Here is a 135,478-nt window from a genome sequence, read left to right as displayed (position 1 = left end):
ACCAAGCAACTGAGAATGACAAGAGAATGTTGAGGAGGCTGGCCAGTGGTTACGTCTTAGATGGGAAATCCTGTACAAAAGAGGAAAAGATCAGGTGCTGTTAAGATGTGTAGACGCTGTGGAGGCCAAGCAGATCTTGGAAGAAGTCCATGATGGTATTTGTGGAACACACGCTAACGGTTTCACAATGGCCAGACAGATCATGAGATTTGGATATTATTGGTCTACCATGGAAGGAGACTGCATCAAGTATGCTAAGAAGTGCCATAAATGCCAGATTTACGGAGACAAAATTCATGTGCCTCCATCACCTCTTCACGTCATGACTTCCCCATGGCCTTTCTCCATGTGGGGCATGGACGTCATTGGGCCGATATCGCCAAAGGCTTCAAACGGACATCGTTTCATTTTTGTAGTGATTGACTACTTTACTAAGTGGGTAGAGGCTACTTCTTACGCCAACGTCACAAAGACAGCTGTCAGCAAGTTTTTAAAGAAGGAATCATATGTCGGTATGGAATGCCTAAAAGGATCATATCAGACAACGCATTAAATTTGAATAATAGCACGATAGCAGAGGTTTGTAATCAATTCAAGATCAAGCACCACAACTCATCGCCATATCGTCCGAAGATGAATGGTGCGGTGGAGGCAGCCAATAAAAACATCAAAAAGATTGTAGGGAAAATGACTGAGACCTATAGAGATTGGCACGAGAAGTTGCCATTCGCCCTCTATGCTTATCGAACATCCGTCAGGACTTCTACCGGGCAACACCATTCTCTTTGGTTTATGGAATGGAGGCAGTGCTACCAATTGAGGTTGAAATTCCCTCTCTCCGAGTTTTTTCAGAACTAAAGTTAGACGAAGCAGAATGGGTCCAAGCCCGATATGATCAGCTGAACTTGATTGAAGAAAGGAGGTTAAGAGCTATCCGTCATGGTCAAATGTACCAGAAACGAATGATGCGAGCTTACAATAAGAAAGTTCGTCCTAGAAACTTCCATGAAGGGGACTTGGTACTGAAGAAGATCCTTCCATACAAAAGGACTTCAGAGGAAAGTGGATGCCAAACTGGGAGGACCTTATGTAGTAAAAAAGGCCTTTCAGGAGGGCATTAATTTTAACTGGGATGGATGGCAAAAGCTTGCCCAATCCTGTGAATTCGGATTCAGTGAAGAGGTACTTTGCCTAAAAAAAAAAAAAAAAAAGGGGAGAGGCCAAGGCGAAAACCCGCAAAGGGCACCTTGAGACCAAAGGGGCTTGAATTGAAAACCCAGGAATGGGCAATTCGAATTTTCGATCAAAGTTGAGGCATAGAGTAGTTTTGTCTTCTCCGAATTAACAAGAAGGAGAGATGCTACATCTTGGGGCATCAACAAAGTCTTTTAGGATTTCTAAACACAGAGTTTGTACGGAGAAGCTCACGCTGCGATATCTGGGGCACCTGTTTTTTTATCTTATTTACATCTTAGCAAAATTTGCTATTTGTTCATTTAGAGCTCTGCTCTCAATAAATTCCATCTTATTCATTGTGATAATCTTTTTCATCATATCTCAGCAAAGTTTGCTATCTTGATTGATTTATTCATTTCGAGCTTTACTCTCAGCAAATTTTTTTTGTCCATTTTGATAATCTTTCAAGCATTTTTCCTTGAAATAACGATTAATGGATTGACAATACACATGCAGAAGGAGTTCTGCATATTACTCTGAAAGTTTCTAAATAACACGAGGACCTGAAAAAGGACTGTTGTTTAGAGCTGACCAAACTTAAGGGTTAGAAGCATTGGAAGAAGAATAGTCCAAATTGCATCTATTTCTTTAGGTTTTCTGTCAAAGGTACTGGCTGAACAAGAAGACATCAGTGATAGAACCTTGATGAACAATGAGGAATGATAACCTGAGCATTAAAAATGGACCATTCTCATGACATTCTACAAATATAATACATACACATCTAGTTAGGAGCATTTGATTCATTCTGATCATGTCATCCTAAACACTAGGCATAAATAGGTCCATGAAATGGATTTTGCAGGTCATGTTCCCCCAGAGAACAGATCAAAGAGACAAATCCTATACCCCTGAAGTTACAGTGGGATAGATTGAAGTCATTAAAGTAGATCTTGTCTTCATGTATTGGCGTGAAGTAGATCGAAGATATCAGATCCTATCTTCCTATATTAGTAGGAAGTGGATCAAAGATGCAGATCTTGTCTTCCCATATTGGTGGCGAAGTAGATCGAAGAAAGCAGATCTTGTCTTCATGTATTGGCGTGAAGTAGATCGAAGATATCAGATCCTATCTTCCTATATTGGTAGGAAGTGGATCGAAGATGCAGATCTTGTCTTCCCATATTGGTGGCGAAGTAGATCGAAGAAAGCAGATCTTGTCTTCATGTTTTGGCGTGAAGTAGATCGAAGATATCAGATCCTATCTTCCTATATTGGTAGGAAGTGGATCGAAGATGCAGATCTTGTCTTCCCATATTGGTGGCGAAGTAGATCGAAGAAAGCAGATCTTATCTTCATGTATTGGCGTGAAGTAGATCGAAGATATCAGATCCTATCTTCCTATATTGGTAGGAAGTGGATCGAAGATGCAGATCTTGTCTTCCCATATTGGTGGCGAAGTAGATCGAAGAAAGCAGATCTTGTCTTCATGTATTGGCGTGAAGTAGATCGAAGATATCAGATCCTATCTTCCTATATTGGTAGGAAGTGGATCGAAGATGCAGATCTTGTCTCCCATATTGGTGGCGAAGTAGATCGAAGAAAGCAGATCTTGTCTTCATGTATTGGCGTGAAGTAGATCGAAGATATCAGATCCTATCTTCCTATATTGGTAGGAAGTGGATCGAAGATGCAGATCTTGTCTTCCCATATTGGTGGCGAAGTAGATCGAAGAAAGCAGATCTTGTCTTCATGTATTGGCGTGAAGTAGATCGAAGATATCAGATCCTATCTTCCTATATTGGTAGGAAGTGGATCGAAGATGCAGATCTTGTCTTCCCATATTGGTGGCAAAGTAGATCGCAGAAAGCAGATCTTATCTTCATGTATTGGCGTGAAGTAGATCGAAGATAGCAGGTCCTGTCTTCCTATATTGGTAGAAAGTGGATCGACGATGCAGATCTTGTCTTCCCATACTGGTGGTGAAGTAGATCGAAGAAAGCCGATCGACGATGGCAGATTTTACCTCCCTGACTACAGTAGAGTACATTGAAGCCAATAACTCTATCTCCCTACATTCAACAGTGGAATAGAGTGAAGAGCACAAATCTTGTCTCCCTAAGCAGTAATTGAGCGGACGAAGAAAAACACAAATCTCATCCCCATGGAATTGTAGCAGAGTAGATTGAAGCTACAAGGCGTATCTAAAGTTGCAGTAGAGCAGATCGAAGAATCATAAGACGCAGTGGACTAGAATGAGGTTACTTGAAGAAAGGAAGCACCAAAAGAAGTCAAAACTCGACGAGCCCGGGCAAAATTGGCCTTTCTTAGTCTTTGCTCTGTTCTCGTTACACGATAACAAGCAAAGAGGGGCAGCTGTAAGGCCCAATTTTATGCCCAGGCCCGAATATTAAAACAATAAACAATAGTCCAATTACAAAATAACAAACCAACCCACTACCTAGCCCAACAGCAGAAACCCTAGCCCAAATAAAAAAAACAAATGTTTGCAGCAGAAAACCCTAGGCGCAGCATGCCTAGGGCGCGCCGCTCAGCCTCGTCTGTCCCCCTCACGCTCGCACGCCTCAGCCTTGGCCACCACGACGCCCACGCGTCTGACACTCCCACCTGCTCCACCGTGCCCACCACCTGCAACAAGAACAGACACCACAGCAAGGAAAGCATGCAAATGATGGGGAAAACAATAAACAAAGGAACAAAACAAATATATGGGCTTTAAAAGCCGAAATCGGTCATGGGAACGGGGGATTTTTCCTTTCATTTTTCAGTTGTAATACTACTTAGAATACAAAAAAAAGCAGATTGAAGCAAGAAAAAGACCCGAAACAGAAAAGGCAGAGATCTAAGGTTTCTTTTATTTTTATTCGAAAACTCATCTATTATATATCTATACATAGCATAAATTTATAAAAAAGAATAACAAAAAAAATAAAAATTTTTACCTTTCGCGGTGGCCGGCGCCGGCGCCGGCGAGCCTCCGGTGGCCGTCCGGTGGCCCCCCCTTTGCCGGAAATCGCTCCGAGCTCCCCTCTCCTCTCTCCCTTTTCTTTTTTTTTTCTCCCTCAGCTTTACAAATGATTTTTTTTGAAATTTTTTGACTTTTATAGGGGGTCAAAACGCACCGTTTTGGACCCCCAGTTTAAACAAATAAAACGACGTCGTTTTGAACGCGGGTCGGGTCGACCCGACCCGCACCAGGGAGGATCCGCGTGTTTTTCTTTGGAAGGGCTAATTGCACTTTTAGCCCTTCCGCTTTTTCGGGAGTTTACAATCAAGCTTTTTTTATTTTTAATCTGGCTCCATGGTTTCGCCCGAATTCATTCTGGTCCCCCATGCTGCGCAGCGTTTTAATACTTGGGTTTATTGCACTTTTGACCCTCCAAGTTGCACGCGCGTTACAATCAAGTCCCTTTCCTTTGTTTTCATTGTAAATTGGCCCTACAACTTTGTTTTTAATTCGATTTTAATCCTTTTTTCGTTTATTTTTGTATCTTTATCAAATATCCTTGTTATTTTTATATTATTAGTATTATTAGTATTACTATTATTATAACTATGTACTAGTGTATATTTTTATTACGTATATGTATACACATATATTTTTGTATTTAACATTTTTCATTTCACTTTATTTTAATATTTTATTAATTTTATGTACGTTTCTTTTATATTCCAATGTTATTATTATTATTATTATTATTATTATTAGTTTATGCTTTGTTATATATCTATATATTTATAATATGTATATATACGTACTTATACATACTTAAATATATTTTTTCACATTTCATAATTCTTATATACTTACATATATTTATGCATATTTTACATCATATACATACTTATATATTTTATACTCTTAAAAATGCTTTTCGTATATTTCACATATTTTATAATTCACATACATATATTTTATATAATCACGATTTGTAAATATAAATACACATTTACATTTTTTATAATATTTACCGATTTTACATATATGTACATACTTATCTATGTTTTCATATTCTGTAATTTATATATTTCTTATTTTATGGCTTTAAATTATACATGCATATATATATATATATTTTTACATAATTGTATTTATTGTCATCATTGTTACTTGGTGTATGTTTATTTATCCATGTACACTAGTGCTTTTTCTAAAATGTTAGTTCTATTTATTTAGTTGTATGCTTTGTTTATGTAATCTCCTCGTCATTTCATTTTGCCTATTGCATTGTTGTTACTCATTTTACTTTGCTCACCTTGTCGTATTCGTTATTGTTTTGTCAAGCATCGACACTAAACACCAAAAGGAAAATTTTTCTAAATAAGGCAATATTTCACGTTTGGAAACTCGAGAAAACGTGCCCTAACGTGCTGGGTTTCGATTTCTCGTTTGACTAAATAGCCAAATATCCTCTTAAAGCTTCAAAGTATGGTTTCATTAAACTATAAGGTGATCTTGGTTTCGATGGTTAGAGTATCGTGTCCTAACGTGCTGGATGTGATATTCCTTCGGAACAAGAGAATATTATGTTTCAATTCACGATATCAGATTTTCTTTTAAGGATCGCATTTTTAAAAACTCTTCAAATTTTCAATTTTCGACACTAAGACACTAATTAATCAACTAGGTACCAATTTTGGGCGTATCGAGGGTGCTAATCCTTCCTCGTGCGTAACCGGCTCCCGAACTCATTTTTCTGAATTTCGTAGACCAAAATCGTTGTTTTAATAAAATTAAATCATTTATTAAAAACAACCACTTTTTGAGGTGACCCGATCACACCTCGTCAAAAAAGGATTGGTGGCGACTCCCGTTTTCATTCTTTTTTAAATCCAAGTCGACCCCGTTTTCATTCAAAAAAATGGTGTCAACACTCGTTATGTCCTTTTCTTTATATTACTTAAAAAATAAATCGTTAAACCGTAATTAAAAACTTTTTACATGTAAAATATATCTAAATATAACATTTAGATTAATTTCGCTATCACCTTTCCTTTTTATTACTTAAAAAAACATTTATACTATTTTTAAAATTTAAGTTTTTTATTTAATTATAATCGTAAATATTTACACAAACTTAGTAAGCAAAAAATGCAAATGTATAATCAAATTTAATTTTAATTTATTTGCTCTTAATGCATGCATTTTATTGTTACCATCTTCTTCTTCTTTTGAAGTTTTATCAAAAAGGGATATGACAACATGACTTTTTAAATACATAAAACAACTTAAAAAGATGTGGTGACTTTTCAAATGGTACGCCTCAACAGGAGCATCAGATGTTTCATTAAGAGGTTGGTTTGAGTTTAAAAAGCATTTAGCAACAAATTCAACAGAAGGATGACCAAACAAATAAGGTTTACTAGTCGGTGAGAAAATAATAAAAAGAATCTCACCAGCACATAAAGTAGTGAGCTCAGAGATTTTCTTATAAATTCTTGTACGTCGTTTTGAAAATAAGATGCGCCTATCGTCCTCATTTTCAATGATCTTAATCTCAATTTTTTGTTTTCCCTTAATTTTCTTACTTGAGCTTGCCATTGCAGAAAAAATCAAAAGAAAAAAGAAACAAGCAAAAAAATTGAAAAGGCATGCTTTGCTAGCCTTTTAAATGGTTTGAAATGAAGTTCTTATTGGATGAAATTTATATATATAGGCAAAAAAAAAGCCCCTAGACATTAAATGCTGAAACTAATTAAATTAGGTGATCAAATTTGACGTTCAACAATTGATTATCGTGTTAGTAAATGAATCTAGTCTTGAATTAGGTAGGTAAATATATTTCTTGATGCAATATAAATCTTGTGTTTTTGATCGTATATATATTATATCAAATATGTCATAAAATGAAAAAAGATTTCATGATATTATGGTACATTTTAAGTCAATTATATGTTGAAAATCGATACTGTTATTTGGTAAAATTAGAAGGTCACATTGGAATAACTGATAAAATGTTCAAAAAAGGAAATAATTCAAAATAAATCAAGAAAAAAAATGCTCCAAAAGCATATAAGGAAATAACGGATATCAAATTTATTGCTTTGCAAATTTTGGTAAATTCTAGAATAGGTTAGGTTGTACTACCATTGAAAGTATGGTGATGTTTGTTATTCTAAGGTGAGCTTCTAATTTTACCGAATAACGATATCGATTTTCGATACTTTTAAACTTATAATTGACTTAAAATGCACCAAAATATCATGATTTTTTTTCATTTTATGGCATATTTGATATAATATATACACAATCAATAGCATAATATTTATACTGCATTCAAGAAATATATTTACCTATCTAATTCAAGACTAGATTCATTTACTAACCCGATAATCAATTATTGAACGTCAAATTTGATCACCTAATTTAATTAGTTTCAGCATTTAATTTCTAGAGTTTTTTTTTTGCCTATATATATAAATTCCATCCAAGAAGAACTTCATTCCAAACCATCTAAAAGGCTAGTAAAACATTCATTTTTAACTTTTTTGTTTGTTTCTTTTATCTTTTGATCTTTTTTGCAATGGCAAGCTTGGGCAAGAAACTAGGGGAAAACAAAAAATTGAGATTAAAATCATTAAAAATGAGGATGATAGGCTCATCTCATTTTCAAAACGACGTACAGGAATTTATAAGAAAATCTCTAAGCTCTCCACTATATGTGGTGGTGAGATTCTTTTTATTATTTTCTTACCAGCTGGTAAACCTTATTCGTTTGGTCATCTGTCTGTTGAATCTGTCGCTAAACGCTTTTTAAACCCAAACCAACCTTTTAATAAAACCACTGATGCTCCTGTTGAGGCTTACTGTAAGGTAAGAATCAACTTGCTTGTCAAAGATTTCTATGAGGTCTATGACCAACTAGATGTATTAAAAGAAAAACAAAAGGCGATTGATTTGGCCCAGAAATCACATGGAACATAAACTTATCATTGGTGGAAAAAAGGAATGCTTTACTAGCCTTTTAAATGGTTTAGAATGAAGTTCTTTTTGGATAGAATTCATATATATAGGCAAAAAAAAACCCTAGACATTAAATGCTAAAACTAATTAAATTAGGTGATCAAATTTGACGTTCAACAATTGATTATCGTGATAGTAAATGAATCTTGAATTAGGTAGGTAAATATGTTTCTTGAATGCAGTATAAGTCTTGCGTTATTGATCATATATATATTATATCAAATATGCCATAAAATGAAAAAAATTCATGATTTATGGTGCATTTTAAGTCAATTATATGTTGAAAAGTACCAAAAATCGATATCGTTATTTGATAAAATTACAACCTCACCTTGGAACATCTGATAGAATGTTTAAAAAAGGAAAGACTTCTAAATAAATCAAGAATAAAAACGCTTCAAAAACCTATAAAGAAATAATGGATATCAAATTTATTGCATTGTAATTTATGGTAAATTTTAAAACATGTTAGGCTGTAGTAGACCTGTCCATGGGCAAGGTTATCCGGCCCGGCCCGAAGGCCCGCTCAAAAAGTAGGAGGGTTTGGGCAAAAATATAATCTCGAAAAATGGGCTTGAGCAAATAAATGTCCGTTTAGCCTCAAGTAAGGTTCTTTTGGCTTAGGCCTAACCTGAATTTGTACAAAAAAAAACTATTGTTTTGCTGTTTTTTTCACTATTTTGTTGTCATTTTACTATTATATTACTACTATTTTGCTGTTATTGTTTGGATATTGTAGAACTTTTGTTTTATTGTTAATTTTACTACTATTTTAAAGTCATTTGCTTGTTAAGTTGCACTTGTCTTAGTGTTATTTAAGTATAACTATATTTTTAATTTATTTTCAATTTGTTTGTTGAGAAACATTTATTTTAATGTTTTTAGTATTTTTGATTTATTATATTTTTAATTGTTTATATAAAAATAAAATAAAATAATTTTAATATGAGTTGGGCTCAGGTTTGTTATCTATAATATGGGTTGAGCTTGAGCAATAATTTAGGCCCGTTTTTTCAAGTCGGGTCGAGCCCGGGCCTATCAAACGGACCTATAATTTTGTTAGGGCCCGGCCCATGGATAGGTCTAGGTTGTAGTACCAATGAAAGTATGTGATGTTGTCAATAGCATTTGAAATGACTTGGGTTTTGCTTCTCTACTGGTTTTATTTTATGATACATGAAATACCGCAATGCCTTTATCAAAGTTATATAGAGAAGAAAATCAAATTGTTCTAAATTTTAAGAGTTCAACTCTTAGTGTTATGTATTGTGAATTGCAATAATAACAAGTTGTTAAATGTAAGTTGAGCATCTAAAATTAAACAATTTCATACTTAATAGGGTTATTTAGTTCGGGATTTTCCATGTGATGAAGAAAGATAAAAATATCATAATCAATTTATTACCTGTTTTTCATTGGTTGTAAGTATAAGAATGATGCTGATTGATTATGCTTAATGTCGTTGTTGTTGATGGCATAGTACAATGTTTACGTGCAGGAGCTATTTCGTTTTCATGTTTATCGTATAAATAGCAATACAATTGAATTTGACAGACTCGGCGTACAGCAAAGAAACCATAGAACTTGTCGCAGGATTGCAAGCCAAAGTCTGGAATTCTCCAAATAATATGCCATTTCTCTCTTTAAAAAATTAACCTTAATCCCATAACATGCAGTTATCGAATTAAATGAAAAATATTTTGATTTATAATTAATTGGAATTAAAAATAATATTATTTTATGACAAAGAAAAGATAAAGTAAATCCTACTGGTCTCCTTTGGCGGCCGCTACGAAATTAAAAGCATTGGGTCCAACTTCATATTAATTTTCAGGAGAATAATCCCCCCAATTAATTTTCTTTTCAACTTGCTTTGTGAATCATTGACCAAAATATAAAATCACAGGAACAAGGCGTCAAAACAGTCAAATCAACTCTACTCATAGTCAAATGGAAATTACATTCTAGAACCTCAATTTTCTAAGTGGGTAAATTAGTTAAAATCTCAATATTTATCATTTTTAAAAAGAAAAAATTAAATAATATAAAATTATTTAGTAATTTCTTTGATTCGAGTGATACTCACACATTTAAATAATAGTTTAAATATTAAATTAAATAAAAAATTATATATTCATATTATATTTATATTTTCGTATTATATATTGGTAAATAAATTTTAAAATATTAATAATTCATGCTTATATATTTTATATCGTATTAACTACTTAATGTTTTATTGAAGTCGCTTCTGTTGTATATAATCAGTATTTTCATGTTGGATTAGTCCAAATTCTAACACTAAGTTCACCTAATAGTAAAAAGCTTGACGCAAATAATTGCATGACACCATTGAAAAGTCCACACCAATCAGGCATAATATATGCGTGTGTGTATTACCATCACCATATTGTGCTGGATAATCATCCTTTGCAAGAAATGGCAGAAACTCGGCATTTTCAACTACCCATCGTAGGTAAGTCTTCACCTTACTTTTCTGCAATTTTTTTTCCTTCCCAAAGTTATGTTCATATGATATTTTAGTTGCAGAAGTTGATTTTCTTATTAATTAAAAAAAACTTTTTACCACTACACTATGTGTTTCATCTGTGACTATGGCTTTATTTAGTTACCGGGAATATATTTATATATATAATTTACCTTTAGAGGTGATTATGCATACATATAATTATTACAGCAATATATTATATATACCAGGTTTCAAACTAAGCATGTTGATAGTTGAAGACTAGAAATTGGGTTGATTTATATGATTAAGAGTTCTCACTTGCACCCTATTTTGTACTGATCAATGTATAGTAAGTTAAATTTAGACCAAACTTGGAAGATGGAAAATGCTTCTCCTCCAAAAGAACTCAAAACAGTTTGATTTTATCTATGGATTTTAGTATAAAATCAATCTTCCAGTCTGACTGAAATAAGAACAATCTTGATATCAAATTGTCTACACTCTTTAAGCTTAAACTTGGGGATTGAACTAGCCTGATATTAGAATCACCAACTTACATTAAAGAAAAAGAATATTTCAAATTTCATTCAATACTGAGACTCAAGTACATCATGTTTGATATTTGGCAGCTCAAGAAGCTAAGGAAGAAAATGGAAATGCCACCAACCAAGTAATAACAGAGTTGGGAACTGTGAAATACAAGCGCTGGATTTGCATATTGCTCTGTATAATCTTTCTCCTCTGCGGCCAATCAGTAGCCGCATTGCTGGGAAGACTTTACTTTGACAAAGGTGGAAAAAGCAAATGGCTATCAACACTAATTCAATTTGCAGGTTTCCCTATTCTAGTCCCTTTCTATTGCATTTCTCGGCCCAAAATGCTCACTGCCAATCATTGTAGCATTGGAAGTAATAACCAACCATCAATTATGATGCTGGGTTTGGTCTATGTAACCTTCGGCTTGATGTCAGCTGGAATTGGCTTTCTTTATTCAGTTGGCATGCAGTATCTTCCTATATCTACTGTCACCCTCATTGCTGCATCTCAGCTGGCTTTTAATGCATTCTTTTCGTACTTCCTTAATTCCCAAAGGTTCACTCCTTTTATCATCAATTCTCTAGTCCTTCTCACCATTTCCTCAGTGCTCCTTGTATTCAATAATAACTCTTCAAGGCTTGCTGGAGTTTCTCAAGTACATTGTGCCGCTGGATTCATATGCACCATTTTGGGAACAGCAGGGTCTGGACTGTTAGTTGCCTTACAGCAGTTTGCGCTTCGAAAGCTTGTGGTAAGGCAGTCATTTAAGGTTGTCTTGGATTTGGTGATGTGCCAATCACTCGTTGCATCAAGTGCTATACTAGTGGGCTTCTTTGCTAGCGGAGATTGGAAAGGGTTTAGCGGAGAAATGGATGAATATGGACTTGGGAAATTTTCCTATCTCATGGTATTGATTTGGACTGCTATATGTTGGGCTGTTTTCTACATTGGTGCAGTAGGATTAGTGTTGGAGGTGTCTGCCCTCTTCTGCACTGCCATTAGTGCACTTGGTTTGCCTATAGTTCCAATAATTGCAGTCTTTGTCTTCAATGACAAAATGGATGGTATAAAGGTGATATCTATGGTTTTGGCTATTTGGGGCTTCATTTCCTATGTCTATCAGCAATATCTCGATGACTACATGCCGAAGACCGAAAACACCGGTGAAATTTCTGAACTCTTCTAGCATAGGCTTATCCGAACATTCAGCACTGCAGGGTGCAGCTGCCTATCATTGAGTCAAAGCCTGAGACTAGTTTTTACTCAACTTTCTATTATTATGTTCTACCATATGCTTACTGCAATATATATGCTTAATGTTTCTTTATACTACAAAATGATCTTGATCGGGCTTGGAAGTATGACCGGTTCATATTCAGTAAGTACGGTGGTTTTGAATGTATCATCTTCATCTTTGTGGTAGAAAATCCAACAGATAAGTTGAATTTGTGACTCTACCATTACATCTAGTAGTAAATGTATTGAACGTACTTTTGCCTTTGACGTTTGAAGTTTGAGCTAGACAACAGCAAGTGACTCTACCATTAATGAATAGAACAATGTGCCTTCTTTTTGTTGTTGTAAAAAGTTGAACAATACAAATAAATGATGAGGACATGATCAATTGGTCGAGTCATGTTGAAACAAGGTTCCAAGTCTTTTAATATTTGCTTAGGTCCGAAGAAAGCGTGTCACGCAATGTTTTTCTTTAAAATAATTTATAAATATATTATATTATATTTAAAATATATATTAAATGTATATTTAACTTGGGTTCAACTTTGAGGAAAAAAAATCTTATCTAAGACTCAGCTCAAATAAAAGCGAGTCTTAAATTTTGCTCAAGCTTATTTTTTGAGCTTTGCAACACCCCTTACCCGAGACCGTTGCTGGAGTCGAGCACGAGGTATTACCTAACTTAACTTACTAGTTCGGAGCATAAAAATTTTCTTTTAAAATTAATTCACTCACGTTCTTTCAATATGTCCCTAAAAAAGAATCTCGAGACCCTAAATCATGCAATAGAAACAGTTCGGGTCCAAACCGGGAACATTAATAATTTTCCAAATACTAAAACAAATCAAAAAAAATCATTTCACCATTCATAATAAAACTGTCCACCTGCGCAACAGTCACTAATTTAATTATAACTCAAGTTACAAAACTCAAAATTTAGATCCGTAAATTTTCCCTGAAACTAGACTCATATATATTCTTATCATAAAATTTTCAGAATTTTTGGTTTAGTCAATTAGTACAGTTTATTCTTTAAAGTCTCCCCTGTTTCATTGTTCGACAGCTCTGACCCCTCTTCACTAAAAATTAATTATCTCATTGTACAGAATTCGGATAACATTCTCGTTTGTTTCTATTGAAAAAAAACTCACTAAGGAATCTATAAATATAAATTACAACTTCCAATTCTTTCTGTACAATTTTTAATAATTTTCTAAAGTCAGAACATGTGATTTCAAAAACTATTCTGACCCTGTCTCACTAAAATTCAAATATCTAAAAATATACAACTCTTTTGCTTACTCTATTTCTTTCATGTGAAAATAGACTCATTCAGCTTTAATTTCATATCTTACTCATCTTCTAATTCAATTTCCACCATTTTTAGTAATTTTTTAAAATCATGTCAATGCTGCTGTCCAAAAACTGTTTTAGTGAAAAATGTCGATAACTAAGTTTATAACACCTTCACTTAAACCCTATACATGCCATATAAACCTTAAGATGCACAATAAAATTTACCGAAGTAATCTGAATAGTGTGCCTTGATGTGTTGATCTGATCCACCGATTTCACATCAATCTACAAAGAACATTAATCACACAGGAGTAAGCTTATGTAAGCTTAGTAAGTTCATAGGCATAGAAAATAATTCTTACCGAACATCTTATAACAAGTATACAATTTATAATTTCATTAATTCTTCCCTTTCTTAATCAATTTAGGAAACGCTTACGGAATTGAGTACTTCGTTTTTTAAAATGCCATAGTATAACTATGGTATTGCACATAATCACATATCACACACCAAAGCCATAGCCCAGCTATGGTCTTACATGGAAGCATCTATCACACCGATGTCATATCCCGGATATGGTCTTATACGGAAATCACATATCACATATTGCCATGGTCCAACCATGGTCTTTTCCGTCAATGCGTATGAGTCACTGAACGAAAGTACTCAATCCAATGTTCCACTAAATTAGAACTTTTATTCAAACATTTATATTTTCACAATTATCTCAGTTTAATAACATTCATATAAAATAACATACCATAGCATTCATGAAATTTCAAAGTATAATACAACATTTCCTGCAAACCACAATCTCAAACAATGAATTTACTCAATTGAGCTCAATATTAAATATCAACTTGTATTCCAACATTCAGCTTCAATTGCACTTACAAATACTTGTCAAATTAAGGATCGTCTTACGGATTTGAGTACATCGTTTGCCCGGTGCCACGATTTGCTTGAATATTTTACAATGCTATAACTCAGTATGGTTTCCTTCACTGGAATACCATACCTATTTTTCACAACTCAGTATGGTTTTCTTCACTGAAACACCATACATACTTTTCACAACTTAGTATGGATTTCTTCACTGAAACATACCTACTTTTCACAATTTTTCCATGGATTCACCATGGGCTTATTCGTCAATTCATCACTGATTACAGAACGTATGTACTCAATCCTACGTATCCTTTAATTTAAACTAACAATCTCATTTTTTTTCTCATTTTTACCATAAACATAATTCAAAAACAATATACGAATTGATACAATATATCATTCCCACATTAACAATTAACCATAAAAATTCAACCGTATGAACTTACCTAGGCCAATTTGTAGGATTTGTAAAAGTTCAAAGACTATTTTAATACTCTCTTTTCCGCATTTATCTTCAGATTCCCGATCTATAATATAAATTTTTCCATTCATTAGCATCTAACTCAATACTAATTCACTTCATAATTTATGCCCTTCAATTTTTGAAATTACACTTTTACCCCAAAACTTACAGTTTTTACAATCTAGTCCCTACTCAATTAACACTTTAATTGAACTAATTTTTTTTCCTCAAATAACACTTTATCTAATAATTTTAGGCTATTATACAGCCTTTGATATTCAGAATTTCAGTACAAAATCCCAATTCCTAACTTTTTCACAATTAAGTCCTAAAAATCATTTTCTACTAAAATCAATTAATAAAATCATAATATAATAAAATTAAAGCTTAAAATCTATAATAATTCATCATAAAATTCCAGTACTCACTCATGGTAACTTTCAAAGAATCAAAATCATTCATAGAATCAAAAACAAATGAATTCAATAATTGGACTTAATTGTAAAAGTCACAAAACATGAAAAATTACAAAGAAAAAGCAATAATTGAACTTACATGATGACAAATATGAAAAACCAGCTTGAAAACTCTCTCCTATGGCGTTTTGGCTGAAGAAAAATGATAATATCTCTAGATTTTTCAATTTTGTCTTTATTTTATATGTTTAATTTGCAAAATTTCCAATTTTTCCCTTATTTCTCCTTATTTTCTTGCTGATTTTCTTGCCCAAAACTATTTAATCACAATTTAACAAATTTTGTACTATTTTCAATTTAGTCTTTTTTAATTAATTGACTATCCAAACATTAAAATTTTCTAACGAAACTTTTATACTAACTCAATGACACTCCATAAATATTTAAAAAAATATTTATGGCTCGACTTATGAATTCGAGGTCTCGATACCTTGCTTTAGACCCAATTTACCAATTAAATTCTTTTTAAATCACAAAATTCACTAAATCACAGAATTCACTAATTCAAATATTCTTTTAAATTCACATTTGACCCATAATTATTAATTTATTAAATTTTCAAGCTTACTTGTCGGATTTAGTGATCCCAAATCACTGTTTTGATACCACTAAAAATTAGGTTGTTACAAGCTTATTATTTTTATTTAAACATTTTTATATTTCAAATAAATTTTCTAATTTAAACAGAGAACTCAACCCTTAAACAGATTTAATTGCAAGACATATAACTAACTATTAAAAAAATTAGGAGGTATAGTATAAATTTAATTATAAAAATAAAAAAATATTTTTTATGTATTTTATTTTTTAAACAATAAAACAGATTGAATCAGACCAACCCAAAATTAAAAAATTTAAACACAAACCCAACTCAAAACAGATTGGATTAACCTGACATAACTAACCATCCAACCCTTCTTAGCCCTTAGAAATGAAGGCTTAGTTCCCCATTATTACTGTGTTGAAAAATGTTTTTGAAAATTTTATGAAAAAAATATGGTTTGTTAATTTTAAATGTTTGATGTTGTTATCAAAAATTGTGATTGAAAATTAAAATATCTATTTTAAATATGATATTGGAAAGAAAAAAATTAATTAATTTATATAATATTTAAATAATTTAATATAATGATACATGAAATATAAATTCCAACCACCTTTTGAGTTATTAATATAAATTACTTCTAAAATTAATGATACAAAAATAAAATATTTTAAAATTTTATACCTAATGATGAATGATATTTGAATAATTTAATATAACGATATTTATGAATAATATTTAAGTAAATTAATATAATGATAAATGATATTTAAATAATTTAATATAATGATATAAAAAATATAAATGAAACTAATTTTTTATATACATTTTAAATATAATTACTATAAATAATGGTATTTTGATCATTTCACTTCAAAACGCAAAAGATGAGAGCAAAAGTCAAAAGCATCCGAATCTCAACTTTTTTATTTAGACGAAAAAACACTTTTTAAAAGCAATATATTCATCACTAATTGGAAAAGTACTTTCCCACCGAAATCCTTAAGTTTACCTTGTAGAAACATTGAATCTTTGAACTTTAGACTATCATATTTATGGAGACCAATTTTCAGTTTTAGTTGAAAAAATCGAAAAAAATGACTCATTCAGTTTTTTTTTTTTAATTTCAGTTTAGTCAAGTGAGTGAATTGGTTAGTTTTGGCCTCGACTTAATCGATTAATTTGGTCAGTTATTAATTTTTGAAACTTGAAATTGAATTGATCGAAAAAGTTAACTTATTTTATATTATTTTTAAATTATATAAATATATCTATATTTTATATTATATAATAAATATATAATCGTATAAACTCAACCTAATAATCCAACCTCGATTTACTGGAAAAATTTACTTTACGAACTGAATCAAAGTCGATTTAAATGATTTAAGTTAATTAAAAAAAGTTATCGAACCAACGGATTAAACAGATTGCAGTTACCCTTCCAAGCTGGATCCCTCACTAACAAAGGCATCAGCCATGTACATACAATTATCGCTTGAATATCTAGAAAGAGTTAATTGCATTAACATCCTCAAACTACATTTCATATTATAAATTGATCCTCAAATATCAAAACATTTTAATTGTATTCTAAGAAAAAACTTATATTACATAAATCAGGTACTTCTTCTACCCTAGTTATTAGTTTGGGCTTTAAATATTACATATCTAACTATTTTACCATTTAATTTACTATTTTTGAAATCTAAATAAAAATTCTAAAGTTCAAATTCCTAATGAAGGGATTTTTAGGGAATTTTATAAGAGACCTACATCATCCAATAAAATTTGATCATTTTAACTTCGGTCTTCTCCGCACTCTGAAACTCAAACAAAATTTGTTAATTTAATCTAATTCTAAAGGTTTAAATTCTGTAAATATATAAAGCTAAATTTATTCAATTTTTTAGAATTAGAACTAAATGACAAATTTTGTAAATTTGTTAAATTATTAGATTAAGAATCAAATTGAATTGATAAAATGTGTAAGTATTGAAAGACTAAATTTATTATTAGGCCAATAAAAATGGCCCACGTCAACTTTTCGTTAAGTATTTAACGGTAGGGATTAAAATTTTAAATTTTAAAAATGCTAGTGACGAAATTGAAAATATTTTAAATTGAGTAACCAAAATAAAACCTACCTAACACCACCAACGTAGTTTACCTTTTAAATTATTATTCTTCATATTATTTGATTAATTTTTTATATTTAAAACTCTTTTCAAATTTAGTAATATTAAAATTCTTTCAAATTGTTTTTTAGAAATAAAATTTTTATTAATATACTCGATTGAAATGTTCATAGAACTAATTTATTTATTTTAGTAAATTGTAATATCTATTAGTTTGTTCAAGTACTTTTAGTGCTACACGTGTAAGAATACAATTGAGATACATTTATACTCATTTTTTTTAACTTTATAAATAGAATCAATAAAATTTAAAATTATATATATACGATCTATTCTTTTTTTTTATAGTCTAAAAGTTACAGTAAAATTAAAACATTGATACACATTTCATATTTTTAAGAAAAATTAATATTTTTAAAATTTTATATAATTTTGGACTTAAACATTTAAATAATTTTCTATTTTGAATTTTATTTAACATTTTTATTAATTTTAAAATTTATATTTTTTTTAAAAGATTAAATCCAAGATGAACCTACACAAATAATTATTTATTTGTCCAAATTTATTCTAGATATAAAAAGTTCAAATAATTTTTTTTGAAATTTTTTAATTTTTTACTAACTGGCAATAATAGGTTAGAAATTGTTATCATTGACAGTAATGATTAAAAATAAATAAATAATAGTAAAAAGGCTTAATTAATACAATTTAAAAATTTGAATGCTCATGAAAAAACTTAATTAATTCTTTTTTTCTTTTTAAATTCCGTGATTCTTGTTTCTGTCAACCATTAATCTGTAAGCAAACAGTAAAAAAAAAACAAATAAAATAATGTTTGTTCCAAGCAGATATGGTATTGGGGAATATATATCCGACCATAACAAGTGGCATTATCTCATTGGAGCAACAAATAACACTTCAAAAATTGGTTGAGATTTTCGATAGATCAGCTTCACCAAAATTACTCCAACTGGACATTGCAAAATAGACATCCCAAATGTTACAAACCAATAGGAATTCAGACATTGATAATCATAAGATAACGCTTTTGAGTTGTACCAAAATAGGAAAAATCCTAACTTTTTCCTGAGAAAATTGTTCCAAGGCTAAGCTCGTTATCACGTTAACAATACTAACAGTCTGCATTTAGAAACATATATTTCCATTTCACTGTCTATATAATGTTGCCCTTATTTTGCAGAATACCGTAAATGCTTCAACTATAAACACAACACAAAATTAGAAAAAGAAATAACAATGATCAAAGCTAAGATTTGGAAGCTTTTTAAATGGCTGATTGGCTTCTTATCAACCGTAAATTGTTTATCTGTTCCTGCTTGACAAAAGGAACTCTGTCTCCATACTAAATTTAGCCTACTGGGGAGGGGGTGAATTTGGTTCATAAAGTTTGTACAGATTTGATCTATTTCAAGTATTTTTCATGGTGCTACTGCTGCAACGCAAGATATTTTTCCCCATGTAGATATTTTACATAAATATCTTAACAGCCACTCAAACTCAGTGACTTGTATTTTGCTGCCATCATTTCAACATCATAACTTGAAGAACAAATTTACTGCATATGGGCTCAACAAGTTTCTCTCTTTCAAAACTCGTTTATTGTCCTAATAATTTGTGGTTGTCAATATTTAATTATAGTGAGTGTCAAAATCTCCAACTGTGCATTCAAATTTCAAAGACAAAATGAGAATTAAAAAAAAAAAAAGATAGATACTGGCATCGGCTACTGCCCGTTAAGTGTTTTTGTGGATGGAAAGAGTGCCAAGTGGAAAATCCAAAGAAAATATCGAAATCTTGAGCCCCCAATGAAATGAGAGATATAGATACTGGCCTAGATAAGGATTGAGGAACCTCGCCCACAGCTCCCTATATAATCCCTGCGCATTGCCCCCTTTCCATCACTCTCAAAACTTATACCACAAACTCCCATCACCCGAGATCATCTTTCCCCTTCAGAATGGCGGCTGCAACCATGGCTCTCTCTTCCCCATCTTTCGCCGGAAAGGCCGTCAAGCTCTCTCCTTCCGCCCCTAAAATCCAAGGCAATGGCCGTGTTTCCATGAGGAAAACCGCTACCAAGGCTGCTCCCTCTGGAAGTCCATGGTACGGTCCTGACCGAGTCTTGTACTTGGGTCCACTATCTGGTGAGCCTCCATCTTACTTGACCGGAGAATTCCCTGGTGACTACGGTTGGGACACTGCTGGACTCTCGGCGGACCCAGAGACATTTGCCAGGAACCGTGAGCTCGAAGTCATCCACTGTAGGTGGGCTATGTTGGGTGCTCTTGGGTGTGTTTTCCCTGAGCTTTTGGCTAGGAATGGAGTCAAATTCGGTGAGGCTGTGTGGTTCAAGGCCGGATCTCAGATCTTCAGCGAAGGTGGGCTTGACTACTTGGGAAACCCAAGCTTGATCCACGCTCAAAGCATCTTGGCCATCTGGGCTTGCCAAGTTATCTTGATGGGAGCTGTTGAGGGTTACCGTATTGCTGGCGGGCCTCTCGGTGAGGTGACCGACCCCTTGTACCCAGGTGGCAGCTTCGACCCATTGGGTCTTGCTGACGACCCAGAGGCATTCGCTGAGCTTAAGGTGAAGGAGATCAAGAACGGCAGATTGGCTATGTTCTCCATGTTTGGATTCTTCGTCCAAGCCATCGTCACCGGAAAGGGACCATTGGAGAACTTGGCTGACCACCTTGCTGACCCAGTTAACAACAATGCCTGGGCCTACGCCACCAACTTTGTTCCCGGAAAGTGAGATTAGATGGTGAGAGTGATTTGTGTTTGAAGTTTTCTCTGTTGATGTGATGTAAATTTGTTGCAAATCAATGAGAGCATGAGGTGAATTTTTATGTGCTAAACATGCATTTGCATTTTGCCTACCTTCTTTTCACAGCTTTAATCATCTTATTCATCTTCATTTTATTTCGAAAAAGAAAATGATTGATTAAAAAGTGTTGAATATAGCATCTGGGCCTGCATAATAATCTTACACGAAACAATGGGAGAATTATGTGATAACAGCAGCTCCAAGAGTCACTACAATCTATCAGATATATAAAGACTGTTCTTCTGCATATGGTTTCATTCTATAGATATTTTATATTGGTTTTCCCTACTACTATTCTCCTTTGCCAACGTTACCCAATAAATGATCATTTCCTTTTTAGTCTTTTTTTAACTTTATAAAATATTAAATTAATTTAATGGGTAAATTTGCATATTGACTTCCTCTAGAATTTAAAATTCACCTCCAGTCTCTTCAAAATTAGAAAGTTTATAGTTTTATCCCCAGGGAAATTGTAAAATTTTCTTTTAATATAGTGATAATAAAATTAGTAATGATTCAAATCCGACCTTACAGAAAAAAAATTCAGACTTCACTTGGAGTAAGTGGAAACGTTTTCAATTTCTAGTTCTCCCTCTTTGGAAGTAAAAGCCCATTCTTTTTAGAACCAAAAAAAAAACAAAAAAAAAAGAAGAAAAAGATTGATGGAGCTAACTTGAAAGATTAAATTGGGTGAGGAAAATCAGTGGCTAAAGCTATATTAATGTCCTATGACTTGTAGCATGAAAAGCAACGAGGTAAAAAGTTAATTGGAATAAAAACAATAACTTTTTATTGAGGCAAAGCCTCTCTCAAGTCTCAACCAACAAAAGTGGGGGAAACTAAAAGAATTCCTAGTTTAAATTACCTTAACTTGAGGGTGCAAGAAAACGTAATAGTTGGTGCAAAACTAAGAGAGAGTAAGTGTGATAAAATAGTCGGTTTGGTTAATATTTATTAATTGAATTATTTGAAATGTAAAAATCTTTAATAATTAATCGGATTGAAGTTTTTTTTAAATATATTAATCGAATCGAAATATTTTGGTTAACCGGCCGAGTTAACCGGAATTTATATGTTTTTTTTTCTTTTGGTTAAAATAAGTATAAAACATATAAAAAATACATTATTAATGTTCTTTTTTTTATTTAATAGTTCAAAAAAACTTTAAATGGAGATGAAAACAACAAATAAGACATTAGAAACACTACATGAGTCTTGAAAGTTAACAACCAAATATTATATAAATTTTGAAAACAACAAATATTTCGAATTAATTACCTAATTTCAAACTGAATTAACCGATAATTGAAATTTTAAAAACTCATTAACCAACCTCCAACCAAACTAGATTCAGCCACCGACCGATTTAAATTAGATCAAATCAACCCAAATCTCACTACTAAACTAAAATAATAAAAGATAGATTAAAAGTAGGGATGATTCTTTTATGAATATATGGTTTTTTTAATATGTAATAGATTTTATAAATTTTGAATATTCTCTAACACTTACCTTTTGAATCTGAAAATAATATAGACATAATACCTAAAACTTATCAAAAATTTTAGACAAGCTACTAATGAACTATTTTAAGTGGCACATGTATGGTACAAAAGGTAACAATCAGAAAATAAAAATTAAAACTTCTAATAATTACTGTATTTACATGTTTTCATTGCACTCTGTAGAGATCGTGGCCATGTTGTTGTTGTTGTTTTCTGAATTATGACAACGGGTCAAAATTGCATTGTTACTCCATTTTTTAAAACTTCACTTAAGCCCAGCTTGAAATGGGATGAGGGTAATCTTGTCGCCCATTATTTATAAAGTATGAGCCAACTTAAATAGCGAACCATCAAGGTGTGATATACAAAGTTATATATATATACGCCTAGTAATTGCTATAATTTATCTATTTAATTTTTAAACATTAAAATATAAATAATTAAACTAATATTAATAAACGAGGTTTAGACCAAAGTTTTAAGAAATTATAATTTGAAGCTAAATATCATAGTAGGGTCAAATTAAGAAAACAAACATCATTGGAAAAATTTGAGGGGTGAAGTATAAATATATATTGGGAATGATAATATTAATAGTTAAGAGATTGAATTATTATTTAGTCAACGGGCAGTGGGATTAAAATTCTTAAAATTAGAGAAAAATACAAATAAAGTGTTTCGTTTGTGATTAAGGATGGGTTTGGATGGGTGGTGGGGTGTGATACGATGCATTTAGTTTATTTTTTGTCTCACGTTATAGTATCGCTACAGTATTTAATTTCGCTACAACTGTTATTTTTAAACTACTCATATGTAAATCTATCGCCCATCCAAACTCACTCTAAAAAGGAAAGGGAGGAAGAAGGGTGGAAGAAGTAAGTTTGTGCTTATAACCTGAGTCAATGCAAAGTTATGTGTTACAAATTGTTTAATATTGAATATCTGGATATTGAAATTGATTCTACTGTGGTTATATATCTTGATGCTTCTCAACGGTTTCCAATATAGATGCTTCGAACCAATATACTATGCATTAACTAGGATGAGAAGAAGTTATTTAGAATAATGCTTTTGATTTTGAGTTGCTGTCAAAATGCAGGTATTAAGAGTTATATTATATTTTGTTTTATTATTTAAAAAATGAATAAATTAGTCTTTGTATATTAGATCAAATGGTTGACTAGTTATTTCTATTAAAATTTTTATTAATTTCTACTATTAAAAATTTGTCATTATATAACACATGGTGTGTCACATCTACCTTGTGCTAACATACAATGACTAATTTTTAACAGTAAAATTAATGAAATTTTTAACAGAATGATTAGTTTACGTGCAAAGACTAATTTACTTATTTTTTTAATAAAAAACTAAAATACAATCCGACTTCTCTTACAAAGAGATGCATTTATGCATTGCATGTAAGTTGCCCGAGCTCTTGAATTATATTAAAATTAAACTTATTTGTGGATGTTGTAAGGACTATTTAAATTTTCTACCAACCTACTTTTGGATGAAACATACATGTATATTTTATTTTATATCATTTCCAATTAGCCCGTTGTTTATGCCCCTGCTAAAGATTAAAGATAACATTGTTAACGCCCACGTCCACAATTCTATCTAAAAGTAAAAATCGGAAGCTTCATGAAATCTCTAAAGAAGAAAACTTCTAGTAAACAAAATTATACATAAAGTCTTGAAACCTCACCCCGCAAGAAAGAACAGTGAAAATTTAGTAAGATAAAATCTGAGAGTAAAAAAAAACACACACGCGCGCACACAATTTTTTTATTGGGCTCGCAGGTTGTCCTTGAGGTAGGTTATTAATGATAAAATCTCATTTCGAAGCTAAAAATCTTTAATATTGATTGAAAATAATCTCATGAAAACTTACCTCAATCTTTAAACAAATTAAAATCCAGTGAAGAATATGAAATCACCACGAACCCTGAAATTTGAGATTGAATTCAATTACAACTTTGAAATCATCACAAAGTCGAAGAAACAATGGCACCACAACTCGTAATCAAAGTAAATGATAGCCGAGATATTAGAGCTTCGACTCCACATTTCATACCTGAAACTTCAACAAAGAAGTTCCAATGGGGGGGAAGAGGAAAGATTTTGCAGAGTGGTGAGAGGGCGACATGAGAGCTTTAGGAATTTTCAGATGTTTGGAAAGGGACGTAATTTTCCCAGAGATTGTTGAGCTGTTCTAGTTGGAATTTAAATTTGCTCCCTGGGTAATCAAATTACGAACACGAGTTTGGAAAGAAAAGGAATTTGATGGAAATATTTGCCCAAAGCCATCAAACATGAATGTTTGTTGCCCACAATACCTTCACGTGAAATTGCTCTTTTCTTTATTGTAAATCATGTATCTCTAATATTTTGATTTTGTTTATACGCATGCATTAATCACAATATACGTGAAAATAATATTTTATTTTAAAAATAATCAAATTTTATTGGAGGTTAAATTACAATGATAGTTTATGTACTTGATAATATAGTTTTGCTTAAAAACAATCCTTTTATGTTGACAAGGTCGTTTAATTTAATTTTTTAGAATATGTGATTAAAAGAAAATCAAAGTGATGTTGTGAGGAATCTCGTCCTTAATTAACATCTTGATTTTAGTAGGAATGAGCGGATGTTCGAACTTTGAGAGACCTAAAAACTCTTTAGTCTTTTCCTCCAACAAATGAATTGGATGAGGAGAATAATGGGACCACGAAAATAAGATTCTATTTCTATGTAAAAGAAGGAGATTTCATCACAATTGTAAGTTTTATATATTTAAAGAGAGAGTACCTCATTTGGTTTTTGTAAATTTATTTTATATGCTTCTGTCTGTGCACATTTTTTACGCGATGGAAAGGATTAGGTACTAAAAGCTGGATTACAACACATGGATGGATTAATATACTTTTTAAATATTAAATAATGTATAGGTTGAAAAAGATAAAATCAAATATTTAAATGTTATTATTTTAAGTTCTAATTTTATTATGCGCCAATTTTTATTGAATTTATATAAAAAAAATAGAAAGAGGAAAATATTTTTATTAGAATATAATTGATTTTGTAAAAAAATATGATTAATTTTTTAGTCATTTTTTAATTATATTTATGTTTCACCTTTGAATGGGCGGTGCGTTTACTTGCGGTTAGTGTACAAACAGCAGTGGCAGCGAGATTAGATACTATAATGTGAGATAAAAGGAAAACTAAACGCACCGCACTGGAGGTAGACGCTTATCCAAAGGGACCTTATAGTAAATATTTGGTTAAACGATGAGACATTTAGTCCCTTTTCAACTGAGTTGGTTTCCATCAATAACTTAAATATAGTAAAAATTAAACAACAATATAGCTTGTTTGATTGATTGATTATATTTTTATTTTAAATAAATGGTAAATTGTTTGCTTGAGTTGGTGTCACCGATGTTATAAAAAACAAACAGGTGATCAAATAGATCCTAGACCATTGATTCTCGAATCAATTGGTTTTGATCGATTCGATCGTTGGTTCAACAATGATTAAGCAAAAGAATTAAAAGAAAAACATAAAAATAAGACAAATTATTTTTAAAAAATAAACTATTCAACCGTTATATTTATTGTGTTAGTTTTTTTTAATTGATTCACAAACTGTTGGGTCTACATCTAATTTTATGCCACTAGTTGAACCAGACGAACTATTGATTTCATCGATTGGGTTGATTTTGACATCTTAGCTATAACCTATCAATCGAGCCTCAATTTAGTTGGAAAATTACCAAAAAATCATTCATTTACAAAGTAAGAAATATTAGTATGATGGTATATTGGTGTTTGTAGTTTTATATTTTTCCATACAATCTAGGGAAATAAAAAATTATGGAATTTTGACCTAAAAAAATATGGTTTTATATCATTTCAATTTTATTATTTTAACTAAATCCTTATTTATTTATTTGCATTAATTTTCTTTATAAATAGATTTGTTATGTCAAAAATTATACCCCATCCTAACTATGCCATAATATAGTTTAAAGTTAAGTGTGTACTTTATGAGAGATTGAGAAGTTTTTTAACCTGAAATTTTAAAAGTTTAAATTAGGGTTTTTATTTACATTTTATGAATTTATATTATTTTTAGGATTAATTATTTACTTATCGAATTAATCTAACTTGACTTATAATATCAAATTCAGTTAAAGAGTTTTATATTAATATAGATTTATAATAAATTTAATCAACACTAGAAAATATGGCGGTGAAAAAATAAATATTTTACACATAAAAATTTGTTTAAAATAATTAAATGATAAGTATTTTTTAGTAATTTAATTAAAACTAAAAATTTTATTACGCTTGTATACATGTAGAAATTACGTATTTAAAACATAAACGAGCATTTAAAAATAACATATAATAAATAATGAAATGCAAAGTTTGAAATTAGTAATAGCACATATACAATATGTATTGAATTAAAATAAGAAAATTGTTTAAATTGTGAGTAAAATAAAATTTAAATAAATAAATACATCAGATTAATAATATTAAATGCACTTCAATTGTCAAATTTATTGGGTTGATATCGAGCTTACTTGTAGAAAGCTATTAACAGAACATCTAGAATCATCGAAAGTTCATAAAATGAAATAAACAAACAATGTGAGTGAAATAATTTGTGTAATAAAATATTAAAATAAATTTTTTGTTGAAGCGAAAAAAAAATTATGAATATGGTTGATATAAGTTCAAATATTAATTTCTATAAATTTTTATTGATTTTTATAGATAAGAAAAAGAATTCATTATAAATTGAAATAAGTAAAATTATTTTAGTAATTTTCTTTTATTTTGTAAGGCGAACTTAATTACACATTTATAAATGTTGAATTTTTAGGTGGAAGATTATTTCAAACATTTTAAAAATTAAAAAAAAGAAGAAAATACCTAATTACCGCTGACTCGATTTAAAAAATGTATTGATTTCATTGTAATTGAAGAAGTGTCCACACAATTAATAACACCAAATTCAATCACACAATTAATTAATTGTAAAAATAGTTTAATAATAAAAAAATTAGATAGATTACTAGTAAAGTGATTAGAAGTTTAGAAGACGTTTACCCCCGCCCCACTCCCACCCTAAAGTTTGTTCTTAAGACTTGATTAGACAAAATAATAATACAAGTAATCTACAAAGGATTATTGAGAAAAAAACGAAAAACAAAAAGCAAATGAGAAGAAGAGTCGATTCCACGATAACGCATAAATCGTCAAACCTCGTGAGCCCCACTGGTTCCTCTCTGTCACGCGTGCATCCAACGGTCACTTTCCCTTCCGCATTACACGGAAATGCCCCAAATCCGACGGCTCAAATCCTACCGCGTTTGACTCCGAACTGCACACATCTCAATATCAAAATCCCTATATAAAAAATATAATGAAAATTAATTGCTCTTACCCAGAATTTCACTATCTTCACTCCCTTAATTAAAACTCTGCAGCTTTCTTCAGCGCAAATCCAGGGGCTTTTTCAGACCAGTTTTCCCTATTACCTTCCTCTCTTGTTTGGCTGCTTCCTGTCCTTCGATTCACTTTTTTTGTTTCTCTGTGTTTTTTTTTATTGTAAGTTTTTTCATTTTTTTTCCTTTTCGTTATCTAGATTATTTACGTTTCCCCCTTAAAAAATAGGTATCATATATATTTTAATGGTAGTATTTTTGTTAGTCTCTGTGTTTTCCCCCTCTAATTTATCTGCAATTCGTGCATATAGTTCCACTGAGGAATTTGTGATTTTTTTTAATGGAAAGTGAGTTTTTCTATATTAAATCTTCAGTGCTTTCGTTTTCTAAATTTCTCCTAGATCTATATCTGCTACCAAATAGAACTACTTTCTTTGATTTTAATTTTCCGTTTTGAGTTTTAGTTCCACTGAGCTTGAATTATCATTGATCCTTTTGTTTACTTCATTCCTCTTTTACTGCAGATCCCCTGGTTTCTTAATGTAAGTGCTTGTGTAACTGTGTTTGATTTTAACTCCTACTTCCTTTATCTTTTTTTGGCAGGCAAAAGACTTGGATTTGTTCTTCAATAATCACTTCGGGGTTGAATCAAAGTCTAACAAAATGCCGTGGTCTTTCGTCAACTGCGTGCGCTTAGTTGTTTTCTTTCTTGTCATACTGTAATTTTATTTGTTTCTGGTGAGTTCTCTTAATCTGAAAAGTTCTGTTCATGATCTTTTGCCTGCCTTATAATTTCCAGAATAAAAAAAGAATTTACATTGTAATGTGCATCATGTATCTATCTGTTGTTATTCTACTGTTGTAGGTGAATTTCGATTGAATTTGAAAGGGGATAGGGTTCCTTCAACTTTCGTTCGCAATTGGAAAATTTTGGGTTGGAGGTGTGAGAATGTACATTTCGGTAACCATAAAGAGATATCGAGCAATTAAGGAAGTTGGGAAAATTAAAATGAGCGTTGGTGTTATTGCATACTATAAGCTAGTTCAAGTTTGTCAGGTAAATATGTTTTCTTGTTTCAAATTTCATGTTGATGTTCCATCCTGTTATATTTTATATGTTTGTGTCCTTGGAAATGCATGAAAGGCTGTCTTAGATAAATCTATGTGCCATGTCATATATTGTCCCATCACTAATGTTGCTGTAGTATGTCTGGATTAGGTTGAGTAGGCCTCTTGATCTCTAGTTTGTCAAATAACTGATTGGAAAAATCTGTCTTATTAATGCACACAAGCAAATGAACTACAACAACCACGAACACAAAGCACATTTATGTGGGCATACATGCAATTGTTATGGCTGTAGAGAAAGAAGTTATATTCAAATTTGAGTAATGAAAGATGTTTATCATTTGTATATCCGTGTTGTTGTGGATTTCCCTTTGTCAACAGATCTGGACATGTACAGTACATAGACTTTTGGCCATTTTTAGCAGGCTTAATGAAATAGAAATTGTCAAGTGACTCCAAAATACTAAGCAGGACTAAAGTTTCTGTTCTTATAAATATGATCGACAAAGTATCTTTTTGTTTTTGCTGCACATATTACTCGTGCAAGTTTTATGGTTATATTGACTTTTTTATATGCTATTGCAGGCAGAGTATTTCCGTCAGTTGCTTAAGCCTGTTACGTAGTCTGGTATTACAGAACTCTTGGAAATTGGGATCTGGGAGAGTGCCGTTCGGTTGTGTTATGTGTGAGGCTGTGATAGAATGGAACATCTGATTGTGTTGATGGCAAATTTGGGATAGGTAGCTTTGACATATTGTAATGGCGATCCAGTAGTTTAGATTTTTGTCTCACCGTAATTTAGTTATAAATCTTCTTCCAACTTAAAAGCTGAATAACTTCACGTTCAAAGCCAAGAAGCAATCTTTTGTTGTGAACCTCTTGATTAAGTAGAAATTTCGATGCAGAGTGATCAACAGTTTTACTCCCCAAAAGCAGTGCCCAGACTTGCAGATCACGTGGATGATAATTACATTCACATGCCGGTTCCTTCTGCTTTTGGTACAGTTTTTCCTCCATGTGCTAAGCCATTGCCACCCCTCCATGGCATTGAGTTTCAACCCTCAGAGGTTTGTCCCAAAAATTTCGTTATCTTCAATCAGAATGATCATAGAAACCAGATAATGTTCAATCCTGCTGTTGCAAACAAATTTAATGGTCATGGATTAAATGTTTTTGCAACTTACCTTGATGGAAAGTATGACATTAAAGATGTTAATGATGCGGAAAAAGATACCTCATCCTCTCTGAAAGAGGATTCAGATGATATTGATGCACTACTCAGCTCAGAAGAGGAGGAACAAGAAGATTATGATGAGGAAGAAGTTAGCACAGCACGGACTTCTGGTAATTATGAAAGTGACTCTGATTCTCACTCTGCCTATGGCTCAAAACCAAGAAAAAACAGCTCATGTTCTTCTACTCTGAAATCCTCTGGTAGCGGTTTTGGTACTGACCCCAAAAAGCGGCTGAAAATGAAGAAAATGGTTAAGGTTCTAAGGGGAATTGTACCAGGTGCTGATCAGATGGGTACTGTAGCCGTTCTCGATGAAGCTGTTCGGTACCTCAAGTCTCTCAAGGTTGAAGTAAAGAAGCTTGGAGTTGAGAATTTCAAGAATGGAGATTAAACTCATATTCTGGTAATGGTTTCCTCATCTAATGGAATTCAAGTTTATCCTGTATTGCATACCCATCCTTCGCCGTCTCTCTGATGGTTTGGGTTCCAGAGATAAAGAAGACAGGCATTTAGAATTCATGTGTGTTTTAGTTTCCAGTTATGCATATGTATTAATGGTGCCAGTGCATGTGTTGCTTAAACTTCTGAAGATCATATATCATGTCCCTTGGAAAGGGAGAGAGGTTGGGTGGAGTTTGGCTCTGTAATATGACTACTAAGTTTGTAGTTGCCATTATCTTTATGGCACTAGTAGCTGCTTTGAATGTTAATGAAATGTACTTAAAAGATATTCAGTATTAGTTACTTCGCTGCCTGGTTTCTTATTCTACTTGCTTTTTGTTTATTCCCCGTTGTTGCATAAATATTATAAATGCTTGTTAAACCTTTTGAGTACCACTTTACTCGGACTTTTGTCTTTGTTTGATGTCGTTTCTTTGCATCTCTTTTTAATATTCTCGTGGTTTCTTTTTACCCCACGGTACACTATATTTGAGAAATAATTTGTTGCAAGTCCAGAGACGTGCTGTTGTCTGTTAATACATTTTATGTGGTGCCCGATCCTGTTTGTGTATATTTTGTTTATCAGTATTTGAGCATGAGGTGCATAAACCTGTCAGTCTTAATACCTTTATACATAATATGCCCTTTTATGTGCTGATATTTAGAGACATGAGAGCTCATTGTCATGCATGCATGGTGCTTTTCTTTTGTGCACCTTTCCCCCGCAATCGCTGTATTTGAGCCAGTAGGTAGTGCAGTTAGTGGCGCACCAGCACGACCTTTTTTATCAGTTTTCGAACTCCTACCAAGTTATGTGCCTGTTGGACGGACCCACTTCTTTTATCAACTTTTGTTAAGTTGGATTTTCCCTCATCATCAGTTCCAGCTTGTTATGCGTCTTCATGATTCAATTGGTTAACTCTTTTTTATATTTTGTTTACGGAAAGACTAGAAGTAAAGCTGAATCATGTCGAAACTGGAGGGAAGTCTTTTCATCTTTGACTAAAATACAAGTATCGTCTAATCTACCTACAAAAATAATATGAAAGAGGCGGGATGGTCTTACGAATTGGCCACCCCCAAGCAACTATGGTTCCAATGATGCACGCCTCATGTCAAATGTCAGGGTGGGCTAGACTTTAACAGAGTTGACTTTCTGTTAGCCTACTTTTAGGGAAACAGGCTGGCTATATTCAGCGAGTGATGCAAAAACAAATAAAAAAAATTCAACACCACTATCATTATGTCAACGAACCCATTTGCCAACTTACTGCAATTCGATGGGTTTTCAGCCACTAGTGATGGAAAATAGGAGACTCACCCAATCCAACTAGTAGTGACTGGAGCTTTATCCAGGGAAGACTTGTCAGGGACTCAACTTCAGGTCCACAAAGCATGACTTAAAACAATTTTTGACCTATCTTTCGTCTTTTTGATTGTGTGTTGTCTCTCTCTTGAATTAGGGATCCGGAGGTTACCAACTTTGCTGATTTGTTTTACCAGTGCTGATAAAATTATAGCCCCATTGTGAAGTTTCTTTTTTGAAATTGAACCAAACCAAATGCTACATGTTCGACAAAGAAGCTAATTCCTAGTGACAACCATTAGGCAGTACGTTTCAAAGCAAGGAATGATGTACTTTTACATAATAATAACACGTTCCCTCTTTAACTTTTATCTCTTGAAAAACCCGGTTACGTGAGCCTAATTAGAAACCTATTTGAAAAGCAATAAAGCTGTCAAGCTCAAGCTAATACTATCTTAGCTTTACAAAATGGGTTTTTGTTAAGACTGTTTTAGGCCATTCTTTGAGTAGGCTAAAACCCACAGGCAGCGTTGGATTATTACTTTTGGTCCACGGGCAATGTTGGATTCAAGAATTTAAAAAGAAGAAGAAGAAGAAGAAAGTTAATAGTCGACTACCGGCATTGAACAATTCCATGATTTTCTTTCTTCTTCTATAAACCCAAATCGAAAATCGATCGAGAAAAAGAGGAGAATGGGTGAATGGAGCAGCTTTACTGCTGTAGTGAGAGGCCTCTGTTTGCTTTACGTTACCAACAAATATCTCGGCACCGTCACTATTGTAAGCAAAATTTCCGACTTATCCCAGAAAAACAAATTTATCAATCTGTTTCTTCTTTCTTGGGTTTTAATTTTGCTTCTGAATATGGGGGCAATGACTGGGTACTTGAATAGACTTATGGTCCTAGCATGCTTCCGACCTTAAACGTAACAGGCAGTATGTTGTTGGTGGAGCGCATTTCGACCCGCATCGGCAAACTTCGACCTGGGGATGTTGTGATCTTTCGATCTCCCGAGGCTCCTAGGAAGATTGTCTGCAAACGGTTGATCGGATTGGAAGGTGATCAAATCACCTACGTCGTCGACCCTCAATCGGGTGATAGATGCGAAACTATCGTGGTACATATTCAAAGAATTACTGTGTTTCTTAAAAAAAACCTTAATTATCATTATCATTCAGTAATTTGTTGCTTTTAGCTAGGTTCCTAAAGGGCATGTTTGGGTAGAAGGAGATTACATCTATAATACAAAGGATTCGAGGAATTTCGGAGCTCTTCCTTATGGCCTTCTCGAAGGCAGAGCTTTTTGGACGGTTAGCCCTCCCTTTTCTCTTAGTTTTCATGTTACATCAGTTTTTATTATTCGATCTTCATTTACTATCCAACTGTATTTTTTTTTCCTCTTGTAGTTATTGCCTCGTAAAGATTTTGGACCCTTGACACCCAAACCAGAATAAAATTGGTGTTCCTATGATTGGTAGGTTCTTATTATATCGGGTTGGAATTGGATAAGTTTGTGATTTTCCGTGTGTAAGGGACTTTGTGCACAATATATGTTTGTCAAAATGTCTAGTAAGTTGTTTTCTTGGGATGTCAGATGCTTTGAAAACGTCTGCTGTGGAGTAATGTTAGGGCTTTCAAATAAAATATGGGGAGTGGGTCTCTTCTTGCCATTTGGTTGTGCTCTTCCTTATCGAAGCATCTTTGGTGTCCCTAGAGGCAATCCTTTTGAAACAATTATTGTTGTTACCGGCATTTTCAGACTTTAGTTCCTCTCAGGTATTATGATATATTATTGACACGGGTCAGGAGACTTTTACGTATAGTTTGCTCTCCGTTTTTAATCTTTAAATAGTGAAAATGTGTAGTTGCCATGCATGCATGCTTTTGCTGTTAAACTTGTATTTTTTGCTTCAAATTCATCAGTTCTAGCGTGGAAGATGGTGAAGCAGCCTGAAATGTCTTTCAAGCTATGCAACAAGGGAAGATTTAAGTTGGATGATGAAATTGTATTGTTTTCATCGATGAATCATGCTGCTATGCACTTTTTTGTTCCACATAAAGACTTGACTTATAAGAAAAATGATATCAAGTTGGACGGATTCTATTCGAGCTGCAACCTCCATTAGTTTGTTGTCTTGATGTTGAAAGCTAAAACGTTGACACGATAAGTGGGAAATTTTCATTTAGACCAGAGATAAACTTTCTTATTGAACTTCAGCTCATTTTGGGTATGATTGGATGAGTAAAAAAAATAGAAAGGATGAAAGACGAGAATAGAAAAAAGGGAAAAATAATTTTAATTGCAAGAAAAGTTCGAGAAAAAAGTAAAATAAAATAAAATTATAATTTTCTATTCTAAATTCTAATTGATAAAAGTAACGAGAAAAAGATATTAAGTATTTTTTAAAACAATTTTTTTCCTTTGTATTTTTTTCATTTTCTCTTTCCTAGCCAGCACCAATATAGGAATATGTTTTCTTCCTATTTCTCCATGTATCCAATTTCATATTTCAAATTTCAAAATTCAAACTAAACATTTTGCTAAATTTAAATTCATTACAATATTTTTTTAGTTACATTGTAAATAGAAATAGAAATATTAAATTTTCGAAAAATTTTGTAAATAATGTAAAGAATTACGACATATTTCAACTCTTTTTTTTTTCTTTAAAATTTCTTACCTTACCAAACTCTACCAAGCCATGAGATTCCAATATAGATTATATTTGGATATTGCTTTTTGAAAATCATTACATCCACCAAACGAAACAAATATTGAATTCACCTATTAGCAAATTGAACGCGGTAGCCTAGGTAGAGTTTTATCATCTATATATTTAATGCACATGTGGCCACCCTTTCTATCTACAATAGTGGCTTCAATTTATGTACTAATAAAAACATTTCTTGTGTGGTCGAAGTGGCATATCAAATGTCTTCTAATAGAGACGACTACGGCAGGCAAAGGTTAAAACACCAAAAGCTAAAAAGTAAAATCACCTAGTATTCCGTTGCTACTTCACGTCCTCCAAATGTCAAACATGGCAATGGCAACCTTACAGTCAGTGAGTGTAACCCCACAGTACATATGCGCAATCCGAACCCACCCTTATTTGACACGATTGCTCCAAGTTCAGGTCCACATTGCGCACAGGTGTTCTTGTATGAACCAGCAATCATATAGGACTACCTCTTGATACCTGCGGTACAGAAGCCCAATTCATTGAAAGTCCTATGTCTCCTATAACCATCTTAATGTACATCTTTGATATAAATAGCAGTGCACAAATCTAAAGCTAATAAGATAGATGGAGCAATTCCATGAAATAATATCAACTGCATAGAAGAATATGTTGGCTACGGAACCACATCAAAACTAAAGGACAACACCCCATCAATCATTCTATCGTTTTGAAAGATGGTAGCAATGGAAAGACTACCGAGAAACAGAAACATGTATGAAGAAGCAGAGTCTGTACAAACTGAATGAGAGAAAAAAGGGATGTGAATCTGAACCTGAATCTGTGAGCTTGCTGCGGCAGTCCAGCTCTGGTGACGGTGGATTTCAGCCGGATTATCGGTAATGAAAGTTACTGTCGTTGATTCTTCTTTTATGTTAGCTTTCCACACGGGTGGTCATTCTCTCATGACCCATGATATAAAAGCTGATGGCACTGATGAACCTATAAAATCAAAATGAACCTCAATCCATAAACTTTGGCATTGTGACCTACTTTGTCAACAGAGCATAACAATGGCAATTTTCATTTCAGAATCCCATCCTTAAGTTCCTGTATCAATATACTCTTAACAATAATTTGGATGCAAGGACAATATTTAACTTCTTCACATGAAGATTATTCCTTGGTCTAACAAAATTGGTAACGGACGTTAAGGCACATGCCTAACACCATAGTGTTTCGTACTTCGATTCAACATGCTCGATTACAAACTCTTTAATGGTTCAACCTCCGAATCATCCAAGCCATTCCATTGAGATATAAAATTCATTACTTGCATATCTGCCAGGCGTTAGAACTTTCACTGGATATATCCTAATTTCTCATACAATGTCTGTTATCCATGTATTGTTAGGTGAGGCTGAATATTCAGAAAATCAAAAACACTGATGAAACCTTTCTAATGGAGAATTAATTTCAATACGAAATTTACAACTTTTACGATCTAGTCTTTTTTCTTTAGTTAACTATCAAATCACTCAAATTTTCGAACCAAACTTCAATATAACTTTATAGTAACTTCGTAAATATTTAATAAAAATATTTACGAGCTCGATTTACAGAAAAGAAGTCCCGATACTTTATTTTCTAAAACCATTTGACTTTAGAGACGGATCACTTAACTTTAACTAATAGTTAAAACAACAAAAATTATCAAGTCAAAATTCTATATTATATAATATAATATTTGATTTGTAAATATTAAATAAATAATATTTATAGACTCACTCGTCGAATTTGTGGTCCTAAAACCACTGAAAAACGAGTTGTTACACTCAAAGCCCACAACTTCAAGTGTTATATTTATTGTTTTATTTTTTATGTTTGCTAGACTTGTCAATGTTTGGAGTCCTTAAGGCATACATGAATATGCTTACATAGCCAACCAACATACGGTCTGTGGTCTCTATTGTAGTACTCCCGAGCATTGACTATTTAGGGTCTAGGGGTATTTTCATTCCAATTATCATGTTGTATCAACTATCTACTTTCGATAAACCGATGATTAATAAAATTGTTTCATCCTATTTGCTAACATTTGAGCTCAAGCCTGCGAATTTGCTTATATTAATAACACAATCAATTTTTAATTCATACGTTGGTACACTCTTCGCTTTTAGGATATTGTTAACAAAATTTCATGCAACGTAAAGAGAAAAATATATTATAGTGGAATATGCTCTTTCCTCTTACAAGATTCCACGCTAAGTTTCGCGATTGAATAATTTGAAATTAATGGAAATTTATTGAAAAGATTGCTCGATAATAATTTATTGTCTAAATAGTTTTCATTTTAAGAATAATGACAGGCCCTCTAGGCACATGGAGTCTAAATAGAAAATATTATTGGGAGTTTCTTCTTGTGGCAAATTTTTTGTCCCCTACAATTCCATATTAATGATACGTCCCCACCACAATCTTTTTAAAGTGTTTTATGTAACTAAAAAGTCATATTTTGAAAAATAAAAGACGATAGTAATAAAATACATGCACTAATTATAACTTTATTTAAGCAAAATTTGATTATACATTTACGTTTTAGGTTTACTAAATATGTACTAATACTTAGAATTATCATTAAATAAGAAATTAAATTTATTTTTTACGCAACATAAAAGAGATAGTATAATGAATTGTGCCCCAAAAATAATCTAAATGTTATATTTAGATTTATTTTGGGTGTAAGCAGTTTTCGATTATACATTAATAATATATATATATTAAATTAAGATAATATTAAGCTATACAGTTGTGTCAGTAAGATAAAACAACTAAATTACTCATTCTGCAACAAAAAACCAATCCATGGAAATTCAAAGAATGAGCAAGAAAATAATAAGACAATATTACCTAATGAGACGAAGGCACCACATATCAGAAAAATAAAACAACGACACAGTATTAAGTTGTGCCAACAAAACAATGTTAATAAAATAATTTACATGGTTGTGGATTTCTTTTTTAATGGTAATATCGGATAATTAATTGGTAAAATCGTAAAATTCAAAGTTCTCTAGTTTGTCCTTACAAAATGTTATTGAAAGAGAACTTTAGATTAAGAAATCAATGGAGGGGATAAGAGGAAATTAGCCAACTTTTCTTTGCTCTTTGTTAACATGGCGACATTAGCTCAAAATTAAACTATTTTAAAATACATTCTAGTTAATTGCTTCAAACATCATCAAATTATGGTTTTTTTATTATTTTAAATTGGGGTATTTATTTAATGATCCTTTTCTCTTAGTTGTTGTTGTAATAGTTTCTAAATGGACTTACACTACCCATATTATACCTTAATTTATTAAAGGTTTATATTATGTATTAATTTATACATTTAAAATTAACTTCGCAATCAGAATTCAAAATTTCTAGCCCCCTCTCCATGAAGATCCGACCCGAAGTAAATCCCTTCCACAATACCTCCACTTTAGGGTGGTTTTCTAAAACCATGCACTCAGTGAGATTCTGATGTTTTACAGAGTTTCAAATGAATTGGAGCATCTGTATGCATACATAATACTTCCAAATATCCTAAAATATGATCAAAGGAAACAATAATGATTCTTCCACGATTTGTTCAAAAAGTCAATTTACTATTTCATTTTCTTTAATCCAATTTTAATCTTAAACTTTAACAAAACCTTTTCAATTTCGTCTATATGATATCATCTAATTTATATTGAAAAACACAATTTAAAGACGTCATTAGAAAAAAGTTATTATAATCACATGAAATAAAATTCAAATATTAAGTTAAAAAATTATTAAATTTAAAGATTCATTTTTTTCCCTCTTTTTATAAACCAACAATTAATAATTTGGGTAAAATTCAAGAATAGTCATCTAATTATTTAGTTTATTCTATTTTAGTCACTTAGCTATTAATTTTTTTTTGTTCATTTTAGTCACTAGACTTTAAAATTAAATATTTTAGTCACTCTTCCGTTAACTTAGTAACATAAGTCTTACGTGGGCTATTCTTATTAACCTAATAACAAATATAACTCTCTAAAATTTACACATTCTTTCAGTTTGATCATAAATCTAAAAAAGGTCAACAAATTTGGCCGTCAGTGTTTATAAAATGTATCATTTTAGTTCTAATTCAAAAATTATAACATATATTTAGAAGTTCTTAAAAATATTTTTATATTTTATTGTTTAAATATTTATAATTTATATTTACTTTTTTCTAATCAACCATGCTCAATTTCTCATCAACCAAAATATGTGAAAAATCCAAAAGTGAAAGCAATCTTTTAATTTAATCTCTTTTGTTTTAGTCTCCCTATTCTTTTGCTAAGTTACTAATTTCAAATGCCTGATTAAAACCTCAAAATAAAAATTAAAAAAAACTCAAAACTAACAAATTTATAAATCCAAAAAAGTGGTTGGGGATGGCCTTACTCTTTGCTACAGAGGCAGTTGGTGCTTCGAGCTCTAATGCTCTCATGACTTTACTAGTTCTAGTTCAAGCATCGGAGAAATTGCATGTTAAGATCATGGCATTTGATATTTTTAATTTCATCAATTGAACAAAAGATAGATTAAAGTGGAAGTTTTTGTTGAAAGTAATTGTTTATACAAAATTCATTAAAAATTTTAAATATATATTATAATTTTTATAATTAAGATTAAAATGATAAATCTTGTAAATACTAAGAATTAAATTTGTTAATTTTTTAGATTTAATATCAAATTAATAAAATATGTATATCACACCCCATATCAAACTGGTAATTAACAGAAAAATTCACTAAAATTGAGTGAGTAAAATAGAAAATGAGTATTATAGTATTATATCCTAAGAATTTCAATTGACCGACAAAATTATGGCTAAAAAGATGACTAGTGCAGCCAATTTGAGTAGCAGAATATTATGGAAGATGTTTTCAAAGATTTTTTTTAGAAGTTTTTCAAGTATTATTGCAGCCTTTATATCGGTAATATTTCAAACTTTGATTGAAGTATTTGCTATTTTTTCCAAGCTTACGTCTAGAATGTATAAACGGTTTCTGATTGTTATATTTTTCTTCCTTTTTGTCCATTATTATGAGACTTTTCTTTTTAACTTTACAAGGGAAAACGACACGTTCAAGAAATTTATTTGTTACATTGGTTTTTTTTCAACAAAAACAGAAATATTCCATAAAAAAAAGGCAGCTACATGGATTTTTTATTAAAAAAAAGGTTGATTCTTCAGCTTGGCATCCAGCTGTTCTCAAAACCGTTCACAATTTTAAAACATTGTATAAAAGATCATTTAGACTGCATATGTATTTTATAGACTAAATAGGTAAAAATAAATGGACCTTCCTTACGTGACTAAAAGATAGATGACAACAATTTGATGACTTACAAAATTAAATAAATTATATATACATATGTCACTAATTTTATATTTAAAATCCTCTTAGACTCTTAAATCTCTAAAAAAAAATCTAAATGTTAAACCTTATTTGGGCTACAACCGACTAATCAAATTAAGTAATTATAAGTGAAAAAATAGTGACATATGTCCATCATTCTAGAAAGAGTGACCTAATGTTTTTAAAAATGAGACACCATCTATTTAAAGCAAATATATAATAATAAAATTATATCGCTCTTACAAAAATTATAAATCTGGACACAATTATTTTACATTCCCCGCTCTTTCTTTTGTAAAAAAAAGTTTTACATCTTATATAACTAATTAATTTTAGTCACATATGCACTTATTGAAGAAAATATAATTTATACGTTGGTCTCAAAATTGTTTAAGCCAGCCAATGGTGGATCAAGTACATGTATGTTTGACGTCAAAGTCTGAATGAGCAGCTAACTTTTCTTGGAAATGAAAGGAACATTCGATTTGAAAAATCGAGTTCACGCGCAAGGCTGCTTTCTCGGTACTTTCTTCTCAACTATTTTATTATTTCTCAAAGGTTTTAAATTAATTTTTCAGAAATTAATAAAATATAAAAGTCTTATTTTTAACCATCAAAATAATTATAACTATAAATGATTTTGACTATTATGAGTCATCAAAACGCGGGGAAGTTGGTCGTGTAAAGCTGCCGAAGCAAGGCTAACCCTGACTTTCAACCAAAATAATGAATGCCCCCTCTCTCTCCCACGAACGATTCTTTCATCCGTGTATACCAGGAAACTGAACTTTTCCTCTCATATATAAACTGCTTTTCAACTTCTCTTCTTCTCCAACCAAATATCAAAGCCCAAACCAAAAAAGTGATGGGGGGAACGAAGAGATGGGTGTTGTTCAAGAGGTTTGTGACGAAAGAAGCATGGAGATGGAAGTGTTTTGGTTCTGCTTTCAAGTGGAAGAGGCTAAACATTAAACGCTCTTTCGTTGATAATGTAGTTTTCAAGCTTGTCTCCGTTTTAGAGGCTATTTACTTGGTGGCTACTCTCTGTTTCTTCTATCTTTGTTGTGGATGTCACTTTTGACACTCCTCTGCACGTATTTTATATGTAATATCAATGTATCTATCTTTTGTTTTCTTTCTGGGTGTCGGAAAATAGTCTGAATTCTGAGTTCCGACGGGGGTTTTGAGAGGGAAATGTGATTGATTGCGTTTTAATGGTGGTTTTCACGGCGAAGAAATTGGTAAAAGCTTTGAATTCCAGGACTTTGTTGAACTTAAAGGTGGTTGAAAACTGGGTGAAGAAAGCTAACTTCCTAACCTCAATCCTTGTCGGGGAAGTTTTTTTAATTTAGTGCACGAATTTCTTGATGTGTAAAGTTAAATGTTTAATTAAATTAACTTCTGTTGAAGAAATGTTGTCCCTTTTTCAGCCTTTCTATTTCTTCTTTAAAGTTTCATTACTCTGGTTTTCCTCTTTTTGTAAAAATGATGGATGCAAAGAAATGGAACCACTTTCCATTTCCAAAAGTCCGAGTGTTCATACTTCATACCATGATGTCTTGAATTATAAGTGGCTGGCTCCTTGAACAATTGGTGAAAAGAAATTAAGAAAAAACAAAAACAAATTGTCTTCCTTGCCTTAATCATTTCCATATTGCGAACCAAGGAAAATGCCACGAACTTTGCTGTTGTGATAATGTTCATGGGTTCGAGTTACCCATTTCACCAGGTTATGGCTTTTGTGTATGGTCTCATCATGCAATGCAATGCAAGACAGAGATTTCTGTTTTTCTATTATAGGTGCAAGACAGGGATTTTTGTTGGTTCTTAAGTCTTTGGGAGAAACAAGATGTTGCCAACCAAATTTAACAAAAAGAAATGAAACAAGGGCAAAACCTTGGAGGTTTTTCAAGTTTGCAGAACCAAGCACTCTCATTTAACTCGTTCACGTCCTTTTACGGGTAGGCTAGTAACAGGCACTTTTGAAGTTTGCAGAACAATTATTGCAAAATATAGGAACTCCATGGTTTTAGTGAATCAAGTGTCAAGACTGGTTGCCAGTGTTAGACAAAGCAAAGTTCCAGCTTATCATTACCGGGCCTAAGATTATTGCAAAGTCACAGTAATATGGTTATCAAAAGGGTGAATTACACAAATAGTCACTTAATTATAAAAAATGTTTATTTTAAGCACTTAAAATAAAAAAAATTGTAATTTAAGCACCTATGTTACATAGTTTGGCCATTTTGGTCACTTACGTTCAAATCACAAACGACAAGCTGACGTGAAAGTTAAAAAATCAGTATAATAATAAATTTAGCCCTGAACCTTTATATATTATATCAATTTAGTCATAATATATAAAATTAACCCTCATCATTTACAAATATTTTCAATTTGATCCTAATTCTAAAAAATTCAAAGAAATATATGAAAAACATAAATATTTCCAAAAATATAATAATAAATTTAAAAATATATAAAAATAAAAAATGATTATTCACAAAAAATAATATATAAAATTTAAAAATACATAAATATTCTCGAAAAATATAATAATAAATTTAAATTATAATATTAATATTACATTTTATATATTTTAATTTTTTATATATTGTTTTTTTGTCAACAATAATTTTTTATATATATAATTTTAAATTTATTATATATATTTAAAATATTTATATGTTTTTATGCATTTCTTTGATTTTTTTAGAATTAGGATCAAATTGAAAATATTTGTAAATGTTAACAGTTAATTTTTTAAATTTATGACTAAATCAATATAATATGTAAAAGTTGAAGGCTAAATTTATTATTATATTGATTTTTTAACTGTCATGTCAACTTGCCGTTTGTGATTTTAATAGGAGTGGTCAAAATTACGGAACTATGTAACATAAGTGCTCAAATTATAAAATTTTTATTTTGAGTGCCTAATATGAAAATTTTTATAATTGGTGTAATTTAACCTTATCAAAATTGGATAAGATACTCATTTTTATTAATTATAGAAACTAAAAATTATGTTGGTATAAAAGCTAGAATGAAATATGCATCAAGGCTGGGATTTAATTGTTTTATTAAACAATACAAACTCAGAAAAAGAAGAAGAAGAAGGCATAATCCCCTGATCCAACATTCAAGTAATAGAGGACGAGGGGAATTTCAAAAAAGAAGAAAGCAGCAGCTGCAGCTCTCAGTAGGCATAAAATCCATGAATATTTACTATGAACAGCCGGATCCAAACCCTGCTCCTTTCTGGCTTGCAATATCACATGTAACTTTTAATTCCCTTTTCAAGTCCAGAGCTTGAATATGAACAATCAACCATCAATATCGTTGGCGTCCCATGCCGTGCACTAATATTTTTTGTTGTCATGATATCTCTATACAAGCTTACTAAAAAACTTCAGCAAGCCTAAACAGGTCATATAAATCCACAAAAGTAGTGGCAACATTGACAAACATTTGCGTCTTCTTCCTCTTGCAGAAATGCCATGAATGTCAACACATCAATGTCAGGAGAAACTCTGAAGACAAAACCGTGACTTATTTAATCAAGATATACACTATTTTATAAGTTAAGCTACGAGTTTTCACATACATGGTTTTGACAAGTATTAGAGACATCTCCATACATTGATTTGATATCTCGGCTATTCTCCCTTAAAATATTTATACAATTAACTCATGAAAATCATACGAGCTACTTTGCCCATGATTAAAGATGATATTTTAATGCTTATCGTTGATACGTAGAATAATCTATTATAAAATTTGTTTATTTTAAATATTTAAATTATTTTATTAAATTATTCTTTTGTATGCCGAAAGTTTTGGAGGATTGATTGCCATTGAAAGGAACAAGGAATTCAACATATATTTATATTTGCGCGTGTAGATATTAATTGTTTATAGAGAGAAAATGAGATGAGTTGTATTGGAGAAATATGTATGGTGCATGGATGTTGATACTATCATACTAACATAATCCGAACCTTTTAAGAAGCGAAATGTTCTGGATAGAAACAAATAGTTGTTCAAGAATGAGCAAGCAATAATATTTAATCTGGCGGAAAATTAGGAAAAATTGTAAAGTAGATCGGTTTTTTTTTTCATTTGGACAAAGAAATAAAAAAATACTTTCTTCAATAAGCATTTTCAGCACATATGTTGGAAAACACTTTCTATGAAACTCTTCATTCAATTTCAAGTTCCATTCCTCTTCATATTTGTATATTTTATTTTATGTTGTTTTATTCTTTTTAATTTTTAATTAATAAATATAGTATTTTTAACTTTTTTTAATTAATAACTCTTTTATTTATATAAATAAAATAACAATTATGTAATTATATAACTAAATTATATAATTTTTATATTTATCATTAATTAAAAAGAGTTATAAATAAATTTTATATTTTTCATTATATAATTACATATTTATTATTTTATTTATATAACTAAAAGAACTATAAATTTAAAAAAATAAAAAAATTATTAATTGATAACATTAATTCAATTTTTTTTTAAAATGTGTAAAAATTTATATAATTTCATTATATACTTACATATTTATATAAATAAAAGAGTTATTAATTAAAAAGATGAATTAAAAATTTGAAAATAATATAATTATTAATTAAAAAACATTAATTAAAGATTAAAAAAATTTAAAACAACGTGAAATAAAAAAACTACAAATGTGAGTAAGAAAAAAATCAAACTCGAGACTAAAGGACAAAATCACTAACATTCAATCATCTAACTAAGAGAGTTAATGTGCCAAAAGAAAATGTGTTTTGTAGAAAGTATTTTTCAATATGCCAGCTGAAAACGCTTCCTGCAATAAGGGTTTTCTATCTATCTCTCCAAAATCGACCTATTTTTCTAAATTTGAAAAAAAATGACCTATTTTGCTAAATATGTTTTAAAACAAACATTTTTTTAAATTTACTCACATAATTGGTGTATAAATCTCATGCACTATTCGTGAATAATAATATGATACATTATCATTAAGTTAAACAAAAGCCTACGAAGGACTTGTAAATAAAGTTCAAGGTTTTAGTATTTATTTATAATTAATTATTATTTAATTGTGTTTAAATAAAGTTATCAAGATTTATTTAAAGTTTTCCACCACACAATGCCTATAATTAGGTATAACCCCTCCCAACTCATGAATAAAAAGATATTGTGTTTCAGTGCACTCGAAACAATATCTTTTTGTATTGATAATATTACCCATACCAATTAAATTAAGACTCAATTGACATTTCTCTACTGTTTTTCATTTAATAAAGAAATATTATGATATCATTCAAGAAAGGTACATAAAATTTATGCACTTACGATACATTAAATATTTCTCAAGATAAATTATATGGGAAAAATGATTGGATAGAACTGTAAAACTTTCTTTATTAAGATAATAATAATTATTAAAGAATAAAAAATACGAGCATAATTAGAAATAATGTATATTGAAATAATTATAAATATTCATTATAATTTATAATCAAACTGAAAAAGCCATATTTTAAAATAAAATAAACATTTTTATAGTGTAAGGATGAAATAATTTGACATTCCAAAGGATTGAAATCCGGAATGTATAAGGATTAGTTGCACCTTCCAGTGAATTTATGAAGTTGGATTTACACGAATGAACAAAAATAAAAATAAAATAACGTGTGGATAATAGCCTCGCTATATAAACTCGTCCCAGTGGCTGGGCGGCCGGTAAGGTGAGTCATAAGTGCAGTTGGAGGCAGCCCTCTAAGTAGATCCACAATCCAGATTTGAGGTTCTGACTATATATACAGTAAAGCTTTCGTTTTTATTGGTTGCTCAGTGTCACTTTGTTATTATCGCCCTAAGCACTTTCCCCAGTTCCCACGAGTCATGGAAGCTCTTCAAGCCTCATCTCTTCGAGCTTCCCCTCTAAAACCTCTCCAAAAACCCAAACTCAATATCCATTTCCCCAATGCATCGAGACTCGTTCCCAGGCCAACCAAGAAATTCTCTTCCATCACCGCTTCATCCCCCACCGTATCTGCTCCCAAGCGCGAGAAGGACCCCAAAAAACGGGTCGTTATTACGGGTATGGGATTGGTTTCCGTTTTTGGGAATGATGTCGATGCTTATTACGATAAGTTGCTGGCTGGGGAAAGCGGGATCGGACTCATCGACCGGTTCGATGCTTCCAAGTTTCCTACCCGGTTCGCCGGTCAGATCCGGGGTTTCTCTTCTCAGGGTTACATTGACGGAAAGAACGATAGGCGACTTGACGATTGCTTGAGGTACTGCATTGTTGCAGGAAAGAAGGCTTTGGAAGATGCTGATCTCGGGGGCGATAAGTTATCCAAGGTGGGTTTTTCAGTGGTTCTTGCTTGTTGGGTTTTGTTACTTGGGCTGTTTTGCTAGTGATTTGCATTTTTGTATGTTTTATTCCCGAACTAGAGACCCAAAGTTTATTCCTTTATTGGCTTGGCTTGCTTGATGTGCGATTTTCACAAGAAAGAGTTGCTTCTTTATTTGCATGACTTTCGAACCTCAGCAAGATTTAATTTAACTTTACAAACCCTGATGCTTTTTGTGCTTGTTACCCGATTGTTCTTTTAGCATTATTGATTTTATTTGATTTCTATTTTTTGTGAGCATATTTACTGGGGTTTTATGTTTTATAGCATCGGTATAGTCGCCTGCATCAATCCTACCCTACAGAATGAAAAAGATATGTTGAGAGTGAAATCTGTTCTTAGAATTACATGAGTGCTTACAGGACTGTGGATTCATTATTTCTCTCGTCTGGTTTTTAGATTATCAACTCACTTTTTATTTTGTGATTTAGCTTCGGCTCTTGTTAGCGGTGCTTCGTTAAATAATGTTCCTTTACTACTTTTTCTCCCTGTAATGCTTACAGAATTTTGTATACGTTGCAGATCGATAAAGAGCGAGCTGGAGTGCTAGTTGGAACTGGTATGGGTGGTCTAACGGTGTTCTCTGATGGCGTCCAAAATCTGATAGAGAAAGGCTATAGAAAAATAACACCATTCTTCATTCCCTATGCTATAACAAACATGTCATCTGCCTTGCTAGCCATTGATCTTGGTCTCATGGGTCCAAATTATTCAATTTCAACTGCTTGTGCTACCTCCAATTATTGCTTCTATGCTGCTGCCAACCACATCCGTCGAGGTGAGGCTGAAATGATGATTGCTGGTGGAACTGAGGCTGCAATTATTCCTATTGGGCTGGGGGGCTTTGTTGCCTGCAGGGCATTGTCTCAAAGAAATGATGACCCTCAAACTGCTTCAAGACCATGGGACGAAGACCGAGATGGCTTTGTTATGGGTGAGGGTGCTGGAGTATTGGTAAGTTTACATACTAATCCTTTATATGCATCATTTGACTTCTTTTTTAGTTGTTATGTTGTTTATGCCTGTTTAGCACCTTGTTTTGCCTCCATTGGTGATCCTTGATACTGTTGTTAAGAGATGCTTTGTGGCCTGATGGGGAGTCTGACTATGTGGGGGTGAAGGGAGGGGGCTGAACACTTCCTTTACAATATCAAAATCTTTGCCATTGTATTGTGTTGTTTTATACTGATGGAACCTAATTCACTATCTATGTAAACTTTTATACGCATTATTGTGGTCTTTTGTAGGAATGAAGTATAAATTTTCACCGACTTGGGAATTCATGAAAAGTTTTCCAGTTATACTTGCATACTTTCCCCCTCTTTTTATCACTTTGAACTACTTGATTAATGAGACATGGTCTTGAGTCAGTGGATGCTGCTTTTCCATATAGATTCTTGGCTTGATTGTTACTTGCTTACTGATCTTGAACTGGGGGAAATGCCATAGCCTTTTATAATGAGTTGTTTATTTTGCTTTCCAGGTAATGGAAAGCTTGGAACATGCCATGAAAAGAGGTGCACCAATTATTGCTGAGTACTTAGGTGGAGCTGTTAATTGTGATGCTTATCATATGACTGATCCAAGATCTGATGGTCTTGGGGTGTCCTCATGCATTGAGAGAAGCCTTGAAGATGCTGGTGTGTCTCCTGAAGAGGTGATTCTATGCTTTTTCAACCAATTCTCTTAATATATGGTGCGAAAATCCAGTTAGGTTGTTCTGGTTTCTAGATAGTCCTCTTCTCCCATGTTATGTTGTTTCTTTCTATCTAGGTTTGCTGACTCCTGTGCAGGCATTTAGAGTTTGGGGGGCGGGGGTGAATCGATAGCACTCCAAATTCTATGTTTTATGGTGCATTTAATGTTTGTCTTTGGCTTGTCTTCACAAAATCTGTATCGAGTTAACTTCTATTTTATCTATTAGATCCAGGTTCCAATTTTAAGTGAGACTGTAGAGAACCGTTCTAATGGTTGCGGTTCATAAATCATTATAGTGACTAGTTAACACAGTGTTGTTGACTTCACATCAATAATAGGTTTAAGAATATATGTGTTTTCTAAAATTTATGCATGGTTCCAAAGGTGGAAAAATTAGCGAACTAAGTAAGTTCCGTATTTCAGGTAAACTACATAAATGCACATGCAACTTCTACTCTTGCTGGTGATCTGGCTGAGATAAACGCTATTAAAAAGGTATTCAAGAATACATCTGGCATCAAAATCAATGCAACAAAGGTACCTTTTCTTTCTCTTGCAAAATTTGAGATTACCATGCTGTGATGTTACGCTTTTGCTATTGGCTAAATGTTTTGCTTTTTGTTTCAGTCGATGATAGGGCACTGTCTGGGTGCAGCAGGCGGTTTAGAAGCCATTGCCACTGTGAAAGCCATTACCACGGGATGGCTGCATCCCTCCATAAACCAATTTGTATGTGCCAGTTTCCTGTTTAATGCACCTTGTTTGTTCTGTAAAGTGTATTAAAACTAACTTAAGATAGTGTGTGCGAGTCTTGGTCATTTATCGGTTTTCCTTTTTCTTTAAAACTTTTATTTACAGTAATTCCCCATTACTAATTTTTCTTCAAATTGTCTACCAAGTCTCGAATATTTGATTTAATGGGGACCAAACCCCGCCTGAACTCTGTTTTGTTTTTTCAAATTTTTATGTTTATTTATGGCACCCCTTTTTGGTAACTCAATATTTTTTTACTACTTGGAAAAGAACATTTTGGGAGTGTTTAAAATATATTTGGTTCTTTCCTCTACTTCATGTTTAAATGCTAGATCTCTTTAGATACCTTGAAGTGCTAAATTTTTTGAATGCAGAATCCAGAGCCATCAGTTGAGTTTGACACTGTTGCCAACAAAAAGCAGCAGCACGAGGTTAATGTTGGTAAGACTCTTTATCCTTTCTTGGGAAGCACACCATCTCTGTCTATATACTTACATTTTGATAGATCCGGATCATCCAGAACCTGTGTGTTCTGTAATTCTAATCGACTTGTTCTTGTGGATTCAGCAATCTCAAATTCATTTGGATTTGGAGGACACAACTCGGTGGTGGCATTTTCAGCCTTCAAGCCATGAAAGTCTGTTACTTACGTGTTCTGCATTTGTTAGGAAAGATGATGATAGAGAATATTGATCGTTAAAAGAGCGAGTCAGGTATTTGTTTGTGGATGTGGAGGCTGCTTCAATCCTTGTGTAACTTTTCGTGAGAGCCAATTTGTGATTTTGTCAGTTTCGGAATGATTTTGAGTTGAATTCTAGCTTTAGCCTAGGAATTGGTGAACTCGTATATTTTCAACACCAACACGACAATATTTGATGAGGCAATTAATGAAGGAGAGATTTTGTTCTGTTTTAAATACGTATCATGTGAACTGGGTTGCTCTTCATTACTACTTTGATTGGATTTATAAACTATTGGGTAAATTCCCGCCTAAACAGAACCTCTCTGGCTGTGCTGCTTTAAGTGACCGATCTAAGTTAAGCCCTTTAACCTTGGGGAGGGATCTTCTCCTCCTCCTTTTACCTCCTTACCAGACCAAAGACTCCTTAACATCCCTCTTACATCTCTTCGCAGACCATCGTCTGATTTCTTTATTCCCTCGACAGCATTTGAACCCCCAATCTCTGCAAAAGCAATAACACTATAATTTAATGCACAATCGACCTTTACTGGTGTTAAATTAAATTGAAACATATTCAATGTAATTTGTGGTTCTGTTGGAATGGTTGTGAAGTTTAATAAATAACTAGATATGATTAATCACCATATATTTGAGGTAATAGTTCATGATAATAATTAGGGGTGAGTAAAACTCAAATTAAGAAAAAGATTTTAAATTTTGAATTATTCGAGTCTTGTTTTGAGTTCGAGTCGAATGACAGATTAGTGTAAATATCTTTTTAGTTCCCGTCGATTTTTAAAATTAGCAAATTGGTCACTCTCAAGCCTCAACAAAAATAAAAAACAATATTTAAATATTTATAAAAATTCCAAAATTTTTATTTTTTTAAAAAAATATATAAAAATTTAAAAAAATCTAAAGAATGTTAAAATTTTAAATTTAACTCAATATCAATCGAATTAAAATGATAAAATAAGACTCATTAACTCTCAAATAATCAGCGAAATAACAGTAAGCCCTCTGCCTCCGGATTTTCATAACAGATGGGTTTTATGGGAGCCCAATATTTATTTTGGATTACAATACCAAAAATCAAAGTAAAATAAGCAAATCCACCTCCACTGGGGACCGAACCCAGAACCCCTTCATCCGTAGACCAGCGCCATACTCATTAGGTCATGAAGTCCTAGTCGTTATACGCTTCGCACAATATTTATAATATATATACATTGACTAAATTCCCGCCAAAACAGCCATCATCTCACTTGTTCCCGCCAAAACCAGGGTCTAGGGCTGAAGAAGAAAAAGGAAAAGTAGCTCATCGAATTAGCACTTTGGTCTCAATACTGTAGTACAGTAAGAAGGAAAAAAAAATGGAGTTGGGAGCTCAAGATTATGCTGATAGGAAGAAAGATATCAGCCAATTCCTGTCTCAAGATGTACTTTCCCCCATTACCTTCTCTTCTAGTCGTTCTCTGTTTTTTTTTTTAAACACTATCAATGTTAATAACGGTTTCATTTTTGTTTGTTTGTTCGATCAGATTTACCAAGATGAAATCAAGGCAATGATAAATCACAAGCGTCGCCGTCTCATCGTCAACATCTCCGATCTACATTCTTTTAACAACTTGGCTACTAGGTTCGCTCTCTTCTCGCAGAACTTCCTTTTCTTTTTCTCCTCATCATTTTAAGCGTTGGCTTGTTTAAACTGATTTGAGTTTTTTCTTCATTGTTTTGAGTTTTTAGGATTCTGAAGAATCCGAGTGAATATATGCAACCATTTTTCGATGCGGTGACTGAAGCTGCTAAAAGTATTGACCCAAAGTACTTGAAAGAAGGGGAAATAGTTCATGTGGGATTTGAAGGTCCTTTTGTTTCTCGTCGCGTCACACCCAGAGAGCTCCTTTCCGAATTTATTGGCTCCATGGTCTGCGTCGTTGGCATTGTTACCAAATGTATCGTTACTCTCGAATACTCCGCTCTTTTTGCTTCCTTTCAAGTTGAAGCATAATTACACTACTATTTGTTTGTTCATATAATGTGCTAAAAGTTGAATCTAGGATTTTGTTAAAAGGAGGCACATGCTTTAAAAACTGATTAGTTTGGGTATTGAAAATTCGCTAAATGCTTTTGGAACTCTCCCTATAAATGATTTTTCTTTGTTTTGCTTTGTATTAACATGATCCTATCTCAATTTAGGTTCTCTGGTAAGACCGAAGGTTGTTAAAAGTGTTCACTTTTGTCCTGCCACTGAAAACTTCACCGTTAGGGAATATCGAGACATCACCTCCAACAATGGTTTGCCAACCGGATCCGTGTATCCTACCAGGGTAATTTCCATTGTCTAGATCTCCTCATATCTGTATGGCTATTGGATTAAGCATTGTCTCGTGGGGAATATTCTTTCAGGATGAAAATGGAAACTTATTGGTGACTGAATATGGTTTGTGCCAATATAAAGATCACCAGACGTTGTCGATTCAAGAAGTACCTGAAAATGCTGCTCCTGGTCAGCTTCCTCGAACCGTTGATGCCATAGTTGAGGATGACCTGGTTGATTCATGCAAGCCTGGAGATCGTGTGGCTATTGTAGGGATATATAAAGCTCTTCCAGGAAAAAGTAAGGGCAGTGTGAACGGTGTTTTCAGGTATCACATATGTAGTGCATCATTTGGAAGAAAATTTTAATCATTATAACTCAGTTTTTCCAATATGCAAATCCTGACTGAGTAATTTTTCAATGCAGGACTGTTCTTATAGCTAATAATGTCTCTCTGCTCAACAAAGAAGCTAATGCACCTATCTACAGCCCAGAGGACCTGAAAAATATTAAGAAGATAGCAGAGAGAGATGACACATTTGATTTGCTTGGTAACTCCCTTGCACCTTCAATATATGGGCATTCGTGGATAAAAAAAGCTGTGGTTTTACTGATGCTTGGTGGAGTGGAAAAGAATTTGAAGAATGGCACTCATTTAAGAGGGTTAGTTGTACTCTTACTATTTAAGTGTCTTTGAAGTTATATATTATATCTGATAAATAGTTGCCCCACTGATTGTTATTCCTTCCTTTCAACTGCATCTTGATTTTTCTGATTGTATGCTTTATGCAGCTTTACCACTATGTCTTAAGATTAGGTAAATGCTAAACATAAGCTAAAGTCTTGCTCTTTTCCAGGGACATTAACATGATGATGGTTGGAGATCCATCTGTTGCAAAATCCCAACTTTTAAGAGCAATCATGAACATAGCACCATTGGCTATTTCAACCACCGGTAGAGGTTCTTCCGGTGTTGGTTTGACAGCCGCTGTTACCTCCGACCAAGAAACAGGTAAAGCATTTCAATTGTTATAGCCTTGCTGCTTATAGTCCAAATTTTGGTGCTTTTGATGAAATTAAACATCTCTGTGTTCAGGAGAAAGAAGACTGGAAGCAGGTGCCATGGTCCTTGGTGATAGAGGTGTTGTATGCATTGATGAGTTTGACAAGATGAATGATCAAGATCGTGTTGCGATACATGAAGTCATGGAGCAGCAGACTGTAACTATCGCCAAAGCTGGTATCCATGCATCATTGAATGCTCGGTGCAGTGTAGTGGCTGCTGCAAACCCTATATATGGAACTGTAAGCGTATATTGGTTGCTAAGATGCATTTTCACTCTGCTAGAAAGGATGTACATCTTGAGTTTATACTAGTTAACGGTTCAATATGCAGTATGATCGTTCGTTGACTCCAACAAAGAACATTGGACTTCCGGACTCTTTGCTTTCTCGTTTCGATCTGCTGTTTATTGTATTGGATCAAATGGATGCTGATATTGATCGTCACATCTCTGAGCATGTCTTGAGAATGCATCGGTTTCGCTCTGCTATTGATGGAGGTAGGCAAAGAGTTTTCTTGTGTTCCTAAGCCTGGCACATATACCTACTAAGGTAGTTAATGATGCAGGTGAGGCAGCTCTTGATGAAAGTTCAAGATATGGAAGAGAAGATGAAGCTGACACCGACTCATCTGTTTTTGTCAAGTATAATCGAATGCTGCATGGGAGGAAGACCGAAAGAGGTCGGAAGCGTGATACTCTTACTATAAAGTTCCTCAAAAAGTATATTCATTACGCAAAGCATAGGATTCAACCTGAGCTAACTGATGAGGTTGTGGATATTCTTTTCTTTTACTTAATCCATTTAGATTATCCTCCCATTTGAATTACTTTCTAGTTTCTTCCTCTTTCTTCAGTTTTAATCATTAGAAATACTGTGGTAATTCTGCAGTGTCTTCTCAGGAAGAAACATTCATTACATGTTAACTTGTCTCCCCAAGATCCCTACCATTCTTAACATACTTATCCTCAGCTTACTCTAAAGTTTTCTCATCTGCAGGCTTCAGAACAAATTGCAACAGCTTATGCAGATCTCAGAAATGCCAGTTCAAATGCAAAGGTTTGATTTTATAATCAGCTGACATATCTTGATATAGTTACCTCAATTGGCAAGTCTGATATGTGGTTGGCATTTGTAGACTGGTGGAACCCTTCCAATAACAGCTAGAACCTTGGAAACCATTATTCGTCTGTCAACTGCTCATGCAAAGTTGAAGTTAAGCAGAAAGGTAATGATTTCTTAAAAAGAAAGCAGCCCTCTACTTGTAATCTGATGGTATTGGGATTTGCGGCAATGTTCATATAGTTTTCTTTTCTGAAACTTGCTTTTATTTCTCTTTAATTTCCATTTTTATTCTTTAGGGTCAACCGTAATCAAAACTATTATGGTGATTTCATGTTTGTCTTTCAATTGCATGTTTGGCCCTTGTGGCTGCTTCATTATATTTCCTTTTGGGCTTATGTGTTTATTCACACTTCGATTGCATGATAATTTATCATGGCAGATTACGAAAGTTGATGTCGAAGCTGCTCTGAAAGTTCTAAATTTTGCTATTTATCATAAAGAATTGACTGAGATGGAGGATCGCGAACAAGAACGGGAAAGAGAACAACAGAGAAAACAAAGAGCTGACCGTCGAGGGTGAGAACGCAATAAGCCTTTCAAGAAATGTGGATTTTACAATTGCCCAATGCTTAATTTTACAAACAAACATTACTTATTATTAGCTATTGGATTATCTGAATAGTGTAGATACTTCTCCATTTGTAAATTTGATCATCAAATTAGTAAAGGCTTAAAATGTTTCCAGATGTGGCTCACCTTATCTTATTTTGCTTTAAATTAGCCAAACTGCAGATGCTATGGAAGTAGATGATCCTCCACTAGCCCAGCAGGCCACTGCTACTGGTTCTGTCGAAAGGTCTGTGTCCTACTAAACACTTCAATTACAAGTTCACACATGTTTTCCCTCCAAATCAGCTCTACAGTTTCATGGGTTCCTTTGATTTTCCTTTTTGTATCTCCTTGTTGATGGATTGCAGAATAGAAGCTTTTAAAACTATATTTGGTCAGCATATGCGTGTAAACCACAAGGAAACCGTATCTATTGCAGAAGTGGAGGATATTGTCAACGTAGGAGCTGACATCCATTACTCAAGGGTTGAGATCATGTCTATATTAGAGGTAATGTTCAGATATCGTTGTTTGAGACGAGAATATTAGCATGAAGTTTTCGTATTCTAAATGATGTTTGACAATTTTTTATCCCCTTATTTGGTGTAACATTTTGAAGCTGGCACCAGCAATTTTCATGTTTTGGACTCCAACTTGCCAATATACAGGAAGGGTATGCAATAACAGCCAGTTTTTTTTTTTTTTTTTTTCACAATTTTCAGAAATTGCAAGATGAGAATATATTGATGATAGCTGGAGAAACCGTGCATATGATAGTTTAAGATGTAAGAGAAGACCAGGATCAACCAAAATAAGCAGGTATGGAGCTGATCTTCTATGATGGTTCTGCTTCATTGTGACATGAAAGTTATAATACTCATGATTTAGTCTAAGATCTTAAAAGAATGATCATGTCGTGTAGCTGATATTAGGTGAACTGTGAAGTGCTCAGAATCTTACATATTCCAGAATTTGATGTAACATGTATTCTTTGGAGACTGAAGATGCAGAAAGTTGAGATCAATGCTTTAATGAAGTACTTATAAGTTGGTTCTTTGGAACCTGATTTGAACGTTTTCTTTATTAATTAATGTATACAATTGTTTTTTATTATCAATTTGACCTTTATTTTTTTTAGTTAAAATTAACTAATACATTTATGTTTGTTTCCTGTTATGTATATGATAAAATTTAAGAGTTGTTTTCAGCAAAATTATTTTTGACATGAAATATTTGTATGACACCAAATTCGAATTTTAAATAAAAAATTCAGACCATTCATATATTTAGTTTTAGACATACGCAAAAACTAAGAGGGAAAAAAACCCTTACTGCCTTGGGCACAAAACGCCTATAGGAGTTGTTGTATGAAGAAACGGAAGAAAAAAACAAAATTGAAAAAATCTACATAAATTCAACTGTTTTAACACTTGAACAAAATTTCTCTTATTTATTCTTCTGGTTAGTGTGTGTTTTGTTTTTAACATCCCCTTTTCAGCACGGTACCTGTTCCAGATTTGCTATGAGAAAGCTAAACAACAAAAAAGAATAAATAAATCAAGATTTTATTCAATTTCTTAAAAATAACAATGAAATTTACAGAGAAAGAAACTAGTTGGCAAATGAAAGGAAATGGAAACTGGAAAACAGTATTCACCAAAGGAATTAAAATCAAAAGAAGCAGCCAAATGCAAGCATAGAAGCTAAGGCAGCAGCAAGTGCGGCCGGAACACCCAGAGCCACTCCGCCACTTTCCATTGGTGAGGGTGCAACCGCTCCTTGGTCCTCCCTCAAACCCATCGCTCCGCTCGCAACAAGTGTGATGTAGGCAATCAAAATCATGCTCATTTTGCTTCCCTCCATTTCTCACAAGTTACCCAAGTGAGAGAAGCTATATGTATATATTGAACAGAATCTTTTAACTGCAATGGAACTCTTTTATAGACGAAGCTCTAATATTCAAACTAATTGCCAGCTTTGTTTTGCTGGTTTAACCACAAACAAAATCATTTCAAGGCACTGTCATCTCATTATTTTATTTTAATTTCCTTTGTAAACTGTATACCAGCCTGGACTGATAACTCATTCTAACCAAGCTTTTTTGCTTATTCTCATTCCCATAATTTGGGTTTTGGTTGAATTATTTTTTGAAACTTAAACTTTACGCCGCCATTTTTATATATTTCAATAAGTTTCACTCATTTTGAAACAGTATGTTGGGAATTTGGAAATGAGGAGCATGTTAGAGAATCAGCTTAAAGATTGTTCACCATGAGAAAATAGGGCATTATATGGGTATCTCAAGGCTTAAGACATTAGTTAACATAAAAGTAACATGGTTAGTAGCCTAAACCTATAAATTAATTATTAGATTGGCAGTGGTTGGTTTGTTAAGCATCTTCTTTGTAATTCCTTTTGGAAGCACTATGCACTTTACCCATAGCTGGATCATAATTTTTACACAATTTTAATATATTATTAAAGAATAAAAATGGTGATGATCATCCTTTATTAAAAGAAAATTGTAATAAAGTGGGGAAAAGTTCAAAGTAATTCAATTATGGAAATACTTGAATCAAAACACCAAAGAGAGACTTTGAGTGGATGGAATATTGGGGATAAAGAGCATGTTCCAGTGTAGGAGGAACTTTGTAATGTGCCCCAAATTTAACTGCATAAACATCATACATGCTTTGAATGGGTCCATGAGAGATTTCTGTAATGATGATATCATACTCATAGGACATAGCTTGAATCCCCAGTGAGGCCAATGTTGTTTTTGGGTTATTACCAATGCGGCTACTTCTGTCCTTCATTGGATTGCTGAACCATGCCTGGCGAATTGGGTTCCAAACCTTTGCTGTAATTTGTTCTGTTAAAATTTTGAGGAATGTTTGAAAAAAAGCATAATACTTTTTACTTCTTTTTTATTAATTTAGTCCTCAACCTTAAAAAAAAAATCAAATTCAACCATCAAATATTAATTACAATGTTAAAATTTTAAATTTATTAAAAAATAACAAATGGTGGAAACTCGAAAGCCCAAACCCAAAAAAGTTCAAAACATTGTGAAGTTTGGGCCATGACATTGACAGAGAGCCCAATAGTAAATTGGATAAATTGGAATTTTTTTTGTTTAGTTCAGCAAAATAAAAGAGAAATTATTTATGTTCCTGCATCATGTCGGATCGCTGGACAACATTTCAACGAGGGGAAGATGAGCTAAGAGAGATTGAGGTTCTCATAATCTCAGCTCAAGACCTCAAGAACGTGAAGCACTTGACCAAAATGAGAGCCTACGCGGTTGTCTACGTGGAAAAGGACTTCCACATGGCCAAAACCCAAGTGGACGAGCATGGAGGGACCAACCCCACAAGGAACCAATTGGTGAAGGTGAAGTTCCACGCCAAGCTGGCGGAGAAGGACGTGTTGGCCGCGGTGAACGTCGACATATACGAGCATGGGCACGTGAGGGAGAAGCCAGTGGGGAGTGCCAGGGTTTTACTTTGCGATGTATTGAAAGGAGGGGATGCTTCGGATCCGGTGGATAACCCGATTCAGTGCTTGACGGTGCAGGTTTGGAGGAGTTCGGGTAGGCCACAAGGGTTGCTTAACTTGTGGGTTCCGCCAACTGGGAGGTTCTTGATGAGGAGAGAGTCTTTGTCGTTTAGCGTGAAGGAGGTGGCGGATGGAGAAATGGTCGAAAGAGAGGTGGCAACGTCGCTCGGAGGTGGTGGAGCGGCGGTGGAGAGGAGGAGCGACTAGTGGCGGTGACAATGGGTTGCTGTTCTCTTATGCATGTAAGACGTGTGTCAAAATAGGGGCTTCGTTGTTTAGTAGAGTTGCTTTATGCTATGTTTCTCAATTTTGTGTTTTTTTTTTCATGGACATGGAGTATAACAAAGTGTAGGTTAAAAATAATGCAAAATTTAAAGAAAAAGAAAGCCTTTCTTCTATTTTTTTATTACACAGTTATCTTAATCCAATTTAAATTTTGTTTAAATTGAAGTAATAATCTCAAGATCTGAAGAGTTAATTTTGAACCTTGTTTATAAATACAATAGAATTTTGAAGTGTTGGACAATCTATCCTAACAGTTAATTTTAGATCGTGTTTTGCCATATCATAATAAGTTATGGGACTCTAAACCCTAAACTCCACCATTATTTTTTACTTGAATCGCAAACTTATTTTAAAAACATAAAACTTATTTCCATTCCAACTAATAAACAAGCCCTTGTATACTTGATACGAGTATAAACAAATCATGGTTGATGTATGGGCTATGCTTGGCAGTTGTATGGGTTGATAATGAGAGTGTGAAGATGTATTAATCATGTTTTAGGGTCATCAGGTGTTTTCTCGTCTTTTGACCCATATGGATCAACCTTGTATCGGACCTTAGATCTCACTTTTGATGATATACTGAAAATAGCCACTTTCTTCCAAAAATTGACTCCGTGGCCCAATGGATAAGGCGCTGGTCTACGGAACCAGAGATTCTGGGTTCGATCCCCAGCGGAGTCGTTTTTCTTAATTTTTCAACAGGATTGCCAATTAAAAAGCTTCAGGTTTTTCTTTGCGACTTGAAGGAAATTTTCTCTCAGCAAAATGAGGGCTGCCACTTGATGCTCAAGGTTCTGCTTCGATAAAGCAGATAACCACTGTCCTTGAGAATTAAAGCAAAAAGCAATGCCATAACCACATTTTCCTTTTAGGCTCTTCTCCTGAAGAAGGCGAGTCAATCTGATCTCCTCTAGCCCTTCATGTCAAAAGCTAATAACCATACCTCACCAAAAGATTTTACTTGAAAGAATAACCGAGAGATAGGATTAGTATTCCCTTTTCTGAAGACAACCTCGTTCCTTTGCACCCACATACCCCCTTTGACAGGATCCTGATTGATGGAGGACCTCCAGGACCAGGAGAATAAAATCCTTTATACCCAAAGGAAGAGCCAAGCCAAACAGCACTCAAGGAAAAGATGGCCCCTTGTTTCATATGTTTATAAACACGATGGGCAAGAGCTCTTACATGGGCGAAAATTTGTGCAAATCTTAAGAAAACAATGATTTTAAAAGGCAGTTGTAGTTTCCATTGGATCTTCCCATCTGACTTGTTCACACGCATTTTTCTATTATATTTCCAAACTTCCAACATTCTGCTGTTTTACTCAAAAATAAACAACTTCATAACAAAGAGCCATTCCCATATAAATCAAATCAACAATACCAGCAAATACTCAACTGCTGATATTTACAGTTAAAAGAGTAAAACATAGCTAACCCCCCCCCCCAAATTCTACTTCTAAACAAGCTAACTGCTGACAGTCTAGAATGATTCAGAATCCTACATGTTAATTGGCTAAAACGTATTTTGTACAATAGGAAAGAGAACTCACTCATTTTCTACGCTGATGCTGCAATCAGCTTCAACCAAAAATGACAGATAAACGAGGGCGGTACGACTGCAATTGCTATATGTTCGATAAGAATGATGGGGTAAAAAACAGTGAATAAATATATTCTAGTGAGCAAAACCGGTGAGTTGATTTGTAACTAAATTTTGTTATGCACAGAGGACGAAATCAATGCAAGTTAGTAAATAATACAATGGGGGTTTCTCTCTGTTTCCATTTGCATAGTCACATATCACCTTTCCAGCTCTACTACTCATGCCTGTTCTGTTTTTGACGCAGACTTCAACTTCTCCACTTGTTTCCGAAGATAGGCCTGCCTGAGTTTCTCACGATCAGCTGCTGCTTGCTCTTGCCTTCGCAATTTTAGTTCAGACAATCTCTCCCTTGCTTGATTGACTTCTTCATGAACTTCTCTGTGAACAAACATCAATTAAATCATTTAGGGCCTTCACTTTCAGTTTCACAAGCAATCCAAATACATTATATTTTTTATCTTGACTTTGAACTTCAGATTTTAATATTATTTCCAATCTTAAGGACCTCCAGTAATGTCTTAGATTACCATATTCACACATAAACTTCTCTACATTGTGCACAATCCATGGACTAGTGACTATCATATTCAGATATATCTCACTCCATCAGGCAAATAAATCATAAAAATAAGCAAGTTGAAAACAGGCAGCCAACTAGTGGTTGTAGCAATAAATTCGAAAAGGGACATTAACTCAAATTCGTAGCAAATTTGTAGGTAATTTTCAACAACATTATAAAAAACTATTAAGAGAATTTCACCTCAAATCCATGAACACTCAACAATGTATAATGGGAGGTGAATGAAAGGCTAATGATGAAAATGGATGAAACAGCATGATACTAGGAGATTGTTTCACTATGCCATGTGGCTAAATCTCTTAGACCTCAAATAACCTTGTAACCAAATGCTATAGGCAACTATACAAACTGTGGCACAACAGGAAAAATGCAAACCCCCGTGAATTGTGAACTCCATCGAACATTTAATCTTAAGTTAACGTGAATTAACATAACATTAGCGAGAAGAGAAGTAAAATCCTGACCTTACGAAATGCTTATGCTCATCATTGTCAAGGGTTCCAGCAGTTCTTCCAGGCCCTACGAACTTGGGCATGATGGAAGATTCCGTTAGCCATCCTAGGGATTCGACCACCACCCTCTTCTTTTTTTCTTCCTCCGCCATCTTATTCAATTTCTATACAGTTCAGATATCCACTGTATCTTTCTTTCCAAATTATTTGAAAGCAACAATATGTTCTGCTGCAGATGTTGTCTCCTCTCCTCCTAAAGATCTCGAATCGTCCACCCAATAAAAGTTTCCAGGTCGGGTGGTTCATAATTATAGGAGAACACACCGATACATGAATTGCACGTAGATTAGCCGACTTGTCGCGAGTCCCACTGTCTTGGATTCTTTTCTTTCTGAAGTTCCATTCCCACCCCAAGTCCCTCCAATTGCAGGGTGCATGATCAGTCCTGTTTATCACCTATATTATGAAATGTTATATTACTTATTAATTTTCTGGGGCACTAGTCTTGGTGCTCCATTACCTGCTTATCTCGTACTAGTTCAAAACCAAGAACAACATTATTATTACTAGGAACATTTTATGAGAGGAGCAGCTTTTAATTGTTAGATGGATGTAATATGATCATGCTTATGGTTAATACTTGTTTTCTTGGTGGGTAGGTGAAGTATTTGATGGAAAATTAATATTGTAATAAGTTATAAAGCAACAAAAAGAGCCACTTGGCTTACCAGAAACTACTTTTAAGAGGGTGAAATACTTGACAAAAATGCTATTGAATTGAGTGATTCATAGCAAATGTTCATGCTTGAGATGGGAACGGTTGTGGTTAAGAAATATTAGCCTCTTCATTTATGAGCGATCACATTTGTTTCCTTATATAAAACTAAATGGCTTCCAACCATTCTCAAAAAAGTAAATTGTTTCTGGACTTGCGCAAGTTGCCTTGGGAAATTCCAACCCCACCAAAAAGAATTTTAACATTAAATTATACTTCATCTGAAAGATAAAAACTTAACAATACCAACATTTATAAGAACAAAAATGAGCCCCAAAAAAGAACCCAGGTTCAACTTGTCTGACAACCTAGGCTTCTCGAATGAAACAATATCTGATCAACAAACTAATGGAGATTCACTTACCAAAAATTCCAAAAATCGAACAACCTCTTAACTCTCCTTCATCAAAACATACAAGTTACATAAACAGGTTGGGCCTTGATGCCTTATAGGTTGTCTTCAGCTTCCTGGTAGGTGGCCTCACCTTCTTGACCATCAAGAGGAACTTGATTTTAGAGTTGTGGAACTGCTTGGTGTTGTCCCTCTTGCATAGCTTAGTTGGGATGGTTGCAGTCTTGATAATCCGAATGCAAGGGAACCTGACTCTGTGCCGAGAAGCCATCTCAGTGTACATCTGTTCAACAGCTCCATTCAAAGTAGTGTCACGGTACTCCTTGTACATGTTGTGATAACCGGTACGGCTTTGATAGCGAAGCCAAATACCATAATTCTTTATCTTGGTTGGATTCTTTTCAAAAATCTGCCGAGGATTTCATTTGGGCAAGGGGAATCAGAAAGAAATTGAAGAATGTATCAGAAAGCTGCAGCATCTTGTTTCCAAAGATTACAAACCAATTTCAATTCCAAGATCAGCATTCACATTCAAAACCTTAAATATGTAGTCCCAAAAAGTGAAGTTATTAAATCACTCAGTGCAAAGGACATTCAAAAAACACAAACATGTTATATAAAATGCATTACTACAAAGAGAAGCAAATAGCACAAAAGACCAGAAACTTCATATTCAAGATGCATGAAAATCCTACAAATGTTAACAAAATGGCAAAAAAGACTCTTTAAGATTAGATTTTTCTTTGCCATCTAATTCGCAGTTTTTCACAGGAAATACTAGAGACAAGTTGATCAAAACAAATTTCCATCTTAATAGCACAATCATAAGCTAAATGTGGGGAATCCCACACACAATAGTTTAAGGCACTAACCAACATAAACCCTATTTCTCACAAAAATGTCAGAACATACAAATAAAAGGATCGTCTCATTCAAATTTCAACGTATCATTCCATGATAAATTACTTCATACAGATTGAATGGTGAACCATCAAAAAATAACATTGAGCACATACCTCATTGATGGCAAGGACCTGGCCATTGCTCTTCTTAACCTTCTTCAGCTTCCTCAGGAAGTACCTGATGATATCCAAGGAGAAATGCAACCGTCAAAAACCCTCAAATTTGGAATTAAATCAAAACCCAAAAGCAAAAGACGGCAATCATAATAATCACTAACCAGAACTTGGACTTGGCCCGAACCTCATTGGTGGCCCAAAGCTTCATCCTGTAAATCTTGGGATGCTCATCGCTGTCCGTTGGGAGAGCCCTCCCAACAACTTGATACTGGTGGAACTGCATCCTTAAACAAAAACGTAAATCAAAACTTCCATTTTCGCCTTACATTATTCATTATTCCTGCCTTTGGTTGCTATTAAACTCATCAAAAGAATTGAAAACAAATCTGTTTTACGCCATACTTTAAAAACCAAGCATAACATCAAATAAAGTTCTTTAAAAAACAAAAAAAAGGCCCAAAACGAGGAATAATCGTGAAATTCTGAAGGTAAAACAGGGAAATCAATAGGGATGCAGGGTAGCGAGAAAAGAGAAACGATTTGGCTCTTACCCGGAAAGTGACCATTTGTGAAAAACCCGGCCCTCTCTCTGGATCACCCTTCGCCCTTGACCTCAAAATTAGGGTTTTCTTTCTCACCGCGGCGCCAAGTCAATGGAGGTAATAATATAATACTATTTGTATTTCTTTTGGAGAAATAATAACTACTACCCAACACAATTCACTGAACAACAACAACAAAAAAATAAAAGCAGTAGATTTTAAAAAAATCAAAATGAAAATGTGATTTCTCACAGCTGCTTGCACATCATAAAAGCGCACTGGATGAGGAGAGATACATAATGAATGCCAAAAGTTTCCAGAAAAGGATGTACAAAACCAATTATTACGGATTTGATATTAACGAGTTGATTTAATCCATCACAAAAACCACCACAAAATTGGTTAAAAATTCAAGGAAAATAAGGGAGCCAAAACATACTCGCAAATAGAAATTGAATACAGTGTTTCTATTTTATGTAATTATTGCAAAATAAAATTATTCAATTTATTAATGTATAATTAAAAGAATAACAATAAAAAAAACTTTCATTTGCAATTAAATTATACACCTTAGGGGTTTCAACAGATGAGATAATTTCGAGAAATTGGATGTCAATTTATTTTACATTTGTTCTTTTAACCATTCAAGCCTTTTTTATATTTTTTTATTTTTTTATAAAATTTATTCAAAAATGTCATTAATGTTGTGTGGCACCATGTTGAAAACCAGTTGACGTTAGTTTTTTTTTTATTGTAAAAAAACTGGTAAACCCTAAAAGGGCGAATTTTATTTTTTATGTTTTTTAAGTTAATACTAAATGTATATATTAGTTTTTGTTTTATTAACAAGTTTTGATACAATAATTAATTATATTGTACTCTCATATAAAAAATTATTCTAATATTAAAATTGACATTATTGAAATGAGTAATCATTAACTCCAATAAAATTAATCTTCACTAATTGTTTAACGTGAAAGATACATTGAACCTCATGTGATGACATGATGGTCAAGTGTGTTCACCGCCCTAGGTGTGACCTAGATTCGGGTCGTACTAGTCATGTTGATTATTCGAGTTTTGCCCTGTTATTATAATTAACCAAAAAAAAAACATGAAAGACACATTGGTTATAAAATAATCATTTTGAAGCAATCCTAGATACAGTAAATTTTTTAGGCTAAGTTCAGTATTGCTTCTCAAAAGTGCCTTTAGGAATAAAGGACAATTTTAATCATTACAGATATTTTATATAATATTTATTTTGGGTATGTAATTACTTTTCTATTGAAATTTATTTTAAATATATAATAGTATATGTTTAAATTTTCAGTGGTTATATTTTAATATTTTAAATATAGTTTATATATTCGAATTAAATTTTATAAATAATTAATAATAATTGCTTAAAAAATATTTAAAATTTATATTTTATATATTAAAATATTAACAATAAATTATAATAAATTATTTTTTCATATTCTTACTAAAATTGACATTTTATTTGTTAAAAACACTTTTTAACAACCATACTAAATAATTAAATCTCAAATCAAACTTTCTAAAAATATTTCTCAAAATTAATTTTTCACTACACTTCTTAAAAATACTTTTCAAAAATAATGTTAAAAGCCTTCGAGCCGGCCGCTAACCTCGCTGTTTCCTCATAAAATATTAATTTGCAAATAAATTAGAAATGTGAAGTAAAATTTACCCTAAAAGCATTGGTACATACAAGTTATAGACTCCATTAAATATAGATTTAGAATTGAGTCCAATCCAAGATCAGCCATCTCTTGAAAATCCAAATTATCAATTACAAAAAGCATTGAACTTATTAATATCACAATGAGACTCAAATTCTTTTTATAAGGCTCGATTGTTACTATAACAATAGATTATAACATTTACGAAATCTTTCTTTGACTGTGAGTCTTTAAACAAATGATTTGTTTCGTATCTCAAGACGTAAACATGTAACTCTCTTCATTCTAAATAATTGCATTTTAGAATATCCGTAGATTTTTGTTTTTCAATAATAGCCTTCACTATGAATGAGATACGTACTGATGCAGTGAAAAAATGGCGCAAGGGTCTAGAAAAGAAATAGATATAACAATCAATACAACAGGCCCAAAAAGTCCTAATCCCCAACAAACCATAGTAGCAACCAAACGTTGCTGTCGTTTGTCAAAGAGAAGGCAGAGAGAAGAGGTAATCGAGGAGGAAGAACGAACTTTCATACCAAGCCCTTTGCACGCACGCCTCCACCGGGGGTCCTAACCACCATGGCGCCAACGGAACTTCAACGGAGAAATAAGACTTTCTCTTCACCTTCAGCCACTAGAAAAAAATTTGGTGCATAGACTTTGGGCCTCCCCAAAGCCTTTTGGTGAGACCAGAGTCACAGAACCACCAAGTAATGAAGATCAGGGCCTCATCGTCCAAAGAAATCGAGCCCATCAGAAGGAGGGCAGACACCAAGGAGACCAGTGAACAAAGCCTTATTGAAGTCGGTTCTAGTAAATTTTTTTTTTAAAGTTTGACTAGTGAACTCCAAGCGACGATTGATACAACTGATCAATACTCATTGACAAGTAGAATAAAACACCTTAGATCAAAGTTGATCTGATTGCCAGTGTCAAATATTGGAGAAGAAAATTATTTAGGTTTTGATTCACAAATTTATAACATTCAAAACTGTTTTATGAAGAAAAGAAAAAACTAAATCATAAAAAAGAAGAAGAAAGAAAATTGTCGATTGATGCACGTGATGTAAACAAAGAATACTATAATAGTCGAACGACTTAAATAAGAATTTTTAAAAGTAATTATTTAAAGTTAAATAATTAAAATATAAATTTAATGAAATATTGTTACTTTTATTAGGGAAAAGATTATAAAATGACCGTAGTTAGAACATTTCTCTTTCACACATGTCACGACTTTCATTACGGCTGATTACTTATAAGTTATATCTTTCGGCTGAACTTATTTTCCTTTTATTATGCTTGTACTCTTCCATAACCTTTTTTGTCAATCCCAATGAACTTTCTTAACAACAAAACAACGTTAACGATTCATCCTTTCCTAAAATTTCTATCAACCAATGGAATTTAATTACTATTTCTTAGTTTCTTTGTTGGCAAGCTGCCGACAGTTTGGCAATAAACCTAATAAGGATCCTGGTCTTTTCAAAGCTGATTTAAAAAATCCAGAAAATTGATGCAATATTATTTAAATCATTATGGAACACATACACTGTACCTATCGATATTCAACTTAATCAATTAAATTAGTTGATAAAGCCCAAGCAAAGTTAAAATAATTAAATAAATATGCTTATGTAGCAAATTTGGGTGGAGAAAATTGTAGTCGGAAATAAAATTATTGTTGTTTTCTCATAATAAAAAATATCATCAATGTGAACTAATATTCATTTGATAATTAAGATGTTTATTATTCTAAATATAATATAAGTTTAAATTATGTTAATTGCATTTCTATTAATATTTTATTGTAATTTATAAAAGAAAAAACCATCAATGCATACATCATTCAATACATATACGAAAACAAATTTATTATTAACAATAAATATCATATTCATGCCAACATACAATTAGCTAATTATGGATTGGCAAACAGTTCGCTAATTAAGGACACCTTTTGGAACTTATCCATATTCCATCCCTGCCACTCTCATTGTATATTTATAGCCACGACAACTTATCTCTGCTCACAATAAGTACTGACAATAAAACTGAAATTTTAAAGTTCCATCTTTGTTTATTTATTTGTCGTCTAAAACACATACCCAATAATCACCCAATCAATCAAACCAATTTTCATTTATTGAAAAAAGAGAATAAATTATCCAAACCGTCCATCAATTGTATATACATAAAAGTACCCCACACAAAAGAATCATAGCTACAAACAAAGTGTGACGGTCCCCAACCTTCAAGGACGAGAGAAGCAGCAAAGGACAAATCCCAGACAGCAACCAAGTTTAACGAATAAGAATATGAGTGAACATTGGAGGGCTTTTTGGTCAATTCAGAGTGAGATTGGGATAACGTGGGCACCTCTAAGATAGGAAGACAATGCAGCCATCTTTAGGACAGATAGTCGGGCAATACATGATTTCATCACAGCTGCCGGTCCGGTGCCGCTTGAAATCCAGCACTGTGACGAACATGGCAATGAAAAGCACCAGATGATTCAAGGCATACCTTTGGCCCACGCACTGGTGGGGCCCAACACCGAAAGCCAAGTAATTTCGTTTGAAAATCACCTCTTATTGCCTATCCTTCGAGAATCACTCCGCCTCCGTGAACCCTTGGAAGGATGATTCGTAAACCGAGGGGAACACAATCGTGCCCTTGGGAATTGTGTACGACTCGGTCAACAGGAAATCCTTCATCGCAATGTGCGGTACTAGCGTCGCCGGGGGCCGATATCTTATAACCTCACGCGCCACTGCTTGAGTGTACTTCATTTCCCTCAATTGCTCTGTGCTTATTAAAGTATCTGACTCCGGCGACCAAATCCTTTATACTTCCTCCCGAACTCTCAGAAGAACATCGGGATGAGAGTCAAGGAGGGTCACCGCCTAGAGGAGCAACGAAGTGGAGGCGTCTTGAGCGGCGAAGAGAAAATCAAAGAGGTAACTGCCAATTTCTACGTTGCTAGAGCGAGGTGGTGCCGTTTTGGACTCCGCTATTTCTCTAACAGTTTCTTGCATCCAAAAATCGATTAAACAAGAAGGCTCGTCTCCTTCAGACATCCTCTTTTTACTTTGAGTAGCACAATCACTAAGGGTTTCGACTAATCGCTCAACGGCCAGCTTGGCGTTTCGAAACGCGAAACCAGGGAGATCAAACGGGAGCTTCATTAAACCTGTATTGAATAGATTATAATCGTCTCTGAACTTTTTCCGAGCTTCACGAGACAAATACCTGCCCACGAAAACAGTTTGAGAGGTTTCAAGATTCATGTCGCGAGCTAAAAGGTGGAGAGAAATCGGCTTCCCCAGTGATTCCGAGGAAAGATGCTCCCACGACCTTAAGTGTTGGAGAATGATAATCTGTTGCAATGCAGTATAGGTAGACAAAGCCCTAGGAGTGAAGTTAGGAGCAATTTGACGGCGAAGATCTTTGTGATCCTGTCCAAACATATAAATCATGTTATGTTCACCGAAAAGCTTTTTTACCAAAGGGGTGTCCCACAAGTAAAAAAGCATCGGGTCGGACGTTAGCGAAGATAATGTGGGAAAGCTCGGTGTTTCGGATAAAGACGATGAAGCGACCGATGATATAATTAACAGAAAATCCAAGAGAAGCAGCCAAATCAGCTTGAACTTCCCAGAAGCTTGTTGGTTTTGTGATTAATGAATGGCGTTGCCCAAAAAAGGCAAGATGATATTGGGGCCAGGGACATTTCGCTTTTTACGCAAGTAACGGATTTGCTCTACGAAAAGAAAAAGAAGCAAAAAGGTGACAAAAAATGGAGCGAAAGGCGAAAGAAAGGATAAAAAAGAGACCATTTCGTCTGGGCGTGCAGAGGAAATTGGAGAAGGCAGAAAGAATATAAATAGAGGGAATCGATGGTCAAAACAGAGAAAGGGAGGGGAAGGTGTTGAAATTTCTGTGTCACTGATGTCATCAGTTTCACAATCATTATATCATTTGGATGTATTATTAGTCGTTTGTAATCACATATGACATGTTTAGAATAATAAAATTTTAATCTATACTCATTATTTTACTTTTTTTTAAAAAAACTGAGTCAAGGCTTTTTTTTTTTTTACATATGTAATATAAAAATAACTAAAATGGTGCACCATTCCGATTAATTATGGGTATGGAGTGTTTGGGGTAATACACATGGGCACCACTTTTAAATTTTGACACAAACATTTAACAGTTAAAAAAAGTACTTTTTCAATGGTATAATCTTATTATTGGTAGTATCAAAATATTAATAGATGAGTTAAATATGGATTTGGGTAATAATGCCCGTGATAAAGACTGCACCAATAAATTTAGATAGTGGTGCCCATGAGCAGGGGGCACTAATTGTTATCCTATTGGATTCATGTTTCTTGAATGCAGTGCTAAAACAATAGTAAACGTGGAGCAATGCTTCGAGAAGCTTGTATTGAAGGGAATTTGTTTCTATATGTATATAAAAAGTAGTTTTGTTCTTCAAATTTTCAGTAATATATACAACAATATTAGATGCTATTTGCATGTGGGTCAGTTCAAAAACTTTAACTATGTAGTGTGATTATATTATATATACATCAATCATTAAGAATTTTAATTTCTTAACTTTTAAATAGACACAATGATTCTTCAGAAATGATGGTGATATCAATAAGATGATTATATAAATTTGAATGAGTAGTTACGATGTGAATTTATCTAATTCTTTCTAAATAATAGGATAATAGTTAATGTCACTTTTCTCATAGACACTACTATCTAAATTTATTGCCGCCTTTTTTATGGGCATCATTATGAGAAAAATATTTTGGTTCCGCTTATAAAAAAAGGTTGCACCATTAGAAAAAATATTTTATATTTTTCTTTTAAACTGTCAACTGTTTGTGTTACCGTCTATGCACCACCTTCCATCACCTCTTTCTTGTCATTCATTGAACAATGTAGTGTACAATATTAGATATTTTTATGTTTTTGTATATAAGTAGAAAAGCCCACAATGAACTTTGGTAAACTTATTGCTTCCCAAAATTGCTTTCATCGTTTCGGAATTTAAAATTATTTCGCCTATGTGATCAAACCGCCAACAGGTTGGCAATAAGGATTCTGATATTTGCAAAGTTGATTTGCAAAATCCAGGTACAGACAAAACTCTTAATTAATTTTTGATTTAATATTTAAACTAGTACATATCCTTCTGCAGCTGCATTGCTTCTTTGGGTGGAGAAAACTATAGTGGAAATAAAGATATTCTTGTTTTCTCTTCAACAACAATGCGCATCAATATATAAATCATTCCAATTTTAAATTGGATTTATACATCAACCAATCAATATCATATTCATGCCAACTCAACCAATGAATTCAGCCATACGTTTAGCTAATTAATTATTTATAGTAAGATTGGAGGGGCAGATGGCAAAAACAAAACCATGTTTTCTTTTATTATTTCTAAGATTTGCCACCATATTTTAATTTCACTAATAAGAAATTTTATCTAAATAAAAATTTGATTCTATTTAAAAAATTTATTAAATGAATCTATATAATAATAATAATAAATTTTATATTAAACTACTTATATTTGTTAGATAAAAAAATTTTGTTTAAATTATTATGTTTCCTTCTCTAAAAGATATATTACTTTGTTTGAAAAGTAAAAAAGAAAAAAAGTAACTCCATATTAATATATAAGATTTTATAAATAATTCATCTAATGTATTATAATTGTATTGATTATATATTATTTATGAAGTCAATTTATTGACTAATAAAAAAGGAACAATTTGAATAGTGAAGAGTTTAATTTACATTTTCTCAGTTTTGTACAAATAATTAATTTAATAATGATTAAACTATTTTTATTAGTATTTGAATGATTAAAATAATTAATTATATCAATTAGTTATTATTTTAAATAATGTTGCTTTATGAAGTAATTGAATATAAATGTAATTATGTCAATTGTATTAACTAATAATATTAATTAGTTTAATTAAGTTATTGAATATAATTATTAATTTTAATACTTATTTTAGTATAAATGTAATTGAAATATATTTGGTTGCATCTAATTTTATAATAAACGAAGGAAATTTCAAAGTGAAAAGGTAATTATAGAAAAAGCAAAAAGCTACAAATAGAGAGGGGAGCAAGTCAAATTGAGCAATAAATAGTGTGAAAATTGTCCTTTTCCCTTCCTACGATGGCACTTGTGTCTGTCTTGTTGAAAAGTCCCAACAGGAAACTGGCCATCAACCAAACTGAGAAACAGCTTCGAGATGTTAGTGTCATAAGTCATTGCTAACATCACCAATTACTTGCAGTTTTGTTGAAGTGTTTTTTTTTAAATTATTTTTTAGGAATTTAATTTATCATCAAGTAGAATTACTGTGCATAGTGGTAAAGATAGATTTTAAATTCGATTTAGTTGATGGGTTTATTATTATAGATTGGGAAGGGAATGCAAGTAATGAAGATGTGAGGCTGAGAGGCAGTGAATAGTACATTGGGTTCCCCGCCATTATCACACAGACACTGCCATTTTAAGTCGCTAATCTATTTTTACAAACATTATTTAGTTTTGGTTCAGCTCTAAATTACCAAGTAAGAGATGTTTCAAGATTTGAGTTGATAATATTTCAGACAATAGTCAATTTTTGTCATTCTTTAATTGTCCCAAGTGACCACGAAACCATCAAACTATTCTCATTCAAAACAATCTTTCTAGACTAGTCATATTTGTTTTTCTTGGACGTAGGTGGCCAGCACAGTTTGGCTTTCGGCTAACATGCTAATTTGCCAAATGCTAATCTCCATATACTAATTTGGACCTCCAATTAGGCTGTTTGACCTTCTTTTCTTCGGTTGCTTATCACTTTTTTCTTTGACCCAACATCTTCATTGCATCATCAATGAGGCAAATTATCTTTCACATGGTTGGAAGCATCCTTTAGGGCAGAGGCGATTCGCCCCGGGGGGCAATGGGACCCGGCCCCCTAAAATGAAATTTTGTCATTTAGGTCCTTTAGTTTTTTTTTTTAAATTTTAAATTAATAAAGATTAAATTATATTTTGACTTTTTTAAAATTATAAAAATTAAATTTAATCCTTTAAAAATTATAAAGATATAGACAATATAAAAAGTTAAAATTTTATTCGCCATAAAAAATTGTTCTACCTTTGCCCCTACTTTAAGATTAAATTTTATATATCTCACCCGTTTTCACTCTATTTATTGGTAAGCACAAAATTAAAAGTTTTGTTTTGGGTGGAGATGAAATATTTTTTTTTAAAACGCCATATCTTATAATTTTATATTAAAATGTTTGGTTAATATGCAATTTGGTGACTATATTTTCAGCGGAAATTGAAAATCATGATTAATATTTTATCATTGTTCTTATAAATTAAAGATAAATTTATCATTATACTCTATTTTGATTTTTTTTACCTTTATTTGATTTTAAAGTTAAAATTTAATTTGAATTTTGCCAAGTTTAATTTTAAATAATTTGAAGACCAAATTTAGTAAATCATTTTTTATATTTTACTTTAATATTTATCAATAATAATTTAATTAATATAATATTAAAATAAATAAAAATGGTTATTTTATAAAATAAACTTGTTTTTCTTATTATTTCAAGTTTTCGATTCATTAAATACAACTTCTAAGTTAATTTATTAATTTTTAATATTTATAAGTTAAATCATTATTAACTATTAAAATAAAATATTTTTTTATTAATTCAAGTTTTCAAATTATCAAATTTAACGTTGAGCTGTAAAATTTAATTAAAAAAATCAAAATTGATTGCAAATTTCAAAAATAAAATAAAAGGTTAGTAATAGAATTAAATCGCATAAAAGTTAAATATTAATTTTGCTCATATTATTAAAATATAATGGCACATATCAATGAAAACAAATTATAATGATAAATTTATATTTTAACCCTAAAATATTTTAAATTGAATTATTATTTTTTAAATTTAATATTAAATTAAATTAAATTATTCGGAAAAAATTAGTTTAATTTAAATTCTTAAAATATTTAAAGGGTATATTGTATCATTTAATAAAGGATGCCAAGTCTCCTACGCTTTTAGATACGTGCCGTTTATTAGAAAATATCATCAGTGTTTCATGGCAGTGGTGATTGTGATATTAAAACAATAAACATGTAATAAAAAAATTACTTCTTATTAAATTTATGAAAAAGTAGGATGATTAAATATTACAAAATTTTAAAATAATAATTAAATTACTCTTTATTAATCTTTAGTATATATAAAATTACGGTTTAGAAAAATTTTTGAACTAACAAAAATATTCTTCATTTTTCATCATATTATTAAATTGATATTTAAAAATATTTATAATATTTAATTAAAAATGTTAACTTAAAATAGAAGTTGTGATAATTACACATTTAAAAATAATTATAATTAAATTTATAATTTTTATTTAAAACTTTCTTTTATGAAAATAATTTTTTGCTAATTTCATAATAGAATTATTACTTGTATAGAATTATAAGTATAAAATATAGAAAAACTTGTGATGATTAAATTATAATTATAATTATAATTATTAATTAAAAATAGTTATACTTTAATTTTGACCCTATTATAATTATTATTTTATTTTTAAAAAAATATTATGCCAATATTATTTATGTAAAAATAGATTTATTAATTGAATAAAGCTATAAGTATCTTGATTATCATTTAATTAATATTAGAGTTGTATATCAATTAAAATTTAATTTTAGCTTTATAAGTAACACTCAATGGTTAGGTATATGCAACCACGTAGAGCATTTAAGAAAAATTACAGTAAGAAACGAATATTGTTAGCGATTAATGATAATAAGATAGAATTATAGAAAAAAGAATAAAGCATTCAAGCAGTGCTAATGTTTCTTTGAAGAGTCAATATCGAATTATGTTCGAATAATAATGACACCAAAATGAGATAAAATTTTATTTTAATTGATGATGAGGTAATATAATATCATGATATTACTTTTTTAAAAATTGTAAGTTGTTTATTCTACACAAAGCAAGTAATCTTAAATCTATTCTTTTCTTTATCTATTATTTGCTTGATGAAAATAAAATATTTGTTTTGAAAAGAAATTCAAAATTTTACAACTATTTTTTAGTCGTCGTTGATTTTGTGTATATATTTTTGTATTTACTTTCTCATATATTTTCAATTTTGTATATTATTTTGATTATTTTATACATTAATTCAATTTTTGTTTTTATTATTTTTAATACGTTGTTTTAGTCTCTCCATTATTTTTCAAAAGAAATTGACATTTAGTACAATTTAATCAACATAAATGTATTTTTAAATTTAAAAAAATATATTATTCTATAAATTAAAAATGTATAAAATAATGTGTAACACATGTGACATTAAAGGCTAATACTTATAAACAAGCAAACCCTATTTGTCATGAGAGTTTAAAAATTAAAAGGTTGAAAGTGGCACCACCAGTTCATAGAATCTATTTTTTTTATATGAGTATATTACATTTAAAATCACTAAATTATTAATAAGTTTATATTTTGGTCAATTTATAAAGTGGTCATTGAATTATTCAAAAATTTCATTTAAGTCATTGAACTATTCAAAAGTTTTTATTTAAGTCACTTGGTTGTTAAATTTTCCTTTTATAAAGTTCGGCTAATGAACTTTAAGCAACAATTCGATGGTTAATATGGTGGATGAATACCCATCAACGAGTAGAAGGACATACCTAAGATCCAAATTAATCTGACAGTCAGTGTGAGAGATTGGAGAAGAAACCTGTTTGGCTTTTAGTTTGCAAAATCGTGAGATGGAAAAAAAATTAAATATAGAATATAGGAGAAAAAAAGAGAGTTTTTGATTGATGTAGGCCATACAAATGAAGAATGTCATATAATAATGATTTTAACAAAATCTTTCAAATAATTCAATGGCTACTGTATAACATTTTAAAATTAAATGATCAAAACGTAAATCTACTAATAATTGAATGTGTGTTTTACATCGACTTGGGACGGAGAATTCTGTTGACACAAAATTTTAGACTACTGGAGAAAGAAAAGAAAAAGGAAAATCGTTCCAGGAATATAACAAATTGTAACGTTGATCGTGTTTTAATTTAGGGCCTTCTTTTTTGAATATTCATTGGGGCCTCTTAAATGTTTAAAAGTGGGATATAGTCCCCTAACCTTGATCATGTTTTAAATTAGGGCCAACTCTTAAACGTTATTAACTTCTTTTAATAATATTAATTGATAACTCAAATCAATGGGATCATTTTGATTTCAAAACACAACTAAAATCAAACATATTTTAAATTTCAAATTCAATCTTTCTAGAAGGTTTTAATTAATAAATGGATCGTCACATCCCGGTCCTGGGAATAGTTGACCTATAAAGACCTAACGCCTTACATTTATAACCATTCATCTTTCTCGCGATATAATTTAGCCATATCTCCTTTTCTCTTTTTGTTTTTTTAGAAATAATTTAACACCGTTACCATAAAGTGAAGTAAATAAAAGAAAAAACACTTTTTAACCATTTTAAATGTTAATTTATGTATATATTGGAAAAAAAATTTATTTGAGAATCTAAGTTGATATTTTAAAATTTATCGATTTACTTTATTTTTTGAGAGAAGTGAAAATGCGACTTATAAAAGGCGTTTTTATTTAATTATTTTTTTGCGGTTAGAAATTAAAATTTTGTATAAATCTTTTTCAGCATTAAAACATTAATTAACCCCATTTTAAACTTGTAAAGTATAAATTTATGATATAATAATAACTTTAATTCCTCATTTCTTTTAATTTGGGGGTTATCGCTTGACCTGATCATGGCCAGATCAGAGTAATACAAAATGTTAAGCCCGTTTTCTAAGCGTAGGTATGGCTCAATCCTAAAAATGGGCTTAAAATTTTGTTCAAGTCTAGCCTAAATAAAAAATGTTGAGCTTGATTTGACCCGCCCGTTTTATGTTTTTTATATATATAAAAACAAATTTAAAAAAATAATACATTAAATACACTAAAAACATTAAAATGAATGTTTCTGAACAAATAGAATATACATTAAAAAAATATTTATACTTAAATAACACTAGGATAATTATAATACAATAAAAAAACTACCTTTAAAATAGTAATAATATAATAGCAAAATGGCAGTAAAATATCAAAATGGCAGCAAACCATGGCAAAATAGTAGCAAACAAGAATGAAAAAAATATTTAGGCAATTTTAGATTGGGCCTAGGAAAAAACTTACTCTAGGCTTGATTCTTTTAAAAGACGAGTATTATTTTTTGTCCAAGCCTATTTTTATACTTATATTTTTACTTAAATTCATACACTTTTCAAGCAGACCTTCGGATCTGGACAAATGACCTAACCCATGATAAGTATAATTATAATATAGGTTTTGCAATGAAATATCTAGTTATATATCTGCTAAAATTAATATATTAGCCAATGTTATTCCATGTCACTTGTCATTTTGTTTTAGTAAAATAAATACAAATTCAAATGAAGAAGATAAATTTTGAATTTTTATGTTGCAGTCTAAATTTCATGTCCATCTAAATGATATCAACTCAAATCATAGTAGTTAATATCATTTAAGTCAAATCGTAACTTTTGATTAAAATTTGAGGGCAGTTCATTCTGATTTATATTGATTAATATAAAATTTTGATATTTTAAATTAAATTATTAATTTTTTATAATTGAGAGTGAGGATAAGATAGTGGGATGTAACTTAAATTCTCATTCTTGTAACCTAATTTATTAAAAAACTAAAAAATAAATATGAAAAATATTTGAAAATAATAATAAATCCAAAAATAGTACTCGGCAACACATTTCTGTCGGTAGCGAAAACGATATGGGCACGAGTATAACATGGATTACTTATGCATAAAATACTTTTATCGTGTTAAAAAAGCTAATTTTAAAGTCAGAATTATTGGCATTTTTGCCTAAAATGCCAAATTATATTCCAAGGATACTGATGCAAACTAAAGAAGATAGTGATCAAATGACACCATTATTATTATCATTATTATGCAAACACATAACTCTATTATTGGAGTAAGCTGTCTTAAATTATTGCAATGGTTTTATGAATTTTGTATGCAGGATTGTCCTTTGTAATTATAGTAATTATTGTGACCAACTAATATTTTAAGGACCTTTTCGAACTTGTCCATTCATGTGAATCTCAACTTACAATGAGAAATGAACATTACAACTTTAAAATACAATTTTTTGTTTATTTGATAAAACACCAACCAATTTTCATTTATTAAATTAAGGGAAAAAAAAAAGAAATTATCCAAACCCTCCATCAATGTGTATGTACATAAAAATACCTCACATCAAAGAATCATAGCCACAAACAAGGTTTGACGGTCCCAGCCTTGAAGGACGTGAGAAGCAGCAAAGGACAAAAATCACAGAGAGCTACCAAGTTCACCGGAAAAGAAGGCGAGAGAACTTTGGAGGGCTTTTTGGTCAATTAAGAGAGAGATTGGGATAACGCGAGCACCTCCGAGATAAGGAGACGCGGCAGCCGTCTTTGGGACAGATGGTCGGGCAATACATGATTTCATCACAGCCCTCGGTTCGGTGTCGCTTGAAATCGAGCACCGTGACGAACATTGCAATGAAAAGCACCAGATGATTTAAGGCGTACCTTTGGCCCACGCACTGGTGGGGCCCAGCACCGAAAGCAAGGTAGTTTCGTTTGAAAATCACCTCCTCTTGCCTATCCTCCAAGAATCGCTCTGGTTCGAACCGGTCCGCCTCTGTGAACCCTTGGAAGGATGATTCGTAAACCGAGGGGAACACGATCGTGCCCTTGGGAATCGTGTACGACTCGGTCAACGGGAAATCCTTCATCGCAATGTGCGGTACTAGCGTCGCCGGGGGCCGATATCTTATAACCTCACGCGCCACTGCTTGAGTGTACTTCATTTCCCTCAGTTGCTCTGCGCTTATTAAAGTATCGGACTCCGACGACCAAATCCTTGATACTTCCTCCCGAACTCTCCGGAGAACATCGGGATGAGAGTCGAGGAGGGTCACCGCCCAGAGGAGCGATGAAGTGGAGGCGTCTTGAGCGGCGAAGAGAAAATCAAAGAGGTAACTGCCGATTTCTACGTTGCTAGAGTGAGGTGGCGCCATTTTGGACTCCGCTATTTCTCTAACAGTTTCTTGCATCCAAAAATCAATTAAACAAGAAGGCTCATCTCCTTCAGACATCCTCTTTTTACTTTGAGTAGCACAATCACCAAGGGTTTCGACTAATCGCTCAACGGCCAGCCTGGCATTTCGAAACGCAAAACCGGGGAGATCAAACGGGAGCTTCATTAAACCTGTATTGAATAGATTATAATCGTCTCTGAACTTGTCCCGAGCTTCATGAGACAAATACCTGCCCACGAAAACAGTTTGAGAGGTTTCGAGATTCATGTCGCGAGCTAAAAGGCGGAGAGAAATTGGCTTTCCCGGCGATTCCGAGGAAAGACGCTCCCATGACTTTAAGTGTTGGAGAATGATAATCTGTTGCAATGCAGTATAGGTAGAGAGAGCCCTAGGAGTGAAGTTAGGAGCAATTTGACGACGAAGATCTTTGTGATCCTGTCCGAACATATAAATCATGTTATGTTCACCGAAAAGCTTTTTACCGAAAGGGTGTCCCACAAGTAAAAAAGCATCGGGTCGGACGTTGGCGAAGATATAGTGGGAAAGTTCGGTGCTTCGGATAAAGACAATGAAGCAACCAATGATATAATTAACAGAAAATCCAAGAGAAGTAGCCAAATCAGCTTGAACTTCCCAGAACCTTGTGGGTTTTGTGACTAATGAAATGGCGTTGCCCAAGAAAGGCAAGACGATGTTGGGGCCAGGGACATTTCGCTTTTTGCACAAGTAAGAGATCTGTTCCAGGAAAAGGATAAGAAACAAAAAGGTGACAAAAAATGGAGCAAGAGGGAAAAGAAAAGAGAAACAAGCGACCATTTTCTTCTGGGTGTGCAGAGGAAATTGGGAATGGCAGAAAGAATTTAAATAGAGGGAATGGATGGTCAAAGCAGGGGGGAAGGTGTTGAGATTTCAATGTCAAAATTTGTCATCTCTTTTTTTTTTTGGCTATTTTACCTAAATAGCCCAAAAAAATATTTGTATTTACAAAAATATTATATCATCATCTAATGACGAAAGAGTTTGGCAAGCATTGGAAGGATTGAGGTCAGCAGAGTCCTTTTCGAAATAAATAGCTGGAAATCAAGTCGATCTCCGCCTTGACTTTTCAACTTGTACAGTGCAATGAAAAACCTGATACAACTCCATCCCTTCTTAAATTGTTCTAGAGTACAAAGAATTCCACAAGTCCACGCAATATAAAATTATTTTAATATTATCAAATGAAAACTTTGACCTGCGTTATCGAGTTTAAATAATAATTTTTAAAATATATAATTTTTTTTTAAAAATCTCTTCATATATTCTAATTATATTTGTTATTTTTTTATAAATAGTGTAGGTCTAAAAAGAATCTTTTGAATCGATTAAATTATTGTTTTTAATATGTTACTATTCTATTATATGAAATATTACAAGGTGTTTTTCGTGGTAGACGCTGCAATTTTCGAATATATATATATATGTTGCAAGCCAAAATTATCATGGTTAAAATTGCTTTAATCGTTTCGGAATTTAAAATTATTTTTGCGTTTCTTTGTTACGCCAATGTGATCAAACCGCCAACAGGTTGGCAATAAGGATTCTGGTCTTTTCACAGTTGATTTGCAAAATCCAGGTACAGACAAAACTCTTAATTAATTTTTGATTTAATCTTTAAACTAGTACATATCCTTCTACAGCTGCATTGCTTCTTTGGGTGGAGAAAACTATAGTGGAAATAAAGATATTCTTGTTTTCTCTTCAACAACAATGCGCATCAATATATAAATCATTCCAATTTTAAATTGGATTTATACATCAACCAATCAATATCATACTCATGCCAACTCAACCAATGAATTCAGCCATACGTTTAGCTAATTAATTATTTATAGTAAGATTGGAGGGGCAGATGGCAAAAACAAAACCATGTTTTCTTTTATTATTTCTAAGATTTGCCACCATATTTTTAATTTCACTAATAAGAAATTTTATCTAAATAAAAATTTTGATTCTATTTTAAAAAATTTATTAAATGAATCTATATAATAATAATAATAAATTTTATATTAAACTACTTTATATTTGTTAGATAAAAAAATTTTGTTTAAATTATTATGTTTCCTTCTCTAAAAGATATATTACTTTGTTTGAAAAGTAAAAAAGAAAAAAAGTAACTCCATATTTAATATATAAGATTTTATAAATAATTCATCTAATGTATTATAATTGTATTGATTATATATTATTTATGAAGTCAATTTATTGACTAATAAAAAAGGAACAATTTGAATAGTGAAGAGTTTAATTTACATTTTCTCAGTTTTGTACAAATAATTAATTTAATAATGATTAAACTATTTTTATTAGTATTGTATTTGAATGATTAAAATAATTTAATTATATCAATTAGTTATTATTTTAAATAATGTTGCTTTATGAAGTAATTGAATATAAATGTAATTATGTCAATTGTATTAACTAATAATATTAATTATTTTAATTAAGTTATTGAATATAATTATTAATTTTAATACTTATATTAATATAAATGTAATTGAAATATATTTGGTTGCATCTAATTTTATAATAAACGAAGGAAATTTCAAAGTGAAAAAGTAATTATAGAAAAAGCAAAAAGCTATAAATAGCGAGGAGAGCAAGTCAAATTGAGCACTACATAGTGTGAAAAGTGTCCTTTTCCCTTCCTTCCATGGCACTTGTGTCTGTCTTGTCGAAAAGTCCCAACAGGAAACTGGCCATCAACCAAACTGAGAAACAGCTTAGAGTCATTGCTAACATCACCAATTACTTGCAATTTTGTTGAAGTGCTTTTTTAAAATTATTTTTTAGGAATTTAATTTATCTTCAAGTAGAATTACTATACATAGTGGTAAAGATAGATTTTAAGTTCGATTTAGTTGATGGGTTTATTATTATAGATTGGGAAGGGAATGCAAGTAATGAAGATGTGAGGCTGAGAGGCAGTGAATAGTACATTGGGTTCCCCGCCATTATAAAAACTTAAAATTTCATTCGCCCATTAAGAATATATGTTTTATGTTATTGACTATTTCTTAAAATAAAAAAAATATGGAAAGGGAGATATGACCAAATTATACTGTAACAAAGATGAGGACTTGTATAAATTATTTAAGGCATTATGTCATTTATGAGGTGAGGTCAACTATCCCCAGGATCTGGATGTGACGAAAAAAGTAAAAAAAGTTATTTTTTTTGGTCTTGGTTTGGGAATGTCCTGCACCATCTTTTTAATTTTTTTTTACTATTTTCATATACTGATAGTTTCATCTAATACGAAAAAAGTAAAATTTTTTTTTAAAAAAAAGGTGTTGCCGGCCATTGCTAGACCACCACCAAAAAAAGAATTTTTTTATTTTTTCTCGTATTCTGATACTGGCCATTGACAGACCAAAATTTGAATTTTTTTCGTGTACAAGGGTGCCGGCCATTGACAGTTCAACACCCAAATTTTTTTCCTTTTTGTATATCAGTATTATAAAATCTTAAAAAAATATACTGGTTCCGGCCATTGAGAGGCCAAAACAAAAAAAAATTATTTTTTTTAAGTTTGACACAATTATTAGGCAATCATGGGTTTAAAATACGAGTTGGTCCCGGCCATTTGCAAGTCACAACCCGATTTTACTGTTTATTTCAGGTTCTTTTCGTTATTGTTTTTAAACTTGAATTATTTTTTGTAAATAAAATATTTTTTTGAACTATTTGGGTAAAATAACCTCTTTTTTTCTTTTGACCCCAGCACCCACGAAAGTTGTGCGCTGTCGATGGCAGACTAATCTTCTTCTTTGACTCGTGCATTTTGCAGTTGGCAGACTAAACAGTGTGTTAATGGTATTGGCGAATGGCGAATGTAAGATTAAAACAAATTCGATTAAAAAAGTAATAATAAAACAATAAAATACATTTTACTTACTTTAAGAAAAAAGTGAGACAATTAAAAAGAAAATAATTAAACTATTCTTTACTAATGTTTATAAACAAGGAAATCCTATTTATGAAGCAAAAGATTGAAAGTGGCACCTCCGGTTTGTAATATCTATTTTCCTTTTATATTAACTTTGGATGGAGAATTAAGATTTACTGAAAATTTTAGAACACAAATTCTAACATTGGTCGTGTTTTAATCTAGTGTGAATATTGTTTAGGGCCTCTCAAATGTTTAAATGTGGGATATAATTCCTTTTTTCTTTAATATTTTTTTAATAAGAGAAAATTGATTTCTTTATGATTACATTATAAGCTTTATTAATATCTTTTAATAATATTTATTGATAACTTAAAAAAACTGGTTGTTTTACCTATATAGTCTAAAAAAATATTATATTTATAAAAATAACTTAGGTTTAAAAATAATCACAAAAATAACTTGAAATGAACAGTAAAATGGAGTTGTGGCCTATCAATGGTCGGAACCAACTCGTATTTTAGACTCATGATTGCCTAATAATTATGTCAGAGTTAAAAAAATGATTTTTTTTGTTCTGATATGTCAATGGCCGGAACCAGTGTATTTTTTTTAAATTGTATAATACTGATATACAAAAAAGAAAAAAAATTGGGTGCTGCCCTGTCAATGGCAGGCACCCCTGTACATGAAATTTTTTTTTTTCGAGTTTTGATTTGTCAATGGCTGGCACCAGAACACGAAAAAAGTAATAAAAAAATTGTGTTGGCCTGCCAATGACCGGCACCAACTTTTTTTGGGAATTTTTTTTTCATTTTTTTCGTGTTGATAGCAGGTATCAGTATACGAAAAAAGTAGAATTTTGTTTTTTGGTGGTGGACTGCCATTGCCAATGGCCGGCACCACCTTTTTTGTGGGAAAAAGATTTTTTTTACTGTTTTCGTATATTGATACTTGCTATTAACACGAAAAAAGTGAAAAAAAATTTCTTGAAAAAAGGTGGTGTCGGCTATTGGCAGGCCACCACCAAATTTTTTTTTTACTTTTTTCGTATACTGATACCAGCTATTAACACGAAAAAAGTAAAAAAAAAACTAAATTTTTTTCCCCCAAAAAAGGTGGTGTCGGCCATTGGCAGGCCACCACCAAAATTTTTTTACTTTTTTCGTATACTGATATCTGCTATTTACACGAAAAAAGTGAAAAAAAAAGTTTCCCCAAAAATGGTGGTGCCGGCCATTGGCAGGCCACCGAAAAAAATTAATTTTTCGTGTTTTAGTGCCGGTTATTGACAGACCAAAACTAGAAAAAAAAATTCCGTGTACAGGGGTGCCGGCCATTGACAGGCCAACACTCAAAATTTTTTTTTATTTTTTTTCTAATTTGTATATCAGTATTATACAATTTAAAAAAAATACACTGGTTTCGGCCATTGACAGGCTAAAACCAAAAAAATCATTGTTTTTAACCCTGACACAATTATCAGACAATCATGGGTCCAAAATACGAGTTGGTTCCGGCCATTGACAGGCTAAAATCTCATTTTACTGTTCATATCAGGTTATTTTGGTGATTGTTTTTAAACCTGAGTTATTTTTGTAAATATAACATTTTTTAGACTATTTAAGTAAAACAGCCTAAAAAGCTCAAATGAAATACCGATTCAATGGGACCAGCTTGATTTCCAAATATTTGATCAAAATTAAAATCAAAGATGTTCTAAGTTTGAAAATTAATGTCTAGCCACCATAAATATATTGAACACTGATGTAGAAGTTTTTAATTATTGGGAGTGATGATGATCTAGTTTAACAAATAGATCGTCACATCCAAATCCTCACCTCATAAATGACATAATGCATTAAATAACTCAATTATTGAGTGAGGTGTCTTGAATTATTGCGATGGTTATATAACCAAGTTTATGAATTTTGTATCCAGGATTATCCTTTGTAATTATAGCAACCAAATAGTATTTGAAGGCCAACCTGGACAATAAGCTTTACACGATTCAGTATGAATGAATATATCTAATATTTTGAATGCTAATGCAAGGGAAACAACCAAAAAAAAAAAGAACCATTTTATCTATTATTAATTTTATATTTTTTATTAAAAAAATCTATCATTTCAATTTTATTATAGATTATTAAACGTGTTTAACAAAATTATTCAAAATATTAACTTTTAGTTAGTTTAATCTTTTCAATGTCTTCATTTTACATTAAAAGTATTAAGAAAGCCCTTACATTTAGAGGTAGATTACGTTTTGACCCCTCTATTAAAAAAATAGATAAATAAATTCTTATACATTTCAAAACATGCAACTTAACCCCTACTTTAAATTTGGTCTGCTAAATGATAATGTGGAACGTTACTTTAAATGATTAATTACTAATTTGATCTATTTACTATAGCTAAAATATCATTTTGATTTTTTTAAAATTATTAACAATAATTCTAAACAATTTAAAATAAATCTTAAAATAAATATAAATTGTTAAAAGATATATTTAAAATAATGTTAAATTTAAAAAAAAAATTCAAAATATATATGTAAAACAATCTAAAAATCTTACAAAAATAAATCTTAATTTTTTTTATCGAATTATCCAATCAAAAGTAGAAATCATGACCTTTTTACAAAACTTTTTTTCCCTGTTTTACCAAACCCAGAAAAATAAAAGTAAAAATTCAATGCTTGATTGAAGCTATAAATAAATAAAAACTTTATTTAAGAAAAAATAAATAAACTAAAAGTTTTGATTACTCACTTTCAAGTTTCTCATGCTTTCGTTAATTCTTAGTTTCATCTTCATCGTTCATGCTTCCAACTAAAACGTACATGAAAGTTTATTTAATGTTTACTTTCTTCTACTTTGGCGAATACTCGTTTTCACATCTCTTGGTGGTATGTAATAACTGTTATAAAATTTTGATTACTCGTTTTTGCATCCCATCAGCTATTATAAACATTCCCATTTGAAGATTTTCTTGTTTAATACCCTAAGAAGCTTTAATCTTTAAGTTACTAGGTTTAACAATTTCTAGATTTTGAATTTTTAATATAAATTTTTAGGTTCTTAATAAGAACTCCGTGGGTTTTGAAATTTTAGAATTAGTGTTTCAATTTATGAGAAGAAATAAAAAGTAAAAAATGAAATTTTAATTTAAAATAAAACCCTAAAGCCATCAAGTCATCTCTAGAGATGAAAAAGTAGCGCAAGGAGCTCATTGACTTCATTTTCTTCTTTATTGCTAAATATGTTGTTTATTGTAAATGTGTTGTTTCTTTGGTTTGATTGTATTTCAATAGTAATAAAACAATGGTTTTATTTAAATAAATGCTTTTAGAATTGCATTGGAGAGCATTTTCAACAGATAAGGTTAGTGTCTTATTGCATTAGATAGTTTTCATCAAATCGAAAATTTTATTGAAGATGAAAATATCTCCCTATTATTGAGAGTGAGATCAATTTTTCAAAAAAAAAATAATGATTCACCAAAAAAGAATTTATTTGAATGTAACATTTGGCTTTAATAAATCTAGATTTGATTTTGTTTTAACATGATTTTTAATATTTTTAATTATATTTAAGATTTTTTATTTTTTAAAATTATTGGTAAGAAATTTTAAAAAAATTAAAATGGCTTTCAGCTATAATTCAAGGACTAAATTAGTAATTAATCATTTAAAATAACATTCGACATCATCATTTAAGAGATAAAATTTAGTGGAAAGACTAATTTACATGCTTTGAAATATATTAAGATTAATTGATGCATTTTTTAATAGAAAGATCGAAACACAAATTACTATTAAATACATATGCTTCTTTGATACTTTTACCTAATTTTACCATTCCAACCCAAACAATAATAAGGCAAAGCCCAAACAATAAACATGATTAGCGCAACTCGAACTCAGGTCATACCTGGGGCGTTAAACACTCTTGACCGTCAGATGAAATTCGAAATTATATTATTGAGTATGTTATAGTGAAATTGTTGTATTTTAAGATTTGAAATTGAAATTACGATATACTTCATTATTACAGCTAACACTATAAAAATAAAAGACACAATATACTCTATTACTACAATCTCAGCTGTGAACAGACTAACACTAAAAGACGTTTAAGTTATGAAAATCCAAATACAAAGATACAACATTGACAATGCAGATGGAAAGCATGGACCACCGCTTGATTCCAACCAACATGTGCATTACTTCACTAACTGCCAACTTTATGTCAGTTTCACTCATATTTCATCAACTTTATACTTTATTATTACCCATAAATACCAATTTATCATGCTCATAAATAGTTCGTTTCAATCATAATTGTACTAATATCAATTTTTAATTAATTAATTTTTATTTCGTAAAATATATAATTCAATGTTTTTTAAAATTAAAATTACCACATATAATCATCATGAATAAAATATTAAAACAAAAGAATCATAGCTACAAACAAAGTGTGACGGTCCCAACCTTCAAGGACGTGAGAAGTAGCAAAGAACAAATCACAGAGAGCAACCAAGTTTACCGAATAAGGTCAGTGAACATTGGAGGGCTTTTTGGTCAATTCAGAGTGAGATTGGGATAACGTGGGCACCTCTGAGATAAGGAGACGCGGCAGCCGTCTTTGGGAAAGATGGTCGGGCAATACATGATTTCATCACAGCCCTCGGTTCGGTGTCGCTTGAAATCGAGCACCGTGATGAACATGGCAATAAAAAACACCAGATGATTCAAGGCGTACCTTTGGCCCACGCATTGGTGGGGCCCAGCACCAAAAGCCAGGTAGTTTCGTTTGAAAATCACCTCCTCTTGCCTATCCTCCGAGAATTGCTCCGGTTCGAACCGATCCGCCTCCGTGAACCCTTGGAAGGATGATTCGTAAACCGAAGGGAACACAATCGTGCCCTTGGGAATCGTGTACGACTCGGTCAACGGGAAATCCTTCATCGCAATGTGCGGTACTAGCGCCGCCGGGGGCTGATATCTTATAACCTCACGCGCCACTGTTTGAGTGTACTTCATTTCCCTCAGTTGCTCTGCGCTTATTAAAGTATCCGACTCCGGCGACCAAATCCTTGACACTTCCTCTCGAACTCTCCGGAGAACATCGAGATGAGAGTCGAGGAGGGTCACCACCCAGAGGAGCAACGAAGTGGAGGCGTCTTGAGCGGCGAAGAGAAAATCAAAGAGGTAACTGCCGATTTCTACGTCGCTAGAGAGAGGTGGCGCCGTTTTGGACTCCGCTATTTCTCTAACAGTTTCTTGCATCCAAAAATCAATTAAACAAGAAGGCTCGTCTCCTTCAGACATCCTCTTTTTACTTTGAGTAGCATAATCACTAAGGGTTTCGACTAATCGCTCAACGGCCAGCCTGGCGTTTCGGAACGCGAAATCGGGGAGATCAAACGGGAGCTTCATTAAACGTGTATTGAATAGATTATAATCGTCTCTGAACTTTTCCCGAGCTTCACGAGACAAATACCTGCCCACGAAAACAGTTTGAGAGGTTTCGAGATTCATGTCGCGAGCTAAAAGGCGGAGATAAATCGGCTTCCCCGGTGATTCCGAGGAAAGACGCTCCCACGACCGTAAGTGTTGGAGAATAATAATCTGTTGCAATGTAGTATAGGTAGAAAGAGCCCTAGGAGTGAAGTTAGGAGCGATTTGATGGCGAAGATCTTTGTGATCCTGTCCGAACATATAAATCATGTTATGTTCACCGAAAAGTTTTTTACCAAAAGGGTGTCCCACAAGTAAAAAAGCATCGGGTCGGAGGTTAGCGAAGATAAGGTGGGAAAGCTCGGTGTTTCGGATAAAGACGATGAAGCGACCGATGATATAATTAACAGAAAATCCAAGAGAAGCAGCCAAATCAGCTTGAACTTTCCAGAAGCTTGTTGGTTTTGTGGTTAATGAAATGGCGTTGCCCATAAAAGGCAAGATGATATTGGAGCCAGGGACATTTCGCTTTTTACGCAAGTAAGAGATTTGTTCTACGAGAAGAAAAAGAAGCAAAAAGGTGACAAAAAATGGGGCAAAAGGCGAAAGAAAGGATAAATAAGATACCATTTCGTCTGGGCCCGCAGAGGAAATTGGGGAAGGCAGAAAGAATATAAATAGAGGGAATCGATGGTCAAAGCAGAGAAAGGGAGGGGAAGGTGTTGAAATTTCTGTGTCACTGAAGTCATCAGCTTCATAATCATTATATCTTTTGGATGTATTATTAGTCGTTTGTACTCATATCTGACATGTTTAGAATAATAAAATTTTAATCTATACTCATTATTTTACATTTTGTCAAACACAGTTAAGGTTTTTTTTTTTACATAACTAACTAAAATGGTACACCACCCCGATTAATTATGGGAATGGAGTGTTTGGGATAATATATATGCGACACCACTCTTAAATTTTAACACAAATATTTAACTGTTTAAAAAAGTACTTTTTTTAATGGTATAACCTTATTATTGGCATTTTAATACATAAGGTAAATATGGATTTGGGTGACAATGCGCATGGGAAAGACTGCACCAATAAATTTAGATAGTGGTGCCCATGAGAAGGGGGCACTAATTGTTATCCTATTGGATTCATGTTTCTTGAATGCAGTGCTAAAACAATAGTAAACGTGGAGCAATGCTTCGAGAAGCTTGTATTGAAGGGAATTTGTTTCTATATGTATATAAAAAGTAGTTTTGTTCTTCAAATTTTCAGTAATATATACAACAATATTAGATGCTATTTGCATGTGGGTCAGTTCAAAAACTTTAACTATGTAGTGGGGTTATATTATATATACATCAATCATTAGGAATTTTAGTTTCTTAACTTTTGAATGGACACAATGATTCCTCATAAATGATGGTGATATCACTAAAATAATTATATAAATTTGAAAGAGTAGTTATGATGTGAATTTATCTAATTCTTTTTAAATAATAGGATAATAGTTAGTGTCGCTTTTCTCATAGGTTATTAAGTTTTTCTTTCTTTAAAGCCTGATTAGTGAACTCCGAACGACGATTGATATCATTGATTAATTCTCATTGACAAGTGGAATAACATACCTTAGATTAAAGTTGTCTGACTGTCAGCGTCAAATATTGGAGAAGAAAATTATTTGGATTTTAATTCACAAATTTATAACGTTCAAAACTATTTTATAAAAAAAAACTAAACCATAAAAAAGAAGAAGAAAATAAATGGTTGATTGATGCACGTGATGTAAACAAAAAATACTATACAATAACGATTTTAATAGTCGAACGACTTAAATAAGAATTTTTAAAAGTAATTATTTAAATTTAATGACATATTATTACTTTTATTAGGGAAAAGATTATAAAATGACCGTAGTTGGAACATTTCTCTTTCACACATGTCACGACTTTCATTATGGCTGGTTACTTGTATCTTTTGGCTGAACTTATTTTCCTTTTATTATGCTTGTACTCTTCCATAACCTTTTTGTCAACCCCAATGACCTTTCTTAATGACAAAACATCCTTAATAATTCATCCTTTCCTAAAATTTCTATCAACCAATGGAATTTAATTTCTAATTCTTAGTTTCTTTGTTGCCTCTTTGAATTTAATGTGGTCAAGCTGCCGACGGTTTGGCAATAAACCTAATAAAGATTCTGGTCTTTTCAAAGTTGATTTACAAAATTCAGAAACTTAATTAAATTGATGCAATATTATTTAAATCATTATGGAACACATGCATTGCACCTTTCCGTATTCAACTTAATCAATTAAATTTGTTGATAAAGCCCAAGCAAAGTCAAACTAATTAAATAAATATGTTTCTGCAGGAAATCGAGAATTTTATTGAAGTTGAAAATATCTCCCTATTATTGAAAGTGAGCTCAATTTTTCAGAAAAAAAAATCATGATTCCCCAAAAAAGAATTTATTTGAATGTAATATTTGGCTTTAGTAAATCTGGGTTTGATTTTGTTTTAACATGATTTTTAATAGTTTTAATTATATTTAAGATTTTTTATTTTTTTAAATTATTGTTAAGAAATTTTAAAAAATTAAAATAGCTTTCAGCTATAATTCAAAGACTAAATTAGTAATTAATCATTTAAAATAACATTCCACGTCATCATTTAAGAGATAAAATTTAGTGGAAAGACTAATTTACATGCTTCGAAATATATTAAGATTAATTTATACATTTTTTAATAGAAAGATCGAAACACAAATTACTATTAAATACATATGCTTCTTTGATACTTTTACCTAATTTTACCATTCCAACCCAAACAATAAAAAGGCAAAGCCCAAACAATAAACATGACTAGCGCAACTCAAACTCAGGTCATACCTAAGGCGTTGAACACTCTTGACCGTCAGATCATCATATGAAATTCGAAATTATATTATTGAGTATGTTATAGTGAAATTGTTGTATTTTAAGATTTGAAATTGAAATTACGATATACTTCATTATTACACCTAACACTATAAAAATAAAAGACACAATATACTTTATTACTACAATCTCAGCTGTGAACAGACTAACACTAAAAGACGTTTAAGTTATGAAAATCCAAATACAAAGCTACAACATTGACAATGCAGATGGAAAGCATGGACCACCACTTGATTCCAACCAACATGTGCATTACTTCACTAACTGCCAACTTTATGTCAGTTTCACTCATATTTCATCAACTTTATACTTTATTATTACCCATAAATACCAATTTATCATGCTCATAAATAGTTCGTTTCAATCATAATTGTACTAATATCAATTTTTAATTAATTAAGTTTTATTTCGTCAAATAAATAATTAAATGTTTTTTAAAATTAAAATTACCACATATAATCATCATTAATAAAATATTAAAATAAAATAAGATAATATCATATTTGGTATTTGTATTTTCATAAAATGTCTAATCTAGTACTTTGAAAATGCTCCCTGAATTATTAATATATTTTTTATTATGATACTCGATGTTAACACTGTTAGTAAATTGTTAAACTAACCAATAAAAATTAGACACATAATTTCTTTTCTAAATCATTAAATCTACGTGAATAATATAATATTATGTGAAAAACTAAATAAAACAATAAATAAATAAATTAAAACAAATAACTAAACACATGGTTAATAAAAGTAGTAGATACTAAATTTGCATGAAAGTATATGTACTTCCTTGAATAGTAAAAAATATTATTTTTAATGGAAAATTATTTGGAAAAGACGGTCATTTACTTAAACAGAGAAGATGATATTTTTACTTATGTAAGTTTAGTATTTATTTGTTTTTTAAATTAGTTTTTCTCATAATGGAGTTGATAAATTGAAAAAAAAATATACTTGTTGAGTTTTGATTAGTTGGTTTAACAATTCAATAATGATGTTAACATTAGGTACCATGATAAAACATATATTGATAGTTCAAGTACCACCACTTTCAAAATATAAGTACCAGATTATACATTTTATGAAATTCTAGATACTAAATGCAACATTATCCCAAATAAAATTGAACTCAATCAAATTCTACATAGATACAACACAGGAGCAGGAAAAATGTTTTTCGTTTGCACTTACATTTACATAGCTTAACCATAGGATTCAGAATTTTACATCATTTGGAAATTGAAAATATACATCATCAACAACAACTAAAAACAGAAAAGGGAAAAGCACTAAAATAGGTTATTTAAATCCAACAAAACAACATCCTCAAAACCCTCATCCTAAATTGCTTCTACATCCTCAAGCTATTGAAATTGGTTCTATAAGGTCCTTTCATTACTAAAATTAAAAAAAAAAAAAGAATATAATTTTTTTATTTTGAAGTTTTTAAAGCTTTTATAAAAAATATCATTCACATTTTCTTTCTTTTTTTTGGTTTTACTAGTTAAATTAATAGTTTCAATAGTAATTAACTCTATTTGAAAAAAGAAATTGTTTAACTCATTTCCCTTGCCTTTTTTTACTTCTCACCTACCGAAAAGAAAAAAAGAAAAAAGAAAAAGGGAAATCCCTTACCTACCAAACACTGTAAAAGATATCACTAAAACTAGAATTTTTATTTTATTTTAATCATACCTAACATGGATTATATAAAGTTATAAAACACCAGAGACTAAATTGAAAATAAATGTTTTTAATTTTGAATATTGAGGTCCCCGTAACACATGACATGGTGATTGCCTGTGGTGCAGTTTCAAGTAGAGTATAAAAAAACAAATAAATGGAGAGAGAACGAACAAAAGCAAAAGGGGAAATGCCAAGTTGTCATAGATTTAAAAAAAAACCAAATGGCTTCAATTACATGAACCAAAAAAACTTGTAGAACTGTAAACTCTGATTCATCCTAGGTTAACTAAGGGTCACAGTCTAAGGCTCATGTTACAATCAGCTTCACAGGGTTGAACTTCAACTTGAACTTGCATGCATCAATTCCTACCTCTTCCATGTCTTGTCTTCTAAACCACTATGGCTACGTTGCTCTAACTCTTTATTGTTCTGACATACGTGCCTGACAATTGTGTCCAACACGTACTTGAACATGGATATGGAAATATAACTTTCCAAATACATGAAGAAATCAGAAAAACAAAATGAACATACCGTCATCCATATCCGGCACTAATACCTAGGTTCAAGTAACACCATAAAACAGGACCAAATGTAAGTTTTGGAAATATTCGGGAAATGAGAACACCTTTTATGACTCTTACTAAGGGAACAAAATCGAGATGAATGAAAATGATGACACATATCATGCCGATATAAGGCCCACATAACCAGCAAATAAAGCCAACACACAGGATACAACATATGCACCAGCAACAATCACTGGTTCTTTGACCCCGCCTAATTCCAGATGATGATGGAAAGGTGCCATTCTAAACAAGCGGCGCCCAGTTCCATGCAAGCGCTTTGTTGTTCGAAAGTATACCACCTAATAAATACACAAAGTCAGTTATGTTTGAGAGAATGGATGCAGTCGAAAGAAAAACATTCATCCCTTGTTGCAGCAATGATGTATCATATAGAAACCAGGAAAGATGACCCAATAATACATCAATGACCATGCACTTTAAGTTAATGACTTGGAATTCAAAAGAAAATAAAAATACGAGCAACCAGTAGGTAAGTGTTGGAAGGTAACTGAGGGAATATTAGAATACATGGTTGGAATAAATACTGATTCATGAATCAATTATTAGAAGCCACTGAAATGAACATATCTTGATGCAAATTATATACACTTGGTATTTGTAAGATTTTCAACAAAACTGGACGAAGAATCAGACATTTAACTGACAGGGTACCTGCAGAATAACAGATGATGCTTCGAAAACAAAGATACCAGATGAAAGGAATAAGGGAAAGAACATTCCAGTACAAGCAGCCATTGCAGCTAATGCGCCACCGAGGGCCAAGGATCCAGTATCACCCATAAATACAGATGCTTTGTATCGGTTGTGCAAAAGAAAACCAACACAGGCCCCAGCCATTGATGCTCCAAATATAGCAAGCTCTGATTGGGATTCAAAATAACATTCAGTGTTGAAAGAGGATAAGGTAATACTTACAAAACAATAAATGAAGATTAGAATTCAAGACCAAATTTTAGTGTTTCACTAAGATGAAATAACTGATCATTGCAACAATATCATTTTAAAATTATGATAAGATGGAAGATAATAGAAGCCAAAAACCTTTCAACAAAATTCCAGTATGTCATCCAGACGAAGCAACTTGGAAGTGCAATCATGTGACATAGAAAAAGTTAATTGTTGCAATGACCAAGAGATGAACTTTATTTGGGACCTCAAAAAAACTATGCAGCTCTTTCCCGAAAACGGAGAAAATTCCCCTCCCAACTAATTATATTGCTTGTTCAAACCAAACCCATACTAACCAGGGCATACTGGAAGCACTGCAATTGACATTCCAATAAAGGCTAATGCAGCAGTCCCTCCAGCCAGACCATCAAGACCATCTGTTAAGTTAACCCCATTCCCCATGGAAACAAAACAAAATGAAGTCAACAATAGGTAAACTTTTCCAAAGCACACAAGGCCCAGTGGAGCAGGTAGAGGAACCAGCATTTTCCTGCATTAAAAGGTAATAAAATGATCTGAGGAATGCCAAATATACACTTGAACAAAAATAACAAGAAGTAGTTAAAGGATAATCTAAACCATGTGGAATTAAAGCAATGAGAGGAGAAATGAGAAAGACCAAATGCTAGTTTAGGAAACAAGGAATCATTCATAAAGGCCCCTTGATGGACAAGAAAAAGGGTAGTCTATAACTTTCAAAATTCTGTTCCAGAGAGAACACAAATTTAATTTACACATATTGAGATTCATTACTCAAGTGCTAACATTCTGCATAACAGTTCTTACAAGGATCCGTGTTTTTAAAATTTTTTCCTTGTGTATATTAGGAAAGAAAAAAAGGTTCCATTACTTTATATAAAGAACAAAGGAATGTATAACATGGTTTTCTATCAAAGAACTTAATAAATTCAGTAGGGCCTAAACCTTTTTCAAGTAGCAAGTTAACAAAACTAGGTTTTTTTTTTTCATATTTCCCGACACAATAATAGGTATGCAGGTTACACTAAGATAAACGTGATAAGATTAGTTACGAGAAGATATACATGCCATAGGGTGATGACAAATTTGTAGCATTCAACCAAAACGAAAACCAAATCCCAACAGAAACCTGCAATGATAAACGGCTAGAAATTAGTGGACAACTGGGGTAAAAATGAACTTATGTGGCAACAAGGATGAACCATAAATGATGAAAGAAAGAGGCAAACAAAAACATAGGTACCTCCAAAAATAGCCTCAGCCATGGAGATAAGCCATTGCTGCGTTGCTTAATGACGCACAAGGCATCATCAAGTAGTCCAATTGTAGCAAATGCTAAGGTTGCTGCTCCGGCTGCGGCAACTTCAACAGAAGAAAAACCAGTCGCAAAATTCGAAACAAATAGACCAACTGGTAGAAAGAAAAGTCCGCCCATAGTTGGGGTCCTCTGCTTTTTCGAATGTCTAGGAGGACCTTCTTTCCTAATTATTTGATGGAACTCAAGAGTCTTAAGATAAGGTACACAAATGTAACCTGCACATGCTGCCAAGACCAAAGATAGGAAAAATGGAGAGGTCAAGTAGAATTGTGACAAGGGTAGCCTCACAATTTTCCAGCCACACCAATCAACAAGTAAAAGAACGGATGTCAGGAAGATTATGAGAATCAAGTTGTTCAATAGCCCAACGTTTATCCTGAAATCGATTAACTCAAACTATCAACAAAAGCCTCCCACAAAACAATTAGTGATTCGTTTACCCAAAAACAAAATAATTGAAGCTCAATGAGTGGGTCAGAGCTTGCCTGTGTTTCTTCTGGGCTCTTCCAAGCGAAAAAAAGCGACGGGAAGTCAAGGACCGCATGGATACAGAATCATCAGCTGAGACAGGAGGCAAATCCACCTCAGCCAAAGGGTTTAACACGATTTCTCCATCGCTATATTCCCCATCACTGGATGAAGAAAACATATAGGCTGCCACCGAATCGTCAACAATCCAGTCATCAAAAGAAGAAATTCCCATCGAGTCCTGGAAAACATGACAAAAACTCTCCAATTACGAGACCCAGTTCAGAAACCATATTGATTAGCGAAATGTCATTACTTACATCATCATTGGTGGCGCTAAGCTTAACGTGGTGCCGGAATCGTCGACGTCGCTTTTGTGCATTTTGGGATCGTTTTAACTGTAGCTTGAGAGGAGAGCAGAAAGTGGAAGCGACGCCGCGAAACCGAGATGATGAAAGGAAGGCGAGGCGAGATGTTGCGAGGACAGAGGTGTGTCGTTTCGGGGATCTAGACAGTCCCGAACAGGAGAAATGTTGTAAATTCAAAGAAAAGGAATAAGATCTCATGACTATTTTAGAACCAAATCACGCACACTCGCTACAACAACAATAAAATAATTCATTCCAACCCATTCCACAACAACAGCTACCAAATTTTTTTTTTGTCAAATACCGGACCCGTGAAGGGAGGCTGCCGGTAAGGGTTCGGATGGGACGCGCCCTTTGAGAACGTGAAGGGAACATTTAAATATTTGGAGATGTTTCAACTTGCCTGGGCTGGACTGGATTCTATGCCCCTTACTTTGGACCTGCCCCAATTATTTAAATTACAAACACTCATAAATATTTAATATTCTTAACTATTTACATTAAAATATTGACATAATTAAAAAAAAATCTTATTCTAAGAAAAAAGTTTTAAAAAAACTAAAGAGTGCTGAGATTATAAAGATAAAGAGATCAAATAAAAAGTTATACTTTCTTTTAGTAATCACTGTAAATAATAATAAATAATTTAAGTAATGTTTAGAAAACCGTTTAATAATTAGATTTAAGTGTAATTGTTTGTAATTACACAATGATGACATATTTAAATAATTATTATAGTTAACGAGCCTGCTAAATTGGATATATTTGAAACACCCTACTTTCTAATTCTTAAGAGGGTAAAAGCTAAAATAATTATACAAGTAATTACATTCAATTTTAAATTAAAAAAAATATATTTTTTATACAAATTTAAGTTTTAATTTTTTATATTATAAGCATAAACATGTATGAGTATTTGAAATGGTTATGGTCAAAGATTTATTATATTATAAATCTTAAAAAGAATGTTAAAAAAATAATTAGTGTATTTTATAAAATTATAACAAAAAGTATATCATTTAAATATATGGTTAAAAAATTACTATAAAAAATTGAAATATTATAAAAATGTTGTAAATATTATGGCTTAGAAGCATAGACATTACTTATATATATATGTATTTACGCTATATATTATAAAAATAATGTTTATTTGTATAAAAAATGTTAAATATTTTTTATAAGTTATTTGTTAATATATTTAAAGTTATAATTTATATTATATATTATAATTTTATACTATTTTTTTACATGATTTACATATTACTGAAGAGGTTTTCACAATCCTAAAAAGATTGTAAGTGCTAGTCATGCAAATACAAAAAGTTTTTTATACCATATAAGTGAGTATAATACCAATTAAGAGAATAGACATTAGATGCGACTCACGAACTGTTTAATTTAAGACATTCAAAAGTTCAATATGTGATTAAGAGGACATTTATTGTTCTTAAAAAAATTCTTTATTAGCAATTTCACTTTAGCATAACATAAAAATAATAAAGTCGAATCTTATTAACATGCTACATACTTCATAACTTCATTTATAGGTGAATCTAAAATTATTCAAACTTCGAAGAATACATTAAAGAAGATTTTGATAATCTTTATGATACAATTCAAATTTAGATGATAACAAACTTGACTAATGACAAACATTTGACGAAAATGAACTTAAGTTAAATATTAAAGAAGGAATAACCCAACAAATATGACACTAAAATAATTACATATGATATTTTTATTTTTATTTTTATTAGTAATAGTATTGTAAACCATTTTTTTGGGCCAACATAATGCAAATAATCATTTAATTCAAAATTTTATTACTTGTTTAGAATTTTTTTATCATACTAATAATTTTTTATAGTACTTAAAATTATTTATACTACAAAAATGACATAAGAAATTACAATGCAATTACACTTTTTATCTTTGTAATAACAATAGAGTGTAATTATTACCAGAATAATTACACTTTCATATTCAAGTACTTTGCACTATTCAAACAATCCGACAAAAATTCAAAATGCAAATCTAGCCCTGAATTTATTGATTAACTATAAGAATTTGTCAAGAAAACTAATTTGATTGATTGGGACTATAAATCACATGATGGGAAGAGCCTATATAATAATTAGACTCCTTTCATTTACAAATTTACGAAATTATTATCTCATTTGATGACAACTTAAATTTTTTCTATGAAATCCCTGTGTCATTCCTAGAAAAAGCAGTGTGTATTCAACTACCATACGACAACAAATAGAGATTTAGCTCTCATTGTAAATTGAAACCAAGACCACTAAACAGATTCCGTTTACTAGGCAGTTTAAGAGCAGTTAATTTGGTTTCAATAGAAAAACAATAAAAATAAATAGAAAATACATGAGATCATCCTGATTCAACTGCAGCAATACATTCAAGTTCTTGCGGTACACTCCTATTGACTGGTTTAGTTAACATCAAATCTAAAATTGTTAACCACCTTTGTCTCCATGAGTAAATATTTCACATACATGGGAACAGATATTGTGTTATCGAGTCACCGGTTTTACTTCTCAAGCTATGGCAATAAGTTACCTAGTTCTTTTACATAATAATCGTAATCAACAGAGCAAAACAAGAGAAAAGAAAGCAAAAGGGAAATGATTTTAAATCATATAAATATATTCAGACGACAATAAACTATAGCTACAAGTTTCAGAAATTCGAATATCAAGGCAGATGCTGTTACTGACAGCCAAAAACAGCACCACCTGCAGCTTTCAAGTATTCAAAGAACTAAATATCAAACATTATAAGCTATGATGAATGTCATGCTCAGCTGTAAAAGCTATGCCGTTCTAATTCACCAAGAAAGAAAAGGAGAACGCTTCTTTCAATACTATTGATCATAGAAAGGTAAAGTTCTAACTAAAGAAGTTTTGACATAGGTGCTTATAATCTCCATTCGAAAGAAAGCCACACTATGCTGGTGCTAGGGACATGGATTTCCTGTCCCTTGATAACATTGGGAAAGAGAACAAAAGACAAAGTATAAGCACAAAATACTAGGTCTAGTTGATGAAATTTTCGACAATCATTTGTTGATGTTAAGTTGGAGTTATAAGAATAGAGAATGAATCAGAAAGTAGTAGATTGCCTATTCATTCAGTCAAACAAGTCCTCAGATGTTCGGCACATCACAAATTGGGTGCACCAAGAAAACATCAAAGCTGAGACCGGTCATAAGTACCTGCTGTACTTCATCACCTTCATCTCTATTCAAGATAATCTCTCTTTATCTATTGCTTACAAAAAAAGAAAGTTCCAGATAGGATCTTCTCTGTTAAAAAAAAAAGGCATAAATAAACTTCCTGTACAGTTTAGCCTATAATTTTAGATTAATAAATAAATTTATTCAAAGACAAAAAGAGCAGAGGTTGCAACCTTAAAAACTTTACAGCTTTTTGATGAAAAACAGCACAATATCGACAATCCCTTCTGCATGTGTCGCAGAATAAGGAAAAGGGTTCCATAGGTGAATGCTTGTGATAGATTTGAAGTTACAACCTAACTAATTTACTGGTTGGCTGCTATGCGATGAAATTTATTCCACTCGCATGAAATACCATCCTCATCAGTTCTACTTTCTTCAATGGAAATTTCAAAAGTTCTGATATAATATTGAAAATGAGAGGAAACTACAAGGCACGGTGAAGACACTGCCCCTTTCTACTTTTTCTTTTTTTAACAAACAAATACTGTCAAGGTAAATGAAACAAACAGAAATTAGGATACAGCTAGTTAACAAGCTCTTACCATGTCGCTTCTCACTTGTACAAGAATTTTATGATAAACTGCCCTTTCACTGCAAGCTACAAAATTCACAGATTCGACAACATACCTATGTGCAGTTGTTAATTCCTCAAATAGATCAGCTAAAACTTATTTTTATACTATCTGTCTTCATCCATAAGTTACTTAAAAACCAAATCCAAGCCCAGTTTCTTAAATCTTCTATCAGTGAAGTTAAAAATTGCGACCCATGTGAGATATCATTATCAACTTTAACCCTTTTTATGGTATTAGCATAATAGCTCCATCTCCTTGGTGATTGGAGAGGTCACTAATCATTTCCACGCAGCAAAACCAATCAAGGCTACAAGCCTATAGGCGTTAGAGGATGGTATAAGCACGGTTACATTCTTAATGCTAACAAATAAATAAACAAAAGAAAACCTCAAATCAAGCGAGAACTGTGATTATTTACCCTAAAACCTTTTTTGTTCTTCTTAATCGGACACGTGATATACTTACGCACGTTTTCATCGCTACAATAGTATTCCAGCTACAAGAACATGAACATAAAAATAAAGAATTAAAGATAAAAAAAAAGCTCATCTAAAAGAACATAAAAACAATGAAAAAAATAAATAACAAAATAGGCAGAAAGCAGCAATCTAGGGTTTAGATTTCAAAGCAAGCGCAACAATCGCCTACGAGGTCTCCTTATTCTGACTCTGACCCTGCTCATGGTCGTGCCTCCTCTTCGGACGGCGGTGATGGAATCTCCTCTTTTCCTTTACTTCTCTCCCGCTCTCTTGTTTCTTCCGCTCGGTGGGAACCCTTTAAAATGAAGCGGTAAATTTAAGTTTGAGCCAACTCAAGGATGCTTGGTCAAAGGAAAATTTTAACCCTGGGCCTGGCCTTTTATTGGGCAGGATGATGAATTACTAAACTCTGGACCTATTTGTTAAAAACGACTTATACTGGATATAAATAACCCCTTCGTGCTTGTAAGGTTTTGGGGTTTAATTTTAAAGAAATGGAATTCCATTACTTCATTGTTGAATTCGAATATCTTAATTTTAATTATTCAAGTGCTTCATCGGGTTTAATTAATATGAAAAAATTGTATTAAACTTTTAATATAAAATATTTCTACTTTGATTCATGTTTGTGTTTTAAAAATAAAACTCAATTTGAATTTTGAATTCGAGTCAACTTTAAAGTTTCTTGTAATGACACCTATAAATTAATGAAACACTTTTGCTTAAATTAATTAAGAATTTTGCTTAATAATAAATAAGAAAATTTAATTGATTCTTTTTTACAGTAATTAAGGGACCCTTCAGCCCCTTCTAAAATTTATTTGGCTTAATTATCTTTGCTTTAATATAAAAAAACATCAGCAAATGGAACTAAACTCATTTTCATTTCTCAAACGAAAACGTGGAAAGAAGAGGACATTACAAGCAACTTGGGATATTTTAGCCTTAAAACCTTACATAAAAAAAGCAAATATTAATCTACCCTTTACTTAAGGCACCCAACTCTAAACCAAAACCAAAAGGTAAGCCCAAAAAGAAAGTCCAAGCCCTAACAACATTTGGACCTCATTTATACTTGCCCATGAATACCACACCCGAACATCGTCCACCACCGGACCACATAGTGAGCTCATGTCATCGGTTCTTGTATTGTAATACACACTGTAGAACGCGATACGTGTCCTCTCCGCCTTGGCTGTGAAGTTCACACTAGCAACTTGGAAGGTGGAGTTAGAGTCAGGCGTGTAGTGAAAATTTTGTGCCTGGTCCCCTGCAAACGCCATTACAGCCAGTGGTTCCTTGCATTTGTCCCCAGCGTGCCCCAAAGAGAAGGTCAAGCTATATAGCTTATCTGGTTTGGTTTCCACCATTTGAGAAATGATGCCTTCCTTGCCGGAAACCAACTCCACGGCACGTTTGCCTTCTGGGACAGCATAATGGTTGGAATCAATGTATCGAACCGCCCTGGTTGATTCGACCATCCATCCTGGTAATGGGGATGTCTCTTCGTCAAGGTTGGTCGGAAGCAAGACACCAAGAGATACATTTTGGAACATCCAAGGGCCAAATTCAAAGCCACTGTTAACTACTGCATTGTCTGAAGAAAACATAAAACAAGGTGAAATTCAATCAACAACGTAGTGAAAAAAACATTTCAAAATATTCATTCCGGTTCCTCGAGATGTAGAAAATATAAAGTAAATGTTTCCCGGATATATCACACTTGTCAGAAACAAAAAATTTAACAATTATTTTACTCATGGCGAGAAAAAAAAAGGGTTAAGATATGAGTGTTAAGGTGGGTTTGGATGGGCGATTAGGTATGGTGCGGTGCGTTTTGTTTACTTTTTGTCTCACGCTACAGTATCGCTACAGTATCTAATCTAATCGCCACCACTATTTTTACACTAACCGCAAGTAAACGCACCGCCCATCAAAACTCACCCTTAGACATGGTGAGCAGTGACCACAGTTGATTGGACGGTTCAGAGTATGAGAAACATATACGTAATTTATAACCACCACCACGTAACATAGATTTGTAAAGTTGGTGGCTTGACTGGAGTTTTCGTATTAATGATCATACCTTTTTTTGTCTTTTCCAATGCTGCTTTCTGTTAGGGCAAAGTTACTACGCTGCTATTGTAATTGTAAATAAGGATATTAAATCTAGAGCTAACATTTTCCACATTTTGCTACATTCAAAAAAAAAAGCAGTCCCTTGGCTCATCTTCTACCTAAGAAAACCAGTATGTAATTTGTTTGACTTGTTGTTTCTCCATTGAAGTCCAACTTTACTAGCAATAAAATTGTTACCTCTACTCTAGGGTAAGATCCAGCATTTTAGGGGAGAGGGGTCCATGAATGGAAATAAGTCGATCGGCTAGTACCTCCTTAGGACAATGATCTTTGAATTTTCTCGGTACCTTATCTTGAAAAATAGTACCTAATCCCAATGCACAATTTGAGACTACACAACTCTCACTATTACAACAAGCTTCACACGTTTAATGTGACCCATAATGTCCCATACCAAAAAAGTGAACGCAGTAACTACAAAAAAAAACAAAAGGAAAAAAGAAAAAAGAGAGAGAAATTGTATAGTGTTGTTTACCTTTGGGCTGATCAGGGGTAACAAGTTTTTTAATGGCAATATCATCAATGATGGGCCCACATTCCGGGTCATCTTCCATACCGGTGTTCCGGAAAATCAACGGCACTTTATCCTCCTCTGCCTCGAATGAAATCGAGTAAGGGTCCCACCCTTGGACGTTGTACAATGTTTGGAGGTCTACCGACTGTGAAGCAGGTGGCACGGACACATTCAATGACTCAAGTTGCGCGCACGTGCGGGCCGCACTGAAGGTAACTGCGTACGTGGACCCTTTCTCCACCGTTACTTCTTGGCTGATCTCTGCGTCATTACCCAATCTAACGGCTTTCGAGCCTCCGGGCACGATGAGGAGCATCCCTCCGCTCACTTTTTCCCCAGACGACACCAGCTCCACTCTGCCTTTTGTTCTCCAGCTCGGGATCTCCGTCGGCCCATCCGCTATTGCCTCGCTTGGGAAGCCGTTCGAGGGTCGTGCCTCGAAATCACCATTTGCCACCAATCCTTCACAACAAAATACAACGAATTTATGACCAACTTAGGAGCATTTTTTTGGTACCATAAGAGTTAAGTTTGATAGACCAAAATATTAGGTAAATTTTAACATATATTATAAACCTTGATTACAGCTCCAATAGAATCAAATCTTAGGCTTATTTACACAAATTACAACATGGGGCTGAATTTACACATTTATGCATCAATATATTGCATGGGTATTAACAACCAAAAGCTAGTAGGTATACTATAGGAAGAAAATAAATCTTTGGATAATATCTATCTTGGTTACTAGCTTCAAAGTGGAGGCCAACTCATGCTCGTGCGCTAATAAGATAACGAAACTTTGTCACAGAAAAATAAATGAAAAGTACTCAGACTCGCATAAAATAAGCTGCAAACAAAAACGAAACTATAATTATAAAAATAAATATAATAATGACCAACGTATTTATCAATCAGTATTCGACATTTATTCTCCAAGCCTGTAAATTATCATACAAGTTGGGGGAAGGGGGAAATGAAAATGTCGATGGTGGCCGCATAGAGGCCGTGACTAGTACCATCCAGCTTGAAACACGAGCCAGTGATAACCTTGTGGGGCCTACCCACCGTTTCAGCCATTATTTTCTACGCTAGTCTCCTCTACTTTGACTCCACAATAGAAATTAAAAAAAACCCTGGTAGAAATGCGTTCCAATTTTTTATATAGGCCAAGTAGAAATGCAGGCTTACGACTGTGAATGCGAATCTTTTACGGAACAGAACTAAGCTGGAAATTTGGACGATGCACTAAAAGGACAAGGATAATATTGCAGAAACAACCCTTGTCTTTTGTTAAACTAAGATTAAAAAAAAGATGTAATTGGCATGAATATATGTTCCTCTTTGGTCATTTCACTCACCTTAGAACAAGGCGAAAAGGGAACATGAAGGACTCATTCGTCAAAATCCTTAACTCACTTCTTTTCTATTCTATTCTATACCAACACACACCTTTCCCACCTTTTACTTTTTGACGTAGCCACATTTATTTTTTTCTCAATTTTCTTCTATTGTTTTACTATCGTTTCTTACTTGAAAGAATAGACCTTGGAAGTTCAACATTTGCCATTAAAGAAGCTACCAACTACCAAGCCATCCAGCTTGGCCTTAAAGTTTGCTACTAGTAACTATGACTTTGGTATCTAAATATAGGTTGATGCTATAGCTTTCGGCCAATTGATCACCTATGGCTTGTGCAAAATGCTTTTAACCCCACCAGACTGAGTGATAATGTAGTTGACAACCGACAATGACTGCCAAACAAATTCACCTAAGGGTTTAAAGCTTCCTCACTACTCACTAGTAAAGAAATAATAAGCATTTAGAGGAATAACAGGCTTGCATACTTAAAGTGAGAAAGGATCTCCAAGAAACACTCAATTATGGTGGGACAGATAATGATACAGTGGAGTGCTATATTTAAAGTTTGTTTCAAAGTATTAACAGTCACTAACTGCATGCATGATTAGACTCTTGAATTTAGAAAAAGAAAAGAATAAAAAGAACCAAAAGATCTTAAACATTTAATGGCCCACGTTTAGACTTTTCTAAAAATAAATAAAAATAAAATCAGCTTGAGTTGTAGTATAAAGTTATCCAGGTTAGTGCTGGCTGAGTAGGAGCATAAGTAAAGCTCACTCTTTAGTCTTTACTGAAAACGGCGTCGATCTGATGGCTTTATCGAATGAACAGAGTAAAAGATATTATGGAGTTTACTTGGAAAGAGAAGAGAATCTTTGCAGGAAATGAGGGAATTCATGTGGGCATTTGCAGCAGAAAATGGATAGAGGATTTGTCACTGAAATATATGGGCATTTAATTGCAGTCCGCTGGTGTGAAAAACCTAAGTCTATTAATTGTTTTTTGAATGTACCAAAAAAAAAATTGTTCTTTGAAGGGATCAACAAATGACAAGGAATGGAAGAACTAAACCTCTTTAAGCCAAACAACTGAAATCCAAATCACATGGGAATTTTGTAATAATAATCAAAATCACTAAAGCTTATAGACAACCAAATCCCCAACATACGATAACTCCCCTCCCCCCGAAAAAAAAGACTGTAGCTAGCTAATGCAATTAACACTTTTAACAGATCTCCTGCATAACAAAAGCCCAGGGAAGCATAATCCAAAAAGAACCAATGCAAGAAGTCGAAAAGATGTTCTTAAAAAAAAGGCAAAAAGGGAAATGAGGTAATATGTATGCAGATGGAGAATGATGGAAGAAAGGAGATGAGTACTTACCATCTTCAGCTAGAGCTAGAGTAGAGAAATGAGGGAAGATAAGCATAAAAAGGAAGAGGCATCTGTTTATTGCGGAGCTTTCGGCCATCGTCTTCTTTGCCAAACTCTCCTTCGCACTTCTCTGGTAAAAGGGCTTGAGTCTCTGTTGTGATGAGAGATTTGAGACAGAGCAGGCAGGGTCTTTTTATCCACGGATTCCAGTACTATATCGTCTTTTTCTTCTTAACTAGTTAGTACCATATCGTCTTTTACACTTTAGCTTTTCCAGTTAAAGCAGTTACCGTATATATAATTTTTATTTGATCGCTGTTACTTCGTTACTTTGGCCATCATATTTTCCTTTTCCTTTATTTTTTGTCTGAGGTTTTAGGTGTCCTGCAATTATATTTAGTTGTCGATTAAATTTGAACACTTTTTACGATGATCAGCCAATGAGACATTTGTTCTTGTCGGCGGTTATAAGAGTTTGAGTTTTTGAAGTGTTATAATTTGAAATTTAGCTTTTTAACCTATTGTTAATTTGGTCTTTTTAGTTAAATCTGATTTTTAATATTTTAAAAAGAGTTATATGAATTTATTACCTAAACCATTAATTATTGAAATACAACCCTTTATTTACAATCCATGTGTACTCTAAGTTCTTTTTAATTAAAAGTTGTATAAAATTTTTTTATATATTTTTAATTTTTAAATTATTTGTTGACATAACATAAAAAATTAATAATTTTAAGTTACCATGATGTGCACATGGACTGTAATGTGAGTTGTCACGTCAACAACGATAAAATTAATGTTTTAATCACCATTTTCGTTAAAAATAATTTGACTCTTTTTAAAAAGTTAAGAGTCAAATTTAGCTAATAATAATGATAAGCTGTAAAAGTAACATATTTTAATCTCATTCTTAATGCATTTTTAGATGATTAATGATGTAAATTAGTGAATTTGAGGCTTCTAATCCTTTAAAGTCATGTTTCTATACTTTGGAGAGCATTTGGGAGCAAAAGAAGAAAAAACGAGCCAAAATCGGACGAATAGAGCTGTTTCCAAGATCCACACGGGTTGGTCACACACCCATATGCCAGCCCGTGCCAATTTTACACAATGTTTCCAAAACACGTGGAAAATCTAATTTTTAGGCTTTCTGAGCATTCTAAAGTCTATAAATATCAATTAGAAGAAGATCCAAGGGAGCACGGAGAGAAGGACAAAGAAAAGACTCGAAGAACGCCGTCGAAATCAACTCGGAAGTGGATCTCCTTTAAGATTGAATATCTCCATTTAATTTCTTTAGAAGTTTTATTGAGTTTCTTTATGCCTTAATGTTATCCTAACTTTGAGATGATTTCATTCCAAATTATGAACTAAATTATCTAGATACTTAAGGAAGATGAAACCTATGATAAATTCTATTATTTGATTTTGATTTACATGACAAATACTTGATTATTGTTCTCAATTATGTATGCTCATTTCATGTTTTAATATTTTCAGGATATTAATTCATGTTTAATGTGCTTCTTTCAGTAGAGCAAAAGTCCCTGTTTGAGAGTAGATCTAGCATAATTGAGTGGATTTGCATGCAATTCTAAAAATAGGACGACATAAATCTACCGGATTAGAGTCAAATCTAATACTAAAATTCATAGATCGAGTTAACGTGACAATAGGTGTAATACCCCCTACCCGTATTCGTCGCCGAAATAGGGTATGAGGCATTACCAGATTTTGCCGAATAATTTTTTCGCAAAATCCTTAAGTGTTTTTTTTAAACTCAATATAACCCCTTTATAAATATCTAATCTTCCCTGCAATTTTAAACCGAGACCAATCGAACACAACCAATCCATTTCAATATATTTTCGAGATAGATTTAACATGTTCATAAGTTAACCTCATCATATACTAGAACCAACATTTGTTAGCCATACCAATGGCTAACCATACATTCATTTCACATTAACATTTACTTTAATAGCTTATACATGCCATTAGTTTCCAAAATAAAGTTTCTTTATATACCAAAATCTTGAGGTTGATAGTGTGATGCGTCTCTGACCGAATCCTACCTCAGAGCTCTTAACACTACAAAATAGGGGAAAAGGAAACAGGGTAAGCACTTTGTGCTTAGTATAAGTTCATGTAACAAGAATTATACTTACCTAATATTTTCAATAAGATGCAATAAACATTCATACATCCATTCAATACACTATTCCCCTATCATGCACAAACTCAACATTCAAGTTAGTTTAATAATTTCCATGTATCAATAATATATATACTATGATTGATGAACTCATCAATACCATAATTTTCATTCCCTTGTTATTTTTCCATATTTATCCCTTTGAACTTATCAGAATTTCGATGGATTTTCAGGGGTACACTTTAGTGTACAAATTCGGGTCCGTAAATTCATATTCATGTGTGCACATTTTCATTTCAGATAGCACACTCCCGCGAACCTCATCCTTACAGTGGGATTGCCAGTCCAGGCTAAATCCACTATAATATAAACTCATAGAGTATTGTCGGGATTATCAGTGCAGGCTAAATCCCCTGCAACGACAATTACTCTAATGAGCTTGGATCTGAATTACCTGTAACAGCCCGATTCTGGGCCTAGTCGGAATAGTGGTTTCGGGACCACAAATCCGACGAGGGAAAATATGGTTATTATTATATTTTTATGATCTACAATTTCACGGAAAATTTTCGTAAAAATTTCGTTCGAAAATTTCGACGTTTGGGCACTCAATTTAGTCAAAAGGACTAAATTGTAAATAGTGCAAAAGTTGAGTTCTACATCTTAGAGGTGTCTAATTGTTATGAAATTTTAAATTGGAGGTCTTTATGTGGTAATTAGACCATTAGTTAGTTGATGGACAAAAATAGACATAAGAAATGGGTGAAATAGATTTTTTTTAAATGGGGGCATTTTAGTCATTTGGTTATTAAATAGAATTAAATGGGAAAAAGATGGCAAAATATGCTCATCTTCTTCATGGTGAACGAAATCAGCAAGGGGGAAGCCATATTTAGGGTTTTTAAGCTTTCAAGCTCCATAATCAAGAAAGACGTGAAGAGTATATCAAACGAGGAAAAGAAAAGATAGTGGAGTAAAGTGCAAAATTACGATATTTTGCACCGAGTGACTTCCAACAACTCGGAAATTGGAACGAAGTCAGACAATCATCTACACTATCCTTCACATTTGGGGTATTTTACTACTAGTGTTCCGAAATTTTATGGCATGTATAGACACTTTATGTAATGTGGGATCATCATGTAAATATATGTTATGGTTCCCTTTTAAATGTAGTGTTTATTAATAGTTAAACTATATGTGTGTTTATACAAATGAAATTGGTTGGTATATTGGAATGTGTTCTAAATTTGCAGGAGGTTTAAGCAAAAATAAGTAGGAATGCTGTCGAAAATTTTTAAAAATTTAGTAATACCTCATACTCTGTTCCGGTAAGGAATACGGGTAAGGGGTGTTACATTTTAGTGGTATCAGAGCTACGGTTTAGTCGGTTCTCGGACCAATAAAATACGTGTGGAAGTCAGTCTATACATGCCATAAAATTATTGTGATAGTGTGATGATTTCTGACAATTTAAAATTTTGTTTTATATAGTAAATGGATCCTGATCGAAGTGTGGCAGATGATGTTGAAAGTAATGCGCCGGCTCTCGCGCAAGGGACCGCGCAGGAAGAGAGTAGACATGAGACACATGGACAGGATGAGGCTCGGGAAGCCTTCCTCCGAATGATGAGTGATTGGTATATAAAATATGTCCGTGTAAATCCGAATGTTCCTCCTCCTCCACCCCCTCCTATTCCTCAACCGGTCCCCGTAGCTCCGCGGAGTGCCGAATTGGTGAGATCAAGTAAGCCACCTGTTGATAGAATTCGAAAGCATGGGGCTGAAGATTTTAGGGCCAATGTTGATGATGATCCGGAAAAAGCCGAGTTTTGGCTTGAAAATACTATTCGGGTATTTGATGAATTATCTTGCACCCCTAAAGAATGTTTGAAATGTGCTGTGTCTTTATTGAAGGATTCGGCATATCGTTGGTGGAAAACATTGATATCGGTGGTTCCAAAAGAAAGAGTTACTTGGGACTTCTTTCAGGAAGAATTTAGAAAGAAATATGTAAGCCAACGATTTATTGATAAAAAACGCAAAGAGTTTCTCGGGTTGAAACAGGGCCGAATGTCCGTAGCAGAATATGAACGGGAGTTTGTTCGGCTTAGTAAATATGCCCAGGAATGTGTGCCTACGGAGGCTATTATGTGTAAAAGATTTGAAGAGGGGCTAAATGAAGACATCAGATTGCATGTTGGGATTTTAGAGTTAAAAGAATTTGTGGTGTTAGTTGATCGGGCCTGTAAAGCTGAAGAACTGAGTAGAGAAAAGAGAAGGGCAGAGATGGAATCTCGAGATGTAAGGAATAGGACAATGGGCAGAACATTTCAATCTCATTCGAAGAAGTTTAAAGGGATGCATCCACGACCAACTGGTTCAGTTGGGTATTCATGCAGAGACCGAGGGAGGTCGTATTCTGGAGCTACAACTCGAGCTACCTCTGTAGCAAGTGTGGGCAATGTAGGAAACACCCGGCCTGAATGTCAACAGTGTGGCAGGCGACATATTGGTGAGTGTTGGGGATTTAAACGAGCTTGTTTCAGGTGTGGTTCCCAAGAGCATTATGTAAGAGATTGCCCTGAGAGAAGAGATGAAGAAAATTTGCCAAGAGCTGGATCGGGTGATATTGTTAGTAGAGGGAGACCGCCGAGAAATGTGGGAAGCAAAGTCAGTGGTAAAAGTGTGATGAAAGATGCAGCTGGAGGATCAGAAATTAGAGCGCCTGCCAGGACTTATGCCATACATGCTCGAGAGGATGCCTCATCTCCCGATGTGATTACTGGTACATTTTCTCTTCATGATATAGATGTTATTGCTTTGATTGATCCCGGCTCTACTCATTCATATGTATGCATGAAATTGGTATCTAGTAAGAAATTGCCTGTTGAAAACACTGAATATGTAGTTAAAGTATCAAATCCATTAGGCAAGTATGTCTTAGTTGATAAGATTTGCAAGAATTGCCCCCTGATGATTCAAGGTCACTGTTTCCTGGCTAATTTGATGTTGTTACCATTTGATGAGTTCGATGTTATTTTGGGGATGGATTGGTTGATATTGCATGATGCCAAGGTGAATTGTAGACAGAAAATTCTTGAATTAAAGTGTGAAAATGGTGAAATTCTCCGGATTGAAACAGAGGAGCCGAATAAGTTGCCTATGGTGATTTCGCACATGTCTGCTCAGAAATACTTGAGAAATGGATGTGAAGTTTATCTTGCTTATGTGTTGAATACTGATATAACTGGGTCGAAGCTTGAATCAGTGCCGGTAGTCTGTGAATTTCCAGATGTATTTCCAGAGGAATTGCCTGGGTTACCTCCGATTAGAGAAGTTGAGTTTTCTATTGATCTGTTACCTGGTACTGCACCGATTTCTATTGCACCGTATCGAATGGCTCCGACTGAGTTGAAGGAATTAAAAGCTCAGTTACAAGAGTTGACAGATAAAGGATTTGTGAGACCGAGTTTTTCTCCTTGGGGTGCTCCTGTGTTATTTGTGAAAAAGAAGGACGGCTCTATGAGACTTTGTATTGACTATCGTCAGCTCAATAAGGTGACCATAAAGAACAAGTATCTTTTGCCGAGAATTGATGATTTGTTTGATCAATTAAAAGGGGCAACAGTGTTCTCCAAGATCGATCTGAGGTCTGATTACTATCAGTTGAGAGTTAAAGAGTCTGATGTGCCGAAAACCGCCTTCAGAACGAGGTATGGACACTATGAATTTCTGGTAATGCCTTTTGGGTTGACTAATGCTCCAGCTATTTTTATGGACTTGATGAACCGAATTTTTCGGCTGTACTTAGACAAGTTCGTGGTGGTGTTCATAGATGATATTTTAATCTATTCTCGGGATGAATCGGAACATGCAGAACATTTGAGAACTGTGTTGCAGATTCTGAGAGAAAAGAAATTGTATGCTAAATTCAGCAAAAGTGAGTTTTGGCTTCGTGAGGTTGGATTCTTGGGACATATAGTTTCAAGTGAAGGTATTCGGGTTGATCCAAGCAAAATTTCAGCAATTGTTGATTGAGAGCCACCAAAGAATGTGACTGAAGTTAGAAGCTTCCTGGGCTTAGCTGGGTATTACAGACGGTTTGTCAAGGGATTCTCGATGATTGCTTCTCCTATGACTAAGTTACTGCAGAAGAATGTCAAGTTTGAATGGACCGATAAATGTCAACAGAGTTTTGAAAAGTTGAAGGCATTATTGACTGAGGCGCCAGTGTTGGTGCAACCTGAGTCCGGGAAGGAGTTTGTGATTTACAGTGATGCATCGTTGAATGGCCTTGGGTGTGTGTTAATGCAAGAGGGCAAAGTAATAGCTTATGCTTCGAGACAGTTGAAACCGCATGAGAAGAATTATCCGACGCATGATTTAGAATTGGCTGCCATTATTTTTGCTTTAAAAATTTGGCGTCATTATTTGTATGGTGAAAAGTGCCGAATCTTCACTGATCATAAGAGTTTGAAATATTTGATGAGTCAAAAAGACTTGAATTTGCGGCAACGAAGATGGCTCGAGCTAATCAAAGACTATGAGCTAGTGATTGATTATCACCCCGGGAAAGCTAATGTGGTTGCTGATGCCTTGAGCAGAAAATCTTTATTTGCTTTGAGAGCTATGGGTACGATGTTAACTTTATCTGATGATGGCTCAATGTTGGTTGAATTGAGAGCTAGACCGTTTTTTCTTCAGCAAATTCGGGAATCTCAAAAGAATGACAGTAAATTGCAAGCCAAGAGAGCTCAGTGTGAAGCAGGTGTTGACTCAGATTTTCAAATTAGTTCAGATGATTGCCTGATGTTCAGGGACAGAATATGTGTACCGAGAAATGATGAGCTAATTCGGACTATTTTAGGTGAGGCACACAGTGGTGATTTATCAGTCCATCCGGGTAGTGTGAAAATGTACAATGATTTGAGGAAGTTGTATTGGTGGCCGGGCATGAAAAAGGATATCTCGGAATTTGTAACAAAATGTTTAATCTGTCAACAAGTGAAGGCTGAGCATCAAGTGCCATCGGGTTTACTTCAACCGATAACGATTCCAGAATGGAAGTGGGACAGTATCACGATGGATTTCGTGTCAGGATTGCCTTTAACTCCAAAGAAGAAAGATGCTATTTGGGTAATTGTGGATAGATTGACAAAGTCAGCCCATTTTATTCCGATACGCATTGATTATTCACTTGACAGGTTAGCTGAATTATATGTTGCTGAAATAGTGAGACTACATGGGGTGCCTAAATCTATTATATCGGATAGAGATCCGAGATTTACTTCGAGGTTTTGGATAAAGTTACAGGAAGCTTTGGGTACGAAATTGAATTTCAGTACTGCATTTCATCCGCAAACTGACGGACAATCAGAAAGGGTGATTCAAGTTCTTGAAGACATGCTCCGGTGTTGTATTTTAGAAATGAAGGACAGTTGGGAGAAATATCTACTACTGGTTGAATTTGCTTATAATAATAGTTATCAGTCAAGTATACAAATGGCACCGTATGAAGCATTATATGGGCGTAAATGTAGAACCCCTTTATATTGGACTGAACTCGGTGAGAATCGGATTCATGGAGTCGACCTGGTGAAAGAAATTGAAGAAAAGGTGAAAATAATCCGTGATTGCCTAAAAGCTGCCTCAGATCGGCAAAAGTCGTATGCGGATTTAAAGAGAAAAGAAATTGAGTTTCAAGTGGGTGATAAAGTGTTCTTAAAAGTATCCCCATGGAAGAAGATTCTGAGATTTGGTCGTAAAGGCAAACTAAGTCCACGTTTTATTGGACCATATGAAGTTACCGAGAGAGTTGGCCCTGTAGCATATCGGTTAGCTTTACCGCCAGAGTTGGAAAAGATACATAATGTATTTCATGTGTCGATGTTGCGACGTTATCGTTCGGATCCTTCACATATAGTTTCTCCTACAGAGATTGAGGTTCGACCAGATATGACTTATGAAGAAGAACCCATAAAGATTTTGGCTCGGGAGGTCAAACAGTTAAGAAATAAAAGTGTAGCCTTAGTGAAAGTGTTGTGGCAAAAACATGGAATGGAAGAGGCTACGTGGGAACCGGAGGAAATTATGAGGAAACAGTACCCAAATCTCTTTTTCGGTAAGATTTTCGGGGACGAAAATCCCTAAGGGGGGGAGAGTTGTAACAGCCCGATTCTGGGCCTAGTCGGAATAGTGGTTTCGGGACCACAAATCCGACGAGGGAAAATATGGTTATTATTATATTTTTATGATCTACAATTTCACGGAAAATTTTCGTAAAAATTTCGTTCGAAAATTTCGACGTTTGGGCACTCAATTTAGTCAAAAGGACTAAATTGTAAATAGTGCAAAAGTTGAGTTCTACATCTTAGAGGTGTCTAATTGTTATGAAATTTTAAATTGGAGGTCTTTATGTGGTAATTAGACCATTAGTTAGTTGATGGACAAAAATAGACATAAGAAATGGGTGAAATAGATTTTTTTTAAATGGGGGCATTCTAGTCATTTGGTTATTAAATAGAATTAAATGGGAAAAAGATGGCAAAATATGCTCATCTTCTTCATGGTGAACGAAATCAGCAAGGGGGAAGCCATATTTAGGGTTTTTAAGCTTTCAAGCTCCATAATCAAGAAAGACGTGAAGAGTATATCAAACGAGGAAAAGAAAAGATAGTGGAGTAAAGTGCAAAATTACGATATTTTGCACTGAGTGACTTCCAACAACTCGGAAATTGGAACGAAGTCAGACAATCATCTACACTATCCTTCACATTTGGGGTATTTTACTACTAGTGTTCCGAAATTTTATGGCATGTATAGACACTTTATGTAATGTGGGATCATCATGTAAATATATGTTATGGTTCCCTTTTAAATGTAGTGTTTATTAATAGTTAAACTATATGTGTGTTTATACAAATGAAATTGGTTGGTATATTGGAATGTGTTCTAAATTTGCAGGAGGTTTAAGCAAAAATAAGTAGGAATGCTGTCGAAAATTTTTAAAAATTTAGTAATACCTCATACTCTGTTCCGGTAAGGAATACGGGTAAGGGGTGTTACATTACCAGTCCAGGCTAAGTTCAGACCTTAATTCGGATTACCCGTCCGGGCTAAATCTATTTTCTACATATTATTCGAAAGGGCTATATCAGAATAGGATCACCTGTCCGGGCTAGATCCTTTTTACCGTCAATTCCTTTTCAGAGATCCATCGAATTTTCCTTCCATTCAACTGAGATTTCTTCCCATTTTTATCAAATATATCAATGTTTCATCAATTTTCATATAATGAACATTCAAATCATATTCCATCAATAACAAACATTCCAAGCATTTAAGAATATAATTCAAGTTACACGAACTTACCTCGATACTTGTTCGTAAACAAAAATCTACTAATCCCGAACTTTTTTCTTTTCCTTGATCTAGCTTCGTATTTGAATTTTTTGGATCTAAATAAATAAATTTAATCATTAATCTAATACATTTCATGTTCATATGTAACATTCTCTATAATTTCATTATTATATATAGTGTATTCAAAGTTGTCTCACTGATAGTCACTAAATTATTTATATCTTGAGCTATGGAACTCCAAATTAAGATCCGCTAATTTTCCCCAAAACTAGACTCACATATCTTATTACCATAAAATTTTTAGAATTTTTGGTTTAGCCGATAAGTACAGTTTATTCTTTAAAGTTTCCCCTGTTTCACTAATTGACAGTTCCGACCCCTATTCACTAAAAATTAATTACCTCATTGTACAGAATTTGGATGATGTTTCTGTTTGTTTTTTTTTAAAATAGACTCATTAAGTATTCTAAACATATAAATTATAACTCATAATCATTTTTTTTACAATTTTTAATGATTTTCCAAATTCAAAACAGGGGACCCGAATTCATTCTGACCTTGTCTCACAAAATCTATTATATCTCATGATTTACAATTTCATTGCTTACACCATTTCTTTTATAAGAAACTAGACTCAATAAGATTTAATTTCATATTTTATTCATCTTTTAGTTCAATTTCGACAATTTTTGGTGATTTTTCAAAGTTAACCTATTGCTGCTGTCCAAAATTGTTTTAGTGCATGATATTAATTACCATTTTTCCCCTAAGCTTTCAATAAATGATAATTTCATCCCTGCTCAATTAACCTCTCAATTGAGCTGATTTTTCTCAATTAACACTTTATTATATCACTTTAAACTATTTTATAACCTTTGGAAATCAGAATTTTAGCACTAGACTTTAATTCCAAATATTTTCACAATTAAGTCTTACAAATAAATTTCTATTGAAATTACCTAATAAAATCATCTCATAAACAAATTAAAGCTTCAGTTTCATACTATTTCATCATAAAATTTCAGCACAAATTCATAGAAACTTTCAATTTCATTCATAAAATCAAAAACTAATGAATTTAGTAATAGGACCTAGTTGTAAAAGTCTTAGAAACACAAAAATTACAAGAAAAAGGCAAGAATTAACTCACTTGGTGCAAAAATTATGAAAAACCAGCTTGAATAAACCCTTACGACGTTTTTGGCTGATGAGAATGCAGAAAAATAAAGAGAAATCTAGATAATTCCACTTTAGTCCTAACTTTTAAAGTAAATTTTGCAATATTCCAATTTTACCCTTAATTCTCCAATTCTCCTCATTTTTTTCAGCTTATGCCGCCCAAAATATCTCCTTTTGGGTTTATTTGCAATTTATGTCCCTCCTCATTTAACAATTGAGCTATTTAATCATTCTAGTAACTTTTACACCTTTTTCAATTTAGTCCTTTTCACTTAATTGACTACACAAACATTAAAATTTTCTAACGAAATTTTAATACCATATTACTAACACTTCATAAATATTTATAAAAATATTTTTGACTCGTTTTTACGAGATCGAGGTCTCGATACCTTATTTTTACCCAATTTCTTCAATAATTTCTTTTTCTAACTAACCATTAAATCATTAAAATTTTTCTATCGATATTTTTATACGATTTTCCTATCATATCAATATTCATGCAAAAATATTAAAATAAATTTCTCTTTAAATTGGATTTGTGGTTACGAAACCACTATTCTGATAATCTTAAATTTGGGCCATTACAATAAGGGTTTTAATTAGAAAGAGATTTCAATTAATCAACTTAGAGTCAGTTATTCTTACTCTCGAAAGAGATATTAACATAATTAGAGATTTCTACAGATCAAGATACAAGTGAATAAATCGTTTAATTCAGATTCAGAATAATAGGTGAAGTCTAGATTGATTCTTTCCTGAGTATTGTTTTTCTCATTGGTTATCTTCAATTATTTTCCTATTTCATTCTCTGTTGCATTTTTAGTAAATTAGTTTAGTATATTTAGATTAAAATCAATCATCCCAATTTATCGGTTAAATAATAGAAAAACGATAATTACTAGTACATTTAGTCCTCGTGGATATGATATTCCCTACTCACCACAGCTATACTATTGTTCGATAAGTGCGCTTGCCTTTGTCGTAATTATAGTTAGTTTAGTGACCATCAAATAATAATAATAATAATAATAATGGCCAAATTGACAGAAAATGTAAACATTAAGAGCTAAACTTATCATTATGCCTTTTGAAATTTGAGCCTTTAAATTCAAATATACATGGATATTTCTATATTAATTATAGATTTAAGTTTCACTCTATGTATATCATGTTAAGATGTATTTTAATTTTCAATTTTGTTATATTTTTTATTAGTTGTTTCTAGTTATAATTACTCAAACATGCATTATTTATGATTGTAATGTTGTTGTACTTGTAAAGTCACTTAAAACCCTTTTTGAGCATTATCAATTCAACAATGTAAACCAACAAGGTATTGATTGAAATGGCAAGGTTTAAAGCCTTGAACATTTTAATATCCTAGTTTCAACTCTCATCACGAGTAAATATTATCTTTTGATTCTCTTTATATATTATAATCATAAGTTCAACCATATATAGGTCTTGTCCAAATTTATTCCGTCTTAAATTTAAGAGAAATTATTATATAAACCGTTTCCGCCACGTAACACAACAACTGAACCAATAAAATTATAACATGTCAAATATTTATTTCCACATCAGCTACCAATATCAACTACATCTCTTTCCTACTCCTCCAATACAACACTAGTCTTTTATAGACCAAAACACTTTCCTAAACAATGAAGAAAGAAAAGCTTGCTCAAATTTACTGTTTTAATAAATAGAAAATGAAAACCATTGACACTAAAGTTGTCGAGAAGATTTCATGAGTTTAGCTGTATGTTAGATAAGTCCTGAACAATATGAAAACCTTAAGTTTTGACAAAGAAACTGATGTATTCGAGATCCTTTAGAACTTTAATGATTAAGGGTGGGTTTGGATGGGTGATTTGGTGTGGTGCGTTTAGTTTACTTTTTGTCTCACGCTACAGTATCGCTACAGTGTCTAATCTCACCGCCACCACTGTTTTTACACTAACCGCAGGTAAACGCACCACCCATCTAAACTCACCCTAATTCTTCTGAACCTTTCATAACTCCTATGCAAGGGCGGAATAGTTCCCAGTCGTCGAGGGTTTTGACGGCACAGATACTAGTCGACTAGAAGTACTTTCTCTAGAATCAATGAACTATTTACGCCTTAAAAAAAAGGATCAACTAACACAGAGTCATGAGACAACTCCACTTCCTGGGTTGTCAAAGCATTAAAATGCCAACAGATCAATTGGTTCCTTGGACTGATCTACAGTAGTTTCAATTGAAAATATTTTCATCGATTTACCCTTCAATTGCCATGTTCAAGACAGAAACTTCTTTGAATCTTTTTGCGAATGCTATATACAAAATTAACTGTCCAGGTTCGGGTAATTCAAGTGTTGTCCTTATTTGGACTTCTCAGTATGATGCCTTGTTAATTTTGTTCACTCTATTATTTCCATTTTTTTAAATATTATCTAAAAGTCGGTGTTTTTTATGGAAAAAGTTATTAGATTTGTCGTAATGGTTTATATTTTGTTTAATTTTGTTTCAATGAACATCACCTTAATATATGATGTGTGTATTTTATAAGCAACAGTGAAACAGGGGAAACCTGATCATGATTTCAAAGTGACACAGGGCACAATGGTGAATTTTTTTTACATTAACGTAAGAAGTTATTGTGGGTTTTTTACCCAAATAATATAGAAAAAAAATACTGAAATAGGATGTCAGAAAAAAATTTTACCAAAATAGGTTACTTTTTTCATTAGAACCTATTAGATAGGCGCCAATGAATAAAATAATAATAATTTTTTTTTGAATAAAATATTTTTTTATATTTTTTTAATAATTTTTTTAAAAAAATACGGTCAACGGGTCGGGTCGGGTCAGGTGGCGCCTATCAGGTAGGCGCCAATGAAGGTGCCTCATAGAGAGGCGCCAATGAAATTTATGTTATAAATTTTTGTGTTTGTAATTATTTAACATTTAATTTATTAGTAATAAATTACAAAATTACTAACAAGTTACTAATAAATTTATAACATAATCCTAAATTACTAACAAATTAATTATAAAATAATTACAATATTCATACAAAATTATAATATTACAATATTACAATATTCATACAAAAAAATGCAATATTCATACAAAATTATAATATTACAATATTCATACAAAAAAATTACAATATTCATACTAAATATAGATAACCTATAATTAATAATTAATAACAAAAATATATTGCAATTTTATATGAATATTGTAATATTGTAATTTTGTGTGAATATTGTAATGTCGGGATATATTGTAATATTGTAATTTTTTGTATGAATATTGAAATTATTTTATAATTAATTTGTTAGTAATTTAGGATTATGTTATAAATTTATTAGTAACTTATTAGTAATTTTGTAATTTATTACTAATAAATTAAATTTTAAATAATTACAAACACAAAAATTTATAACATAATCCTAAATTTTAAATAATTTGTATGAATATTGTAATATTGTAATTTTGTATGAATATTGTAATGTCGGGATATATTGTAATATTGTAATTTTTTGTATGAATATTGTAATTATTTTATAATTAATTTGTTAGTAATTTAGGATTATGTTATAAATTTATTAGTATAACTTATTAGTAATTTTGTAATTTATTACTAATAAATTGAATTTTAAATAATTACAAACACAAAAATTTATAACATAATCCTAAATTTATAACATAACCCTAAACCCAAAAAAATCAGAGCATTGGCGCCTCCCAGATAGGCACCACCATTGGTGCCTCCTAGATAGGCACCACCTTTGGCGCCTCCCAAATAGGCACCAATACTATGTATTATACGGGTTATATATTGACCCGGGAAAGTATAAAATTATATTTTATTCAAAAAAAATTATTATTATTTTATTCATTTGCGCCTATCTAATAGGCTCCAATGAAAAAGTAACCTGTTTTGGTAAAATTTTTTTTCTGACATCCTATTTCAGTATTTTTTTTTCTATACTATTTGGGTAAAAAACCCAGTTATTGTTGCAAATATGGTTCAGTGGAGTCAGAGGATTGGGGAAGAGATGCAGTTGATATTTGTAGCTGATATGGAAAAATAATCCAGACATGAAAAAAATTAATGATATGTTACGATTTTTTTGGTCCAATTGTATTTCATATTGTTTATAATTGTAGTTATTCAAACATGTATCATTATTTATTAAAAAAATATAATCATTATATTGATTATTGACCAAAGAAGATATTTATTGATTGTTCACCTAGAGACTTCGATTTTTTCTTCTCTGTTGGCTTAAGCTAAAGGTTTTGTCAATGAAAGTCTCTCATTCCTCGTCTCATTCCTTTTCTTCCAACCTTACCTCTTTTATCTTTTCTTTCCTCCCTTTTATCCACTCTCTCACCATTTTTCAAGCTTCAAAATTAGATAGGTAGTTGAACCGGTCAGGCCGCCAATTCGTCAGTCTAATTAGTCCGTTTGGTTTAATTAAATAAATCATTAAAAATTAAAAATCAGGTTCAATTGGTCTGTACTGATTCCTGGATCAACAAATTCAAAGCCCCTCTTTGGACTGGTATCCCGTCTGATTCCCGATCCAATCAGTCCGGCCGGATTGATCCAACCCTCTTCAAATAACCTAGCCATTTCCCCAATTTGAGTAAACCTTTAATTTCCTTAGCTATATTTAAGTCACATCTCATTAAGACCGAATAGTATATTTTCTTTATTCGCTCATAGTTATTGCTTTTTTTGTTGAAGGGAGATTTGGACCTGATCTAGTTCATCAACTTATTGCGTTGCTTATCTATCAATGAATTTGAGCTCAAATCCAAGATCCAGTTGAGGTTGGTTTAAATCAACTCCATCATAGCTTTGAGCAACCTTCCAATGTATTTGGCGTTGGTTCTTGGTTCTACTTGGGTTGTGCCCCCCTCGGAGGCTACAACGTAAGCCTTTGCGAAAAGACTAGGCTTGGAGTTTAGCCAAGTTCCCTCACCTTTAAAATCTCTTGTTATATAGAGTTATTTTTTAGTTCTAAGCTTGTCATGGTGGCATGAATGCCTCAGCTTAAATCATGCTTTTATCTTTTGAATTGTGCTCATTTTGCATTTTAGTATCTACATTTTTTGTCTCCTTTTGGTATATAAGCTATCATTTTCATCTTAATTTACTCATAAATAAAAAAATTATCGGTAAAAATGTGGTAAAAATGTGACATATGACAATTCTTATTTGACATTGACAAATTTTTGAGTAAAATGAAACAAAAATGATAGTTGACTTATCTAAATGGGACAAAAAATTAAAATACCAAAATGAAAAAAAATTATAATTTAGAGGTCAAATTATTAAAAAAAGTTAAAATATTAAATTAAAAAATATATAATTTGAGTGATTTTTCGAATAATTCATTGACCATTTTTGTAACTTTTTAAAATTAAATGACAAAACATAAACTTATTAGTAATAATTTGTGACAATTTAATTGACAGGGTTAATTTTTGGAGCAAGATGTTTAAAGATTTTTACCAACTAGGTCAAAAGAAATATTTCCCTATTTAATACATCTGATCAAGTTCGATACAAAAATATACAGTAACTCAAAAACAACAACAACAATTTATCATAATTGAATGCAGGCATCATTGCTAGAGATTAAACAGTGTAATCCAGGTCCGGCCCAAATAATTACAGTAAAAATAGGCCTTTGAATAATACCGTACGGTTTCTCTAGATCAAAGCGCGTCAGCTAGAGCCCGGGATAACAAAGCAGCGGAAGAACAATGAGTTCCTCCTCCACAGCTCTTCGGGAACTGCAGCAGGACCTCGAAAACAAAGCCAACGATCTTAGCAAGCTCCAGAAAGGCAAGCCAAACGAGACCCATTCTCAGCTTTTTTTTCTTTATTTCCTATTTGCTTTCAAATATTACGATTGAGAAGCCCTATAGTTTTATTTATGTATTCGTTGAATGGCCTCTCGCCAGATATAGCCAAGAACCATCAAGTCAGGAAGAAGTACACTATTCAGTTAGGAGAGAACGAGCTAGTCCTCAAGGTTCCCTTGGGTTTTCTTTATTTTGCTGACTGAATTGATTGATTAATTATTTAGCTTTCAAATGATTATTGATGATTATTTGTTCTTTTGCTGGAAAAAAAATGTTATTAGGAGTTGGATTTATTAAACGAGGATGCAAATGTGTACAAGTTGATAGGTCCAGTGCTTGTGAAACAAGATTTAGCGGAGGCTAACGCCAACGTTCGTAAGAGAATTGAGTACATCTCTGCTGAATTGTACGCTTGCTTTCACATTTTATCATTATCTTTCCTTTTGCTGCTAAAAAATATTACGGATGGTTTCTATTGGTCTTGTATAAGAATCATTGATAGTATTATTTTGCCGGGACATTTTGAGGCAATGCTAAGCACTATGATTCAGATACAAAGTCGGGGTTAGGGTGGTGTTCGGATTATGAGTATTTACTGTAAACGAGTGGGTTTTCAAATGTGGTTTCCAAACCCGAATTTTGCGACCCAACTAAAATACCAAATTAAGCTAAGTTCGTTTCATTTTAAGTAATATCTCATTCCATGCGGATATATTCCCATAATAACATGTTTGTCTGGGCTTCAGTATTAAAAGTTGATTTCTTATTTATTTGAAAGTAGAGGGTATGCTTCACCCTGATCCTTCTAGAGTTGTAACCAGATGTACTTCCTTGTTACTTTTTTCTTTTGACATGCTTAAGCAGTAACCTTGTATCTGCATTTTTTTTTTAATTCTGCAATGTGCATCATGTGATATTGTAATTATCATTCCATGGTTGCATGTGTATGAACTTTAAGACTTTGTTTCTGTCAACAGGAAGCGACTTGATGGATCTCTTCAAGATTTGGAAGAGAAACAACACAGCAAGAGAGAAGCGGTTGGTTTTCTTTCTTTTAAAGTGCTTTACTTTTGCTGTTTTGATGCCTATATAAATTGTCTCTATTTGACTCTAAACAACACTGGCACAACATGTTTCTGAATTGTGAAAGAATTCTATTGTGTTTAATTAAACAATTGAAGACTGTTAGATAATCATTCAGAGGCATGATTATTTATGACATGAAAATTTTGACGTGAGACTAAGATTGATTGTTGGTATGGTTCAATAGCATTAAGCAAGGTTTGATTTGTCCTGCTTGCTACTAAATCCTTGTTACAAGGGTTTTTGGGTCTTGATGAGTACCTGAAATAGGTGATATCATTGGGGTGCTAATTTGCTAATACTCTGTATGGCTACTTTTGGGTCCTAGCTCACAGTATTTACTTAGTTGGCTTTGCCTGATTCATCAAGGTCCAATTTCATTTAAATTTGTTCTTATTTTAAACTTCTCTGTTGTTTACAAATTTGTTGGTTTGCCTTTTGCAGTCCAGAGACTTAGCTTTTAACATCTCGGATTAAATTTCATTTTTTTTTCTCTAAAATACCATGGCCATTTTACAAACTGCTTTCTACATGGATGCATCTTGCTGTTTGGCTTTTATGAAAGTTGCCTACTTGCCTCCTGGTAAACTAGAATACAACAATCATATAAGTTCCTGTTAAATCCACAAGATATGAAATCAAATTGTGTTTTGGTATACTAGAAAATGTCTTTTTCCTTTTAAGTTGAACTCTAAGAAAATGTAATTAGATTTGTAAGCCATATTTTCTTTGCGCTCTTTTCTACCCCCTCTTATGCAACGTTTCTAATTTATATTTTGCAAAAAGTTGCATCATGAGTATGCATTTCTTGCTAAGCCTAACAAATGCTAGTATTGAGTAAAAGCAAAAATTGAATTTGATCCATTGGCTTTGTATGCACTAGATATTGAAGGTGCAGCAGAGGATTCAATCTCATCAAGCTGGAAAAGCCAAGGCTTAGCCCATCTTCATATGTTTTGCCTTGGTGAAAACTATCATTCTAGTGGCATGATATTCTATGACCCATAGTTGTAAAATCATGATTGCATGCCGTGGTTGGAGCTGTAATCCAGTGTTCTTGAACCATAGTTGTAAAAGTTACAGTGTGTGGTTGCCTTTTTAACTATGATCCTTAACAGTCATGGCAAGATCAGAAGCTGTTCTAAGCAATGCATTTTCTGCCTTATTGGTTTGAATTTTTACTCCATTCATATTTTTCTAATATTATCAAACGCGCCCTCTGCTCTTTCCCATTACCCAACAAATGTTGATATGTTAATCCAGCAGGAATTATTGATGGGGTCTTATTAACGTAGCCAGATTTTTGCTTACAAAAATAACAAGGCTTGGTAGCCTGAAAGGGTCCGGGGTAAATGTTAAAAGAAGCAGATGGATTCAAATAGCTCGATGTTCAATTTATACATGAACTAAAACTTAAAAATAAAACGAATAGATTTGCTAATACTTATTTATTGGGTTAAAAGAGGACAAAAGAAATTTCAAGCTTGTTGATGGCCTCTTTTGAGTGCTTGTATGCATTAAGTTTTAGAAGCATTTTTTATCCATAAATAATTCGATTTTCTTTCCTTAGAAAAGAGACTTCTAATTTATAGGTAAAATCGAATGAAATTATTCAATGATATCATTTTAATTCCTGAAATGGAAGTAAAAAAAAAGACTTCTTTTTCCGTCTTCAAGTTCCTAAACTATTCTATCACATTTTGCATTTTCGAGAGAGGTAGTTTGTTGCCGGTGTCGGGCAGCAACCTAAGGCTGCCTTTCCCCTCTCCCTCTCCTTCCTTGCCTTTTTTCTCCCCCTCTTGCCCTTGTCCTTTTCTTCCATCGCCTCTCAAGCTCACGACTGACTTAGCTCCGGTCACCATGGACTCTTTTCCTCCCCCTTTCTACCATTTTCACCTATCCGTTTTTATGCTATGGTTTGCTTTTGTTTTACTTTAGGTTCAGTTGCGTGCTGCATTCTAGCGATACCAACGTTTGGTTTGATGAGCTCTTCCGGAGGGGGTGTTTGGCCTCTGTATCGGGTGATTTTCATCACCCCTAGTACTTCGAGTTCGCAGAGCAATTCTAAGGTGTATGGCTCCGTCAGAAAGCTTTTGTGGTTGGATTATCTCCGGTTTCTTATATGACCAGATAGTCTCAAACAGATGTGTTGCCTTTCTCAACCGAACCTTGGTGGTGAAAACGATGACTAAGAACTTGGGATTGTTGTTGGTTCTTGTTGTGTGGGACGAAGTCAAAGCTTTGTCCATTTTAATCCTATTTCTTTTAGTCTTTTATATTTTGTTAGGTCGATTGTGACCTCTACTGTTGTGCCTCTTTTCACTTAGCCGGATATGGCTGATATTCACTCGACTACATGTTTTCGAGTTTGGTTTGATTACATGATAGCCTTGTTGTATCTTGTCCTTGTGGAATTTCCTTGATGAAAATTTTGTTCGTTTCGGACAAAAGAAAATCAAACAACACGATTACTCGAGCTGTACAATCTGCGGAAAGGTCATTCTTTGATGTGATATTGTTTGAGGCGATACATGATCCGCATGGTGAAGGTAAGGAAGTGGTGGTCGACAGCCGAAAGAGGTATACAATACAATGATGGTGCATGGCTGCCTACCCTGACTGTCGGCCTCGTTGGCGGCAGTCTAATATTTCCATTCAACCAAGTTTATCATTTCAGGACAAACACCCTGAAAAATTGCTCTTTCATCTTCATCCCTACTTTGGCCTAACACGGTTTCACCCGCCTAAAAGCTACAGGCGAAGAAAATCCTGCCGCTCAACTTGCCAAATGGGACAGCATCATGCCCAATTCATTTATTCCGTTTGTTACGTAAGGCGGGTTGCATATGTATTTATACGATTCATTATTAGTATTAATTTAATAATATATTTTTTCTCATAATATCATTAAATATACATAAATTTTAAATTTGAAATATATTAATATTAAATATACATAATATCACCAAGTCATTAATTGATCTTGGACTCTTCAAAAATGAGCTACATATATTCCTAACTGATCTAGTACTTATCCCAACTTTATCTTAATTTTTAAGAGCCATTCTTGAAATAAAATTTTGCTATCTTGGAGGCTTCCAAGTGTATTGCATCAAATCCACTTATCATGTGCATTTTATGTTTTTGTTGCTTATAACCTAACTATACAAAGTAAAACACTGCTAACTAATGTACAAAAAATTTGTAGTTTGTTATGTGGGCACAACTTGTACTAAAAGTAATTATGTACTAATATATTTAAAATATAAATATGATAATATTATTTTATCATTGGTTAAAATGTTATTTTATCTATTCTGAAGTGATGGAAGCAAAACCTATAAAATAATACTAAAAATTGATTTTTTAGTGTTATCTTTATAGGCTACTGGAATGAAAATAAATAAATCCTAATTTTAATTATAAAATTAATTAAGTGATAATTAATTTAAAATAATAAATGTAAATTAATATGAATACAAACTTTATTTCAATATACTAATTAAATTTTTTATCGATTTATTATATAAAAATTAGAAATATACTAAAATAATAAATCAATTTACTAATACAATAAAAGGCATTTAGCTTAGTTTAAAAGTTTCTCTTATACACACTAGATTATGACATATCTAGGTTGGGTGTGGAAAAATTATCTAAAAAATATGTAAAAATCAAATAAAATTTTGGTTAAAATGATAAAGTTCAATGTTTGAAAATATCTATCATGAGTCAGATTTTATTAATTTTATTATGAGGCATTAATCCATCCATAAAAGCATGTCCATGTATGTAAATTTGTAGCAAATAAACAAGCCATAGATTGTCACCGTAACTCTTTACTCGGAGTTGACGTAATTTTAACAAATAACATATTCTGTGTTACTTTCAATATTACTATAAAGATAGAAATTTTCATTACATTTTCTCATATGGGGACAATTATATATAATTGTTGACCAGTTTGCAAAGTTCTACTAACTTCGGATGTAATTTACTTTGTAAAATAATATATTTTTATTACTTAAATTAGTGTTTGATTGACATATGATATCAATTTAATTAAAATTTTAAATAATTATGTAAGTTCTAGATATTAAAATGTAATAAAATTTCTGATAAGATATGCGGTTAATAAATTTAAGGTTAGAATTCTGATAAATCATAAATATATGATTGCTAAGCTAGGAGCTCCTTATGAATATCAGAATTTGATAATGATACAAGGAAAATGATGATGAGAATCAAAATATGGTATGACAGAGACTATGCACATACTTTGGTTTTGCCAGTTATAAGAGCACCCACTGCCCACTACCACTACTTTCATATCACCATTTCTAATCGCAACATGTATTCAAGGAATCACCCCCCCCCCGGTGCAGAGAACGTACGTAAATGAAACTTAAAACTCCTCTGTGCTATTTCTGGAGACTTGTGTTGTTTTCCCCTTTGCTATCTGAAGAAAGGCCTACAAATAGGGAAATGGACGTGGTTTAAAGAGCGACATATATGGATGATGTGACCAGTTAATTTGATGATAAGCTGAAAATATATATATATGACAATGTTGAAAGGAGAGCACTATGGAAGCTTGTGCTGTGCTCTCATTTCTTGTTTGCATTTGAGATATGAAAATCTTTACATTCCTTCTTGTGCATCCATTATGCATATATAGCTCCCAACTCGACATATTATTAATCTCTCTCTCTATATTTATATAATATTAAGTTAACAAGGATAATTAAAGTATCTTAAAAAGTTAAACAGGGACAATTTAAGTATTTAAAAAAAATGATTAAATTTGTACAAATTTTAAAGGATAGAGTCATCCTATTTAAATTCATGTCATAAAAAATACAATCACTACTCTAGTCAAACCAAGATAACATATTATAAATTAAAAATCGAAACAAAAGATAAGGCATAAATTCACATAAACTAATTAAAGTATTAAGTACGGGATGTATCCTTAAACACATCATTTTTTATTGATATATATTGGCTTTTTCAGTGAACTATTTTGAATTTATCACCAAAATATTTACAAATATTAAAGCACGAGTTTTAATAAATCTCAAATATAAATTGAATTATATAAAGCACTCTTTACTAAATTTCACAAGTGTAATCTATAATTAAGCAAATTCAAAATCAATCTCATACTAATATTAACCATATAACAACCTATCATTCAAAAATAAGAAATAAAAAAGAAAATTATTTTCTTTTTATAGCGGTGAATAAACCGCATTGTAGGATCTCATTTCAGAAATTTTCATCTACTGTTTTGTTGAAGGGGACCAACTTACAAATTCTGTTTAATTTGTTAATTTGTCTTATATGAAGAAGGGAATATGATTGCCACATTTAGTCGTCTTAGGTTATTTACGAGCTTTGATTTTGTACGATTTTATTTATGAAATTTTGATTTGATTCAATTTTCACAAATCACTAACAACATTATTGAATTAGTACCATTTTATGTTAATATTATTGCATACACAAACAATTGTATTGATTCGATACGAAGAAAATGTATGTATTCATTTATTTAAACATGCACAATTGAACCAAAATCAAAGTTCCATATATACATATGAACCGCAATTCAAATGTCATGTCTATAATTACACAAAATCAAAATTTATGTATCAAATTACACTTTAAACCAAAGTTCACATATAACTTCATTCAATAAAATTATTAAAAGTAGGTAAGAAAATTAATCACTCAATTAATAGTTTTTAAGATAAAAATTTACGTTAACTTGATGAAATATCTTGTGGGTTAGTTTTTAAATGAATTAGAAAAGAGATTTTTTTAGGTTTAAATTTAATATTCCATTTTCAATTGCAAAAACACATTTCTGGTAATGTACATATAGATTTGATTGATTTAAATTACGACTACAATCAACAATGAATAATCGAACAAAGAAGAAAAAACATGTTACAACACCTAACTCCAGTTATTACTTTCATTTCCTTGATGTCCCAATTTAATTTCCATATGAAGGTAATAACCATATATTTTTCAAAATTAGTTAATAACCACATATATTTATATAGGTTTAATTAAAAAAAAATACTCCTAAACATTCTCCTGAAAAATTATTATAATTAAAGTAGAAGAAGGAAGGACTAAATAGCTAGGATTTGTAAATCCTAGGGATGAGAAGGGCAAATATCCCAAAATTGGTCGAATTTAAAAGGAAATGGAAAAGGGAATGAACAGCTTGAACTTAGGTCACTTGAGGGGCATATTAGCACTTTAACCATTTGGTTTGACGACTATTTCTTACTTAATTTATACCCCTAACCGTATATATTTTAGTGTAATTTTTATCTTAAGTTGTTGAAAATTAAAAGAAAAGGAAATGGGAGTCGGGAAGCTCTAACCTAGGACCTTTAAGATAGGGGAGTGACACTTAACTATCAAACCTATTTAATATATTGCCTATCCATTACAATTAACCTCCCTATATTATGGGGCGTGACATGTATTTTCTTAGGTATTTTAGAAAAATGCATACCGGTGTCGCCTGATACAGTAGCAGCACCAAAATAATTTCTTTTAAAGAAAAAACTAAATATGATGCATGATTGGGGGTAAAAGTGGGGTGGTGTCGTCAGTGTGTCAGGCGGCACCGATGAGAATTGTTCAATTTGTCTCTTTTCGTAATTAATTTTTTACTTGTCTCATTTTCGTAATTATTTATTTTTTATATTACTTGTGTTAAAAAACCGAGGGGAGAGTTTGGGGGAACATGGACAAAGTCAAAAAAAAAATTTTGGAGGCTAGAATTAAATTGTATATTTTTATGATAGTAAAAATATAATTTTATCATTTTAATACCTTATATCTTTATACTTTTTAAAAGATTAAATTAAATTTTTATCATTTTATGAAATCAAAGTGCAATTTTACAATTACTAATTTAAAATTTTATAAACTATAAAGAGGTGGGGAGGGAGGTGAGAGTGATGTTGGTGGCCGGGAGCCGGAAGGGGAACGGTGAGGGATGTTTTGTTGTTGTTATTATTATTATTATTATTATTATTATTAACATTTAACATTTTTTTCTCTCAAATTTCAGAAAAAAAGGTAAAGTCAAATACGATTGATGTGGCAAAATGAATAACAAAAAATAAATTTGAATATCATATTTGATCAAAGAGAATTTTAAGTACCATTTTAAGAACAGAGATATAATTTAGGGGTAGTTTAAAAAAAAGCCTGTTATATAATTTAGGGATATAATTGGTGTATGTTGAAAGGCTGGAATCCTATTTAGAACTTAAGTAGAGCAAGCTTTAGTTATTCATTTCATTATAAAAAGTGAAATTTTAAGTAGGACAGACTTATACTATACATTTATCACCTGGAAACCAATTTTAATTATTTGTTCTTTCTTCTATCCAGTCTACAAGATGCTACTAAACTTTTCCTAATTTGTCTGGTGAGATGATCTTTTTTTGGGTGATGAGTTGATTTAATTCCTCGTAATAAATGTAGTTAGTTTGAATGATGATAATGCTATTTTCTAAATTTTATATAAAAATACTCCTATGATAATATTTATTTGTTTATAAAAATAATATGATTTTGATAAAAAAATTAATAAGGAAAAATTTATTCAATACACATATCTTAAAATGGTTAGACATAAAACAAAAAAAAAGTAATTAAGCTAACCACGATTTTAGATTGGGTTCTTTTGCACTCTTATATCTCAATCGGTAACCGCATCTTTCGTCAATTAGGATAACAAATCCTTAGATTAATTTGCTTATGAAGAAGGAAGGACCACGTTAGAAGGTTTTGGAAATTTAATACTTGTACCATTATTTTCAAGGACCACTGCTTTCCCTACTTGATATAGTTTCATGTGGCCTTCCTTTAATCACAAGAGTTTTCCTTCTTTTAACCCCCCTTTTCTGTTTCAAATTAATTTCAAAACTAAATTTGATTATAAATAAATAATAATTTCGGGTCATAATATATATATATATATTGTTATAATTCTAAAGTTATATCAGGTATTTGATAGTACAACGGGAGCAATTCATGTTATGAGAAGTGTGGATAATGTTAAAATGAAAAGTGGTTTATATTATGATGAAAAGGAGAATCATTAAGGCTGGGGGTTCAAGAGAGTTTGAGGTTGAATCTTGGCAATGTGTTAATTGAATGTTTGACTTCTTAGTGTTGGGAGGGTGAGTGAGCGTGGATCCCAACCACTAAATTCCCTACTCCTTGAGCTAGGGCAAATTCAAATTTTTTTTAGAGGAAAGGTAGGAATAAATTGTAAATTTTTGAGACGTTAAAATATAATTTTGTTATATATTAATATTTTAAATTTTTTAATGAGGATAAGTAGAATATTTTTAGGGGATGAAATACACTTTTATTATATATTAATTTATAATTTTATCATTTATAAATAAATTAGTGACATAATACAATGACATGATGTATAGATTAATGAAGACACGTTATTTTCTTGATGATGGTGAAGTTATGGGACCAAACTTCGCGGAGTGTGAATTTTTATAGAAATAAAATAAATTGGAGAGGAGATTTAAGGCTAGAATATAACATGTATATACGTATAGAAATGGAGCTACGTATGAGAAAAGTTGTGATAAGCAGCTGAAAGGGTAATTTAGAGGTCACATGAAGTTTGACGTTAATATTTGTCAGCAAAAATAGAAAAAACAAGTTTGGTGTTATGTTTATGGAAGGACATTTTCTTTATCATTATAATATTGAAAAATGACAAATTAACTTTAATCATGCCTCGAACACAAATAAATGATTCTCAACCATTTGGCTCAAGAATTCATTATATATTTGTTGAAAAATAGACTTGATTGAAGGAAGATCAATACAAGTGAAGATAAGCAAGCGGGTGTACTACAATGGCACCAGCTAAAATAATATGATTCATATTTGAATTTGATGATTAAAAACCATTCTTTTTTCTACTAAGTGCCTAAAAGTAACCCAAATTAATAGGATGAGGGCTGGTCATGGGGTTGACCTTGAATGCCTGACCACAAACACCCCAAACAACGCAAAATCAATGGCTGACCACAGCTCCACCTAAACATCCTTTAAAGCGAAAGAAACTGTTTAACTAATACCAAGGACGTTAGGTGTCTTTAATTTTGACCCAAAATTGTAACTAACATATTTCAATCATAATAAATATATTATTATTTAAGTATGCGTCTAACTTAGTATCACAAATTAACTCGATAAAAAGATATTAAATTAATTTTGCATATTTTACATAAGTCATACTATTATGAGAGCTTTTTTTTCTTTTTCTTATTTAAAAAATAATAAAAAATTTGTAAATATTGATATTTGAATTCATGCCCCAACATCTAAAAAAAAAAAGAAAGAAAATTTTGGTTTAACCATAGATGTCCTCGTCTATTTTATGGTATGAGTATAGTTCTGTTTGGACAAGAAGTAGTATTTAGGTAAAACCCTCCCAACAATATTGACTTCCAAATTTGGTCTAAATGCTTGAGGGATAAGTCCACTTTTACTTCTTCCAACTATTTGTTGGTTGTAAAATCTTTTCTTTACTACTTCAATCGAAAATTTATTAACATTTTCATACATTTCACTTTTTATTATACAAATTGTTTCATCACATTGTATATCTATACTTACTATATTTAAAAATTTTGACTAAGTTGGCGTCACTTATAACCAAGTCCAACTCAATTGTTAAATTACCAAAACTCCTTATTTTAACAAAAAAAATATTAATTTAAAGATATTTTTGTCTTATTATATAAAATGCAGGAAAAAAAATATAAGCTAGACATCACAAGCGTTGCTCGTCTTATTTGTATACTTTTACACATATATTGATATATTAGTAATTTATATTATAAATTCTACTATATTTATTTCTATAAATATAAAAATGGTGAGAGAATAAAAATATATTTTTTATATTGTTTCTGGTGTGGACAAATGAAATTTAGTTTTTATTTATAGGAGTTTTGATGTCTCTTTAGAGGAACATAACTATCTAAATAGATAATCACATCTTTTAATAATAAATATAATTATTTAATAAATATATCCTTGAATAATCATATTCAAACCCAAGTTCCACTTACCTATACACTCATTATTTGTTAGCACGTTAAATGTGTATATTTCCCTTGAGTAGTTTGCAGGACATGCATGGTGGGCATTGGTGGCCTTATATATAAATTGTAGAAGGTGGGGTGAGTAGCCATCGTTAGAAGCATTTAAAAGAATATGTCTATTGTCTCTTAGAGTGTAACCATATCAACGTGGTATGGCGTATTAATTTTAAAGCGCATCTCAGAATGAGCCCTTCTTGAGCAAAGTTGTCTCAAGTAACCAACGTTTAGATAGGCGGAACCATATATTAGTACGGCTAAAGGTTGGAGAGTTTGAATTCCCATTTAGTGGGTCTTGCCAGGTATTAAGTTGTGCTAAAGAGTTCCCATCTTAGAGAGCAATGCTGCAAAGAAGCAATATATAGGAGGCATCCGTGGGGTTGTCTCTTAACTATTGAAGGAATAATGATGATGAGAAATGTATTTCTTTACTACTTAGAAGGAAGGAGCCTAAATAGCATAAGAGTGATGGAGATGGTGTGGATTTTTTTAGTGATAGACAATGGTTGACAGATTCTATTGCGTAGCCATTCTCATGGGTTAACAAGATATACACTAGTACATGTGTTAAGAAGATTGCATGAAGCATCTCATGGGTATAAACTCCCACTCAGTGAAAAAGAGTTGAACCATTAGGCTATGGACTTTAAACGGTGTGAACCTATGCCATTCTCCAAGCATTCTCCTCCGTAGTTTCCCTCCTTTACTTCCTCAACTAACATCAGCAATAAATATTTTTCTCACGTGCCTAAGAAAATGTCAATTTCTGATAAACATCTCAAAAACACAAATAAAGTTTTAGGTATCAATCCACCTTTTAGGTATTAAAATAAACGGCTTAAAAAAAATCTGAAGGCTCTGATTTAACAAAAACCCATCAAACACTATTTGCCCAATTCATGCTTCACACATTTCTTATTTCTGCAAATGTTGATAGATTGAAGAAAGAGAGAGGGTCAACATCACTGCACTACCCTACATCTGGAAACCCCAAAAGAAGAGGAAGGGCACAACTGAGGTGGGCTCAGGTTCCTCTCAAAAGTCAGGGGCAAGTGGCCAGTGCGTTTTTAATTGGATGGTTGGATCTGCCAAATTCATTTACTATACATATCGGACACAATGAGGGGGGGCCTCTTTGGGTCCCAAACCTCCTTAACATCTTCAATCTTACATAAATTTCAACTTTTTTCCAGCTTTATACTATCCATGTTCAATCATTCGACCCCTCTACAATGCTTAGTTTTCCACTAGTATTATAAAAAATTTTAGGG

General features: G+C 32.4%; 13 protein-coding genes, 1 long non-coding RNA gene, 1 other non-coding gene and 1 pseudogene across 25 annotated transcripts; 8 read left to right on the top strand and 8 right to left on the bottom strand.

The window, feature by feature from the left end:
* The first annotated feature begins 10,484 nt into the window (after nt 1-10,484).
* Nucleotides 10,485-12,812, top strand: LOC107905867 (purine permease 21). The gene is made up of 2 exons (XM_016832641.2): nt 10,485-10,637; nt 11,261-12,812. Exons 1-2 carry the CDS (start codon nt 10,505-10,507, stop codon nt 12,352-12,354), a joined length of 1,227 nt encoding a protein of 408 aa, XP_016688130.1. The 5' UTR covers nt 10,485-10,504; the 3' UTR covers nt 12,355-12,812.
* Nucleotides 12,813-19,905: 7,093 nt separating this feature from the next.
* Nucleotides 19,906-21,092, top strand: LOC107905868 (chlorophyll a-b binding protein of LHCII type 1). Its single transcript, XM_016832642.2, has one exon. It carries the CDS (start codon nt 20,192-20,194, stop codon nt 20,987-20,989), a length of 798 nt encoding a protein of 265 aa, XP_016688131.1. The 5' UTR covers nt 19,906-20,191; the 3' UTR covers nt 20,990-21,092.
* Nucleotides 21,093-28,006: 6,914 nt separating this feature from the next.
* On the top strand, nt 28,007-31,077 carry LOC107905869 (transcription factor bHLH144). 3 transcript variants are annotated; one of them, XM_041093836.1, is made up of 5 exons: nt 28,007-28,197; nt 28,638-28,772; nt 28,900-29,091; nt 29,688-29,843; nt 30,009-31,077. In XM_041093836.1, the coding sequence occupies exon 5, from the start codon at nt 30,081-30,083 to the stop codon at nt 30,726-30,728; it is 648 nt and encodes a 215-aa protein (XP_040949770.1). In that variant the 5' UTR covers nt 28,007-28,197; nt 28,638-28,772; nt 28,900-29,091; nt 29,688-29,843; nt 30,009-30,080; the 3' UTR covers nt 30,729-31,077. The 3 variants fall into 3 exon arrangements, with proteins under 3 accessions (XP_040949770.1, XP_016688132.1, XP_040949769.1); XM_016832643.2 differs by having other exon boundaries at nt 29,688-31,077; XM_041093835.1 differs by lacking the exon at nt 28,007-28,197 and adding an exon at nt 28,239-28,381 and having other exon boundaries at nt 29,688-31,077.
* Nucleotides 31,078-32,216: 1,139 nt separating this feature from the next.
* Nucleotides 32,217-34,194, top strand: LOC107905870 (mitochondrial inner membrane protease subunit 1). Of its 6 annotated transcripts, XR_005913917.1 has the most exons (6): nt 32,218-32,864; nt 32,978-33,202; nt 33,285-33,395; nt 33,492-33,559; nt 33,680-33,861; nt 34,009-34,194. XR_005913917.1 is itself a non-coding variant. In XM_016832646.2 (5 exons), the coding sequence occupies exons 1-4, from the start codon at nt 32,778-32,780 to the stop codon at nt 33,537-33,539; spliced, it is 471 nt and encodes a 156-aa protein (XP_016688135.1). In that variant the 5' UTR covers nt 32,218-32,777; the 3' UTR covers nt 33,540-33,559; nt 34,009-34,194. The 6 variants fall into 6 exon arrangements, 4 of the variants coding, with proteins under 4 accessions (XP_016688133.1, XP_016688135.1, XP_016688134.1 ...); XR_001686625.2 differs by having other exon boundaries at nt 32,217-32,864; nt 33,492-33,861; XM_016832646.2 differs by lacking the exon at nt 33,680-33,861.
* Nucleotides 34,195-45,824: 11,630 nt separating this feature from the next.
* Nucleotides 45,825-49,990, top strand: LOC107905871 (3-oxoacyl-[acyl-carrier-protein] synthase I, chloroplastic). The gene is made up of 7 exons (XM_016832647.2): nt 45,825-46,570; nt 47,146-47,577; nt 48,107-48,280; nt 48,745-48,858; nt 48,949-49,050; nt 49,449-49,515; nt 49,642-49,990. Exons 1-7 carry the CDS (start codon nt 46,106-46,108, stop codon nt 49,707-49,709), a joined length of 1,422 nt encoding a protein of 473 aa, XP_016688136.1. The 5' UTR covers nt 45,825-46,105; the 3' UTR covers nt 49,710-49,990.
* Nucleotides 49,991-51,004: 1,014 nt separating this feature from the next.
* Nucleotides 51,005-55,929, top strand: LOC107905873 (DNA replication licensing factor MCM3). 3 transcript variants are annotated; one of them, XM_016832650.2, is made up of 17 exons: nt 51,005-51,195; nt 51,298-51,395; nt 51,503-51,711; nt 51,956-52,086; nt 52,166-52,404; nt 52,503-52,739; nt 52,934-53,088; nt 53,173-53,381; nt 53,473-53,638; nt 53,707-53,909; nt 54,138-54,197; nt 54,277-54,366; nt 54,643-54,779; nt 54,985-55,059; nt 55,181-55,322; nt 55,535-55,631; nt 55,810-55,929. In XM_016832650.2, the coding sequence occupies exons 1-16, from the start codon at nt 51,130-51,132 to the stop codon at nt 55,592-55,594; spliced, it is 2,277 nt and encodes a 758-aa protein (XP_016688139.1). In that variant the 5' UTR covers nt 51,005-51,129; the 3' UTR covers nt 55,595-55,631; nt 55,810-55,929. The 3 variants fall into 3 exon arrangements, with proteins under 3 accessions (XP_016688139.1, XP_016688138.1, XP_016688137.1); XM_016832649.2 differs by having other exon boundaries at nt 55,735-55,929; XM_016832648.2 differs by having other exon boundaries at nt 55,535-55,929.
* Nucleotides 55,930-59,266: 3,337 nt separating this feature from the next.
* On the top strand, nt 59,267-59,339 carry TRNAR-ACG (transfer RNA arginine (anticodon ACG)). Its single transcript has one exon. It is a non-coding gene; the product is annotated as a tRNA-Arg (tRNA).
* A 1,020-nt stretch (nt 59,340-60,359) lies between these two features.
* Nucleotides 60,360-62,235, bottom strand: LOC107905875 (uncharacterized protein At4g18257). Its single transcript, XM_016832655.2, has 2 exons — nt 61,311-62,235; nt 60,360-60,644 (listed from the first exon to the last, which is right to left on the bottom strand). Exons 1-2 carry the CDS (start codon nt 61,448-61,450, stop codon nt 60,485-60,487), a joined length of 300 nt encoding a protein of 99 aa, XP_016688144.1. The 5' UTR covers nt 61,451-62,235; the 3' UTR covers nt 60,360-60,484.
* Nucleotides 62,236-62,270: 35 nt separating this feature from the next.
* On the bottom strand, nt 62,271-64,616 carry LOC107905874 (60S ribosomal protein L18a). 2 transcript variants are annotated; one of them, XM_016832653.2, is made up of 4 exons: nt 63,996-64,616; nt 63,606-63,721; nt 63,442-63,505; nt 62,271-62,834 (listed from the first exon to the last, which is right to left on the bottom strand). In XM_016832653.2, the coding sequence occupies exons 1-4, from the start codon at nt 64,008-64,010 to the stop codon at nt 62,493-62,495; spliced, it is 537 nt and encodes a 178-aa protein (XP_016688142.1). In that variant the 5' UTR covers nt 64,011-64,616; the 3' UTR covers nt 62,271-62,492. The 2 variants fall into 2 exon arrangements, with proteins under 2 accessions (XP_016688142.1, XP_016688143.1); XM_016832654.2 differs by having other exon boundaries at nt 63,606-63,728; nt 63,996-64,133.
* A 3,191-nt stretch (nt 64,617-67,807) lies between these two features.
* On the bottom strand, nt 67,808-69,756 carry LOC107905876 (cytochrome P450 710A1-like; annotated as a pseudogene).
* An 8,176-nt stretch (nt 69,757-77,932) lies between these two features.
* On the bottom strand, nt 77,933-80,064 carry LOC107905877 (cytochrome P450 710A1). The gene has a single exon (XM_016832656.2). It carries the CDS (start codon nt 79,776-79,778, stop codon nt 78,270-78,272), a length of 1,509 nt encoding a protein of 502 aa, XP_016688145.1. The 5' UTR covers nt 79,779-80,064; the 3' UTR covers nt 77,933-78,269.
* Nucleotides 80,065-87,241: 7,177 nt separating this feature from the next.
* On the bottom strand, nt 87,242-89,202 carry LOC107905878 (cytochrome P450 710A1). The gene has a single exon (XM_016832657.2). It carries the CDS (start codon nt 88,985-88,987, stop codon nt 87,479-87,481), a length of 1,509 nt encoding a protein of 502 aa, XP_016688146.1. The 5' UTR covers nt 88,988-89,202; the 3' UTR covers nt 87,242-87,478.
* Nucleotides 89,203-93,163: 3,961 nt separating this feature from the next.
* LOC107905879 (phospho-N-acetylmuramoyl-pentapeptide-transferase homolog) lies at nt 93,164-97,086 on the bottom strand. The gene is made up of 7 exons (XM_016832658.2): nt 96,615-97,086; nt 96,312-96,535; nt 95,752-96,202; nt 95,573-95,637; nt 94,826-95,019; nt 94,233-94,441; nt 93,164-93,859 (listed from the first exon to the last, which is right to left on the bottom strand). The coding sequence occupies exons 1-7, from the start codon at nt 96,858-96,860 to the stop codon at nt 93,677-93,679; spliced, it is 1,572 nt and encodes a 523-aa protein (XP_016688147.2). The 5' UTR covers nt 96,861-97,086; the 3' UTR covers nt 93,164-93,676.
* A 2,228-nt stretch (nt 97,087-99,314) lies between these two features.
* LOC107905880 (uncharacterized) lies at nt 99,315-101,442 on the bottom strand. Its single transcript, XR_001686626.2, has 2 exons — nt 100,918-101,442; nt 99,315-100,814 (listed from the first exon to the last, which is right to left on the bottom strand). It is a non-coding gene; the product is annotated as an uncharacterized lncRNA (long non-coding RNA).
* A 401-nt stretch (nt 101,443-101,843) lies between these two features.
* LOC107905882 (uncharacterized) lies at nt 101,844-106,720 on the bottom strand. Its single transcript, XM_016832659.2, has 3 exons — nt 106,377-106,720; nt 103,593-104,093; nt 101,844-102,575 (listed from the first exon to the last, which is right to left on the bottom strand). The coding sequence occupies exons 1-3, from the start codon at nt 106,462-106,464 to the stop codon at nt 101,983-101,985; spliced, it is 1,182 nt and encodes a 393-aa protein (XP_016688148.1). The 5' UTR covers nt 106,465-106,720; the 3' UTR covers nt 101,844-101,982.
* A 16,032-nt stretch (nt 106,721-122,752) lies between these two features.
* Nucleotides 122,753-125,204, top strand: LOC107905883 (prefoldin subunit 6). Its single transcript, XM_041093833.1, has 5 exons — nt 122,753-122,926; nt 123,046-123,116; nt 123,228-123,352; nt 123,924-123,984; nt 124,913-125,204. Exons 1-5 carry the CDS (start codon nt 122,845-122,847, stop codon nt 124,967-124,969), a joined length of 396 nt encoding a protein of 131 aa, XP_040949767.1. The 5' UTR covers nt 122,753-122,844; the 3' UTR covers nt 124,970-125,204.
* The last annotated feature ends 10,274 nt before the right edge of the window (nt 125,205-135,478 follow it).

The sequence above is a fragment of the Gossypium hirsutum genome, chromosome D05 (genome assembly GCF_007990345.1).
Source record: "Gossypium hirsutum isolate 1008001.06 chromosome D05, Gossypium_hirsutum_v2.1, whole genome shotgun sequence".
Classification (NCBI taxonomy): Eukaryota; Viridiplantae; Streptophyta; class Magnoliopsida; order Malvales; family Malvaceae; genus Gossypium; species Gossypium hirsutum.
The sequence above is the reverse complement of the archived record's forward strand: the minus strand, read 5'-3'. Positions and strand labels throughout refer to the sequence as shown.

Coding starts and splice junctions, on each gene's coding strand:
- LOC107905874 (XM_016832653.2), bottom strand. Junction 63,506..63,605: donor CGGGCCAAGTCCAAGTTCTG/GTTAGTGATTAT, acceptor GGATATCATCAG/GTACTTCCTGAGGAAGCTGA. Junction 62,835..63,441: donor AGGTCCTTGCCATCAATGAG/GTATGTGCTCAA, acceptor AATCCTCGGCAG/ATTTTTGAAAAGAATCCAAC.
- LOC107905877 (XM_016832656.2), bottom strand. CDS start 79,778: ATGGTCGCTTGTTTCTCTTTTCTTTTCCCTCTTGCTCCATTTTTTGTC.
- LOC107905869 (XM_016832643.2), top strand. CDS start 30,003: ATGCAGAGTGATCAACAGTTTTACTCCCCAAAAGCAGTGCCCAGACTT.
- LOC107905879 (XM_016832658.2), bottom strand. CDS start 96,860: ATGAGATCTTATTCCTTTTCTTTGAATTTACAACATTTCTCCTGTTCG. Junction 96,536..96,614: donor TTAGCGCCACCAATGATGAT/GTAAGTAATGAC, acceptor CATGTTTTCCAG/GACTCGATGGGAATTTCTTC. Junction 95,638..95,751: donor GGCTGAGGCTATTTTTGGAG/GTACCTATGTTT, acceptor TTATCATTGCAG/GTTTCTGTTGGGATTTGGTT.
- LOC107905878 (XM_016832657.2), bottom strand. CDS start 88,987: ATGGTATCTTATTTATCCTTTCTTTCGCCTTTTGCCCCATTTTTTGTC.
- LOC107905867 (XM_016832641.2), top strand. CDS start 10,505: ATGACACCATTGAAAAGTCCACACCAATCAGGCATAATATATGCGTGT. Junction 10,638..11,260: donor TTTTCAACTACCCATCGTAG/GTAAGTCTTCAC, acceptor GATATTTGGCAG/CTCAAGAAGCTAAGGAAGAA.
- LOC107905868 (XM_016832642.2), top strand. CDS start 20,192: ATGGCGGCTGCAACCATGGCTCTCTCTTCCCCATCTTTCGCCGGAAAG.
- LOC107905883 (XM_041093833.1), top strand. CDS start 122,845: ATGAGTTCCTCCTCCACAGCTCTTCGGGAACTGCAGCAGGACCTCGAA. Junction 122,927..123,045: donor TCTTAGCAAGCTCCAGAAAG/GCAAGCCAAACG, acceptor GCCTCTCGCCAG/ATATAGCCAAGAACCATCAA. Junction 123,985..124,912: donor AACACAGCAAGAGAGAAGCG/GTTGGTTTTCTT, acceptor TGTATGCACTAG/ATATTGAAGGTGCAGCAGAG.
- LOC107905870 (XM_016832644.2), top strand. CDS start 32,778: ATGGGTGAATGGAGCAGCTTTACTGCTGTAGTGAGAGGCCTCTGTTTG. Junction 33,203..33,284: donor ATAGATGCGAAACTATCGTG/GTACATATTCAA, acceptor GCTTTTAGCTAG/GTTCCTAAAGGGCATGTTTG. Junction 33,396..33,491: donor AAGGCAGAGCTTTTTGGACG/GTTAGCCCTCCC, acceptor TTCCTCTTGTAG/TTATTGCCTCGTAAAGATTT.
- LOC107905875 (XM_016832655.2), bottom strand. CDS start 61,450: ATGGCGGAGGAAGAAAAAAAGAAGAGGGTGGTGGTCGAATCCCTAGGA. Junction 60,645..61,310: donor GAGCATAAGCATTTCGTAAG/GTCAGGATTTTA, acceptor GTTTGTTCACAG/AGAAGTTCATGAAGAAGTCA.
- LOC107905882 (XM_016832659.2), bottom strand. CDS start 106,464: ATGGCCGAAAGCTCCGCAATAAACAGATGCCTCTTCCTTTTTATGCTT. Junction 104,094..106,376: donor TCTAGCTCTAGCTGAAGATG/GTAAGTACTCAT, acceptor TTTGTTGTGAAG/GATTGGTGGCAAATGGTGAT. Junction 102,576..103,592: donor TACCCCTGATCAGCCCAAAG/GTAAACAACACT, acceptor TGTTTTCTTCAG/ACAATGCAGTAGTTAACAGT.
- LOC107905871 (XM_016832647.2), top strand. CDS start 46,106: ATGGAAGCTCTTCAAGCCTCATCTCTTCGAGCTTCCCCTCTAAAACCT. Junction 47,578..48,106: donor GTGAGGGTGCTGGAGTATTG/GTAAGTTTACAT, acceptor TTTGCTTTCCAG/GTAATGGAAAGCTTGGAACA. Junction 49,516..49,641: donor GCAGCACGAGGTTAATGTTG/GTAAGACTCTTT, acceptor TTGTGGATTCAG/CAATCTCAAATTCATTTGGA.
- LOC107905873 (XM_016832650.2), top strand. CDS start 51,130: ATGGAGTTGGGAGCTCAAGATTATGCTGATAGGAAGAAAGATATCAGC. Junction 52,405..52,502: donor AGTGTGAACGGTGTTTTCAG/GTATCACATATG, acceptor TTTTCAATGCAG/GACTGTTCTTATAGCTAATA. Junction 53,910..54,137: donor AACCTGAGCTAACTGATGAG/GTTGTGGATATT, acceptor TCTCATCTGCAG/GCTTCAGAACAAATTGCAAC.